Consider the following 111,553-nt stretch of genomic DNA (forward strand, 5'->3'; position numbering starts at 1 on the left):
AGTTTGTAAGGCTGCTGTAGGTGTGAATCTCACAATCGCCTTTTTCCTGGACCTGGAAGTCGATTCCTTGGTTCATGGCAATAATAAACAGTGCATTAGGTACGTTGTTTATTCACTGTAATAAACAAACAACTTAAAATATTGTAAAACATGTGAAAAGCCCCCAACCCCTCTTAGGAATAAACCACCCAGACTGAAAGTGACACAAAGAGACTACAAAAGAAAAAAAAATTATAATAATTGTAGTCATTTTTTGTCTATTTGGAGTCATTTTGTGTCTCTTTTTGGTTGTTTTACTTGACTTTGCATCATTTTGTGGTTGTTGTTGTGTCTCCTTGTAGTCATTTTGCATCACTTTGTGGTCTTTTTTTATGTCATTTTGCATCTTTTGTGGTCGTTTGATTGACTTTCCAACAAGCCAGTTCATACAGAGCTTCTGATACTAACAGGCAAATTACCTATCACCTTCTTACTGAGATTGGGGGACACCAGGGGTGGCCAATTATGTTCTGCAGGGGGACCGTGCCACACCCCTGGCCTCGCCTCTGCTTTTCACCTTATCAGCCGCCTACCTCAGCTCTCTCTCTACGCCGCTGTATTGTGCCGTACTGATCGCAGCTCATTGCTGGAAATAACAGGCCATTTCCTGTTGTGTAGCCCACTCAAGACATCTGATTTCCACCTCCAGCCTTCTGCAGATGCTGGACAGCGATGTGAACTGAATCAACCAGGGACTTGAAGCGAGATGTGTTGTTGCATACCATAAAGCCATTTAATTTAATGAAGACTAGGGAGAAACTGTACAGGTGGGAGATTATCCTCACCAGAAAAAAAGTGTCACTAGCGGTTTGTTTGATTGATTGATTGATTGATTGATGGATGGATGACGGAACAATTATTTCAGTCACTGTCAATCCTGTATTTTCTATTTTGTCTCATCAGAATATTGCAGAGATCACAGTGGAAGCTATGAATTAGAGTATTTTAATGAATATGTCTTCCTTTGTTGATAGTAGGATAATTAAATTATGCATTCATGCACTTGGTTCCATTGGGTGCACTAATTTCAAATCTGGAGTCATTAAAAAAACTAACTTGGCCCCTTATTTAACCAGTAAATATTCTTGAGTCCTGGTAAAAAAAACAACAACATTGCAGCACAATGATGTTAAGTTGAGTAATGCAGGTATTCTGCGTCCATTCAAAGAATAAGCCTTTGTAACTGAAATGTGATGCCAGGTGGTTAGTTTAAGTTCTTAAACAAAATATTGACATCAGAAAGCCTCATCACATGTTTATACAATCACTGTGTCATATTTTCCCAAAAGCCCTGCCATAACATTTTGTGTTATGGCATTAAACATTTTATTTATTGCATCTGTGTGTACCCTCTGCCCTTTTTGAGGTCTGAACGCCTTCATCACATCATCATAATCTCGCACACATTTCAAGGAATAATGACTGATGTGTTTGAACTTAAATTTGTTGAGTGACAAATGAAAACCTCCAAAAAACATGACGTGAAGGATGAGAACGTTCAAGCTGTACACCTGACTTTCCAACAAGAGTGCATTCGCCTTGATTTTGGGAAAATACTTATTCCTTTTCAATGACCCATTGTTATGTTTTTCAGCAGTCCTCGTTTGGCTGAAAGTGATTCACACCTATTAGCAGTCAAAAGGTGTAATAAACCTTTTATTTCTCCAGAACTTTCTCACAGCTGTTGTTTAGGGATGAATGCCACTCAATTATGTAGTCCAGCTTCATTATAAATTCCCACAGTTGTAAGATTGTCTTGTCATGAGAGCCAGCCGGGGACATACAGGTCTATATATGCAGACTACTGTATTTGTCTCTGTTTGGACAGAAAGGATATTCAAGTACCCTGTGAACTGCATGGGAGCCGGAGCCTCAAATAGCTGTTTTCTTTTAAGAGCAGGATTAAGTACATAAACAAATAGTTACCAGGTCTATAATTTATCTGAATTTTTTTGGAGTGAAAGGGGAATTATAAACACAACTCAGGGATATTTTTTATCCCGCAAACCTACAGTAAGCTATAGGTGAGTCCTGAAAAAAAAAAAAAAGCTAAGGAGCTTAATTGCAGAAAACAAAACATTTACTTCCTCTGAACTGTGTACGTGCTGCTGGGGAAAGTAGGTGATTTTGTCGGCCGGGTACTGCTAAGAAGGAAGTAGCCACTCCGGTCCATTTTGTTACAATAGCCATGTTGTGATTTGTATCATGCTACTTCCTCTAAAGATGCAACCTGGAACTTTTTCGGGCAAATAGTTTTTTTTCACAGAAAACATTTTTACAAAAAAAGCACAGGAATAAACAATAAGATTATTGATCGCTGAATTTCATTTTAGCTGCCTCAGTTTGAGGGTCCTGGTACTATGCATGCTGGCTCACTGACACACTGTCACAGCTTACTGGGACACCTGAATAGAACAGAGCCATCATTGATGTTATTAGTAACAGTGCTTGGAAAGTCTGAATGTGTGCTGTGAAAAAGGCCAATTAAACCTCACTGACCCACAGGTGGGTCAGTCAAACCCACACAACTTTTATTTTACAAATTACAAGTTTCCAATAATAAGAATTTTAATAAGAATAATGAATTTTATAAACATCATAGCTTAAATGAACGTGTATATTCCATATTGTCAGACAATGTGAAGCAAGATGATTTTCAACCATAAAGCTACTTAAAGAGTTCTTGCGAGAGCACAATTTGAATTTGCTCAGCGAGTCACTCTGGCATTGAATAATGATGCTCAGCGGCGCCGCAGTAAACTGCCGTGACCCATTCTCTTAATACATCCATGCATGACCTAACGCGACACACACACAGAACATCGAAGGTGTGTTGTTGTTGCCACAGCCAGAAGACACATTTTGTTTCAAATAAAGCTGGAGGCAGCAAAAAAAAACACAGCTGGCTAAACTATTTAAAAATGGCGGGTTTGTTCAGGACACCCCCCTCTGTCGCTTTCACGTCACCTTTTGGTATCGCCTCAGCTCACTTGGAACCTCGATGAGGTGGTACTAAAAATAAGTACCTGTTAGCAGGTACCAGGTACTTTTTTTCGTAATGTAAAACCAAAAAAGGCGAGTAGAGTCGAGGCGAGTCGAGCAGGTACCATGTAATGGAAAAGCGTCATAAGCGTATGGGGCTCTGGATACGTCACCCCGTTGTTGTGATTGGTCGTAGTGTTATCCAATTGCGTGGAGTGAGACTTTCAATTGCATGCTTGGTGCCGCCCCTCGAGTTGGGCCATTTTCATTACTCAATGACAGACCCTTAATCATTCGGATTTGGGTCTGGATTTCCAGGCTAACTTAAAGGGGGAATAATGGATGTAATGGGGTTTAAATGTATGGAATAAATGTCACACACACACACACACTCCCTGTGTATTCCTATGTTGGAATTCTGATTTGTTGTGTGGTGATATCATTTAACTCAAATTAATTCAGGAATATGCAACAGCAACATGTAAGCACTAAACTGTAATAACTAAGTAAAACTAAGATCTGACACATGGTGCCGTCTTTAAGCCAGGGCCTTAAGATCTGGTAATAAAGACAGAGCCAGCTCAAGGCCCTAATCATGTCAGATTCCCAAACAAAAGAAGAATCATGAAAATGTGAACTGTCAGTTTTGGGCAACAATGAACCATTTTTCTCATCAAAAAGAAAAAAAAACTCTTCCTGTATCCCATGAGTAACTTAACCTGCTACTGTATATGGTGAAAAATGTATGTTGAGTGAATGAGCGAATGAATGCGACATGATAAACAGAAATGTAGTAATATAGAGGATAAGTCGCAGTGTTTACAGTAAACTGCTAAAACTTCACATGCAGTAAAATTAAATGAGATCAAATCTAATCATACCTCAGAACACTGTAATGTGATTTACAAAAAAACACCAACAAAGGCCCCCCACTCAGCTAAAAAGTGATCTCTTATAATAAAACAACCAGAGGTGTGTGAATTTTTTTCTATCCGTCACATCCTCGAGCTAAACCCCCTCAGGTGCTTCATTGTCCCACAGAACTCCTGGTTTCCTCGCTCTTTGTGTGGCACCGTGTCACTAGCTCCCACACACATTACACAGCAACACACAGAGTAACACTAATCCTCCTTCCTTCCCTTGCCCAAACTACAATTATGAGATTACTCTCACAAACAAGCAGTACACACACACACACGCACACACACGCACACACACACACACACACACACACACACAAATTATTGGGGCTTGCACTTATATTGTCCAAACTTTAAGGACTTGACTAATAAACCAGAAAGCATCAAAGGCTTGGGTAAACAGTTATTTAACAGCAAATATTTTACATATAAAGATATACAGTAAAGTGGGAAAATGAGTGAAGCAGTGAGAGTGTTTGTGTGTATTTTACAGACTAAAAACAGGAGATAAAGTCCGTTTTGTGAGAAAGACAGAAAGTCCCCCCCGGTCCAAGCGGTGACCTTGCACCAGTTAAGTCCATATCAGTAACCCCGGCTCACAGACTTGACATGGAGCTATTTCATTCCCATGACTGGGCTGCAGATATTTACCCATAATCCCACAGGGTCATGGAGCCAGTCTGTCCCAGCTGCGCAGCGATACTTTGGCCTTTCACATCATGTCTCTCTTGTCACTGGTACATCAGAAGAGAGAGGAGATATCACATGAGGCATCTTTCAGTGTATGGGCTGCAAGTAATGAAAAGAAAATGTAAAAAGAAAAGAGTATATTAAAGTAATTTGCGTAATATGTAATGATGTGCAACTATTGGGGAACATTTTTTCACCTTTCAAATGAGGATGAAACAGCGCTGCAAGGAGACACGCTGTCAGCTACAACACTTCTCTACTGACTGTAAAACGTCACAGCCCTGTAAATAATATGTAAGTTGTTAAAAGCATTGTTTATTTTTCTTGGCAGCAAGTTCACATAGAATCTGGTTATGTAATGTTAGAATATATGAAATTTGTCCATTTACAAAATTCAACATTTGGGAGGAAAATGGAAGCTAGTTCTTTATTTATTGATTTATTTTACTTAGTTGTTTACTTAACATCCATTGCTGAATTGTATTTAGCTCTACCTGATCTCTATAAATGCTAGTGTGGTTTTATTTGTCTTGTTAATAAAGTTCCTAAAAAAGTCCCAAAGCTAATGGACATTAGCACTAATTCCAACTATAGACCTGACTTTTCGTACCCTGTCTATGACAAAATATTTGTACCAATTACTTTTTATGGGTGAACATAATTGCTACCTAGTTTATATTCCATGGCAAAATTTTTTCAAGTACTGTGTTTTGTCCTGTTCCAGTAATGAACCACACCCAGACAGGTTTCAATAGCAGCTAATTTTTTACTCATACCTCTCTTTGCTCCATTTCCTCTCTGTCCACAATGTCTCAGAAAAAGCAAACGAGGGGTTGGGCTCTGTAACTACATAAAAAGAAAAGTAGGAATGCCAAAATTGGAGCAAAATGGACTGTGACTTGGAAAAGGTGACATATCTAACAAATTTGTTAGGTGGTGGCTCTTATTCAGCAGGAAGTGATTCAATGTTGGAGAATATGGTGCTTAACTGTGACCTCATCGTGCAAAATTTGGCAATGCTGAATGAGTTTTTGTGTGGCAGATATAGCTGACATATCTAGGCATTTCATTTGGCAAATGAACAAAACTACAACAACCTTAATCAAGATTAGACTTGTGCTTGAGTTAGTCTATATTTGAAAGCACATCAGGGTCTTGACTGGGAACACAACAGTCATTTTAAAGCATGTGAATTAAGTCTATTTTTATATTTCACTGGAAGTTTCTTGTTTCAATTTACAACTATGGAAAAAAGTGGATTAGAGTTGCTGAAATTGCCCCTGGGATTTATACAAGCCTGGACCTCTGACACATGGCACGGACGCGGAGTGTGTGGGAGTGAAATACTGACTGGTTGCTGAAATATTGAAGAGAAAACAGTGAATGTAAGACGGAAAGAGAGGAGAGGTATACAGCATGGGAGAGTGAATGACATCAAGATGTTAGGCAGAAACAAAGGTAAAAGAGGTTATAAGTGAGAAAAAGAAACTCAGAATGAAAGATGGACGAAGGAGAAGTGGAGCTACAGAGTCCCATGGAAAATCCTAATAAAGGAAAGGCCACATAGTTCCCAAGCACAGCCTTTTTTACTGGCTACACCTCAGGCAAGTAGCCTCAGTGTGATGTTGGGAAGCTAACATTCATCACATAATCCCTTTGAGATGCAATTGACCTCCTCACAACACAGTCTCTGATATAACTTTTTCCCAATAAACTACATGTTCTTACAAAAATTGCTTTTTTTGCACAAAGGCTGAGACTTTCACATGATGCAAGGAGTGGAATATTATTCTGTGTAGACGGAGGACATAAAGGGTGCTATGCAGATGGAGTCTCCAGTAATTATCAAATGTTTTAAGGAACAAAGGAATGGTGTTCTCTGCCTGGGAACAGTGGCTTGGAGGTGTGTCACACACACTACGCCTTAAGCCACAACAAGCTAGATGCATTCCTTTGAAAGAGAAATGTGCACTGTGGTAGCTTCTCACATGTTTCTGGAGTGAGCTAGCCATCATTTATCATATACAAAATAACAACTGTGCGATGAATGCGAACTTTATTGCACCAGTAAAAGCAGCTTGCCAGTTTATCCACTTAAGGCCTCTCAGGAACATCCATCCTCTGTATATAATTCAAGATAAATGATCACCTAATTTTACACTACTCGTGCAACATTGCAAAAAGCAGCTGACTGAATTGAACTATCACCGCTCATCGACAGAAGGCCAAAGTTTTGGCACTGATTTTACTGTAGAAGAAGAAGGAAAGCTAAATTTATTGTGTATCTCTGAATATAATAACAAAATAACCAAAAATATATTGTATGAAATTATAGCCTTCCAAAACAGCCCTATAAACATTTTTCTAATCCCAACATATTGTCAGAACAAAAAAACCCACACAACAGTAAATGTGGGAGGGTTAACTAAACAGCCCATTTGTCATTTTAAATGAGGTTTTGGAACGAGATGATTGGAGAAACACCATGAAAGAAGATTCACTGATACAAAGAAAGCAGATTTAAAAACAGAAAGTGAGTAATGTCAAAATGGTTGGTACAACTTTGTCTTTGGGAGTTTTATTCAACCCCCCCTGTAAACAAAAGGAGGAAGTGGTCCTGTGTGACTGGGACTTCCTGTTTGTGATTATATGTCCAAAAGCAGAACCACGGTCTCTGGACCTCCCACGACTCCGTTACACTCGGGGCTGGAGAACCACCGACCCGCTGCGTCTGGCTGTCCACACATTGTGCTTACGCAGCCAGGGCGCTACAATACTGGGAAGCAGCTGTGGTGGATATTAAAGTGACAAATGTATGTTGTTAACGGCATGCAACACACCAGCTATCATTAGTATAATTAGCTTAATGGGTAGTAGCACAGGAAACAGACCTAATGGTATCTTAACTTGTTGGGCCAGTAGTTTTAACAGCTTGACCCTATTCCCATGGTAGAAAGATTTGAGTGTATTTTTGTAGGAAGAAGCATTCAGATTCTTTAAGTCGAAGTATGAGGCTAATGCCTCATTCACCTTTGACGGATGGTAGAGATGGGAAAACACTAACCTATTCTAGTGATGGGCTGACACCGTAAACAAATGGGAAAGCCATACTCTAACTGTGATGCATTTATTTCAATTTCATTTATTTATTTATTTCTAAAATAAATGGATGCAGCAGAGTTATCGTTCCCATTCTTTTTTTTTTTTGAGATGGGAAAGATGGGCATCTTGATGCCTAGTAAGCACTCCCATAACTGGTCCACTCAAGATGAGTAGAGTTTTTTTGTATATTTGATGCAGCAAATTTGGGTTTAATTACACCCAACTATGGACTTTGGCTGATGTGAGGCGTTGTGTTTGCTTTGTGTGGATGCACTTCCGTTTTATTACAGTAAGTGCAAAGTCAGATATGACAGAGCCTTCTAAACAGTAAATACGACATTATTGACAGGAATGTAATTTACAAATCAGAAAGGTGTATAGGTATAGACCTAACCATCTACATCCACTGATGAAAACTGTGAGATGTAATTAAACCATCTGGAAAAAACTGGAAAGTGAACATGATGCCATGGTTCCGATTTTTTGATATACAAGAATTAACTTAAAATAGCTTTTTTTGGTTCTAACTTTTATCTACTAAAAATAACCACTAAAACCTTTCCAAAAATTAAGACTGAACTTCAGAGCAGAGTTTTCCAAACTATCCCAACATTACATTTGCTGCTACTCTCAGCAGCCACCTCCTTCCCTCAACCTTGCTACTGCAGGAAAGCAGGAGCCAACGACCCTCGCCTGCATTTCCTCACATTGGACAACATGATCTACAATTTAACAATAAAGTCAGTAAACTCTCCTCCCTGATAAGAACAATACAGCAACACCAGGATACATTAATCCGTGTTTGAAACACTAAGGAAATAATACCACTGCAATACAATGGCCTATTTTCCTTCCCTTAGGTATGCTTTGTATCGTCGTGGACACCACACTTGTAAGAATTGTCTAAGCGGTGGGTATGATGTAGTTTTTCACATGATATCGAATGCCTGGTGGTAAAGGTCTGGCCCCGAACCAACCAGTCACTGGGAAAAGGAAATACAGACAAAAGAGCTGATAAAGATTTGTTAATGATTCTTCTGCAAAAATGTGATTGCTTTATTGGAAATAAGAGTAAATAAGGTTATACTTGCACATACAGGTATAGAAATGTATGTACTGTATGTATATGAGTGTATATATGTAGATATATACTGTATATATATGGTGCTTTATGACACCTCGGTTTTTGTATTGTTGTTGGCTGTGTTGTTCTTGGTTTTATTTGCTGTTTTTCTGGAAAGCACTTTGGTGCCTTGTTAAGAAAAGTGCTGTAGAAATAGTTTATTATTATTATTATTATTATTGTTATTATTATTATTATAAATGTCTCTATTTTTGCTTGTTCAGCTGACCTGCTGTGTAATGACTAAAACACTCTCTACAAGCAATTATGTGGAATTGATTAATTGGAAAGGTACCAATCAAGATATGTCCCACTTTTCCCTATACTTAATTCCAAATTGCATTGATCTTTCCAGAAAGCATCTAGGAATTTATATTTTTAAGAAATGATGGACCAAATCAAGCATTACTGTACCTTGGTTGGTGGCACAGTTGAAACTTTATAGTAACAACACACAATAAAAAAAAATGTAGATATGTGCAGGGAAGGAAAGAAAATAAGACTCTTTAAAGTTTCTTGCCAAAACAAATAATAAATGTAGCAAAAAAACACAAAAAGGAAGCACACAATCAACCAAACTAAATATATAAATAAAGGATATTATGATTTTGAGAACATACTCAGGACCACACTGTTCGTTGTCTTTTAAAGACCTTTAGCTAAACTTGGCCCAAGCAATCTTGTCCAACTAATGAGAGTCCCTCAGGGGGATGTGAGGGTACGACATGGGTCAATTCTTTCCCCATCCATGAAGCTTGTTACGGGCCTGTGAATTTGTAAGTAGTAAACAAATTAGAAATGGTTTGGTTGTAGTAATTCTCTGAAAAAGAAACAAGACCACAAAGCTCTGAAGCTATTGCTTGGATCCTACAGGGCCCTTCAAGCTGCTCAGTGAACATCTGTGGGAGAGTTTGAGTTTCAGACATTTGGAGATGTCAACGCAACAGTTGTGGATAAAGAATCAGCCAAGCAGTGGAAGCTGGTCTGTTGATGGGTCGGGGGATTAGAGCAGCTCAGATTTCAGGGGTCATTGACTGTTAAGTGTCAGCGGGAAAATTGTCAAGTCCTTTCCAGATGAAGTATAATAAACACATCTTGAGGTGTGTGACACTTATTCACACTTCTGCTAATGGGTATATGATCTGGTTGATTCACTAATTGCAAGCTTATCTGATAATCCTTAGCACAGTACTTGACACTTCTAGAGGCTGATTTTATTTATCTCGGGGAAAAAAATAGAAAAGTTTAAAGTCTAAAACACTTTTTAGAAGAGCAAGGTACCACATATGTGACAAGGGGGAAAAAAGGGTTTCAATTTGTCTTTCTTATTCCCTTTTTCATCTTGTGACCCCTGAGATTAATCCTGGGGACCCCTTGGGAGGGTCCTGACCTCTAGGTTGGGAACAACTAACTACAAAGATTAGGCTGACGAGATTTTATATTTTAATTGAAAAGATCAAAACCAACAACGATTTATGCCACAAGTCTAATATGTTTTGTTTGTGTAGCCTGATATAATAAATCCCTCCATGCCATAGAGCTCCACTGTTGTCAAAAAACTGTTAAAGACACATCAGTGAGTCACACTGTTGCTGAGTCAGTCCCACATTAGTTTCGCATTGCCAGACCTTCCTCCACAGCGCTGCGAAGGAGGGTCTGGCGAGTCCACACAGCATTACAGGATGGGAGAAAATTGGCATTTCATTAAACCAATCACAATCGTCACCAAAGCGCCGTACAGACAAACGGTGCTGCTGCAACATAGCCTCGAGAAGGAACTTGTTTTGGTGGAACGTGTATGTTAAAAAGTTGTTTTAGTCGTGTGAGAGAAAACTCAGATTGGACAGATAGTCTAGCTAGCTGTCTCGATTTACCCTGAGATCTCAGAAAAGATTATCCATAGTCCTCAATCCCGGAAATGGAATGTCGTGGATATAGACTAGTCCCACATACACCTTCCTCTTACTGTCGATGCTCATAGCACACCAAATGTGTATTAATCCACAGTTTAAAATAGTCCCCCATAAATTCATTATTTACTACTATTTAAGTAATGCTTTCTGTAACTGTAGTGACCAACTGTTTTACAAAATTGTTACAAAAGTGCCTTTAAAAAAAATGAAATTATTTATTTGTGACCTGTTTTTAAAGAAATGTAGGTTTTGAGAGAGCAGTGTGCTGTTTTTTGTTCTTCCTCTGGCAATGTAAAACCACTGGATGTGTCAAGTTCATGTCCATTCTTAGATGAGTGTCAGCAGGTGGTCTGGAAAATGTCAAAAATCACAAATGAAAGTTGACAGAAATGGAATATACAAAGAGTAAACACACTAATTTGGAATAATTAATTAAACCTCATAAGCTCAGAAACCAGCAAAGCACTTTGCGTAACGTGTACAGTGCGTTACATAAACATGTCCTGACTTGTCTCTTACACACCACATCTGCCTGGAGGCTGCTCTGCGCCCACCCACACTCTTTCTCAAAGGCACAAACAGAAGATCTTTTATGCAAAGTGGTATTAACATTGTACATTCTTGGCAGAAAGCTCATCCATGCAATACAATGAGGGCAGCAGTTTATCAAGTTTATATTATGTCACCATCATAACAGGCAGCCAAAAGTTAAATGGTTCTGATAGTACATGCATGATTATATATTCCTGTGATCATTTAATTTATGTTAAGATAGCAAAGTGCCCGGATAATATGGCAAGATATTATCTGTGTCAAAGTAAAGCATGTCTAAAAACATAAAAATTTACAGAATAGATATCAGTGAAACACAGTTTTGTGATATTTTATCTTCATTATGAGCATTGTCCTTGACAAATAAACTACAACTAAAGTAAACTAAAACCGTGGCCGGGTTAGCTCAGTTGGTAGTGCAGGGTCCAGGGTTCGAGTCCGACCTGTGACAGTTTCCTGTATGTCTCTCCCCTCTCTCTCCCCTTTCATATCTCAGCTGTCCTATCCTTTAAAGGCACAGGAATGCCCCCCAAAAAAAATAAAGTAAACTAAAACCAAAGTAAACTAAGTTAGTTGACAAACAGCACTAAAATTGCATATTGGACAGCTTTAATGCACATTTCATTGCACCAAAAATTCATTTCTGAATGCACTTAAGCACCACATAGTCAATTAGTAAGTATATATATATATAATATATGTACCATGGCATGTACAGTTCTTTAGCACTTTAGTGTGTTATCTAAGGCTGTGTATACACCATACAATACTCGTTATGAAGACAGATTCAGAAAGAGAAAATAATGTTGGACCTATTGTCTCCTACAGACACGTTTTAAGAAAAAAAAAATACTTTGCTTTGAATGATAATTTCTCTAATATGGTTTTTCCTATAAAGAACTTCTGCACAATAAGTTTCACATTTCCAAAGCACACCTATGTGACATCGATTTGCTTCCAAACTACAAACCAGTTGTAATATCACAAAATCACGCTTGTACGTTCACGTCTTTGACTCAGATTTAAAATGAGCGCAGAGAAACTTTCCTCTTTCGGCAGATGAATGTGAAAACGCCCTCCTGGTGTCAAACTCTTCTGCACAGTGAAGGTCAAACATCCGTGTGAAGTAACATATTTTTGTGCGGAGGTGGACTTTAAAGTTGCTGCCATGAGAATAAAGTGCAGGGTGTGTCTGTTGACTGATCACATGAGGACAATAAGGCAGTAACAAGTGCAGATTTGTTCGAACAGTCTTAATCATCATGCAGCTTGCTGTTGGTTTTCTATCATACTAGATAACAACATTCACTTTGCATACTGTAATCACTCATTAGATGGCTAGAATGACAAAAATCAGGTCTTTAAAGGATTGTACTGTATTTTTCTGATTTGATCCAACCCTGAGCAGCTGTCTGTGTTTTTCAAGGCTGATGAAGTAGAACAGGTCTCTCCATCTGTGTTGCACCAGTCGATGGGACAGACCCCAACCCCCAGGTCAACACAATGAGAAGGAAATCAACACAAATCCTGTTTACTACCCCCCTCACAATGTGATACAATAAACACACAACCCCCCTTTTCCCACAATGAACAACAGTACAATAGGGAGTTAAATGAAAGACAGCTTTGGTAGGCAGAAGGGATAAGTTTTTTGTTTTTGTTTGGTTTGTTGGTCATGGTTAGCACCTAGGTCCACTCACCTGCAGTGTGAAATAGTCAATAAGTGTAAATTGATACCAGGGAATGACCCAATAAAGATCATGGTTGAGAGTGAGGTCAAACTCTGACAGTCGGCATCAAAATCCAGTGTTTAACATGTCAAGTGGGGCCACATGCCATCTGTTCGCCTGTTGTTTACAGGCGAAGAACGATATAAGCAGCATTTAACAAAATGCCAAAGGAACACAAAGGTCAAATGTTGGAAACATCCTCTCATAATCAGCCAGTTTACTAACACAAAAATGCTAAATGTAATCCTGTTGGCTTTTTTGTGCTTTAACAAGCAAATCCTCCCCCAGATACGTCTCTTATTGTTTTAATATAATGATACATGATACAAATTAGTGGTATATAAATGTAATTTCTAAGAGACATGGATGGATGTGATCCTGCTTCTCTCTTATCAGCCCTGCTACGCTCCACTGTTAATAAACAAAGCTACACACTCCCTGTAAAATAATCTGAAAATGAATGTGTAAACATATTTGTTTTCTTTTTTTATGCTCTGGTAGAAATGACAGTTAATGAAGTGCATGAATTCCTGAGTTTGAGGCTTAGTATGAAATTCCTTTGGTTATTGGTTTATTGTAAATTACCGGATTGTTGTGTGACAGTGTAAAATGATCTTCTTGTAGCAATGGTTGACTTTCTGACGCCTGGATATCAGGGATGCATGGTGATGCTGTGAGATAGGGGATGTTGGCAAGCAGTGAACTACATGTACTTAAACTAGTTTAAAGGGACGGTTCACCCCAAAATACATATTACATGAAATGTATATTTTCCCTCTTACCTGTGGTGCTAATTATCAATGTAGATCTTTTTGGGGTAAGTTTCCCAGTGTTATCAGCTGTAGAAACTCAGCTTTTGGTGCTCAAAGCGGCAAACAGCAATTTTGTTTTTCTCCAGTTATCACGACCCGGTTACTCAAGATAATCCACAGACGCGGTTGTGAGCAGTTTCATGTGGGAACTATTTCTTTCCGCAGAACTTCACCCACCAACCATATCACCACGCTTAAGGAAGTGCACTCATGGTGCTGGCATGTAAAGCGGTGTTAAGAGGTCATGGTCATTTCCATATTTTTTTGAGATTGTGTTGAGTTTTCTCTGTTGTCATTAAAGCTGCAAACAATTCCAGAGCAGTTTGAGGACTTGGCTTGAAAATTGGGATTCAAAATGAATTCTTGACTTGACTTGGCAGCAGAGATGTCTGAACAATCTCACCTCAAAGTTTATTTAGCCGTTCAGAGGCTTTTCAATGTTTAATTTAAAGTGTGACTAAATCTAATTTTCCACACCAGACGCCATAAATTCTGTTCTCATTTGCATAAATTCACAACACCAAATTAAATCAGGCTATCCTCCTAAGGTGCTTAAATTAATTGACTGATTGAGCTAAAATCTAGGTGAGTTAGTAGCCAAACAGCCAAAGCTGATTATGAGATAACCAGACTGATACATTTACATCACAATATCCATATAGTATTGCCTTAATCTATTAAAATGTTATTAGTGTGCATGTGAACCAACTGATTTAAATGTAGGTTACACACATGTTTTCATTGTGTTCTCCACCTCCGAAACATTTCTCTCTGTTGTTGTCTCTTCCAGAACTCCTACGCTCTGGCTGCCCTGCTCTGTCAGGCTTTAAAAGTCTGCTTGATGTTTTTTTCTTCTTTGCTCTTTGTCAGCTCGTTTACCTGTAATGTGGCAAAGTATCAATGTGTCACTCTGTGGTTTATAAAAAAAAAAGATGGCCTGAAAGTGTTGAAAGAAACAGTTACCTATGTACGGGTAACAACCCTAATTGACTGCATCAAAAGAGTTTCATTTTGATTGACAGTTATCCTGCAGTTGATGTGGAGCTGCAGTGGTCTGACACCTCTTCACTATCTACTGTACTCCTATTAAAAGTATTCACCTCCTTTGGAAGTGTTCATGCTTATTGTTTTACAACATTGAATCAAAGTAGATTTAATGTAATCATCAGAAAAAAAACTTTAAATGTGGATCTTGTCAGTGATTTAAATTGATTACAAATATAAATACATGGTTGCATAAGTATTCACCGCATTTAATAGGATGCCCCTAAATCATAATTAGTTCAATTGAGATCATACACATGTACTATGTCAGGAAGGTCAGCAAAACCTACACCATGAAGACAAAGGAGCATGCCCCTAATATGGATCATACTCCTCATCTACTGACCCCAGTTAGAAACTGTTGTAAACTACATAAACAAGCGTGTTATCAGTCTCTCTGTTTACCTGTGCATGACAGCAGTTACCTGTGTGAAGCTGCTCAGACTCTGTTCACAAACCACCTGATGGAAATCTTCTTCTGTTTCTGCTGACTCTGCTCTGTGGCTGAGTGAAAACTAACGTTAGTTGCTGTCAGCGTTTGTCAGTGTAATAGATCTCTAACTCTGGTTCCCAAGCTGTGACAGGTTGTGATGCCCTGATGCAGGAGAGCAGGACGGAGTTTGACTGATGTGGGCTTTTAAAGACCAAAAGACAACTCTTACAGTTATGGCACTGGGCTGGCTGCCAAAGTAAATGTTTTTTACGTTTTTTTGAAGAGGTTGTCACACCTAGACTTCACATTTATGGAGTATTACATATGTGTAATAACCCTGAGTAAAAATGCAATTATGTAAGTTATTATACATACAATGGGGGGTACATACAATAATACATTCAAATGTATCATTTTGTTTCTTAAATGGTGAGTATATAGCCTACCTTCTTTTTGGGTTACAAATTTGTATTTGTTGGTTTAAAAATGTAGAATGGCCCACTTCAAAATCATATTATATTATATTACAGGATTATAATTAGTGATGCATTAATGTTTAAATCACACAGCTAGTTTTACTTTATATAGGCCACATGTGTCAAACTCAAGGCGCGCGGGCCAAATCCGGCCCCTCTCAGATTATGACCCAGCCCGCATATCAATTTAGGTTCACAATACATTTTGGCCAACATTTTTGTCACTTTTTCCGACATTTTTGGGCGCTTCTTTTCTATGATGGCTGAGGAAATTTTTCCTGACTTCTTTAGGACTTTATGTCAACCAAACTGTAACTGAGAAAACTATATGACACATCCAATAATACAGTCAAATATATTTTACTTTTTCGATTAAATAAAAGCCTATCAATAAACTAAACATGTCTGGCCCTTGATGTGATTCTGATTTTCCACTGTGGCCCTTAGTGAAGTTGAGTTTGACACCCCTGATATAGGCCTACTGCTTGGTAGCTTAACCTGTAATAATAGGCCTACATCAGATTTTGTTGATCTGCAAAGTAACTAAAGCTATATCAAATACATGTATTGGTGTAAACGGTCTATGTGTAAAATGTGCATTATTTGCCTCCTAAAGTGGAGTTTATGTTTATAAAGAATCATAAAATAGTAACTGGCTACTCAAGTAAAGTACAAGTAGGCCTACCTTAAAATTGTAGGCGTACTTGAGTAAAGGTAGCCTAGCTACTTAGTCAATTCCCCAAAACCCCTAAAGCTAACCTGAACTGTAACTGTAGGGTTTTAATAATTGCTTTAATTAATATCTAATTTTTTTTTTTTTACTTTGTAAACTACATAGCCTAATAACTTAACTAATAACTAAAAACTATTTTTTACAACATGATAATTGTGCGACGAAAACCTCTGGCACAGACTAATTGCTGGACTAATGATTCGAACTTTTTAATTAACTAATCACTAAAGTGGATAAACGCCCGGGAAACCCCACTCCCCTCCAGAAAAAAACTCTCCATCAAGTTGTACAGCTTGTGTCTGTCTAGGGACCAACTGTGTGTGTGTGTGTGTGTGTGTGTGTGTGTGTGTGTGTGTGTGTGTGTGTGTGTGTGTGTGTGTGTGTGTGTGTGTGTGCGTGCGTGCGTGCGTGCATGCGTGTGTGCGTGCGTGCGTGCGTGCGTGCGTGTGTGAGGAAGAATACGCCCCTCGATGCAACGGATGGAGAAGAGCGTCTCCTCAAGTCATTTCCAACCCGGGATCTGAAGTGACGACATCTCATGCTCGGAGTTGTCACAGACGCCGCTTTACTTTCTCTGTGGATCTACTCAAGGATGAACTGAAAGTGCTATTTTTTTATCTAACGGAGAGGAAGACACACTATCGGATCTATGAAAAAACCCACGTGGATTTGTATAACCATTTTAAACCAGAAGGAATGCATATTTTCTTTGTGAAACTAACTTTCTTGTTGTCGCTGATAGCACTAACACGAGGTGAGTGGCGCGGGGGGGATTCTTATTTCTGGGTAGTGTTCTTCATTAGTGAGATAAGAACATGTAGTTTGATAAGGATTTACTCTTTAGAGTTTAGAGTAGAGTTTGTTTTTAACTTGTTGCATTCACTGCTTTGTCAACTAATGAACTGATGAACTGAAACTAAAGTAACGTTATCGCAACTTTTTTTTGGACTCATCCTGCAGGTTTCCGAAGTTAACTGTTAATTTACATGAATTTACCTGTATGATATCATGCACCTGTTGGCATGATCCTAAACACATCTTTTCTGCTCTCCTGTCTTGCAAATTGGATCAATTCATGCTTTTTACTTTAACCAAGGCAGCTGTTGAGCACTTGTCCAGCAAACACTTAACTTTTTCCACACTGGTATGTAAACGCATGCCTTTGCAGTTTGGATTCAGAGCAGTGTGTGTGTTTTTTTTATATATATTATAGCAAAGCTGTGTTACTCCCCAAACGGCACATTCTTTTTGGGACAGTTGCAGACAGGAGCATGCAACTGCCAAACAAGTGTCAAGTCCCCTTTTTCACCACAAAAACTGCTCTTTGAGGTGGCAAGAGTCACACCTAGACTTCACATTTATGGAGTGTTACATGTGTGTAATAACCCTGAGGAAAACAAATATTTGCTGCATCACATAGACAGAAATAACTCCAGGTTCCTGGACTTGCTTAAAAGTTTCAGCAGGTGTGTTAAAACTTTCTATTCGCAGGTCTAAGATGCTCCATGCCCACGGAGTCGTGTTTGAACCAGGGGAGGTGTGTACCAACTCCAGATGGCAATGGAGAGTGCAAGTAAGTTATAACATTTCTTATTCTCTTTAAGCGATAAATGGCGAGGTATACGTGCAGAGAAATGTGTCATTGTGGAATTTGACATGACTCCGATTTTTGGTTGACATGTGAGGGCTGTAAAGGGGGGCAAGACCAGTGTTGCTATTTCTTGGAGGCAAATGGTCAGAGAGCTGGGACAGAAATGAGTGGACATTGATGAGGACAGGGGTCACTGTGAGAGAGAGAGAGAGAGAGAGAGAGAGAGTGTATTACTGCCACCACACTCTCCCCTCTGCAGCCAAACTCTCGCAGCCCTAAATCTTGCTTTTCTTTTCTTTCACGGATCGACAGCTGGGGTTGCCAGAAGCCATTGTTCCTCCGCTGCGATTAATTCTGTGTGACTAATCTGGGTGAGGCTTCCCAGAGAGACCCTCAGACTCTGTCCTCCCCCCCCCCTACCCCCACACCACCCCTCCTCTCTCCTGGGATTGTGTCCCCTCCTCAATGGCCCTCAGTGCTCTCTCTCCCTCTCCCTCTCTCTCTCATTCCCCTGGACAGATGGCATTGGGTAGATGTTTTTTAACCTGCTAAGAAGTGAAAAACAAGTTCTACATTTAGTCTTTTTTTTATATTTGGAGATGTTTTCACTCCACATGTAAACCAATACACATGTAAACCAATAAGCACCACCTTTGCCCAGAACTCTTTTACAACAAAAGCCTATTTTGCACTTGGCTCTATTTCCATCCTGGCATGAGCAGCACCAGCCGGTGTCACCTCGCTGTGGCAGAGCTCGGTGACCGGGGCGAACGATTGGGCCGGCCGGGTCACGGCTCCGAGACTGCAAGACCCAGGCAGCCATCTTGGCCCCATGCCACATCTTAATTTGGTCTGGTTGTGTTATTCACCCCACAATCAACCCCCCCCCTCTCCTCCTCCCCACCTCCCCCAGCTCCTCATTGGGCCACAAAGCCATCATTGTGCCCCTGCCCCTGTTCTCCTCCTCAGACTTCTCCAATTAAACATGGAGATGGACATCCTCGCAGTTTTGAAAAGATTTGAGCGGGCACACAGGGCTTAGTTTGTGATGGTGTGTGTGTGTGTGTGTGTGTGTGTGTGTGTGTGTGTGTGTGTATAAAATATTGCTGTGTCAGTCGTCACTGTGCCACCAGAGGGCTGGGAAAAAGTTAGGATCATCAAGTTCGGGCTGCAGAATGTTCATAGCAGAAACTTAGAGCTAAAATGCTGTTTTGGCTGTTTTTTCCCTAATACTTTTAGACCTTTTTAGATGATGATTTGTGCACGTGCCCAAAACTGACACCCCAAATGAAACAGCTACTGTTCTTGATCCCCTTTGATTACAGTCATGAACCTGGTCTCTTCTAAAAGTTAACAAAAAGTCAGAATTAGTCAAAATGATACTGAACCAAATTTACAGAGAATGAGGTTTTCGATGTATAGTTTGTCAGTGAGCATTCAACCAGCTGCTGCTTGATTTGGTATTTGTGGAAGTGATTTTTGTTCTAAATTTGAGAAAATGTGTTTCTTCTGTTGCTGTGAGGTCAGCATTGGGATTCCTACTTTATCAGAGGAAGCTACGTGCTTAACCGTTACATAACTAAAGGGGAAATCCAGCTGTTGAGTATTACACCTCCACAAATTAAATGCAGGCAGAGCTTGTGGTATTCAGAAGTGCTATTAGTCAAGCTAAAAATCCTGCTAGGATCCAGCCTAATACAAACAAAAGCATCTTTATTTAGACCCTCCCTGGTAAAGTCTTTCAAGCTCCATGCCCCCAGTTTATCTTAAAAGTTTGCCATCTTAAGCCAAGATAACCCTGATGACATCCCCGGGAGTATTTTGTCAGAACCAAAGAAGACATTATACAATGGTGTGTGTGCAGGGTTGCAAAAGCAAACTTACACACATTTAGACTCATCAGAGACTGCCTCCCGTTTCATGCTGCAAATACCTTCCTGCACGCTATGATCTTTTTGTAACCTCTTGGTCACAAGCAGCACTTACAATAACAAAGCCTCTTATAATAATATACAATCGAGCAATTCAAATTTTGGACAGGAAGCCGATAAGATCTCCTCATTGCCATGTTCTCAAGAAATTAAATGTTGTCATGAATAATCTGGTGCTCCTCTTGTATGGTAATGTATTATATTAGCCTGTGTTGTGTAGTGTTTTGTCTGTATTTCCTTGTGAGTTTTTGCATTTTAAGTTATGTATCTATTGTTGAGTTTGTGTTCTTTACTGACTTGGCCGTAAATTAGCTTAGGCTATGAACGCTGTGCTGTGTGGCATTGGTCTGTGCTACATACTTTTCCCTATACAAATAAACATACACAAAACTATTTCACAGGCTGAATACTTTACTAGGTCATTTTACTAGGGCTCTACCAGTAACCCAGGTTTACTAACGTCTCTCCACCAGGGTTAATTGGGTTAAAGGTTAAGTGTAAATTGATATATTTCTTTTTATCAGTTTATTGTTTCTAATATCATGCTTGGCCTGGTGAAGGATAAAGCCTGACAATTTTTGTCTAATGAAAGCATGCAGAGAGGTTTTTTTTCCCCGAGCCTCACTTCATTCTTGACAGAATTTCGATTGGGTTTCTCCTTAATCAAGAAGCTGTCCAGTTGAACTCGAGTGTTAATGTCGAGGTCAAGCAAGTGGGATTGGATGCTTCAGTTTTATATAGTCTGACAGAGATGCCTACTTGACATGCCATACCATAAATACCATCTCCTCATATCTGGCCTGCCTGGCCTTGTGAGATTCTGACTGAAGTTTATCTCCAAAGAGCTTTGAGGAGGCCTCTCATTTACGGCAGAGGCTTGGCAGCAGGAGAGAGCAGTGACAGAGCCGAGTCAATCCAGACCAGGAAAAATAACTACCAAATTCCAGTGGCACAATGGCCAGAATCAAAGCAGCAGAGCTTCTCTCTGCCAAGGGAGATGAGAGATGTTGGGCGAGGAAGGACGCTGCTGAGAGATCACAAACCTTCATCATCAGTTAGTCAGCGTGATGAAAAAATACAACTGATTTCTGACAGCCTGTTGATTGCAGGGAGTCACGTGATTTAGGATTTAGGTTCTCGTAGTAGATGAAGAATGTGTTTGGATTAGGCCAGGCTGGAAAACAATTGGCTATATGTTTGGTCCTGACATATTGTCACTTATACTCATGTTGCATTATTGTTACGGCTGAGTAGTATTTTTTTATTTTTATTTTTTTTATATATTAATGCCAGTAGGACCCCTGACCTCTTTTACAGTTTTACAGTTCCTACGTAAGTAAAATACACTTTAAATTAGCAAAGTTTCCTGATGTTTCTTCTTGGATCTGGAAATTCCCAATCAATAGATAAGTAAACAAGACTGTGCATCAGCCACGAATACTTGACACAGCTTCCGATGCTTTATGTTAGAAATACATATTGGCCGATTATTAAAAAAGGTATTGAGGTTTGATACTCATCGCTACAGTCAATATTGTTCTGACAAACATGACTAAAACAACCTGTGCTTACCAACTTTCCATCACCTCTGACTCTTCCTGTGAGTGCTTATGTTGTAGTTTTGTCTAGATTGTAAGTGACAGTCATTGGCATTGACATATGTTTCTTTTTTTGTTGTTGAAATGAGTACAGAATATTGATGTGATGGATGTGTTGAAATGTAAAATTTGGGGGGGATTGCAGTGTGGATGGCAAACCTTTAAGATCGAAAAATCTGAGAACTTTAATCCTGTAATCATGATTTTGAGATTTTTCCCGGTTTGCATTAGATAACAGAGTCTTTAATTCCCTGCTGGTATGTGCAGCGACTGCTACAGTATACACCCACTTCAATGAAAGTAAGCCCTTGTCTCTCCGGTTCTGGCGATTCCTTAATGGCACCTCTGTTCACTCCGGTCAGATGAGTCTATCTGGGCCCCCCAACACACACACACACACACACTACTACTCCCCCCTCCCATGCATCCATTCAGAGTCAGGAAACAGCCTCGGAGTGGCCCGAGGGAAGAAAAGGTGCCGTATCTGATCTTATCATCACACAACGAGAAACACACAGTGCGATGCTTTAATATGGCCGCTGCCGCCGGTGTTGGGTTCCCTTTGGCAGGAGTTTGGCTGGTGAAAGGGCTGGTCGTCAGATTGTTCTGGCCGAATGAAGTGACTTGGTGGTGGGGAACCTCAGCGCAGAGGATTAGTGATATTTGAGCCTCCCTGGTTGGCTTATGCCAAGACAAATCATATAAACTTTGATCGCAGGCTGGGACGACTGACAGCAGATTTGTGTGTGAGACAAAGACACTGGGCATACTCTTAACCACACTTCCTCATTTCTTTTTTTGTTCCTTTTAGCCAGACCACCTGTCTGGGTTATAGTCTAACAACTAGGAGGGACGTGCACTCACCCACACTGCAGCATGCTTCATAATACCCATGATTACTTGTGGTTTTGCCCATTGAGCTCCACACAGGGACAGATCGACTTTGTCTGCCAGGTGTGCTTTTAGCTTTCAGTCACTGATACTCACTCACTCACTCACTCACTCACTCACTCACTCACTCACTCACTCACTCACTCAAAGAATATTTAGGAGAATGGAGTGTAATGCCTTTGTGGTGAAACCTAACACAAATACATGATATTTTTAGATTAGTGACTTTCACTTCACAAGGATCATTATCTCTCATAATAAAAAAAGACACGCTTTACAACTCCAGAACTTGCTTGAGAATTATCATGTTGATCTGCTACAGTATCTAGCTACAATGTGCACAGGCAGCTAACACTACATGGATTATTATGTAAAAGACTTTCCTATTCTTTTGGTTGTTTTGAGCAGCTAAAACACACAATTCTGTTAACTTTTTAGGTATCAAAATGATACAAATTGGCATTTCACCGACTCCTAAAAACATCTTTGGCCGAGTGAACAGACACTGGCTTGCGAGTAGGCACGTTAACCAGTTATCGATTTAACAGCCAATAGCTGATTTTGTAGTTTGGCTAACTCACAAAATAAATGTACTGTGTGTATATAGCTTCTGAAATCTAAATCAAAAAATATGAAGCCTGCTAACACCCTAAGCACCCTATTTGATTGATGTAGGCCAATTGGGCGCAGGGAGGATGCAGTGATGGGATATTTTGGCATGCTCTGGCTCAGACCTTGAAGTCGCCGTGTACAGTAACAACCTGAGTGTCTGGTTTCACTGTCAGCTACACCTTCAGACATCCGTAAAGCCTTTAAGTGGTTCCCAGCCTCGTAAAGTAGGCAGTGGCAGAAGTCATTAGAGCTGCTATGATTCTCAAGACATTCAAACACAGACACACACACACACACACACACACACACACACACACACACACACACAGTAAGTGGTTGGTCCCTTGAGGGGGGCTCTTTCCCATGGGCTGCGTCCATAACGCTCCCAAATAAACAGGGTCTCTAATGAAGGCTGCCAGATGTGGGCTGGCCAGGTCAGCTCTCCTGTACGATTAGAGAGGAAGGAAAAGAAGGATGGATATAAGGAGAGGGAAAGAGGGGCAGCGTTTCCCCTGTAATTTCTGTAGCCAGTGGGGATTTGGTGGTAACTTTGGTTTCAGTTCCACAACAAACAACCTTGTTTTTTGTCCCAGCTTTGGTTTTAGTGGAAGAGCTATTTTTAGACTTGATTTCTGCGATGTAAGCTGAATTTAATTGTGCATTTTAGTGTTGATTTCTTTTCAACCAGTGGTGGCAGAGTTGTCACAGTGGTTAGCCAAACGGTACAAACATGCTCCACTAACACAGTTTGACTCCAGACTGGGAGCTCTGCGTCACTGAACGAGACACCTGAGAGAAAGAGCACAGCTCTAGTTTACATGTATTACAACTTGTCTTTCAGTATATACAGTACATCTTTTTGGCCATCCTCTATGCAATGAACAAAGTTGGAAAAGAGAAGTATTACCAAAACCCACTATACTTTACTGACGGACTCCATTAATTGATTATTGGTTGGCCTATTAAATAGTGAAAGTTTCCTTTTAAAGATTAAGATGATGTCTTCAGATACTTTTTTTTTTTCAGACCAACTAAAAACAAAAAAAGATATTCAATTCACAGTGCTATTAACACAACAAATCAACATATCCTCACACAGATAGCAGAGAAAGAAACTGGAACCAGTGACAATTTTTAACAGAATTTTTTTTAAATCGTTGTCAATTCATTTTTTTTTAGATTAACTAATTAATTAGTTCCTATTTCATCTTTGACCTGCATCACTTACCGTAGCTGTGGATGCACACAGTTCCCCTGTGCTTTCAAAGGTTTACTTATTTTTGGTGTTTTCACTTTAAGTTTTATCTCCAAATAAAGTGGTTTGGATAATCTGGTTAATCCCTTGGTTTGCTCGTTTGTTGCCGTATCAGACTTTGTTGTAGAGATGTCACCGTGTTCCCAGACCTTAGCAGTTACTTTGGCGAGTACAGTGTTATCAGAAACAATATAAATGATTTCTAAAACCATGACAATATGATCCAAGTTGTAATAAACCATGTTTAGTTGTCTTCTGTTATCTTTTCCTCAAATATATGAGGAGAATATGAATAAACAAAGAATACTCTTAATTATGTCATTTACAGAAATGGAACCAGACACTGATTGTGTCTCCCACAGAGCTTTACATGGCACAATAATTGAATAAATGCACAACCTAATTCACTAAGCTTCTTAAAATGGATACAGATCGGGGTCTGTACAGCTGCCAAAATCTGTGTACTCACTCTAGGTTTTTATTTGTATACAGTGCACATCTGTAGCCTACATATTACGTTCAAAGCCTCCATCCCGTCTGTGTGTGACCTCAGAAAGATGGCAGATGGCAGATTGGCCCGACACTGAGGAAAGCCCCTCCAGAGTGATGCCTGGCCAAGGGTCAGATGTCACCACAACATCTGCTGTAGGCTCGAGACTCCGCCCGGCCCTGTTATGCATCCCATCAGTGTCGCGGACCTGTTGCCACGGGCTACTGCGGCAGCAATAGAAGAAGAGGCGGCCCAGAAGTGAGCGCAGAGGAGAACAATGAGGGCTACTGGGCAGGGATGACAGAAAAGATAATAACAGTATCAGCCTTACCGCAGAGATAATTCCACTGCTGTCCTGCAGTTATACGATACCCCCCAAACACCTGATATTTGCTCAGCTTCTGATTTGTGCCCCTCTTTTCATGTCTTCTTTATTTACTTTGCCAGCAGCCCAGTTTACCTGCTGCTGTTGAGATTATCCCGCCTGCCAGGCCAGCAGATTTCTCTTGTTGAAGCAGCTGCTTTTCTCTGTTTGTTTTGATTACAGCCAAGACTCCATAAAAGAGTCGTTAATATCTTTTGTCTCCCCCCCACCTCCCTTTTTTTTTATAAGTTTGTGCTCTCATTGAGGCAGTTACGCTTGCTGCCTGTAAAAGCTGTTTTGTGCTGAGCGCGTATTTGTCGGGCTCTCGCCAAGTTAAAGAGCAAACTGTTAGCATTCTTTGCCTAGCGTGTGCTACAGTTGACTTAAGTCAACTGTAGCACACTGCTAGCACCTCAGCCAGAGTGTGTTTGCATAGTGCGTCCACGTGCACCGAGGTAAGGGTGCAGAGGCTCTATCTGTTTGTCTTTTAGGCCTTGGTGTGAGACGCTGGGCTGTTTTGCGAGGGCAGATGCCAGGTTTTCAAAGCTGGTGCGAGTTTTTTCAAGGAACCATAAAGTAAGGCTGCCAGCGATCCTCGGGTTAAGAATCAGGACAGGAGACTCTTTAGAGTAAACACCAGCATTCCTTCTGAACTGGCAACCCATGTCTGTCTTTCTCCCCTTAAAAACCCAAAGCAAACCCGTTCCAGTTTCCTTTCTTTCAGACTCCATTGTTTGTCCTGCTGCTTGTATGTGTTCTGGATTTTAGGCTTTTCTTTTGCCTTACGCTTGGCCTTCAACATCGCAGATCACTAAAACGTTGCAGAGCAGCTTGGAGAAACTTGGATGAAAGTGTTAGGGGGAGTGAGCAGTAGTCAGTTGAGACTTGTAAATCCTAATGTGGTGTCTTACAAACGAAAAGGAATGAGTGGGGGAGTGGGGGGGGGCAGTGAAGGAGAAGCGCGGGGTGAAGGGGGTTTGGAGGGAAAGAAGCTGCACAGAGGGGAGCGAGCGGATGCCAGCGACCATACGACTTTGAACAGAGGAAGTGATACCGATAATGTGAAAAAAAAACGGGGGAAATTCAGGGATGAGCCATATATAATGAAAGACGATTAAGAGAAAGATTTTTTTTTTGAGACAGAGAGGAGGGGAAGGAGAGGAAAGAGTGTAACAGCTGAATACGCCCAGCCTGTGGTCAACTCTGAATGAGGAGGAAAAACAATGGGCCCCTCATCCCCACTCTCTCTCTCTCCCTCTCCCTCTCTCTTCTCTTCTTCACTCGCTCTTCACTTCTCTGCTAAGTAGTGAAGGGATGTGTGTGTCTGTGTGTGTCATCCTTTTGGACGTCCAAATGGATGTCACATTCTTGCTGCAAAACAAATGAACTGAACATGTTTTTTAACATCAGTCAGCTTGATTCTTCAAATGTATTCACTTATAATCATTTTTATTTGTTTCTAAATTGATTTTGTATACTTATTAAATATCGTTCTTTCTGCCCGGATTAATTCAGTAGTATTTAAAATAAAACAACCCTCAAAATGACTTATTCGGACTAATTCACAAGTTAATAAGCTTGTTTTTTTTGCAGTGCATGGCCCTTGTCTCCGTCTAGGCTTGAGGACAGTAGTAGGATGGGGTGCCATGCAGAGGAAGGAGGCAGAGTGCTGGGATACGGGAGGTGTGGGAGGAGGAGGAGGAGGAGGAGGGGGTGAATGGCCATGGCAGCAGCTGCCGTCTCCTCATTAACATGCGCACCTGCTCCCTGCGGCCTTTTTCCAGCGAGCTCGTGTGGCGCCTCACGACCTCAGCACCCGCCACTGCTGGGACTTAACTGGACTGGCCTTCTAGCAGCCAGATCTGCTGCATGCAGAAAGTGGAACTGCAATAGGGTATCTAGAGTAAAAGTGTCCCTAGTTTCTGGAAGTTAAAGTCTGAATTTGTAAAAACAGCAGCCTGCAAAGTTGCGTACAGCTTCATTGTCATATCAACTACAATAATAAGACAAAAAGAAGTAGACAGGCATCTCATTAAATCAGGATTGTATGCGAAGGCAAAATTTCTGGTACGTCTGGTGGGTTGTTTTAAATTGCCTTTCAGCTCAATAATCAAATCTTGTTAGATAGAACTTTATTGTCAATACAAGTACTGAGACAATGAAATACATTTAGCTTCTAATCATAAATCCAGAAAGCAGTAAAGTGTTGTAGTTTTTGGTCGGACTTTCTCCTTGTCTGAATTAAGGGCCTAATGATAGAGGGTCTTATATGTTTCAGATTGTGAAGACCTTTGAGGCAAATTAATGTAATTTGACAATTCACTTGACTGTGTGATTTTGTGAGAAAGCAGGTCTGGGATTTTTTATGTGCATGGAAAAAATTTGACTTTCAACTTTGGGCATAACTGCTGGTCTGGCCTTAATGCTACAATGATCCCAGGCTAAATGACTCTCAGCTAAGGTACCACTCTCCGCTAACTACGTAGTGACATGCCACCAGTCACTACTACTGTTTGTGCAGCGGGCAGCCTAGCATGTGATGTTTTTTCTTTTCCTTACCACAGTCCTAAGGCTGCCTAATCCCCTGAGAGGAGACCCTGTCTAAACACACGCCTGTCCCTACAACCCTGTCCCTAAACCCACGGCTCGGCCTCACACACACATACACACACACACACACACACACACACACACTGGACCCCCTGGGAATGTTTGGGGACGTGGTCCTGCCAGCCCCTGCGGGCTAACAGACTTGCTGTCTCTGGTCAGGTATTTGTGAGTGACGGCGGGTTTTAATGTTGTGGGAAGGCCGCTTTGATGTCTGCAGGATGTTTTATGCACAATAGTTTCTGCGTGAGAGTAAAACACAACAGTATTCAAAGAGAACTGTTGATTTCTAGACATTCTAGACACATTCTCTGTGGGATTTTTTGTTCGCAACGCAGGAATTCACTTTTCAGAAATCTTTCAGGTAGCGCCACAGTCTCTTCCGTTTCATCCTCTTCCCATAACTTGTCTATTGCTGGAGCGAATCCTCTCCGGGGAGGGAAAAATAACGGGCGGTGAGGTGGGGGGGGCGCGGTGCTTTGAAGTTTCCATAAGGTTGGCTTGCAGCTCAAACACTGGCATAGATGCTGCCTTGTCCTCAGGATGAATGAGTGCTGACAAAAGGGTCAAAGCAAGCACATTTCAGCCCGGAGAGCCGCTGAAGGGTGCCATGATAGCTTCACTTCTTGTGTCTCGACTTTTGGAAAGGACGGATTAGGAACAAGAATTCCAGAATACTGCAGAATTGTTGTGTTCTTGTCTCCGGTGCTATTGAGTAGATGCTTTTTTTTTGTAATGACCAGCCCTCCCTGGCCAGTGGCCACCCAGTGTTGTTGACAACAGTATTGAATCTGGTGATGATTATGGGAATGTGGCGGTAGGGAGGGTCCAATGTGGCAGGTCTGAGGTGGTTGGTTTTGGTGTCAAATAAAGCCAGATATCGTCTTAAATTTTGGACATCGTAATATCGTGATATGATACAAGTGTTGTCTTTTCCTGGTTTTAAGGGCTACATTACAGTAAAGTGGTATCTGAACTTACCAGACTTAATAGCTGTGTTATTATCTGCCTTTACCCACTTAGTCATTGTGTCCACATTATTGGTGATTATTTATCAAAACTCTCATTGTGTTAATATTGTGTGAAAGCACCAATAGTCAAGCCTACAATATCGCCGCAATATCAACATCGATGTATTTGGTCAAAAATATCATGATATTTGATTTGATGGTCCATATCGCCCAGCTCTAGTTGGCAGCGAATGCCTGATCAAACTCACAGTCTTGTTTGCTTATACTTTAATAAGTTATTGACTGGTTAAAAAAAGAATTGTAAAACAAAACATAATAACATGAAATGTAAATCTACACAAAGTTTTTGTAGGGCTGCTTGTGTACAGATACTTTTTTCAATAGGTAAGCTTGAGAGATGCTAGTGGTATGTGGATTTTGTTACCATTATTGAACTATTCCTTTAATCAGATATTCGCAGATTCAAAACCTACAGTATTACTGGAGCATAACTTCAGTGCTAAAAAAAAAAAAAACCTAGAGAAAATCATATGAAGTAACTGGAACAAGGAAGTATTTGCAATGTTTACATAATAAATGACTTAAACGGATTAATCAGATACAGATACAGATCCTGTGCATAATCTTCCTGTGCATGTGTACAAGACTGCACACTGTGTAGGTATGAGTGTTTGCATGCTCTGTGTGTGTGGCCCTCTTTTTTGAGCCGTGCGTATCCTCAGGGGACACCCTTCAGCTTCTCTCATTGTAATTGTAAATGTGTGAATGTGTCCCTGTGATCTGCAGCATCTCTCTCTCTCTCTCTCTCTCTCTCTCTCTCTCTCTGGGAACTTGTTCGCTGGGGTCCAAGCGGTGTTTATGACTCAGAAACAACCTGTGAGGAACATCACAGGAGTTTGTCCCCCCCCCCCTCCCTCCCTCTGTTCAGTTTTACCGCCTGAAACACATTGTTGGTGGGGGGTGACGGCAGAAAGACCAATGGCCCGTTTATAGCATAGTTTCTCATGGTTGTGTTGCCGTGTTGTAAAAACAGCAGGGACAGGACCATCGTTTAAGAGACATACCCAAGCAGCTGATTTATAAGCACAGTAGCACACAAAGGGATGACCCTTGCTAGTCCGGTGTGTAGTCTTACCCTTGTGAACTCTTCAATACGTGCTGAGCAGAAAAAGATTGGATGGACAAAAATAGCGTTTGGGAATTTCTTTTGACCAATTCCACTCTTTGTTATGCTGATTTTTAATGAGGAAATAAATAACGAAGGGACATTTATTAGTAGACCAATATATCTTGCAGAAAGAAGGTTTTTATCAGATGATTAGTAAATTGTTTGTGTTCATGATATACTGGTTGTTCTTTATAATCTTTTGTTTGATAAATAATTACTTGAATGGGGCCAAAGTTCAACATTTTAAACCAGTCGTTCTTTTATTAATCAAGCCAGCATGAGAAAGTAAATGTCATTTATAGATGCCTTTTCGTTGTGGGTATGTTAAATGGTGAGCTCTGCTTATTTTAACCCAGTTACTGTTTTTTTGTGGGATCAAGTAGTTGCACAATAGTTATTTTAGTCTTTTAGATATTCTTATAAATAAGACAATCTTCAAATAAGATGCATAAATAAGAAGTCATGTATCCCCCTTATAGATGCAGCCTTTTCATTCCTCACCTGTCAGGGGCTGCTGATGTTGTTACTGACCTCTCTACCTGTGTTTTCTCAGGTGCCTGGATGAAAACGTAGGAAGCAGGTGCCAGTTTTCTAACCCGTGCACCTCCTTGCCATGCATGAACGGCGGCACTTGTCGCGCCGTGTCCAAGGGGAACACGGTGGACTTCAGCTGCACCTGCAGACTGGGCTTCACCGACCGCCGCTGCGTGACACCCATCAACAATGTCTGTATCAGCTCGCCATGTCGCAACGGAGGCACCTGCGAGCTGGAGACTCTCCAGACGTACAAGTGCCGCTGCCCACCTGGATGGTCAGGTAACACGCAACAGGATTGTGATAGTAGAGCAGTGGTTTCTAACTTTCTAACTTACTGAAGGGTTGCAAGATGATAGAACATAAAGACCTGCCTGGAATCTTTTTTTAAATATGAATTACTAGATAGTTTTACCTCTTTCGGGAAACAGTTTAGTCATTTGTTGAACTGATCACAACCGATAGTTATCGCAAATAGACGTAGCTGTGTTAAGGGTTCTTTTGAAGTTTTAAGAGATTGCACCAAAAACTATAGTTTTCTGTCATTTTCTGAGAGTTTGGAATTTGAAGGATTGGAAGAGGTTTCCAGAATTAACAGAGAACAACTTTGATAAACACTTGATTTTTTTCATGATCGTTGTCTCAGATGAGATTGTTAAACTAGGCAGTAGAGAATTGTTTGTCTCATGATGTCAGAGTAAAATCAGTAGAAACCTCTGACCCTGAGAAAAGAGCCTAGCACAGCCTATACTAGAACAGCATTACTCTGTGCCCTCAGGTAAACTGTGCCAACAAGCCGACCCCTGTGCCTCCAATCCGTGTGCCAACGGTGGCCACTGCACCGCCATTGAGTCCAATTACATCTGTACCTGCACGCCCTTCTTCTCTGGAAAGAACTGCAGACAGGACGTCAACGAATGTGATGTGAATCCTTCGCCCTGCAAGAACGGCGGCGTGTGCATCAATGAGCTCGGCCACTACCAATGCCAGTGCCCGCAGGAGTACACGGGCAAGCACTGCGAGAGCCGCTACTTTCCCTGCAACCCGTCGCCCTGCCAAAATGGAGGCACCTGCATCCAGAAGGGAGAGACCAGCTACGAATGCTCCTGTGTGCCAGGTATGGAGATGACACATGATGTATGGCTTGGGAGCTCCATTAGAGGAGGCCTTTATTGTTATGATGATCTGGTGTTCTGCAGCTGTAAGGCATTTAAATCTATGTGAATGAAACGCTTGTGTGACCAGCATCGTTTAGGGAATGAAGAGGCTTAAACATGTATGGCTGAACCTCTCCGATGTTAATGCCATCTTGATGCGCACTGCCCTTTCACCGGTCAACTTAGCACAAGCAGCGGTGGTGGGCAGAGTGCGTGGCCAGATCCAGAATTTCATAATGAGGGAGAAAGAGTAGATGTGCTTTTCAGTGTTTAAAAAAAAAAAAAAAACTTTGTATGTGGAAAAAAAACAACATGTCAAACTAAATATTAATCAATACATTAATAAATACTTTAAAACGTTTCTGGAGGGCGACTGTTTTTTTTTTTTTTTTTAGAAAGTACTGAGGTGTGATATCAGTCAGCTTATGAAATTAATTAGTTTAGTTGAATCTAAATGTTACTGCCTGCGAGTTGCTGGCTTAGCAATGATGTCATTCAAGGCAGGGCTGTTCCTGCTTGTGTTTGTGTGTGTGCCTACATAGTATACGTGTGTGTTTCTGCTTTGGTGTGTACAGTGTGTGAACAAGGCAGAGCAGGAAGACATCGGGGCTTATCATAAGGAAATGGTCAAAGGACAACATCCTTTTCACATAGCGGAATGAAGCAAAGCTCGCTGGGACTATAGACCTCCGCACAGACTAACTTTACTTTGTTTTTGTCTGTTACCATTAAGTCCAAAACAAGCTGTTCCTTGAAACAGCATCCTTTTGTATTATTATTGTTGTTATCCTTGAAGAAAATCTATTCCCCAACATATTTTACGCTTTAAAATTTCAGATAGTTAGCTGACTCTCTTGCTCCTGCTTTGGAGAAGCATCATTATGAAGTAATGTTTTTATAAGTGGGTCCCCATTTTATCTTGTGCATACTTACAGAGGACCCAAGCACTGTGAGTGACACGATTCACAGTTTTGCTAATGGTTTCACACTATTCCACTGAGCAACAGATGTTAGTGTCGCCAAGCAAACTAGAAAAGCATTAGCAAAATGCAGAGAAGAAGACTCAAGCTAGCAAACGTTTGGAAGTACATTTGAGGCCTAACATGTTTACATGTTTAGAAATCTCCCCATGGTGCCTTGTTTCGTCTCCTACTTGTAATGTTGATGATCAAGAAAGCTTTCTTACTGTTTCATAATTGTAAAGCGTTTTCAGGAACGATAAAGGTTGACAGAATTTTCTTTTTGCAAATACGCTTGGACAAAATTAAGGCACCTGCTTTTGCTTCTCCTGTAGACAAAACATTCATGTCATGCTTTTGCTGTCCAATAAATGCCATCCACTCCACCAAAAAAAGAAAGAAATATATATATATATATATATATATATATATATATATATATATATATATATATACACATAAGGGGGGAAAAGCTGTATTTTGGGATATGCGCCATCCCCAATTCAAGTCCAGGTAGGGGCTGTTGTTACATGTCACCTCCCTATATTTCACCTTGCCTTAAAACACCAAAATATTTATGATTTATTAATATAAACAAACATGAATGCTATTCTAGGTGTGAAGCCGTAATGAATGATGTAATGGAGTTACTGCTTGATGAATTATAAAATCTTGTCACATTCTCTTGAATATATTTGCGTGAAGGTACTACACTGATTTTGTTTTGCAGAAATGTCAGTTTCTTTCTAATAACATGTTGCACAAGTTTTAAGTAAATTTCCGATAACAGTCGGCTTTACTGGCTGTATGCCTTGAATTCAGAAGTAAACAAGCAATTGTTTAGGAAACGCCATGAAGTTTTTCGTGAAGATGACCAAAAGGACTCCTGGCAGTGGCAGTGATGACTTGATTTTTTACCCAACATGCCACATGTGCAGTCCAGTGGTTGCCTCTTGTGTAATTATATAGCACAGTGGATGCTATTACATGGCGAGGTTACCACAGACCTCAAGAGGGTACAGCTGCCTCCTTTCTTGGGAGGAAAAAGACAGTTGGCCACATTTAACTGTAGAGAAGTTTCACTCCCTTTGTTGTAAATGGGAGATGGAGGAGAAATTACTAACTGAAAATGTGAAGCCTCCCAATACGAGCCTGTTACTTATATTTCTCTCTTTGTTTCAGGTTTTACGGGCAAAAACTGCAACCATAACATTGATGACTGTCCAGGTCACGCGTGCCATAATGGCGGGACATGTGTAGATGGAGTCAACACTTACAACTGCCAGTGTAAACCAGAATTTACAGGTTTGTATAGCGATGTTCTAGTACAAAAAAAGTAAAGTTATTATCACTTTAATCGTAGTGATTATTATTTCTTTTTGCGATGATTTTTTTAAATTGATTCTTTTCCCTAGAATCATTTATGTTATTTATTTTACCCAATGATTCACCTAAATAACATATTTATACAGTACCGCTGACGGCAACTACATCATATCCTTTGCCAGCAAAGCAGACCGAAAGCAGAAAATTCAGAAAATATATGTCATGTACTTCTTCACAAGTGAAATAAATGTCAGACTTACTGACTGACATGTGATGTTCATTCTTTTTAGAAAACAATTAGTTTTTAGAAATGTCTCATGATGTATCGTCTCCCTACGAGTGTAATATTCAACTTTTGTTTTGTTAAAGAAGGAAAAGAAAATCGCAACGCTCAATACTATCGAATCGCAATACTTCTAGAATCGCAACAAATGAAAATCGCGATAGAAATCGAATCGGCACTCATGTAAAACCATTGAAAAAATCTAATTGGGAGAAAAGCATATCGTCCCAGCCCTGGTGACTTTTTTATACTGTAAAGAAGTTTGACAGTAAACCAGAAGGTGCAGAAGAAAAGAGTTTTGGGATATAAGTGGACTTAAACCCGCTGATCCCTGGTCCTCCCACAGGTCAGCTCTGCACAGAGGACGTTGACGAGTGCCAGCTGATGCCCAACGCCTGCCAAAATGGTGGCACGTGCCACAACACCTACGGCAGCTACCAGTGCGTGTGTGTGAACGGCTGGACTGGTGACGACTGCAGCGAGAACATCGATGACTGCGCCAGTGCTGCGTGCCACGAAGGATCCACCTGTCATGACCGCGTAGCTTCTTTCTACTGCGAGTGCCCCCATGGCCGCACAGGTACTTACATGTTTATTTTAATTTACTGGAATTTAGCTGTTAAAGGTCTAGTGTGTAAAGTGTTTAGTTCTTCATTATCCAAATCTGTGTTGCCCGTTCACAAACTTGTCCTTTTTCATGAATATTTACCACCACCATCAATTCCAAATATTCCTTTTGACTTGAAATTTTACATTTGCATTCGCATGAACTGGGGTACATGCTCCATATTCATGCGCCATCTTGAAATACGTTAGCCGGTAAGGGACATACAGGACATACTGCTCCGCCTTTTGCATTTTCGCTGTCACATGATAAACTCACAGTTGCTGCTAATGCTGCTAATGGGTATCGTAGCTTCCCGGCCCCGGCAAGTTTGAAGAAGGAAACATGGAGGACCACACGTATTCAAAATCCAAATTTCAGGAACAGAAGTCTTCATCTTCGCCCAGAAAAAGAAAAAGGATATCAAAAAGAGCAAGAGACCAGCATGACACTTTGTTGTTGGGTGTGAAGGGCATAGGAAGTAACAAATTAAAATGAAAGGCTGTAAAGTCAACACCAGTTCTCCATGCAGGGAAAGTGACAAATGTATTAATGCTGATCTTTGGTGTCTCTGTGGTTTTGGTGTCCTTGGTAACTATTAGTTTGTTTTTTTACTGTCTTCAGATGACATATTAGATCATTTCTACATTTTGACATTCAGTTAATTTCTCACTGCAGTTTGAAGACACTAATGTGATGACGTCCATCAGTTTGTTTTACTGGAGGGACGTATTTTTAACCTACTTTTTCTTCCCCAAATAAAATTGAATCTTTGACATGAATTCTGTGCTGTTCCGGTTATATACTAGAGCTGGGCAATATATCAATATTATATTGATATTGTGATATGAGACTAGATATCGTATTAGATTTTGAATATCGTAATATTGTTGTATAAGTGTTGTCTTTTCTGCATTACCGTAAAGTGATGTCATTTTGAAATGAACTTACCAGACAGTTGTAACTGTTCTATTATTTGCCTTTACCCACATTTATTATAACCACATTACTGATGATTATTTATCAAAAATCTCATTGTGTAAATATTTTGTGAAAGCACCAATAGTCAAAATTATCGATATCAAGGTATTTGGTCAAAAATACGGTGATATTTGATATTTTGATGTTGCCATGGGTACTTATACATGTGTTGAACACTTTATACTGTATGGGAGGGTATTTGGTCAAGCATTATAAAGTCCATCTTGTGTGTTGTGTACCAGGACTGCTGTGCCAGCTGGACGACGCATGCATCAGCAACCCTTGTCAGAAGGGCTCCAACTGTGACACCAACCCCGTCAGCGGAAATCACTTCTGTACCTGCCCATCGGGATACTTCGGAGCTTCCTGTGATCAGGATGTTGACGAGTGCTCTCTGGGTAAAACTCACACTACCTGACCTGCAAACAGTGTTTGTTGTCTAGTTTCAGCCCAAAAATCTGAATGATTGAAGACACATTTTAACTTTAGCAATATCACGGAGCTGTTTGACTAAACTACTGTCAAGAAAAGCTTTTCAACCTTTTGTACAAGCCACAATACGAGCTCATTCTTTCCTGTTATTATTGGTACTTTGGTATAGAGATGGCCCGATACCATTTTTGGCTTCCCGATACCGATTCCGATACCTGAACTTGCGTATCGGCCGATACCGAGTACCGATCCGATACCAGAGTGTCATATATTTCATTATGTTTTAACAGCTGTATACTACTATCCCTGTATGGATGTGATATAATTCTATCTTTGTTGTCGGTCTGGCTCAGGTTAAACTCTTTGTGAAACATGAACAAACACAAACAATGAATGCCCCAGAACTTTCTTTTATTCTCCAGTTTGACAGTCAGTTATAACGGAAAAAGAACATAAATAAACTACTTTAATGTAGATTTTCTTTAGGGCTTTATTACGTGGTATCGGATCAGTGCATAAACTCCAGTACTTCCCGATACCGATACCAGCGTTTTAGGCAGTATCGGAGCCGATACCAATACTGGTATCGGTATCGGAACATTTCTACTTTGGTACCCACAATTGTGCCCATAATCGCAGTAAATAACACCCTCAGGGGTGTTTTTGCTGTAATCACACACACTCAAGGCTTTGGTTTGGCTTCGTCAAACAACAATAAACCACCTAAATCATGTCTTTACAGTTTGATTGCTACAAGACGGCCTGTTACAGTGAAAGTTAAAGTACTAATTTGTTTAAACAGGTTCCAACCCGTGTGAGCACAGAGGGAAGTGTATAAACACGAAGGGATCGTTCCAGTGTAAGTGCCAGCGGGGTTACGTGGGGGCGCGCTGCGAGCTGGACGTCAACGAGTGCATATCGAACCCGTGTATGAATGAGGCCACGTGCCTTGACCAAATAGGAGACTTCCACTGTATCTGCATGCCAGGTAAGACCATTTGAGTTATTATGAAAAATACTGATACTCAGGTATCTGACTAAATCTTTTAGTAACATTTAACACATTCCTGAAGCATGATCACTCCTAAAATGTGTTATTACCCTCAAATACAGTGGATATTTGACTTTATTAATTATTTGTTTCGATTCATATTGCCGATTTATAGTAAATCAAGGCTAACAAACAAGTCACATGGACTCACAATGGCCTTAGCAATTTATAAAGAAAAAAAAATCTTTTTTATATCATTGTCAATTGTAAATCTTTGAGTTTTAAACTATTGATCGGATAAAATGAGCCATTTAAAGGTTTCACTTTGGGCTCTGGGAAATTGTGATGGTCATCCTTTACAATTTTCTGACACTGTATCAACTAAACGATTAATCTTAAAAAATTGAGCTGAAATAAACAATTGGTTAATTGATTATTAAATCGGCAGAAATTAACCGGCAACTATTTTCATAATTGATGAAGGAATTAGCCGCTTTTCTTTGTCTTATGTTAAAGTAAACTGAATATCTCGTGTTGGATTATCGTTAAGCATTTCACTATGATTCCCACTCCTGTTTATATGGCCTCTGTGCATAACTTAAATCTGTTGCAGCAGTATATATAACAGCAGTGTGAAAGCACCTCTCTCTCTGACTCTGTCTAACCAATCCATCTCCCTCCCGGTCTTCCCTTGCCAATTGGCCAGGTTACGAGGGGGAGTTCTGCGAGATCGATACGGACGAGTGCGCCAACAGCCCCTGCCTGAACAGCGGCAAGTGTATCGACAAGATCAACGCCTTCCACTGCCAGTGCCCCATAGGTGAGGCTGCTGTACTGCTGCATGCAGAGGAGGGGGGTGGGGGGTGGGGGAGGCATGGGGCCAGGGGCACAGAGGTCGATCTCTCTCTCTCTCTCTCTCTACCTTACTCTCTCTCTCTCTCTCTCTCTCTCTCTTTTTCACTCAAACACAAACACACACACACACACACACACACACAGGAAAACACCTTTCTGGACGGGCACTAATCCCAGCCCTGAGGCAGGCTTACGCAGGCCCGGGTAGCCCAGAACGAACGCAGCAGTCGAGGAGGAGAGGGGGGAAAAAATCTATAGGGAAAGGCTTGAGGAAGTTTGAACATTTGAAACAAGTTTCTTATCCCTTTTACAAAGTCTGATGAGTGAGCAGAAACTTTTAGATCTAAACAAGCCTTTTGATTGCAACTGGGAACAAGGGAGAGCTAATAATAGCAGGCAGAGCTGGTACTATAAAATGACACTTTCTGTGTTGCGGGGACGATTGGTAGTCGTTTTGTCTAATTCGAGGGCAGCTGTGTTACTTCAGCCCTTTATACCAGAAATGCCATTGGGGTTACACTATTTGGACATGAGGTATTGATGTTCTGTTCAGGGGTGAAGGAATGCAACTATTGAATCTTGGATAGAGAGAAGAGAAGAAAGCAGAGGAACGATCTTCACACACTCCAATTGTGTTTTTTTGTTTTGAATTCTTTCATTGGGATCATTGAGGTGGAAGTGATTTTTTTTTTTTTTCGGGAGGAAAATAGACAAGCTCTGAGTTGGGTGGATCAAAGGCGGCCTGGGAGGAGAGAAGCAGGATTCCTCCTGTTGAGAGAAAAAAGAAAGGAAGAAGGAAAAATGGAAAGAAAGGGGGAAAAAAAGAAAGACATCCCAACAAGGAAGCTTTAGAATTGATAGAGGGGGAACAAGAGTGAACACAAGAGCTTAACGCCTAAGAAAACTCTGTGTGACAGTGAGAGAGGGTTATGTGAGGAAGCAGCACAAAGTGGTGGTGGTGAAAGTGTTGTTTTGGGAGGGGTGTGGGGGGTGTTGAGGCGCACAGACCGTTATGCTGAAGCAGGAAGGGAGGGGTATAGAAGGGTTAGGGGTCTTAACCGCTCTGCTTGAGATGTAAATTTGTCCCCGTTGTGAGCCAGGCCTGAGGCGAGGGTCCCCTCTTATTATTTCTGTACATGGAATAGCCATGGAAACCCCACTGAGAGCCATTGAAATGTCTGATTCCAGCAGTCTGGGGATAAATCCCTTTTTGGCTGCTGAGGTCTGTATGTGTGTGCATGCCTGTGCATGCTTACATTTCTGCTTCAGCTTTGTGTGTGGATGCATATGTGTGCATCTGAAGAAATTCTTTCATACGGCACTGTAACTGAAGTGTGAAAAAAACGTAACTTTTGCATTACATCTTGGCAAAAAAAAATATATTAAATAATTTATGTGTGGTTAGCATTTCATTTCTAGGGCTGTGAAGTGCCAAAATCATATGTTTCCTGGCTGCATACTGTAGAGAGATATACTGTATGTCACATACACACCGAAATGAACAAATAATACTGGCACAAATACATGTTTGGTACCACTTCCTAATAGGACACTCACCCTTACTACAATGTGCATTGTTGTAACTAATGGCTTATTAATGTAAATACAAATTTTAAAATAGAAAATACATGGGGCTCAAAGGAAGAAGGTCTTAATAAAACATCCTGTGAAATAAAAGATCCAAAAGAATTTTCCACAACCCGACATTAGTAAATTATGTCTTGCATTATCTTGTATGTTGTTGTCTTCCTGCCTCGGGACTACAGGTGAAAATTAGCATTTATGCTATAACCTGGCTCATTTACAGTCTGTACAGAAATGTTAGATTGTTCATTAATGTGCACTGTCCTGAATAAATAAATAAAGTAGTTCTGACTTATAAAGCCATAGTGTCTCATTAGAAAGTGGTACCAAATTTGTTATTTTTCAGCAACTTTTTCTCGAGCCCCAGATATTTTCTAACCACAGTTTGTATGTTTTTGTATGTACATATGTGTGTAACTGAAAACGCACGTGTATTCACGTCTCCACTGTGTCTAAGTTGTAGTAGTCAGTGAATGGTTTCAGCAAAGTCCACTGGGAGAAATTAGCTAACCGGCAGTTACACAAATATTTCCTCACCGGATTAGCTGCAACTCTGAGTGTTTTTAGCTTAAAACCACCTGTGTGTTCCTGCTGTGGTGGAGGGGGGGGGGGTTAGAACTTTTATCTCTTCATCAGACAACATCCTACTAGTCCTTGGACTCTACCATCATGTGACAGAGTGGAGACGAGAATAGAAATATCTGAGATGAGAATAACTCCAGGAAAAAGAAAGCCTGCTGGTTGATTTTGAATGACGAGTTTAAATAGTAGAGGGTCAAAGGTCAAGCTGGTTCTCTTTTGAGGCGGGCAGAGAGTAGAAGGGGGGGCGTTGGAGAAGGGGTGAAAGCAAGACAGGAGAATGCACATTGTGATGGAAAAGTTTTGGGGGACAAAGGAGGCAACGGGCTCAGTTTGGCGTTGCGTTGAGCAGACAGGCCCTCCTTTGTCTCTCACCCCCTGGTCAGGAGGCCTCGCAACTTTCATTCTTCATTTCTTTCCCTCCCTCCCTTCCCCTGCTTTGAACAAATCTGCCGTCTCCTTTTGGAGTTGTGCTGAAAAGAAGTGAGTTTGTAGCGTTGCGCAGTTGTTAATTAACATGCAGGTTTCTGATTTGTTGAGAGCTCTTATAGTAAGGGTTCAGGATTATAAGCGGGACTTTGGTTTGAAATGGTGAGAACACTGTAGCCGTGTCCACACACACACACACACACACACACACACACACACACACACACACACACACACACACACTCTCCTTCATGCTCACATGCACACAGTAACTCCCTCTTGTTGTTTTTCCAGGCTTCAGTGGGAACCTTTGCCAGATAGACATTGACGAGTGTGCCAGCACACCGTGCAAAAATGGCGCCAAATGCACAGACGGACCCAACAAGTACACTTGCGAGTGCACTGAAGGTATGAAAGTTTTAACAGAAGTTGAAATTAGAGAAGTAGAAACTTTTAAGGCCCTCCGAAAAAGGGAATGGAAAGTTTTGAATTGAAAAAATAAATAAAAAAAGTGAAATACACCCTATTAAACAAAACAAAACAAAAAAAAGGTAATAAAAATGAGTACATCAGTTCAAAAGAAAACAACCCTTTTGTCAGGTTACTCTGGGAGGCACTGTGAGACGGACATCAACGAGTGTTACTCTGACCCGTGCCACTACGGCACCTGCATCGACGGTCTGGCCTCCTTCAGCTGCCACTGCAACCCTGGATACACCGGCCGGCTGTGTGAGACCAACATCAACGAGTGTCTGAGTCAGCCGTGCAGGAACGGAGGCACCTGCCAGGACAGAGAGAACGCCTATATCTGCAGCTGCCTCAAAGGCACAACAGGTAATCGCCACACATATGAGCCTCTTGCCAACCGGAGGGATTTTTGCAGTTCCTAGAACATAACGTCCCTAGAACCCTTTTTGTCTCGTGTTCCGACTGGACCAATTTGGGGATTATTAAGTTCCTCTGGCCGCGGTTCCTGTAACTCTTTCAGCTCCTACTTCAGGGCAGAGTCTTTTCCCTCTTCCGCATAGGAACCCTCAGTGACCTAGCAACGTCTGAAACACAAACAGTACATGTTCTTCACTGTCTGTTGCAATTCGCCTACGTATGCTAACTCATAAGACAAACATCACACATTCAACCAGCTAAATGTTAATGCTAGATAAATTTACCCATCGTTTCGTTTGCCTGTTGCGCTCTGCTCTTCTGTCTTCTTCCATCATATTAATTAGGATCATATTACGCTGGAGCCTTCGTCTTCTGTGTTTCTCTGTTAAGTACTCCAGCCTAGTCTTTAAACGCCACCATTCAAACTCCATTATGAGGATCCTATAAAGACGCTATAAAGACCGTTGAGGGAGAGTAGTTAATAGATCTGCTTAGAAGTTGACTGTTTCTATAACTACATTCCTGTAACTACTTGGTCAGAAAGAGGCTATACAAATAGATGATGCAAACAGTACTGTCTTCTCAAATCTGAGGATACTGAAAGCAATTTTCTGACAGGAATCAACTGTGAAATCAACATTGACGACTGCAAGAGCAATCCCTGTGACTATGGGACCTGCATCGACAAGATCGATGGCTACGAGTGCGCCTGTAAACCCGGCTACACAGGTAAGCAAACTGTACACGGAGAGTTGGTCTTATTCCATCCATCCATCCATCCATCCATCCATCTTCGTCCGCTTATCCGGTGTCGGGTCGCAGGGGGAGCAGCTCCAGCAGGGGATCCCAAACTTCCCTTTCCCGAGCAACATTAACCAGCTCCGACTGGGGGATCCCGAGGCGTTCCCAGGCCAGGTTGGAGATATAATCCCTCCACCTAGTCCTGGGTCTTCCCCGAGGCCTCTTATTGTTACTGTTATATGGTATTCAGCTCAACCTCTTTGTCATCTTTTCTCTACAAAAGCTAAAAGAGTAGAAACTTCTACTGTCTCCTGAAGAGGAAGTGGGAAGCTGGGCATTGTGAGAGAAGAACTGTGCAATAATAAATCATATTTTGTAGCCAAGTTAGCTATTTTGCTGCTTCCTCCTACGACATAAAAAGTACATCCTTGTTAGTGTGGTGGAGATGACTCTCTTTCTCTACCTATTGAATCGCTGAAGACCTTTCATTTGCAGAAAGGCTGTCTGTGATCTTAAAGTTAACTAAGGACAGGTTAAACCTGGCTGCTGTCTCAGATGACCAGAAGACAAAATGTGCAGGATTGGAGCATCGAACATATGGACGAAGGGTCTTGATGGGGAGGGCGAGGGTGACAGATGGCGAGTGAGCACGCTCCTCTGAGGCTCGACCGGTGTCACTTTCCAGCTCCACCCTGTCCCCAACCTGCTGCTGTTAGGACACCGCAAGCTGCCCTCCCCTACAAAGAGAGGACACAAACACACACACTGGCACACACAGTCACCTGGGATTTGAGCAGGAGAAAAGATTCCCTGAAAGATTCCTGAAAGTTGAGCTTTTAAAAGCTTGGAAGCCGGTCCCTGCTTTAAAGCTAAATGGGCTGCCTTTATGTTATGCGTGGCACCAGGCTGAATAGCGTCAACGCTTCAAGTGGCCGACAAAAGGGGGCCTAAAACCCCTCGTGTTTCTGGAAATTGATACATTCGCTGCACTGAGATATAGACTTCATTGTGTAGCGGTCGGCTTTGTGTGTCGCTGTGCGAGTTGGCATTGAGTATTTAAAATAATACTTCACGTAAAGTGCAAAATTGTTGACATGTTGCAGAAGTTATTGTGGTTAGATGAAAAGATCAAATTCCTCTTTAATATCTTGTCCATTAAATATGAGGCTACAGCTAGTATATGATTAGCTTAGCATAAAGACTGGGTAAAAGGAAAGAAAACAACAGGTAAAACAGCTAGGCTGGCTAGGTAAAAAAAAAAAAAAACATGCCGTTTATGGAGGAATATGTGCAGGACTATTTCTTGGCCGGGAGCAATGACTTCCTCACTGCTAATAAGAAATAGTCCCACACATACGTATTCCCCTGTAAAACCGTGCCTTGTTGTTTTTGTATGGATTATACATACACAATTCAATGTGTTAGTTAGTGCACTTAAGTTTTGGTAGGTGATTTTTTTTACCTTTGAAAGGAGCCCAGCTGGCTGTTTGCCCCTGTTTTCAGTCTTTATGCTAAGCTAAGCTATTTGGTTGCTGGCTCCAGCTACATATTTAACGTACAGACACAAGAGTCGTATCAATCCTCTCGTATAAGCTAATAAGCGTATTTCACCAAAACGGAGAACTGTTGCTTTAAGACTCCTCTCCTTACTCTTAGGTACCATGTGTAACATCAACATCGACGAGTGTGCCATCAACCCCTGCCACAACGGCGGCACCTGTATCGATGGCATCAACAGCTTCACCTGCAGGTGTCCAGAAGGTTTCCATGATGCCACCTGCTTCTCCCAGGTCAACGAGTGCCTCAGCAACCCCTGCATTCACGGTCACTGTGAGGACAAGATCAATGGGTGAGGCATTCTACAAACGGGTCCAAGGCACTGCAAAAAACATACTGCACAATTACAGAACAATCAGCACATGCATTTGCACTGAATGTATCTACAGGGTTTTATTACTGAGATTTTTCCACATTTTCTCCCCGTCAGCTATAAATGCCTGTGTGATTCTGGCTGGAGCGGTAAAAATTGCGACATCAACAACAATGAGTGTGAATCCAACCCATGTATGAATGGAGGCACCTGCAAGGACATGACCAGCGGATACGTTTGCACCTGTCGCATGGGCTTCACCGGTCAGTATTTGTGTGGATGAGTGTGTGTGTCAATTTTTTTTTGGCTTATATAGTGTGTGTTTGTCATCCAAACAAACACCAATTGACTGCTGACCTTCAGCTGAAGTGTGTGTAATATATTGTCCACTCTAACCGCAGGACCAAACTGCCAGACCAACATCAATGAATGTGCCTCCAATCCCTGCCTCAACCAGGGGACGTGCATTGACGACGTCGCAGGCTACAAGTGCAACTGTATTCTGCCTTACACGGGTATTAAAATATTATTGAAAATATTTGATACACCCATGAGTTGCCTGGTGTTCTGGCATTTCCTTCCTTGGGGGGGTTGGGGGTGGGGGGCAGTTTCCACAGCCTGTGTGCTTTAAGTTATTGGGCAGAAGAGGAAAAATGTGTGGCGGATTAAATAACTGTCGAGTAAAGTTCAGCAGCAAGACTTCCTCAGGGCTCAAAGACACCGAACCTCTGACTCTCTCTGCTCCTCTGTGATACACAACTATCCCTGATAAGAGAGCTGGAAAATATTTTCATGCCATCTCACTTATTATTTGACAAAACAGACAATGATGGAAAGGCTAAGGGCAAATTTTCTTGCATTTGTCGAGTCGTCTTTTCGGAAAAATCCACAGGACTTTGAATAATAAAAGGCCTTTGCTTGTGCCGGGGTGGGAACGGGGTGCTTGACACATTTCCTGTTTGCCTGCTTCCTGTCTCACAGAACAGCAAATGGCTTCACAATGGCCGGAAACTGGAGCCGGCTTCCTGTGCGAGCCGTGTGTTGTGGAAACAGATAGGGAAATGTCTCCGCAGGCCTCTAATACTGACAGAACCTGGCTAAAATCTTCTGATAGCTCTGATTGAAAGATGATTCTGTGTCCATTTGGGTTGGGTTATCTCCAAGTTCATGACTCCTACATGATACAAATGCAATGTTTTTTTAAATTAAAGGTGTGTGTGTGTGTGTGTGTGTGTGTGTGTGTGTGTGTGTGTGTGTGTGTGTGTGTGTGTGTGTGTGTGTGTGTGTGTGTGTGTGTGTGTGTGTGCGCGTGTGTGCGTGTTGTTTGTGCGTTACAGGAGAGAACTGTGAAACCTTGATGGCACCCTGCAGCTCCAAACCCTGCAAGCACGAAGGAGTGTGTCAGGAGTCTGAGGACTATCAGAGCTTCTCCTGCGTCTGTCCTGAAGGATGGCAAGGTAAACATTTGTGTCTGTATACCTGTGTGTCCAACAGGAACTATTTATTGCTAATTGTCAGCGGAAAGGTCATACAGTTCTCTCATGTGCTATCATGTTACAGAAAAAAAGCCCCTTTAGTGTACATAACTCCAGTTTTTGGCCAAATTTCTGTTTCAGATATGTGTTATATGTGTCAGCATTTTTCTAGTACTGACCTGAAAAAATAAATGATAAACAATTTTAATGGGTCTTGTCTAGAGCTGAGTTTTGGTGTGCGACACATCCTTTTCTCTTTTTGGATACTTTCACATTTTGTCTGGGTTTGACCAACACCTGACTGAATTGTATGCTGTGCAGAGGATTTGTACTTTTCATGTGTGTATTTATATCAAATTAGAAATAAAATCACATTTATTTGTCACATAAACTACACAGTAAAATGATGTTGTGCCTTTCTCTAAAAAATAGAAAAATACTATAGATTAAAACAAAACTATATATAGTATATGGATGGTTTATATATATATATATATATATATATATATATATATATATATATATATATATATATATATATATATATATATATATATATATACATACTTATTCTCCCTCCTGGGAATCAGCTAAGTGTTGTCTTCTCTTATCCTGTTACCCATATGTATTTGTTTTGTACCACCGTTTCAAAGAAGAGGTGAAATTTACATTAAGTTCCTGTTTCCACTCCGCCAAGGCCAAACATGACACCTGACTGAATTGTATGCTGTGCAGAGGATTTGTACTTTTCTTGTGTGTATTTATATCAAATTAGAAATAAAATCACATTTATTTGTCACATAAACTACACAGTAAAATGATGTTGTGCCTTTCTCTAAAAAATAGGAAAATACTATAGATTAAAACAAAACTATATATAGTATATGGATGGTTTATATATATATATACATACTTATTCTCCCTCCTGGGAATCAGCTAAGTGTTGTCTTCTCTTATCCTGTTACCCATATGTATTTGTTTTGTACCACCATTTCAAAGAAGAGGTGAAATTTACATTATGTTCCTGTTTCCACTCCACCAAGGCCAAACATGCGAGGTGGACATCAAAGAGTGTGTGAAGAATCCCTGTCGCAATGGTGCAACCTGCCAGAACACTTTGGGCAGTTACAGCTGTGTCTGCAAACCTGGCTTCACTGGACGCAACTGTGATAGCAACATCGATGACTGCAAGCCCAGTACGTTCTCAGGTTTCTCTCCCTTTACTTCTTTTGCTTAATATATATATACAGTATATATACATTTTAGATTAGGGCAAAGTCACGTGACTACACACGCGGTAGAATGTTTTTAAGGAGAAAGTAGGCCTATCAACAGGAATAAATTATCGAAATTATCGTCAGGGGAAAAATAATTTGATAACTTTAGAATTTTGATTTCAATACATTTTCGATTAATCATCCAGCCCTGCTTTAGACTCATTGCAAACCAAAAGCTGCATTTATCAAAGACCTCCAAACACATGCACTGAGCTAAGTGTAATGCTTTCCGTCACCCCTTCCTCCCACAGACCCCTGCAGCAACGGAGGCCTCTGTAAGGACGAGGTGAACGGCTTCCTGTGCACCTGCCTGCCCGGGTTTCGGGGCTCAAAGTGCGAGGAGGACATCAACGAGTGCGAGAGCAACCCGTGCAAGAATGGAGCCAACTGCACCGACTGCGTCAACAGCTACACATGTACCTGCCCGCCCGGCTTCAGTGGGATCCACTGTGAAAATAACACTCCTGACTGCACTGAGAGGTACAGAGCTCACAGATCACATAGCACCTTACTAGTAACAAGAGCTCAGAGTATCATATTCAAACCCTACGGCTTTATTTTAAGATATAAGACAGACAGGTTAGCACTAGTCCTTGTCTTTATTTACACAGATTGGTGAGTAAGGGCATCTGTTCTGATCATCAGGTTCACTTTCATCCACTTGTTAATGTCGACACCATTTTCTTGTCCACCACTGCCCCCTCTGGTGGAATATTGATGTACACAAGCTGAATTCCACATCTTTTATATTGCAGCTGCCCCGTAAATACGAGGCTTAGTAGTCTGTATTCTAAATGAGCTTGTAACTGTTATTTGTTAAAATGCCAAGACTGGTTTCCCTAAACATCATCAATGTAGCTCCCCAGTGGGAGTTTGAATATGAAGTAGGGCATTACTGGAAAAAACAGTATTTGTTATTAGTTAACTGTCTGTGGACAAATCAGATGTGAATTAGCCTGCAGGTTCAGGTAATGAGAGGTTTTATGATTTGCTCTCTTCCTTTCTTCTTCCTCAAAAGCTGCAGAATACTTTATAACAGTTTTTGGTGAATTTCATTCATTTTTTTCTGCAGCTCCTGCTTCAATGGCGGCACCTGTGTGGACGACATCAACACCTTCACATGTTTATGTCCGCCGGGCTTCACTGGGAGCTACTGCCAGCACGACATCAACGAGTGTGACTCAAAACCCTGTCTGAACGGCGGCACCTGCCAGGACAGCTACGGCACCTACAAGTGCACCTGCCCACACGGATACATCGGAGTCAACTGTCAGGTAGGAGGGCGGAGAGGGACTTTAAGTTGAGATAGCCTGTCTGTCTTTGAAATTTTACTCCAGTCACTTCTCTTATCAAGTGTTTTAAAAGTAAACTTTGTTTTGGTGATTGGCAGGTCAAATTATGTCTATGTACACACTGGGATGAATGTGGTTGAAAACTGAATGCGTTTTGGATGTCTTAGATACTTAATGTATAGCTGTTGTTTCTATATCCTTTGATTGGGCAGCTGTGGCTCAGTGGTAGAGCTGGTTATCTGCCATCGGAAGGTTGGTGGTTCAATCCCTGTCCCAAAAGTGTCCTTGGGCAAGACCCTAAACCCAGAGTTGCCCCTGATGCTGTGTAAATGAGTGTGTTAAGACTAGGAAAGCGCTATATAAATAAAGTCCATTTACGTTCCTACATCCATTTTGTAGTTAGAAACTGTTTAACACTATAATCATTTTGACTTGTATACTTCTTTTGGCCTGCAAATCACCAAATCAAAGTGTTCATCGGGATATTTAAATTGGTAGAAGTCAATTCAGGTTGAGACTGTGTGTTTGCACCTTTTAGACCTTGGTTCGTTGGTGCGACTTGTCACCCTGTAAGAACGGGGGAACTTGCTGGCAGACGGGAACCACCTACACCTGCCAGTGTGAGACTGGCTGGACGGGACTTTATTGCGATGTCCCAAGTGTCTCCTGTGAGGTGGCAGCCAAACAGAGAGGTTAGTTGGGAGATACCTGGGTTTGGCTGAAGGTGTTCTTTTGTATATTCAAATCACAATGATCATATATTGAGTGTAAGTTAGTGTGTTGGTGAAATCTTTTTTAAAAGCCCACCTTTTCATCCTCTCTGCGTAGGAGTTGACGTTGCCCATCTGTGTCGTAACTCGGGTCAGTGTCTGGACGCAGGAAACGTTCACTACTGCCACTGCCAGATTGGATATACTGGAAGTTACTGTGAAGAGCAGGTGGACGAATGCACCCCAAACCCCTGCCAAAACGGAGCCACCTGTACTGACTTTTTAGGTGGATACACCTGCAAGGTAACAGCTCCCAAAGAAAACGATGCATCTAGTTGTTTGAATTTATTGTAATTTAATTTTACATTGCATTTTAAATGCTACTAAATATCAATTTAGAAATTGCAATCTTTTTTAACGTTATACCTATCAGAGTGCATCAGGTCTAAATATAATAACATTTTACCTTTTATAGTAACTTGCAGCGATTTAATTAAACCTCATTTTATGTTGACATTTTGACAGTGACAATCAGCACAATCATGCAATGTATTTTAATTTTAATTGCAAATTGAGTCTTAAAGGCCACTCTACTTGGCATTTCAAAGGTCTTTTTACATTATCTAAAATTATTTTTAAATCTCAAACCTCAATTTTGTGTCATGAATTTGTTAAAATGCCTGAATGTACAGCAGGCATACTTTAAGCTAAAACAACTCTAGGCAGTCCTTATAAAGAGACCTGGTTATAAATAGAAGACAAAACGCTTGGTTATGTTAATCTCCTCTGGAATAAAGGATCTGCTGGCCTTGACAGGATGGAGGCCAGAAAACAGCCAGGTAAACAAAAAACATCTTTGTTTCATGTCAGACATTGATTAAACTTTCCCCTCTCTTCTCTCTCTGCCTTCCTTGTTTTCCTCCTTCTCGACTTCTTCTTCTCTTTTCTGCTCTCTCTTGTTCCTGCTCTCTCTCAGTGCATGCCAGGATATGTGGGGACCAACTGCTCTGACGAGATCAATGAATGTTTCTCCCAGCCGTGCCAGAATGGGGGCACCTGCATTGACCTGATCAATACCTACAAATGCTCCTGTCCCCGGGGAACCCAAGGTCAGCGGACCCCACGCACACTCCTCCACACCACTCTGCCTCTCCATCCTCTCCTCCTTGTCTCCACACTTAATTAATTAGGGCTTAAAAGCAGTCAGGGCATGTCTGCAAAACTCCTCCTGTCTTGCCTCCATCCTTTTCTCTACTTGTCAAATACACCATTGATTTTTCTCACACACATGAAGGGAGGGTGTGTTGTAGTTCAGCCCAAAGTGCCAGCGGACTTGGGTGTGTCCCAAAAAAAACGACATGTTGAAAGATACTTTGATAAAAAAAAAAAAAATAGTTATATATTTTAGATTTATGACTTTTAAGACTCATTGTTTAAAAAAAAAAACTTAAGGAATCCCCTCCCTGTGTCATGTCCTGCTTGGTTTTAAACTAAAGCATGTTACATGAAATTCTATTTATTTGTCACTGTTTTTAAGTCTCCATCCGTTTCATTTCTGGACACCTTCAACCTTTTCTCTGTTAAACTTCAAGCCATATAATATTGTTGACACAACAAGGCCTGTAAGCTGTCAAGACACAATTACCACACCTCTAACCTATTTGGTTTTTTACCAGTCTTTACTGAAAAACATCCAGATTTTTAAAAAGGAGCAGATCAGTTTAAACCAAATTTCACACGAGGAAATGCAAATGAGCTACTGATAATAAAAAACAAGCAATTTTACTGCAGAGTGTTTGCGCTGCAAATGTCATTTTACAAATCTGATTTTCACCTGAATGATTGTATCATAGATTTATTATAATCAATATTTACTATTTTTTAATAAGCTAAACACTGATACATTCTTACAAAAAAACAGCATCAGTTTGCAATCATACAAGGACAAAGATATGATTTTTTTCCATTGGCTTTACCCTCAATGGACCATAATGCAATGCAGCCATGAGACATTTTGCATGGAGGGAATTATGAGGCTTATTATTATTATTATTATTATTATGAGAGTTTTTCCTACATCAGTGTTTTTTTCTGTGGCTATAGATCAGTCATTTATGTGTAGAGCACTCTGTTTAATCTCACAAATAATCTTTCGATGGTTGTTGAATGTCATCCGGTTGAGAGAAAATGGTTATACCAGTAAAGTAGATAACATTATCACAAGAGTGTTCCTGGAATGCATTGAACATCACAGACTACATGTTGCAAAAATATCGAGGAGCTAAAGTTTCTATGGAAAGCTGACATTACTTGTCCCTCTTCCCCCGCCATTCTCCTCCCTCAGGTGTGCACTGTGAGATAAACATCGACGACTGCAACCCGTTCACCGACCCAGTCACCAAGGAGCCCAAGTGTTTCAACAAAGGGAAGTGCGTGGATCGAGTCGGAGGCTACCACTGCATCTGCTCTGCAGGATACGTAGGGGAGCGCTGCGAGGGAGACATCAACGAGTGCCTCTCCAACCCGTGTGACCCGCGGGGCACGCACAGCTGCATCCAGCTCACCAACAACTACCGCTGCGAGTGTCGCACCGGATACACAGGTGAACAGCTGGTCCGCCATTTTGTGTCAGTTTAGAAAACGAGAAAGGCATTTGATAATGTGTGCTGCTGCCAATGTGTTTGTTTAGATTGCCAGCCCATGTCCGAGTAGAATCCGTTGGGTGTTGGTTGGACAAAACAACTTTTGGAATCTTTAACTGACACATTTTACTGTTTTCTCACGTGTTATTGGCCTAAATGAATAACCAAGAAAATAATCAATAAATACATTGTTAATAAAAAAATAATAATAATATAAATAATACGTTAAACGGAAATCATGTGAGAATGTGAAAATGTGAGGATATTTTTTGGCAACAATTACATAACATTATAAAACAATTTTGTGTCTGACTTCTGACAGGCCAACGCTGTGACACAGTGTTTGATGGATGTAAGGGGAAACCGTGTCGCAATGGAGGAACCTGCGCTGTAGCCAGTAACACCCCACATGGCTTCATCTGCAAATGTCCTCCTGTAAGTACCCCCACACACACACACACACACACACACACACACACACACACACACACACACACACACACACACAACACATTAATTAATTAATAGCGCTGCAAAGATTAATCAATTAGATGTCAACTATTAAATCAATCACAAACTATTTTGGTAATCGATTAATTGGTTTTAGTCATTGTTTATGAAAGAAATTCTCTGATTCCAGCTTCTTACAGTAAATGTTAATATTTTCTAGTTTCTTCACTCCTCTGTGACAGAAACTGAATGTCTTTGAGTTGTCGACATTTAAGGATGTTATCTTGGGCTTTGGGAAACACTGACATTTTTCACAATTTTCTGACATTTCATAGATCAAACAACTAATCGATTAATCGAGAACATAATCAACAGATAAAATAACCGACAATGAAAATAATCGTTAGCTGCAGCCCTAGCTTTTTTAGTTGACAAGAACGCAGATAAATTCCAAGATTTGTATTGCAATATAAAATTAAAATAATAAGCTCTGAAGTACAGTACAGGCCAAAAGTTTGGACACACTTTCTCATTCAATGCGTTCCTTTTATTTTTTCATGACTATTTACATTTTATATTCTCACTGAAGGCATCAAAACTATGAATGAACACATATGGAATTATGTACTTAACAAAAAAGTGTGAAATAACTGAAAACATGTCTTGTATTTTAGATTCTTCAAAGTAGCCACCCTTTGCTTTATTTATTAATAAGGGGAAATAATTCCACTAATTAACCCTGAAAAAGCACACCTGTGAAGTGAAAACCATTTCAGGTGACTACCTCATGAAGCTCATTGAGAGAACACCAAGGGTTTGCAGAGTTATCAAAAAAAGCAAAGCGTGGCTACTTTGAAGAATCTAAAATATAAGACATGTTTTCAGTTATTTCACACTTTTTTGTTAAGTACATAATTCCATATGTGTTCATTTATAGTTTTGATGCCTTCAGTGAGAATCTACAATGTAAATAGTCATGAAAATAAAAGGAAACACATTGAATGAGAAGGTGTGTCCAAACTTTTTGCCTGTACTGTATTTGCTAAAATAAAGTTTGTAATCCTAATTCATATGTTTTTTTTTTTTTTTTTTTTTTTTTTTTTGTCCAGGGCTTTACTGGCTCCACATGTGAATATGATGCCCAGGCCTGTGGCAGTCTCCACTGCCGAAATGGAGGCACCTGCATCTCCGGCCACAAGAGTCCCAAGTGTCTGTGCACCCCGTCATTCACTGGGCCTGAGTGCCAGTATCCCACCGACAGCCCCTGTAATTCCAACCCCTGCTACAACGGTGGCACGTGTGAATACACCTCTGAGGCGCCATACTACCACTGCGTCTGCCCCACAAACTTCAACGGTCTCCGATGCCACATCCTTGATTACAGCTTCCCCGGAGGGTTCGGCCACGACATCCCGCCGCCGTCTGAGGTGGAGGTCACCTGCAACAACCCGTTCTGCAAGGAAGCTAAGAACAACAAGTTCTGCGATGTGCTCTGTAACAACCACGAGTGCGGCTGGGACAACGGAGACTGCTCGCTCAACTTTGACGATCCGTGGAAGAACTGCTCGGCCTCGCTGCAGTGCTGGCGATACTTCAACGACGGAAAGTGCGATTCACAGTGTGACAACGCTGGATGTCTCTACGACGGGTTTGACTGCCAAAATCTGGAGGGACAGTGCAAGTAAGTGGTGTCTGTAACTAAAAAGTAGATAAGATTCAAATTCAAATGTCATTCATTTAATCCAAACTAGCGTACCCCTGACTTTACCTTTTTTTTCTTCAGTCCTCTGTATGACCAGTACTGCAAGGACCACTACGCTGACGGCCACTGCGACCAGGGCTGCAACAATGCTGAGTGCGAGTGGGATGGCTTGGACTGTGCCAACAATATGCCCGAAAAGCTGGCCGTGGGCCAGTTGGTCCTGGTGGTCCACATCACCCCAGAGCAGCTCCTCAACAACTCCTTTGGCTTCCTGCGAGAGCTGAGCCGCGTCCTCCGTACCAATGTGATATTCAGGAAGGACACCAAGGGCGAGATGATGGTATACCCGTACTACGGGAACGAACACGAGCTGAAGAAGTACAACGTTAAGCGCTCAGTGGATTCGTGGTCTGAGGTTCCTGTCAAGGTGCTGAACGTGGTGAAGAGGAGCCTGTACGATGGGGCAGGCGAGAGCAGAAGAATGAGGAGGGAGCTGGATCACCTGCAGATTAAAGGGTTAGCAAGAATATTCAGAAATGTTTCAGTCTACTATTCGATTTAATTCAATTTTATTTTTAGTGTCAAATTGTAACAGAAGTAGAAGTTATCTCAGGACACTTTACAAATAGAGTAGGTCTAGACCACACTCTAGAATTTACAACAGCCTTTGGTCGAACGGTGGCAAGGAAAGATTTCCTTTAAACAGGCAGAAACCTCAGACAGAACCAAGCAACTGTAGTGCAATTTTTAATGATTCTGTGTACAAAATAGGTTTTACCATGGACCGCACTCTGTCTTTTTATTTACACGATCTCTGTATGTGCTTTCTCTTCTGTCTATAGTTCAGTCGTCCACTTGGAGGTGGACAACCGGCAGTGCTTCCAGCAATCCACTGAGTGTTTCCAGAGCACCAATGATGCCGCAGCTTTCCTCGGGGCTTTGGCCTCCAGTGGCAAACTGGATGTTCCCTACACCATTGAAGCTGTCTTTAGTGAGTACATCCCATACTAGTCTGCATGAATCAAAGAAAATGTATATATACATATTATGCCGGAGTTAAATGGCCATACCAGCGTGTGTGAGTCCATAACTACGGATCTTGAATACATTTTTGCAGTTTTAGGTTTTTTGGATGTATTTTCTAAAGGATTCCCGCAATCCATTGTTTTTTTCACACGTCTGTACGGTATAAAATACTTTAGCAGATTTGTAAAACTCACTTGAGATGTATACTTTATTATAGTGGTTGTCAAGTCATTGTGTGGTAACCTGCACTTGTATAAACTATTGAAACGCACATCAATGAGCAACATGGGCACTGGGTGACATGTTCCTTCATCATGATGAGCCTGGGCACTGCAGTTTATTTTGAGTCAATTCCACGTACACCATCCTGCTGCTGGAGATACTCCCTAGGCCACCAAAGTGTGTTAATCCGTCCCTGAAACTAGTGCACAACAAATGAATTTGTATTGCTATTTGAATAACATTTGCTGAAAACTGCAGTGCCCAGCTGTGAAAGGGAACTATGATGAAAACTATATATGTGTATTTAAAGATTACCATTGAGAGACAAACTAACATATTAGTGGTTTTGGTCTTCATGGGATTGATTCGGTGACAACAACAAGCGTATCGAATATCGCCAGCCTCATCTTTTAAACTGCATTACCACGCAAACTTTGACGCAGATTTCATGTTCTCTGTGACAGTTACACTACTCAAATACAATCCAAGACTCTGGTAACTGACTTTCATATGTGGGGAAACCAAAAGCTGCCGCAAATGGTCGGAGAAAGACTAAAAATCTAAAACACAACTGAAAGGTTTGCATAATGATTAGTTATTAGTATTATTGTAATGTAAGGTAAACGTGATCCACTAGTATGATGCTTTAAAGGTCCCATGACATGGTGCTCTTTGGATGCTTTTATATAGACCTTAGTGGTCCCCTAATACTGTATCTGAAGTCTCTTTCCCGAAATTCAGCCTTGGTGCAGAATTACAGCCACTTGAGCCAGTCCCACAATGAGCTTTCCTTAGTATGTATCATTTCTGTGTCTGTAGCTATAGAGGAGGAGAGAGGGGGGGGGGCAAGGTGGAGGGTGGGGGTGTGGCCTTGTCCAACTGCCACTTTGCTCGTTTGAAAGCCATGATGTCTCTCTCCCATGGGTGGGCCAAATTCTCTGGGCGGGCAAAGCAGAGAAAGGGGAGGTAACCTTGTTCCTTATGACTTCATAAGGAGAAGATTCCAGATCGGCCCATCTGAGCTTTCATTTTCTCAAAGGCAGAGCAGGATACCCAGGGCTCGGTTTACACCTATCACCATTTCTAGCCACTGGGGGACCATAGGCAGGCTGGGTGAACTCATATTAATGTTAAAAAACCTGTGAAATTTTCAAAGCATGGGACCTTTAAGGCCTTCCTCTAGTGTCCACATATACATACTCATGCACAAGTGGATAAGACACGTGCTCTTCCACGCTCAAACTGGAAGTATCTGCTGCGCCCTCTGGTCGGGTCCTAACCCTACCACTCTTTGATTGTGTATTTGTTATGCAGCGGTGAACAAATGCAATTGTGAATCTCATGGCCTAAACAATCAATCCTTCTCTCTGTGTGTAAATCCACTGGCTTCAGGCTCCAAAATGGTTAATTGCTGCAAATCAACTCGTCCAACCCCCTACTCACACAATGTAACACTCTATCTCTGTCTCTGTGTCTGTCTGTCTTCCTTTCACAGACATGTACACATATACATCCACACATAACACACTCTCACATGCACGCACACACACTTCATCCCACAGTGTGAGGGGCTGCTGCAACCTTCACCTCACTGAATGTAATACCAGGACTTAATGCATCTCTAAGGGTTTAGGTTGGGGGAGTTTATCATTTCAAAATCGTTAGTGGAAAAAAAAGAGAAGGGGAAAAATTGATCGGGAGTGTGCTAGAAGTTGGGAGTCTTTGTTATCTCGAAAATCCTAATAAATCCTTCGTCTTTACAGCTTAAAGCGCGTGCAGTAATTTGAAGTTCATTAATCCCCCTCCTTTTTTTCTCTCAAGAAGAAATGGTAAAGTTGTCTCTTGGTACCCTGGGTTGAAAAGGGAGAGAGGAGGTGCTGGTGTTCTCCCCCCCCTTTCTTTTTTCTTCTTTTTTTTTTATCACGCCCCATCCCTTTTTTTTTTTTTTTTGATAAAAAGTGGTTAGCAATTCTGATTATTACTGAATAGATAGTATAAGCTAGCTTTACAAACGGTGAGCATCCTCAGTCAGTTTCTGGCGCTTGCTGCTGGCTGCGGTGTGTTTTGGAGTGGGAACCGTGAGGCGAAGAAGAGCCGGACTAGGTCTGCTCGAGCACTCCGGCTGATCCTGGGTGTCCTGGTCTATCTTTTGTCGGTCCGCGTCCGTTCCTCGGCCCGTCTTGACCATGCTGTCCCTTTCCCTACCAGGCGATGTGGACCCCGATCCTAACAAGGAACTCTATGCAGTCTACTTGGTCCTGGGCGGCGTAGGGATACTGGCCTTCCTCGGAGTGGGGATGGTGGCTGCCCGAAAGCGCCGCCATGAGCACGGGCGCCTCTGGCTCCCCGAGGGCTTCAAGACCACAGAGACTAGCAAGAAGAAGAGACGTGAGCCTGTCGGAGAGGATTCAGTGGGATTAAAGTAAGTTTACATTTATTCACCAGTGGCGCTCTGTGTCATTGGGTACCTGTTTCTTTGCGGGTCAGGTGAAGGGCTAGTTCTGATGGTCAAAATGGTTGTAACTGGTTATCAGTCAAATTTGGGAAAGGGGGGGTTTCGCCTGGATCATTAATGATAATGATATAGTGGGTTTAGGTGCGCATTAATTGACTTGTTGGGGCAAAGGGGTGGGGTATGGATTTAATCAATGCTTTTGTTTTTCGGCGTTGCTGCACCATTAATGGTGAGTGGCTCGGATGAGACGGAAGCAGTAGAGAACATGGATTTTTACTGGGATTTCTGCTTCATCACAGGCCATTGAAAAACACCTCAGACATTTCACTCATGGATGACACCCAGAATGAATGGGGAGAAGACGAGCCTTCGGATGCAAAACGCTTCAGGGTAAGGAAATGGAATTATTACACACCAACAAAACTTTTAGGTATATATATATATTTTTTTTTAAACTTTCTAAACAATTTCTTACAAAAACTAATTCTGGAATTTCAAAATTCCTTACATGGGATATGAACATTACAATATTGTGCATTGTTCTGAAGATTGTTTTTGAATCATTTTTATTATCTATTTTAAAATTAAATTAAATTAAATGAAAATGTTATTTTTGTTATATTATAATTTGTGATTTTTCCAGTTGTCTAACCTCTTTCTGTCCCTGTTTTAGCAGTTTGACGAGCAGGCTATACTGGAGGTGGACGACCAGACGGACCACCGCCAGTGGACGCAGCAGCACCTAGACGCCGCTGACCTGCGCATCCCCTCCATCGCTCCCACACCCCCTCAGGGCGAGATTGAGAATGACTGCATGGATGTCAATGTCCGGGGACCAGGTGGGTGACTTAACATTTACTTACTTACTATTAAGAACCTGGTTGGGAGTTCTGTGCCAACGCATGTGGAAAGAATCATTGGATATGGGCTTAATTTGGTTAATTTTCAACTCGGCTGTCTTTATAAAAAAAAAATACATATTCCAAGATTTTATTAAAAATAAAATGTAATTGTTTAATATATCAGCATAGCTCCAATTAAAGGTATAATGAACAAAATTAATTGATTTCTGTTGCACAAAATTAGCTCTCTTATTTCTGACTTACTCGTATTTCTTTTTTCTGTACTGGTACTGGATTGTTTCATCTCTTCAGACCTCTAAAAATACTTCAAATGAATCAATTTGAGAAAGAAAAAATATGCTTTGGTAGAACTGCTCACATTTATGTGCACAGTAGACACAGGGTCACAAGAAGAAAGTGATTTGTTTTAAACAGGTCACAAGCTTAAAAAGGATTTAGCAGATTAACTCATAACTTTTTGAACCAACATTTCTAGAGGTGCATGTTTGTGTGTGTGTGTGTGTGTGTGTGTGTGTGTGTGTGTGCGTGCGTGTGTGCGTGCGTGTGCGTGCGTGCAACTTAATTCACACATTTTCTGAGAAAATATTTCACTTTTCTAGTGTGTTTATGTGCATGAATGCATGTGTGTCTGGATTGATTCAATGCCTTTTTTAAGCGAATGTTTCACATTTCTTGTGCGTGCGTGCGTGCATGCATGCGTGTGTGTGCGTAATCGCGCATGTAGGAGTTGCTAAAGCCCCATGTCCTCAGGGTAAAGGATCTTCTTCAAAGCAGCCGGCTGGAAGCCAGGCGCCTGGGGGAAAACACTGATTCCTGATCAGATTAATCATTTGACCAGTAATGGGCCTCTGTTTTTTTTTCTATTTCACATTACAAAAACCAATGAAGGCATCAAATGCAAAAACCCAATTTTGTAGTAAGTGCCAAACTCCCTGAAGAAAAGCTATGAAAATCAAAGTAACGGGGTTAACAAGTTGAGAGCACACTTTTTCCCCCGTCGTGGATCGATGCACTTGAATCGACCAAATCTGCGAGATCTGGGGCTTGCTATCCTTTTGAAGAGGAGAAAACCTATTCAAGTCGACTGACTGAGCTGCCTCTCACAGTTAGATATTAATGCTTCGTTTTTGCAGCAGTGTAGCTTTGGCAAGCCCCGGCCTCTATCCCCCTAGCTTCGCTTTCCTTCTGAAGCGTCTCCTGTGCCGGGGCCTTGATCAGAATCCATTATCGAAAAGGAGAGAGCTGTGATGATTCAACCCAGGCAAAAGTGTCAAATCCCCATTCGATTTGTTTGTTTCTTTGGTTTTGATCTGCCTGCTGCTTTGAAGTGCAGGCTCCTGTCTCCCTGCAGCAGTTACTGGGCCTGTGTTGTGCTGACCGTGCAGTCTGTTACCTACAAGTGGCTTTTTTCATAATACCTCTCTCTCATTTCTCCCCCCTCCCTCCCCTCCTCTCCCCTCCTCTCCCCGCCTCTCTGTCCAGATGGATTCACACCGCTGATGATTGCATCCTGCAGCGGGGGAGGTTTAGAAACAGGCAACAGCGAGGAAGAGGAGGATGCGTCTGCCAACGTGATCAGCGACTTCATCTACCAGGGCGCTAACCTTCACAACCAGACCGACCGCACAGGTGAAACCGCTCTTCACCTGGCCGCCCGCTACGCTCGCTCTGACGCTGCCAAACGCCTGCTGGAGGCCAGCGCTGATGCCAACGTCCAGGACAACATGGGCAGGACGCCTCTGCATGCTGCTGTGGCAGCTGATGCCCAGGGCGTGTTCCAGGTGGGTTCTCATACGCCAAATGTAATTCCCAATTATTGGGATTACCCTAGGTGGTATAGTTATAATAGTTGTCCTAAAATTAAAATAAGGATTAGTCAATATATCATTCACCAAACATTAGGTTTCTAGCTCTCAAATGTTCATTTGTTTTATATGCTATTTAATTGAATATATTTGGGTTTAAGATTGTTAGTCGGACAAAACTAGCAATTTGAAGGTATCACCTTTGGCTCCGGGAAATTGTTACTGTCATTTTTTTTTTTACTATTTTTCTGACATGTTATGGTCAATAAATTGGTCACTTCGCAGTCAATCGAGTTGCAGCCCTGAAAAGTATAACTGTCAATGTATCTGCATACTATTGCACACCAGACCAGTTAGAATTACTTAAAATTACTCCTATGGTAAATTGTACATTTATTTTAAAAGATTTAGTCAACCTTGGAAGTAGGAAACTTAGATTATGTCAGTTGAATCATGTTTAGCTTAAAAGGAGTAACCTATTATATGTTTCCATAGATTCTGATAAGAAACCGCGCCACAGACTTGGATGCCCGCATGCATGATGGCACTACACCCCTGATCTTGGCTGCCAGGCTGGCAGCAGTGGAGGGCATGGTGGAGGAGCTCATAAACTGCCACGCTGATGTCAATGCAATCGATGATTTTGGTAAAGATTCTCTTTTTTATGTCACATATATGGGCCTAAAAGTAATTGCAATGTAGTGCTGAATGTTGTCAAATGGTAAAGCGTCTTAAATGCATCAGAAGAACTATTCTAACAAGATCTAATAGCTCTGTTTTTGTCTCTGCAGGTAAATCAGCCCTACATTGGGCCGCAGCAGTAAATAACGTGGAGGCTGCAATTGTGCTTCTCAAGAACGGTGCCAACAAGGACATGCAAAACAACAAGGTAAAAAAGTTGCTCTCAGTTCTGTAAAACAATAGTGAAACATCTTTCCGAAATAACATTCCTCGCCCGTCTGTGAATCTTTTAACGTGTTGTCTTCTTTCTGTCTGCCTCAGGAGGAAACCCCTCTATTCTTGGCTGCCAGGGAAGGAAGCTACGCGTCTGCCAAGGTCTTACTGGACCACTTTGCAAACAGAGAAATAACTGACCACATGGACCGGTTACCCAGAGACATTGCACAGGAGAGAATGCACCATGACATTGTGCGGCTGCTGGACGATTACAACCTTGTACGGAGTCCTCACATGCATGGGTCACTCAGCACCACATTATCACCCCCTCTCTGCTCGCCCAACGGCTACCTGGGCAGCATGAAGCAGCCCCAGCCTCAAGGCCAGGGCAAAAAGGCACGTAAGCCTAGCGCCAAGGGCATCGGCTGCAAGGAGGGCAAAGACATGAAGGTAAAGAAGAAGAATTCGCAGGATGGGAAATCCGGGAACCTCCTGGACGGCTCAGGTGTTCTGTCGCCAGTTGACTCGTTGGAGTCTCCACACGGCTATGTTTCTGATGTGGCCTCGCCGCCCATGATGACCTCACCTTTCCAGCAGTCGCCATCTGTATCCTTGAACCACCTGCAGGGTATGTCTGATCCACACCTGTCCGTAAACCACATGGTGATGCCAAACAAGCAGGAGCTGGCTCGGATGCAGTTTGACCCCCTGCCTCCCCGTCTCACCCATCTGCCTGTGTCTGGCTCCGGTGTCCAGGGCACCATAAATGGCCAGTGTGATTGGCTGTCCAGGATGCACGGCAACATGAGCCAGCCAGGCCAGTTCAACCCAATGAGAGGAGCACAGGGTGGTCAGGGAGGTCTGCACTCGGGAGGGCAACATGCGATGATGACCTCCCTCCACAACGGCCACCCCAACACCAGCCTGTCTCAGATGATGACCTACCAGGGGATCCAGAGCACCAGACTGGCTCCACAGCCCCACATGATGCAGCAGCAGGCTCAGCAGATGCAGCAGATGCAGAACCTGCAGCAGCTCCAACAGCAGCAGCAACAACAACAACAACAACAGAGCATCCAGCTGCAGCACCAGAACTCTAACACGACCAACAGCCAGAACTTCATCAGCGGGGAGCTCAGCTCCCCGGAGCTCCAGCAAGGCACTGGCAACTCCAGCATGCCCATCCACACCATCCTGCCGCAGGAGACCCAGATTATGCCCTCCTCCATCAACCAGTCAATGCCCAGCAACCAGTTCCTTACCCCACCCTCCCAGCACAGCTATTCAGGGCCCATGGACAACACCCCAAACCATCAGGTCCAGGTGCCTGACCACCCCTTTCTGACCCCCTCCCCCAGCTCCCCCGATCAGTGGTCAAGTTCATCTCCTCATTCCAACATGTCCGACTGGTCGGAGAGCATTTCAAGTCCACCGACCAGCATGCAGTCTCAGATTGGACATATACCTGAAAAGTTCAAATAAAAAGCTTGTATCATTGCGCCCAGATGAGCTGCTGTATATTTTTTTATAAAAAAAGGCACTCTTTGTTGAAAAAAGAAGAAGAAAAGGGCAAAGCTGTAAACACAATTTAGGACATTTTTATATGCTTTTATACTAACAGCAACACCTGTGTTTCATCCATTCTTTTTATTTATTAATGCCTTATTTATACACATTGCCTGCTTACAGAAATTTCGGGGATCCATGGTGCTGGGTCATACGCAGGACAGAGAAAGTCCTTTAGAGACTCTTTTCTTTTAGCATTACTTTTCTGCAGTGAAGCCGCAGCATACACACTGGGTATTTATTTTTGGTTTTTATCTTTTTCCATATCATTTTTCAATCTTTGTTTATATATTATGTTATTTTTGTATAATCATGTTTATAAATAAACTTGTGACCATGGGGCATTTTATATAGCACATTTTTAAGTTTCAGTGTTATTATTATGTGGGAAATATTCTGGTGGTCAATGATACATAAGTTGTGACTGTTAACAGAACACGTGTCCTGTATTATATGCATAGGTCCTGTATGTTTTCGCAATTCCCCCTTTTTAAAAATCATGTGATTCTTAGTTACACTCTCAACAGTTGTGTACATTTCTTGACTCAATGGAACATTATGTTGTGCCTTCAGATTTGATTGCATTCATATGTAGAGATGTGGTGGAGATTTGATATGTTGTACAGTATAATGCCATCTTGGAGACTGGCAATTAAGACAGGCTTGAGTATCTGTTGGTGTTTGAGAACTGGCCCGTCGGCCACAGTGTATGTTGTTGTCCAGAGGGAAAAGGAAACTACATTTCCCCTATCCCTCCTATTAGTTTGAGCCTATGGCTGTGTTCTTCTGTAAATATGTTATGCATTTCCCTTGTAAGCAAGATTTTGTTTAAGAAATCTGATGTCTTAAGCATGCAATTTAGATCCAGTCAGCCTCTAAAATATCAAACAGAACAGAATATATATTTTGTATTTTACTGTCCCTTATGCATAAATAAATTTGAACTATATACAAATAGATATGCTATATTGTTAGGAGACATTTTTCTCATAAAAGGAAAAATTCATAAATATTGAGGTTTTATAAATTCATATTTATTTACTGTTCTGTAACACATAAAAATCCACTTGAGGCAACCATGTGTGCATATTATGAGATGTTTTTGTTACACTTTGGTTAAAACTGTTGGCTAAGTTCTCAGTTGTCTCCGCGTCAGTACTTTTGAGACACTCCCTCGTATAGTTTGCTAAATGTTATAATTTAAAAATGTATTAGGTTGTAGTGAAATTGTAATATCTGCAAAATATAAAGTTATACTTTGCAAGAAATGTATTTCCCCTTTTCATTTTCAATCTGTAAAAAACGTTTCTTGTTATAATAAAGGGCACTTGTGTGTCTTGAACCTATGACCGTCCTTTTTTTCTTATAAATTACTTTACAAAATCTCTAAAATCCTCCAGACACACTGTGAAACAAGGGATTAGCTAAATAAGTATAGATCTAGTACAATATCCACAGTATAAGTATGTGCATCTGATAGTTCCAGGCAACCAGGCAACAATTTTCATGACCTTTCTCTTCATACACACTTCATTTCATCAAATATTTTACTTAGTGTGTCTCCCTCTAGTGGTGGTATTATAATTGACACACCTAAATGAAAGGTCCATCTGCACTGTTTCTGCAGCTTGTGCATGTTGTAGAAAAGGTCATTTCTAATCTATTAATGCATATTTTATTGTACGATTAGTTATTAATTAATAAAATGCTTTATTACTATTTGTGTGACCCTTGTGGTGGTCCTTCATAGAATACTACCTGACCCCCATATTTGTTGAATGGCAATATTATTAAACATAAACTATGCAACATTTTAGCACACAACGGAAATAATGAAGGTGTGTAAATGATACCAAAAATGATTTGTATCAAAATGATTAATGATTTGACACAGGGGCCCTCTTTTCACTATATATGGCCAGGTAACAACCCCAAACCCACATACATCTCAATTGTGAGGATTTTCTGTTTACCTCTCTTTCATACCCTTGTAAGCTGAGTATCTTTAGGGTTTGGTCTGTTGCATAGACTAAACTAGACATTTGAAGAGGTTACCTGATTTTTTCAGTCTTTTCACATTTTGTAAAAAAAATTATTAATCGATTCATTTAGAAAATAAATGATCCTTGCTGTGTCAGTTTATACTGTGCTTCAGTGGTGCATATTTCTAAACAAATTTTCAATAAAATAAGACAAAACAGTTGGCACAAGCAGCCTACATTGGGGTTCCTTGAGGTCTGGGGCCCAGGACTGTGCGTGAATGATTATCCATCCTTATGTACGTTCAAGTTAAGGGGATACCAATACCGTAGATGCTGACATTGCGCTGTTTTGTTGTTACCCCTATTATCAGTGTGTTTTTGAAGTTGGGGTGAGTTTTCTGAACCAGGCTGCATTTTTATCCACTGAATAGCCTGTGACTCATATGTCAATGGTGACTCAAAAGAACTACGGCTCCCACAATGCACCGGTAGTAGCACCGTTGAAGTTCAAAGTTCAAGAATACAGTAAAAATAGGGTACTTGCTGGCTGGTTGCTTGTGTGTTCGCTGGGAATAATAAACAACTTGGTGGTCACTGAACACTTTAATCGGTTGCCACCGCACCGAAAACCGGCAGAGGAAACCGAAGATGGCCCTCAGCTAATCGGCTCCTTCTCTTACTCTGTTGTCGGCGGATTTACGGAACGACAGCTAGCTTGGTGCTAACGTTAGCACGCTAGCTTGCCAGGAGCACATATAGCAACTGCTGCTAGCTAACGTCACTGGACTGGTACTCTTTACTCTCAAGACTGCAGCTATGTTTGTCCAAGACGAGAAGATATTCGCCGGTAAAGTGTTGAAAATACACATCTGCACCATGGACGGCACGGAGTGGTTGGAGGAAGTCACGGAAGACACCACTGTAGAGAAGCTGAAGGAGAAGTGCTTGAAACATGTAGGTTTTTGGGTTGTTTGTGTCTCCCTTGTTGGATTTTTGTCCTGTCACTCCCCTGCCTGGGGTGTTTGCAGTCTACCATGCCCTCTGTGGAAACTGTCAGTGTCGGTGTCAGTGGCTTTGTATTTATAGTAACTGGGTAGACCTTGCTATTTATAATTTAGCAGGTTGGCTGCTCCTCTCTAGCTAGCTAGTCCGACTCAGACCCTTTGCTGTCCCAGTGGCTAGCCTGAGAGGCATGCTGCTTTACTGGCTGTGTCTATTATTACACAGCTCATCTCACCTCTCCTTCTATGGCCTATAGCATAACCTCAAGTGGTAGTCTAATGTTTGTTTCTCATCACATCCTCGGGAATACAGATTCAGATGTACAGATTCAATGACATATTTTGTGTAACATCAACACATGGGTACAGACATCATGATGGAAGTTAAAATGTATTATCAAATTCCAGGCTTTAATTCAACTTTTTATTGGATCTGCCTGTGTAGGTTTAGTGCTGAAATAACTAGTTGGTTAATTGCATTTTAAATGACTAGTTTAGTCAATAATAAAATATCCGAAAAGGATAAAAACAGTTTGTCACAATTTCACAACTCCCAGGTTAGGTTTTCAAATGTTTTGTTTAGTCTGACCAAAATATATATCATTTACAATGATATGTCAAAGAGAAATGCAGCAAATACTCAACAGTGGAGAATATTTTTTACTTGATTAGGCTAATCAAGTCATTGTTTCATCTCTAGTTGATTAACAGAAAATTAAATGACAACAATCTGGATAATTGATTTATTATTTACTAGTTATTAAGTAAAAAATGTCAGACATACTTCTAGCTTCTTCAACGTGCTACTTGTCTGTTTTATATAATTGTAAACAATTTATTTCTGAGATGCTTTGTATTGTGCTTGATTTATAGTATGTTCATGGAAGTCTAGAAGACCCCAAAACACTCACCCACCATAAACTCATACACGCTGCTACAGAGAGAGTCCTCACAGACACTAAAACTGTCGCAGATGAAAATCTCAAAGATAAAGGTATGTAACAATCTTTTTGACAAGTTTTGAATTATGACAATCCTACATTGTTTTCCATGAACTGACCATGTTTCATATATGTTGTAGAGGTTTTGCTGCTCATAAAGAAAAGACCGCCACCAACCGCTCCCAAGATGGCAGACGTTAGTTCTGATGAAAAGGTGAGCTTTATCAACTTTTGGCTTCATGAAAACTGACCTGAAAGCATTAAGCATGCCTTTGTCCTTATTTTTAAACTGCGCAATCAGAAATGTGTTGTCTTTATTTTGCCTGCTTTTAATTATCTGTCTTTGTTGTGTGGTTGTCACAGAAGAAACAAGATAACAAGGCTCCAGACAAAGATGCAATTCTGAAAGCCACCGGCAACCTGTCCACACGCCACACTGACCGCACTGTTACCCAGCATAACATCAGAGATGTAAGGTTATTGTTGGAATTAATTTAGCTTACTGAGTGTATAAAAAAAGTTAAATCCAACTTGCAGATTCTATGAATAAGAATTATTCTACAAGTTTTGACCATTCAAATAGCAAAGATGTTATTGATTTGAGTTGCATTTGTGTTTTAGTTTCAGACAGAGCTACGAAAAATCCTGGTTTCTCTAATTGAAGTCGCCCAGAAGCTTCTTGCCTTGAACCCTGATGCTGTTGAACTTTTCAAAAAGGCCAATGGTAAAGCTTAGAATCCCTTAATGCATCCATTAATGCGCTAGACCTCTTATGCTATGAAGGATTGTGTGGGGGCTCACATTAGGCAAGAGGCGGGGTACACCCTGGACAAGTCGGCAGTGTATTGCACACAAACACATTTATATCTAAGGGCAGCACAGGGTTTCTAGTTGACATGTGGGCAGAAACCAGAGCTTACCAGCACACATATGGGGATACCATGCAAACTCCGCTGTTATGACAGAAAGGCCCAAATTGGCTGCTGTGAAGCAACCGTGCAATTCACTCAGCCACTTAGAACTTTCAAAAGGAGGTATGAGATATTTTATGTTATGTTTTTATGTATTGTTTTAATTTTTTGTCATTGAGCTGTATTGACATATTGTATTGTTGCTGGAAAAATAGATCCTGATGTTTATTGTTGTAGACATTTCACACATATTGCCCAACCCTTAGCACCAGTTCTCTGACCTCTTTGTGTTTCTGCATCTTGTAGCAATGTTGGACGAAGATGAAGATGACCGGGTGGATGAAACAGCCCTTCAGCAGCTCACTGAGATGGGTTTCCCTGAGAGCAGAGCGATCAAAGCTCTTAGATTGAACCAGTAAGTCAGAGTTGGTTAAATAGCAACTCCCTCACAACTGATACTTAATATATCTACATCATTTATCTAGAAAAGAAACCTTTTTTCCTGTTTTTCTCAACTGATCATTTCTTTCTGCAGCATGTCAGTCACGCAGGCAATGGAGTGGCTGATCGAGCATGTAGATGACCCCTCTGTAGACACACCTATACCTGGCCAGGACTCTTCTGGGGCAGCAGGAGCCACGGCTGCTGCCACACCAGGCTCCTCAGCCTCAGCCTCAGCTGCAGCCGCAGCCGCAGCCTCCGGTCCTAACCTTCTCCGCAGCCTCTCCAGCCAGTTGAGCACAGAAGAGAGCAGCAGGCAGGACGAGCTTACAGAGATCTTCAAGAGGATCCGCAGGAAACGGGAGTTCAGACCGGACTCAAGAGTAAGTAGCTTTATCCTGTCGAAGCTTTTGTTCTATTTATCTGCCCAGATCCTACAGACGAGGCAGATTCATTTCCGCTCCAAAATCTTGAATTCTTTTTATCCAATAAAACAGTGAAATTACTTGTTTTTTTTTTGTGCTACTGCTCTGTCTTTAACTGTATCATCTAACATACAGTATGTAGGACTGGAATTGATGAATAGACGCAGCCTATTAGATACATATAATATTGAAATGTGCACTCATGTATATAAAGTGTTAGCGGCTTTAGTCCTAGGATTTTATATCATGTTGATTGGGTTCAGTCTTCCCTAATTGTAGAGCTTAATGTACCTCCAAAGGAACACTGCTCCCTAGTAGCTTCAAAAATAGAAAAGTGATCAAACCTCCATCTTCCAACAAAACACTCCCACAAACTACCATTTGAGTGGTTACAACACTTGTTCCCAGCTTCTTCTTTTTTTTTTCCCAAGACACCTGCCAGGCTCCACAGAACTGTGTCTGTGTAAGTTGTTGTAATTAGACTGAGAAGACGTTCAAAAACTAAACGCATATTTTTCATTGTTTCTGCAGGCTGTTATTGCATTGATGGAGATGGGGTTTGATGAAAAGGAGGTGGTTGATGCTCTGAAGGTGAATAACAACCAACAGGATGCTGCGGTAGGTTTACACATCCACAACAGTAGTGTTCGCAAGCTGGTCCTGAAAAAATACAGCAGCAACAGAGTTGAGAAATGGCTCTCTATTTTGACCAAACGTTTGTGATGCTATTCCTAGCTCATCAGACTTGCAAACAGATAGATGATTGCAAAATATATATATATATATATATATATATATATATATATATATATATATATATATATATATATATATATATATATATATATATATATATATATATGGTACACATTGTAAAGCTGTTTGAGGCAAATTTGTGATTTTGGGCTATATAAATCAAATTGGCTTGACACTTAATGATTTCACTTTCTTTGTTTTGATGGAAAGCTACTATCTGTAGTTCTACATAGAGTATACTGGCAGCCATTTACACAGGCCATGTTTAGCCCACTGATGCTAAAACTCGCCAATACTGGACTTACTATATTGATTCTAAAGAATACTTATTAGTTTAACAGTAATAGTCCAAATTCGAATCCTGCATTGTGATTTTTTTTTATTTAGATATCAATGTTTTTTTTCCCCCAAAAAAACAGAGAGTACATTTTGGTTTTTAACTGTTTTATCCGTCCTGCAGTGTGAGTGGCTACTGGGAGACAAGAAACCTTCTCCAGAAGATCTAGACAAAGGCATCGACACCAACAGCCCGCTGTTCCAAGCCATTCTGGAGAATCCAGTGGTCCAGTTGGGTCTAACCAATCCCAAGACCCTGCTAGGTATAGTCTAGTCGAATTTTGTGGAAAAGCCAGAAGAGTAGGAGATTTTGTAAACAGACAAAACAAAATCCACTACCCAAACAAAATGACTGCATCTTACAGAATATGAGAGACTATGTTTTTCAATGTAATTCTAAAGAATTTTGTAAAGGCTGCTGGTTTTGTTGAATATGTTTTTTAGCAGTGTTTCCTCGTGTCTGTACGCAGCGTTTGAAGACATGCTTGAGAATCCTCTGAACAGCACCCAGTGGATGAACGACCCTGAGACTGGCCCCGTCATGCTCCAAATATCCAGAATCTTCCAGACCCTCAATCGCACATAGAGCCTCCTGGTGACCCCCTGTGTGACTGCGGCAGCTTGTGTGTATGTTTGACCATATTGGGGTGTGTGTGTGAGTATGGATGCATGTGTATCTGAGTGTGGCAGAGACGCAAGTATTGTTTTTTTGCCTTGTAAAGACAAAGCTGGAGGAGTCAAAGTATGAATTAAGATGTTACACATATACCTATTTATAACAGTACAGTAAAAACACTTATACAAAACCTAACATAAACATGATTACAGTAATAAAAACAAGAGATTTAGTATGTTGTTTTTACATTTTAATGAGAACAATTTATAGTCATGACAGACATGATTTATTTTATATAATTTCTCCATGTGCAAAAATGACATCAGACATTAATTCAATGTTTACACTTCAAAGAAAACTGTTTTGGTATGTTTTTGTTTTGGTATATTTAAATATCAATTACAGTTTTGTCCGTCTCTTTAAATTGTTACATTTTATCTGTGGTGAATGTGTGGAAGACTTCTGTCAGTATCACGTTTTGTTTTTCTTCTCCCTTTTGTCTTTGTTTTTATCAAAGTAACTGCTTGTAATTGAGAGGCTGGTGGTCAAAGTTGAGTGTACGTTTAGCTCGTTAAAAACGGGCTTTCAGACACATTACCTCTATCTCGGTGCATGCCTGTGAGGTCATTTGAAGTCGACCGCCTCTCAGTTTATAGCGGAGAACATATGTCCTTGAAACTTCTTCAAGAATATTTATTTGACTTTCTTGCCTTTTAGACAGAAGCTGTACACTAAACTGTTTGTGTCTTAGTCATGTTTTTACAAGAAAATTATATATTAGGCCTGTGTGTTTATTGTCAATGTGCTCTTGAATGTCATATTATCATGTTGCGCTCATTTAGCACTTGTTCACCTCTATGGATATCACTCACTGCAGCACTGAGGAAGTTAAAAGAAGGGTTCATGTTTTGTCTCAAAAAGCTGTAGTGGGATGTTAAATGAAGCTGAGCCTAATCAAAAGGGGTTTGCCTTTTTAACCTTTTTAATTTGAATGATGAAGATGCGTGTTCACTTTTTGCTGCGAAGGTGCAAGCATCTTCATACACAAAGAAATAATAGAATTTGAGACACAACCAGTGTTGGTCTTTTGGTTTACTTTTTTTCTTTTCTTTTGAGAGCAGTGAACATTTATGCTGTCAAACCAAACCAAAATGTCACTATATAACCTGCCTTGTCATTAGTTGTACCCATTGAAAACTACCCTGTATTTCTGTGCAATAGCAAAGAGTTCTATTGACCTGTAAAGAAATATATTTGATTTGAGTGTTAGAGATGTGTGAACTGCAATGGGTAGTGTGTTCTACAATATTAGTCTTTGCATTGATTACTTAAACGATCCAGTACCGAGAGTTAAAAACAACATGGAGGGTGGTGTGTTTTGCCAAGCTTTTTAGTGTTTTTATTCAATATTTAAAATGTGGTATTGATGTGACTTTCTGCTCAGGGAGGCTGAGATTGTTTTTCTAAACCTGTTATGGCAAACCTCTGCTCACCCCCCTTCTAGTTTGGCATTTAAAAATGGCTTTAACTAATCTGTCTAGAACTTTATGAATAAGAGCACTACAAGACATGGTTTCGTAAATGCAATATTTGAAAATATTTAAATGTTTTTAGAGAGAAGTGTCTGTTTGAACTATGTATTATTACATTATTTATATCGAAGCCAAACTAGTTACTTGTTCTTATTTATAACATTTTTAGCAAACCTTGAAGCTAATCTACAAATGTGAAAAAATTAAATGATTCAAATGTTGTTTTTACAAACCATTGTAAAATGTGCTTTGGACTGGTAGGTCTCAGTGTGATTTAATAGTAGTGCAACATGTTTGCCTGAAGAAGGATTTCTACACACGTCTCTGGAACCCTCTCTGCACACCTTCTGCACTGCAGTGGACTTTCATCATAGCCACAGTGACTGTCTCACCTCCTCCATGCATTGCATTAGTATGCATACAAAACTCTCCCCTAATATCTTGAAACAAACATTGGGAGATTCTACTTCTCTAAAGGACTGTTGGAGTCACAGGTTTTTGTTTTCACTCAGCTATCATGCAGGACTGTCCCCGATTAACAACCTATGCAATATACTCCCACAGTCTGTTCACTCAGACAGCCTCATGGCTACTGGCATTCAAATCACCATTGCATTAAAGTTATTTTTGTGGCTGTACTCTTTGGATTATGCATTTTCTTTAAGTGAATGACATGTCCGCAAAAACGCATTAAAACTCCACTGTTTCCGTGTTTAGAAGTGAAGGAATGCATGCATGCATGACCATTTGGTACCTTTTTTGTGAGAAGTTCATTCGTTCCACAGAATGTCAGGTGGATGGGGAATTTATTGTTTGAGGGAAGTGTGCTAATGAGCAACGAGATCATTGTGGAGCCCACTAAGGCTCACAGAAGACTTGCCACCGTAAGAATAGCACAGGTGTAAAAGGTGTCAAACAAGTACAATTTTTAGGCAGGAGCATTTCCATTTGAAGTAATTAACTAAGGTTTATTTACAAAATAAACATATACAAAATCACAAAGTGCTTAACATTAAAAATAATTACACAATACAAGCAAAATAAAAAATGGCAATACACAGCACAGGGCTAAAAAAGCCTGAACCTCAAGTTTTATGGGTATTATGCTACTAACTGTTTATACTTATACTTTATTTCATAACTTTAGTTACTACTTACATTACAAATTTAAATCATTAATACAAAATATAAATCAACTCAAATTATGATAGATAACACTACCCAGCAGTAAAGCAATTCAAATTAGCCATGTTTTTACCAGCTGAAACATTAAAGTGATGAACACAATGCATCAATAATTATAATCCAATTATATAATATATTTTATTCTGAAATGGGTCATTCTGCATAATGACTATTTTTTGGTACTTTACATACATTTTGATGCTAATACTTTTGTACTTGTAGTTCAAGAATATACGTGGATTGATCATACAGACCACTTTCTCATTGAGTCGTACTCTGAACTAGCTGCTGATTGGCATAAAATTAGTAACGACTCATTCATTATTAATTACTTAAACATAATTACTGGGGTTGTTTACCCCCCAAGTAAAGTGAAACATAATTCTAAATAGTTACTAAGTAGTCCCTCATTACTTCATCATTATCTTATACTTACTTTGTGTGTGTCCCTTGTGCTGTTATCTAACTTGTAATCTACTATATAGTCCTCTGTTAGAAATTATAAGGAAAGTACTGATTCATTAATTATCAAGTCATTCCTGATTTGTTCCTCCCACTTTTCTCAATTAACTAATCATTAACTAATGAATAGCTTCTCTATAAAATTTGAATAGGAGATATCATTAACTAATGGTCCACTAACAGATTCATTCCTCATTTGTTCCCTGGTATCTATTCAAAATTTTATACCAGCTCTATTACATTTGTTTTAAATAATTGCTACTTTTTGTGTGCTTGCAGTTGCTTCATAGATCAAATTAAATTTGACCAAAAAAAAAATACACTCTTATTCCTGTAGCCATTGAATGACTGCATTCCTCAATGTAGGCAAATAGAGACATGAACACATGTAGGCTACTTTATGTAAAGTACACACTAAAAAATAGTGGGCTGAAAATAACCCAAATTGGCTTGTTCCCAATATAGGACAGAACACATACTGGGTTGATTTGACTTCATGAGTTGGGTTGAACTTTTAACAAGTATTTTTTAGTGTTTAGAACTGCATTTGGCTTTTTTCTTTTATACAGAGTAGGCTAGTAGATGTCTTTCCATTTTTGGCTTGATCTGGTATTAATGGAGAGCCAGGTGAGAAAGGGGGAAGACATGCAGGAAATTGTCACATGTCGGATTTGAACCCTTGACCTCTACGTCGAGGAATAAACCTCTATATATATGTGTGCCCGCTCTACAAACTGAGCCAACCCGGTCACGTGCCTTTTTAAATAGTGATGTTAATGCGATGCAATAGCATGGAGGCCTTATTTTCTTAACTATAGGGTTTTAACGAATGAAACTCTTTTTTTTAATTCACATTTTCAGTTTTGTAATTTCATTTCAATCACGCACTTTTACCTTTGGTTATAATACCAATTTATTTTTATTTTTTTACTGCATACAAATTAGTGCTGCTGCTTCAAATTCTGACACCACATTTGACCACTAGATGGAATCATTGGTCAATGTCACAAGGATATCACAGGCCTACAACAACAAAAACGTGGACATAGCCTATTGTGATATGTTTATAGTGAGGTAAAGACATAATTTGAAAAGCAGCCTAACAACTGGCCATGCTAGTGTTTTTTTGTCAATTTGTCAAACAAATATTTTAGCCAGAGTCTTGTGGTTACAACAAGTGGAGGTAAATAAAAACAAAGCAGCTTTATAACCTAACAAAAATGAGCCAAGTCGGTGTTTTAGCTTTACAAATATTAATGAAATATGATTGATAGAGTGAGTACAGTCTGGAGTGAAGTAATCACGCATGCGCAATCATTGCATTTACGAAGGCTGAGATGAAAATTACATTTCTATGGGCAGAGCGCGAACACACCACAGGTTCTTGCTGAATAGCCCGAGTCACTTAAATATGTGTTTATCTGATAACCAACATGAGGCGTCTCGTACAGAGATAGATTTTTAAACGGAACAGCCTCTGTACGTCGTGTTTCTACATTGGAGAGCCCTCCATTTCTGCCTGGTGTTTTTTTCTGCTAAAAGCCTGCCGTGGACCGGTTGTCACACAGGCCGCGAATCGGGTCTTGTTGCTGGGAGGAGACCATCCAGACTCGCCTCCCTGCTAAAGTTAGCATTATTAGCTGGCTAAGATGCCCCGCTGCTGCTGGTGTATTTTCTACACTGCAGGCCACTGTAAAGCAAGGCAGGTCCTTGGATAATTATTTACTCCGACGGAACTGAAGGGTGACTTGGAGATACACCACACCTTTCAAGGTAATGTCTTGCCAGCTAGGTAACGTCATTCATGGGGCCGATGAATGCAGTGCTGCTCCTGTAACGTAGCTAACAGTAACTTACACTAGCAAGCTAACGGTTAGCGGGGTAACGATAGTTAGCTGCTTTACATTTGCATGAATGACCGTTTAGCTGACCTAATGTTAGGCAAATGTGTACCTTGTCACCTGACTGTTGTTTGCTAGTTAATTAGCTAGGTAATCTTAACACCAGCATACTAATGTTATAAGTATAGCTAATCTAAATAATTAGCAAGCATCTGTCTTGGCCATCAAGCCAGCATTGGGCCGTTAATGGTAACATAATGGTGAGGTGTTAAGGTAACGTTGAGTTAATGCTGACGTTACAGTTAATATTCACTTTACTGAGGTTAACTTTAGTTTTCTGTCGAAATAAAGGACTTTAGATAGTATGTGAAACATTAAGCAGGTGTATGCATGCTTTTCCCCTCAAAATCTCTATCTTATTATAATTAATGTAGACATTTTTTCGTTAGACACATTCTTACGGTTTTGGTAATTGTAAATTTTAGAAAGAAGTTTTGTCCTGCGTGTTGAAGTGTAGTAAAAAAAAAAGTGGCCACTGTACTAGTGCGATTGAAATGTCTAGGCAAGACGTCAGCCTGAAGGGGCAATCGAAAGTGCTCTGAGTTTCATTTAGGCACTGATTAGAAACATAGCTAAGTCTGCCGGACTTAGAGCTAATGCAGATGCTCTGTAATAGTAAACATATTTTTTTAAATTGCAGAGCACATTTCCCATACAAAGTTACAAAATGCTTCAAAAGAGAACTGACTAAAAACCGAACAGAAATATAATCCAAATTAATTAAAACTGAAAGATTTGAAGTAAGTCACTGAGACAGCAAATACAATCTTCTTTAGTTATGAGTGCAGGGTTAGAGGTTATCTTTTTTTTTTTTTATCAGTGTGAGTAGTTGTGGTTTGTGGTCAAAATGTGATTTCTGCAAGTGATTTTAGATTTTTGGTCTAAGCAAATGTGATATTTATTAGGAGTAGAAAAAGTTACAGACCAGCATCAGACAAGTAACAGTACACGTGTGAAGTACAAAGTACTGCAAAGACACTTTCTCCTCTGTCATCAATCATTCGAAATAATGAATGTGATCGTGCCTGCAAGGGTAGTACTTTGGTGCTTCTGTCTCAACCACCAGCTGCTAAAACAGTATTTTCCTTAATAATCAACAAACACAAGAAGAGGATTTTAATAGAGCATCTAGCTCATCTAGTTTGCAACTAAGTAGGCTATATTGTGGATGGATATGTCCTTTTTATTTGACTGTGTCCCCTACTCCGCAGTAGGGCTGCCACCTCTAATCGGTCGTTTTGGTCTTAGTCGACTAAGATTTCTTTAGTCAATTAGTCATTTTTTATGCTTCATTCATGCTTAATTACTTCTTTCCAAGAAACTTCTGAGCACATTTATGGTAAACACAAGATTTAAAGTGGTGCTTTTGCAGGATTAATTGTGGAGAAACTCAGTTTTACAGATGGTTAATTAACTACATTTATATTGTGCTTTTCTAGTCTTAACCACCTCTCAAAGCGCACAGCTCTGTCAATTAAACCAACTAATCGATTAGTCGACAAAATTGTATAAGTGTTAGTCGACTAAGAATTTCTTTAGTCGAGGACAGCCCTACTCCGCAGTATGTTCAGTATACTTTTGACTGTATTTTTATTTTTAAAGATGGATGTTGAGTTGTGTGCTGGCGGGGACAGTACAAGGAGAAAAGTGGATCTGGCTGGGGTTGCAGAAGGCACGATAGACGTCGTACCGTTGGAGATGTACGATTCCGCCAGAGCAAAAATAGCTGCCAACCTGCGGTGGCTGTTTGCCAAAGCCTATGGCATTGGTAAGTAATAACATTTACATTCACGCTACACAAATCTTAGGTACTTTACAGTCGGCTATATGACTTACTTACTAAATAATATCTATATATCTCCCATTACAGATTTAACAGGAAGCACATTTGTGACCACATGGAGTATAATAGAACCTAAGATTACACTATCTGCAGCATATTTTGCTCATATTCTCATAGTTAATTAAGATGTTATTGTTGGAACAATGTGTTTACTCGTATCCACATACTGCCAACAGAAAATTGTGTGGAGCTTCAGTGGTCAAACATAGACGGGAAAGGAGAATATTTATGTGTGCACTTCGGCCAACACTAATTCCCCCATGACACTTGGCCACTGAAGCTTCCCTCACTGACTCACCAGATCCTTTCATTCTTGTCGGTTGGCCAGTGAGATTGAACCCAAATCAGGCTGAGTGACAGGCACTGAGGATTAGGCTGTATTTGTTAGACTGGACTCAGAGCATGGGACATACTGCTCTGTACTGCCAGTCACTTTAAACTCCCTGTTAAGATGGTTTCAGCCTTGGTAACTGCGCCTTTTGGCTAGATTTTCCTGACTTGTCTGTACTTGCAACAGTTAAGCGTTGAACAAATTTCATGCCTGAGATGAGTTATATGGATGTTAGGACAACCCTTAAAGAGTCATTTCTTTGTTAAAAAAAACAGCACTATCACTGCTTATCTTCGGTGATGTAGTCAATATCCTAAGTCCACTTTCTTTCACTGGGCACAGCTGGTCAAGTGCATGATGAATAGAGCTGTTTAGCAGATTTTTTTTTTATTTTGGCCATATTCAGCCTTTATTTTGATAGGACAGCTGAAGACGGGAAAGGGGAGAGAGAGGGGAATGACACGCAGCAAAGGGCCACAGGTCGGAGTTGAACCCGGGGCTGCTGCTTCGAAGAGTAAACCTCTATAGTTGTATAATATTCCCTTGAAAAATTGTGACTAATATAACAATATAGCACATTTGCAATAAATCTTACCTTTTATGAAGGTTAATATGTTAGTTTTGTATTGAAATGCTTTTAGAGAGATGTTGATTCAGTGTTATATTCATTTTGATGGCTGTATTTTGTGGTTCTGTTAGTTGTATTGCATTGAGAGGTGTTTCTCATATTAAGTGTACCCTGATTGATATTTAAACGGGATAGCCAAAATAGTAGACACACTTCTCTGGTTAACCCAGTTGCCTGATACTGGCAATTGATTGTATCGATAAAATTTACTGCAAACACAGCTAGTGCAGCTAGCTCTATCTCGTTGGTACGCAGTGGTTCTGACCAGGATACAAAACATTGATTGATAGGTGTCGGAACTACAGTAGTGGTGGATGGCTGTTATGGTGTTCTAGCCAGTGGGTTAGGGTTAGTGAGTGTGCAAACCTTATACCTTTTATCAGCAGTTGGAAGATAACGGCAATGAACAGTCAAATGTAGATGATTTCTTTTCCCCATTTGCATGCACCTTTCCTTGTTCTATAGCAGGTAACCAGCCGTCATTAGGAGCTCTCGTTGGGGAAGAATATTTCCACTAATTTCCTTAGTGAAATTGTGAGTGTGGCTGGTGAAATTCTAGTTGAAGCACTCACTTCTTCTGTAGACAAACTGAGACTCCACCCTTTGCATCTCCAGCCACAAGTGTTGGCATGTTTTCTGATTAGATGATACACTATGAATTATCATGGGCTGTGTAGTCCATTGTTTCTTTGTGCATACCTATATATTAACCATGAGGGGGTAAAAAAAAAAAAAGTGTGTGAATGTTGAGAGAAGAAAGAAATGATTTTTTTTTTGTGAGAGCCTTTGCTTACATAATACATTGTTTACCCCTAAACTCAGACATGGCAAAGGGGAACATCCTGACTGTATGGCAGGTGTTTAGTTATGCGTACGAAAAAGTTGCAGGATTAACATCACAGCAAGCTGCCATTGTTTTACTGCAGGGCTGCTATTTACCTTTTTGGTTTGCTACCCGGGGTCTCCTTATCGTATAAGTTAAGCGTGGTCAGTAAGCCTCCGCTGTCTGATGCACAAGGCTCATCATTCACTGCTTTGCATGTTTGTTGCATCGGTGTAGTCTCTGGTCAAATCATCTCATTATTTCAGAGGCTTATACAAGCTTTCCTTTGTATTTTGCGGTCTCTTATATATCTGTTGTCATTACACAAAATTCCTATTGCGGCTGAAGCGTTCATATTAGACAACTGACAGTAAGATTGGAGTTTTAATGGTAAGGGTTTGCCTTTTTTTTAACCCAGCGTTTTTTTTTTTTTTTTTGTTTGTTTTTTTTAAGCCCAGTTTTGCTCTAAACCCTATTTGCTCTTCGGTTCATTACTTGGGCTCATATTTTCTCAGAATTCATACCGAAGCTCATAGGCATTTGCTTACTCAGTCCACTGTTTGTCATCATAGGCCCTGGCTAACTGTGCAGGCTTAAAGGAACACATCCTGGGTCTTTCTGCCAGACACTATCCTCATGCTCCACCCCATCCCAGTTAGTAATTTTTTTAGCCTGGCTCCTGGTGACAGGAAGGTGGGGGGCAGCTGCCATACGACATCACTGTCTGTAGGAGGAAGTCAAACGTGAAGTCTCGCCCCAGCCAGACCCCTTTGTTTCCATAAACAATCATTCCCACTGTTCTAATGTGTTTATATACTCGGACACAGCTCTCCAGGAATGACTCCCACTGCTGGGTGTTGTACATAATAGTTTAATGCTGTACATTATAGATTAATGCTGTTGTACAATGACATCCTTATATGTACCACGTGTATGGCGGCAGACAGCATATTGGTGAATCCTGTGTTGTTGTAATGCCTGTGGAATACAGTGTGCAGGATGGGCATTATCAGCTACTGACATAAGGGCTACATGGTTAATCATATTGAGATTGCCAATTTCAGTTCATACCTGTTATGCAATCTCATTCTTGCATGACAAAAAAATCTTCATAGTTCTATTGCCAGGGAGATTTGATGTATCAAACCAAAGGCTCCAAATTACTTCCTAATAGAGATGTCCCGGGCCGATCCTAAGGTTTGGGACATCCCTACTCTTTCTAAGTTGCATCAGCGAATGACAAGACTGATGACCATGTGATGATGTGTGCACAGGCAGAAAACCAGAAACATTGTCTGAAGGGAGAAGAGCAACACATTTTGTGTGATTCCTCCTAAGAAAAGGCTAAATGTGTTAGAAACTAGGACATCTCCTCCTTGATAAGTATGTGATCTTATCCAACCTTAGTTCTGAGTAAACGTTTAATGTACTTAATAAATGGTCACATTCTGTAGTATTTTTGGATTTAAAAATTGGTTACAAGCGACCTATGCAGCACCGAAGGGTAAAACCACAAATGTATGCAACTAAATAAAGAATCGCCACAAAATAAAATATGACCACCATTAAAACAACTGGAAAATCTCTTACACCTGACCTCGCACTTATCACTGTATCACCCTACCACAAAAGCTATCATCAGGCACATGAATGAACACAGCCTTCTCGTGTGAGCCTTGTGAGCAGGAGATTGCTGCCGAGTGGCTCCCTTTATCCCACCAGTGAGAGCAGACCCTAAGAACACATCACATACAGTACACACATTTACTGCTTATGCTGTGTTACTGGAGCTCAGGCACAGTTCAATACACATTTAACAGAACAGGGTTCTTTGTATCACTACACCATTTTGTGTATTGCAGGATTTTGGACAGGTTTTGTGCATGATTTTAGACTTATTTTGAGCCTCATTGTGTGGCTTATATTGCAGTATAAATTTGGTTTGCGCATGCCTTAAGTCAAATGCTTCAACTCTTGCCCTTATATGGCTGCGAGTTCTGGTATTGAGAGTGACTTCACATCCAAAGCAACAGAATCTCTTGTATAGGTAGTTGTTTTGTTTTTGTGGATGCAGTATTTTTTAGTTAGTGCTGGTAAAGCCTGCTGTGTCACCTGAGAGGCCTGCTCTCGGGACTTAGCAAGGATCTGTTTCCCAATGTGCTCCTGGGGCAATAAGCTGTGACTTACACTTACAAATGGCCATGTTTGCTCCAAGTAAACTAAAGTCGGCATAGAACAAATATTGCATTGAAAGTTGTCGCATTCCTGTAGCCTGTTGATACTGTAGAGGTTTGATGGGTGTAGGCTGAGGCTGACGGAGATGTTTAAGTTTAAGGTGCTTGCCAAGCACCATCTTATTCCGGCGTCGCTGTACAGTATCTAATCTTACTATATTGTTATCTTGTCGGCTAAACCCATATGGCTGTCTTCAATCAGTTTCATAACTTTGAAAACTTTGCACATGCCAATGCCACTTGGTTCACCTAACCCTTCTCTCCATTGCAGACCATATTCCAGAGGACTTAAGGGACCCGTTCTACACAGACCAGTATGAGCAGGAACACATCAAGCCGCCTGTCATCCGCCTGCTGCTGTCCTGCGAGCTCTACTGCCGTGTCTGCGCCCTCATCCTCAAGACGGAGCAGGCAGCGTCTCTTCAGTCCCACATGTCCGTCATCCAGTCTCTGTCCAGAAAGGGCATTTATGTTGTGGAAAGTGACGACACACCTGTCACAGATGAAGACCTTGCCTGTGTGCCCATCAAAATGGTGAGTGGATAGACTTAAGGTTGGGATAGACATGTTGGTAGTTGCCTTTTTTTTTAAAAATAAAAAGGATTTTTTTTTTATCACTGTGGACACCAATTGACCATTTTACTGATGTTTATACTCCTATTGTTTACAGAAACATGCAGCACCAGGCAGGCCATGATGTTGATGTCGCTTTTACCAAATGTAACTTGTAGCACAGTCAGTTAAGAAGGAAATCAGGCCAGATGCTATAACAACTTTGCACATTACCTCTAACATTCACAGCTCTTCCTGCTTCTGATCTATTATCTCACCACAGTGGAATAAGTGGAATAGGCTACTGCTTTTATCCTTATCAGCAGTGCAATCAATCTCAGCCACGGGGGTTTGAGACACTGGGAAGCTTTTGTCTACTGTGTAGAGTAAATTTAAAACCTGTATAGGCATAGACATTTTAGTTACTTGCAATTGTTTCACATCATACACTGCATATAAGTGACGTTCAGACGTTCATGTTTTGCAGCTTGACTTAGTGAAACGGTGTCCAGAGGATTTGGCTGCACCCTTATCATTTTTTATTCAAATTAAGAGGTAGATTTGACTTCTTCCTTATGCTAGTCGTGTGAGGATTGTCATGCAAGATGTGGTGATTAGGGTTTGCGGTGTGTAGGTTATTGTGCTATGGCAATGTTGTTTCCAGTCTGTCTCAGGATGTTTTGGGCTAGACTTATTTTTGCTCGTAATAGCAGTTTTCCACATCTATTTTTTTTTCTCCTGTTGTTAGCCAAATATTAGAACCTGTTCTCATTTTGTATGGCCTCTTATATTGTAAAGCTGGTCTTTTTATAAGATTTCAAATAGTTAACTGTTTTGGTGGACATTTCTAACCTAGATTAAAAGGCATTTCATTATTAATGCACCAGTGTATTCACATTGCAAACAGGATGTTGAGGTGGACTACGATACATTTTCACTTTTAAAAAAAGCAATTTATTTTTTTTGCTTAAAACTACAACTAACTGTTTCAGCTGTAATTTCATTAGAACTAAAGTTATTTATTAGAGTTATTTATATTATCTTATAATGTGAACAACATAAAATACAATTTGGACATTGCTTTAACCTCCATGTCAGTAAGCATCTTCTCCGCTGCAGTTTTTTTTACATATGGAACTAACTGATATTTTATTACTCTCGCAACCTTCTATTTAGTTCATTAAAAAAAAATAAAAGAGGTACAAATCCTAATATAAAAATTGAAGCCCGTGCCTCACCCCTTTCAGAACAGGCAGTTTAATCATCAGTGTTAAGAGGGTTACTCTTGCGCTCATACTTCTAAGAATGGATTTTATTGTTAGTGATATTTTTCTCACCAACATTTTTTTTTCCGTCAATCTGTTAAGAGCATTTGCTAAATGCTGGCGCTTAAAACTCTTCCCCTTTTGTCCTTGAATGCCCAGTTCAAATGCCTTTCATCCAGCCTTGCTTCCCTGCCAGGGGGATTGGCTCTGCTGACCCTTTCTGTAGTCATCGTACGGGTGGGGTGTAATCATTTTACAGATCAGCCTCTTAAACAGGTGAAATGTCCTCATGTGTGTAACCCACATCCTGTAGGTCATCAGCAGCACCATGTCACAGCGTAGTGATAAAGTTCAGAGCAGCCCCCCCCCTCCCTCTGTGTGGCAATGAGATGCGATGTCTCACAATTTCACCGAGAGCACTTGAACGTCAACCAGCTCACTTGCTTTCAGCCATCATCATACCCTTTTGTTACCATGGAAACCAGCAATAGTGTTGAGCAGGGCTCCTCCCTGCAGTCAGTGGCTAGTCAGGGATGTGCGTCTGCTTTTCCTGCTAGCGGCCTGACAAAATAATCCACGCGGGCCTGTGTGTAAGCAGCCTGACACAAAGCCCAGTAAAGGAGATGGAAAATCCTGAGCAGGACACAGCTTATCGCTGATAGACTTTGGAATCCCCCTCCTAGTTTGCTGACTTGACAAGGCGTTTCCAAGGCAACCCACATTTTTGTACACTACTGTGTGTCTAGGAATGAAATGGATTCTGTACTGCACACAGTTCCTATGCACCTTGTCTGACTCTTGTTGGGGCAACATCTGGGGCTTGTAAAACCTTAAGAAGCTAGCCATTCTCTTGAGTCCACAGTGTGTGTGTGTGTGTGTGTGTGTGTGTGTGTGTGTGTGTGTGTGTGTGTGTGTGTGTGTGTGTGTGTGTGTGTGTGTGTGTGTGTGTGTGTGTGTGTGTGTGTGTGTGTGTGTGTGTGTGTGTGTGTGTGTGTGTGTGTGTGTGTGTGTGTGTGTGTGTGTGTGTGTGTGTGTGTGTGTGTGTGCTGTCATACTAACAGACAGCTCAGGGCAACAGCAGCCCTCTCTATGGGGCTCCACGCTGCACTGATAAAGGGCAGAGTGATTGTTGGAGGAGAACAACAGATTAAACAGCACATCATGCTGTTATAGTTTCCCTTTTTGTTTATTTATTGACTAGTCTTGGGTGTTAAATGCGGTGCACCTTTTTAAAACAAGTTTAATCATTTCATATTTTCTATTTTTGCATTATCATGTTGGGCATACAATATGTTTAGACTCTCCTCTTCTTATTAAACTGCATAATGGCCTGAAATGTGTACCTATTTACCCATACCTATGTATGAACACTAGAAACTGACAGATGGTGGATTCTTTAAACTGCTTTATTACATGGCTTGCTTGAATTCTAATGTAGAATGCAGTCTGTTATTTCTTGATAACAGACCGCTGCTAAGGATTATAGGTGTGTCAACATGCAGCGGCTCTGCAAAAATGAGATGAAATGAGATGAATGAGGACATAAACGTCCACATAAATATTCCCAAAGAAGCCATTCACCGTGTCTCACTTCACCGTCAACAGAAATGTTCAGTTTAATGTAAATTAGAGCAGCCGATAGCCCCTTCAGGCTGATTCAAGTCCTGATCACCCTGTCGGGGTTGTATTCGCTATAACAACCGCCTCGCTCTACATTATCCCTTACATACTGCATATACCTTAGAAGAAAGAGTTTTGCTAAACCTGAATTATCCTTTAATGACAGCAGAGCAACAGCAGTAGTGAACAGGGATCTGCCAGTCCTAAAGGAACAATAATTTATTTGAAATCCCCCGAGGTTTAATGATTAAATCGCCTGTGAAAGCAGAAAACAGCTCAGCAAAACAGTAGCTACTGTGAGTGAATCCAGTGAGCCAGCAGAACTTTAGCAGCGTTTAGCTTCCTTTTGTGCACAGTTTTATCCTTTCTTCATATATTAACTTTACCTTATCTTATGTCTTACAGTCTAGGTTTGTCTGGAAGTGTATTTTCACTGTTCTTGTCAGTGTCCATGTAGGTCTTGCTGTGGTGAAAGGTCTGAATAGCTCTCATTCGCTGTGTTAACCAGCCTAATCTCTCTGCACTTCCATCACCAATTGGATTAGGCCAGCAGCATGTTACACAAAGCACTGTCTGAAACAATGACATGTATGTATTGTTGTGTAATGGATTCAGGTGCTGCTTTATTATGATGATGTGGATAAGGAAAACGTCTTCCGCCCAAATTATCGTGTATCGTGTAATATACTCTGCTGTATATTCACTTGATACCTTCACCACGTCTACCTGGGTTTCCTGTTTTCATTACTGCCGATCGGAGCTATGGCCAATAAATACCTGTGCCTACTGCAGAGTCATTTGTCGGGGAAGTGAATGCCGATTGTAACCTTTCCCACTGAAGACAAAAGAAGATGTTAGTGGGTGTTAGTGGGTTTTTTTGGCCAGCGGAAAAGGGGTAAAATAGACTTTTCCATAGAATGACATTTAGAAAAAGAAGCTGACTACCAAAATTGGGTTTTTGCTAGCTGGGGACAAAGATTTATTAGTATATTTATTGTATGTTAATCCCACCCTGGCTATCAAGAACCAATGCGTTTTTACTGGTAGGCACCAGGTGTTGGGCCACTTTGAGTAGGGATACCCCAGCTGGGCCTCTTGATTTCATTAGGATATAGAGAGCAGGTTTATGGCGGACACCCATTGTGCTGAATAAGAGGTGACACCTTTTGATTGAACCGTGGCACCTCATTTAAAGCTACACAATTGTGTAGAGACTTGGGGAGTAGTACAGGATATGTGAAAAAGGTTGTATGAAGCTTTTGTGGCTCCAGAGGGAGCTGCACAAAACCTGATAAATGTGTGATGTCTCCAATTGGTGGTAATTGCTCAGTTTGTATTAGGAGGGTATTAGGGCTATCATTTAACATAACATTTTTGGGACATTGAAGCTTCAGTGGGAAATGAGGACTTTGAATATAAAATTAAAAGTCCTCATCCTCATTTGCTGGAATTACAAAGTAAACCCGTACATTAGATCATATTCCACACCAATAAGCTCCATAGCGTTTTATGTTGTTTGTGTAAAATCTGCATCAGATTGCAATTTCAGCTTTTTTCTTTCCTTTGGTCTTAATTGCATTGGAAACCAGGGAAAAAACTAATGAAATTAAATTGTCTTCCCATCTATTTCTCCGTCACCCAGAGTGCTCACATGCCCATGATCGATGCCCTGATGATGGCTTACACAGTGGAGATGATCAGCATCGAGAAAGTGGTGGCTTCTGTCAAGCGCTTCTCTACCTTCAGTGCCTCCAAGGAGCTGCCCTTCGATCTGGAGGACGCTATGGTCTTCTGGATCAACAAGGTTGGAACACACAGACACTCACACAGCACAGACAAGCAGTGCAAGTACATTAAAAGAAACACAGCAGCACATATTTAAAAACTTTTCACAGCAACAGTGTATCATACATCTTGCACAGTCCAGCCTTTTTATTCCCTAGATGTCTAGCTGATTATGACCCTAGGCTGCCACTCTGCACAATTTGGGTTGAATAATTTGTTTCACGCTTACATTAGTGACAGTGGCCCACTTGTTTTCTTGAGGCCTGTATGTCACTGGTGCTCAGAGATGGGCCAATAGATAAATGTGTGGATCGGGTGCACACACAAGAGGCTCAGGCTCATGTTGCACTCATCTTTCAATGGGTTGAAGGCCTGAGGCAGCTAAAGCCGTGATGGAGTATGTACATTAATCATCATGATGTCCCACACCATCACTGTCCGGGAGAAGGAATGTGTCCATTTGTAATAAAATATCAGGAAGAATTGATAAGTGTCCATCACAATTTTCTAGAACTAAAGGTTAAAGAAATAACTGTTTCCATGGCTAAATGCACTGCTATTTGTAAAATTGAGACACATTTGCGCTGTGAGAAAGTGCTGTCTGCTCTGATACAAACGTATACCAAAGAAGAAGAAAAAAAATAACAAGGTGGCTAATCTTCCAAAATAGGGTTGATGGTAGGGGAGAAAATGTGATCACTGACCTGTTGCATGGATATGCAGATTTACATTAGCCAGGTTACTACAGAGCATGTAAGCCCTTTTTTGCAATTCTCTGCATAACCTGGTTTCTCTGAGTAATGTAAACGTACTGAATATGTCCTTACTTCTTCTGCAGGTTAACATGAAGATGAGGGAGATTACAGAAAGGGAGCACAAAGTCAAACACCACCCCCTGGAATCCCCCAGCCATCAAAAGGTAAAGCCACTCACCGTGTCTTCCAGTTGCTTCTTTTACAGGAGAGACCTCTCTGAGGAAGAAAAACCTAAAATACCAGAGCTAAAAAAGGCCAACACATTTCCTCCAGTAGCTCCATATCTTGGTTTTTGTGGACCTTTAGAACTCCTTTTTATAAAAATAAAAAAAATTAAAAAAACTCTTTCTCATTAGTGTCTATCTAGGTGTTATCGCCACAACAGCTTTTTTATTAGCAAAAACGTGGTTCAAGACAACGGCATGGATCCTTAGTTTTAATAAGGAATGTTTCTCCTTCATGACATTTTGGAGTTGTTCTGACCCTGCTGTCTTTTTCTCTGTTTAAACCTGAAGCAGATCAGATCCTTTTGTCTGTGACCTTTTGATCTGCTAATCTTTCTGCTCCTGTTCCTCACCTGTCCTCCCTCCCCTCTCTTATCCCTGCAAACCGGATAGTCTCCCTCCAAATGGTATTGGAAGCTAGTCCCTGTAAGTTGGATGCCAGTCCCCCCCCACCCCCCATAACCCCATTTCCTTCCTCTCTCCCCCTTGCACGCAAAGTTCTGTGTTGATGTGTGTGCACACTCCACCATGGCTCATTCAAGCTCATTCTGTGCTGCTTGTAGCCAGTGTGTCAGCAAGGGGGAGAAAGCTGATTATTTATTTATTTTTATTCCCCCCTTTGTGGCAAATATGTCACAAAGGTGTAAGGTTATTCTGACCTTTGGTGAAGTGTTCAAAATATATTCTTTTAGCTACGCAATATGTGCTATCTCATTTCAAGCTCAAGTAGGCCAAGTGGATCCGCTGTGCGCGCGTGCGCGTGTGTGTGTGTGGAATTTGCTTGCCCAGTGAGAATAAAAGGAAATCCATGCCTATACCTCTCCTTTGCTTTGCAGTCCCATCCCTGGCCACCTCCTCTCACTGATCTGCTTTTTCATTCCCCCTTTGGTCTCTCTCTTATGCTCTCAAACACTGTTTCCTCTGTGCACACGGTCTCCTCTGACAGTATATCTGCTCTCTTGTGTGTGTGTCAGCCTGATGTCATGCACGAGCTGGCCCACTGCATGCTGGAGCCAGAGGAGCTCTCCGAAGCGGTACAGTGTTCCCTCTTAGTCAGGAGAAGTCCCTTTTTATGTACAGTAGAGCTTATTTTGTAGTAGAGCTCCTTAAGTTTAGTTGGTTGTTTCACCTGTGACTTGTGACAAAAGCTGCCTCAGTACAGTTGGTATAATTTTGTGGAATATCCTCCCAGTACACTGTAGATGCATCAGAGTAAATGTTAAGGAAATGCTATACATGTGTAAGTTATTTAGATAAATATCTGTTGTGCTGTTTATGATTGATTTTCTTTAAATCGTGCATAGTTATCTCATAGTTTCACCAGACCTGTGGTAGGGTTTGGCATGTTTCTTCAGTTAGCAGTGTTTTCCTTTAGATATGTATGTATGTATGTATGTATGTATATATATATATATAATATATATATATATATATATATATGTATATATATATGTATATGTGTATATATATATATATATATATATATATATATATATATATATATATATATATATATATATATATATATATATATATATATATATATATATACACACACATATATACTCAGAGCACACAGAGTGTGATATAAACCCGGCGTTATCACATATTAATGGCGATGATTAAGTAAGTAGACTCTAACGAGTGTGCTGTGGAGAAAGGAAAATAAGTTTTTCATGACAACTCCTGCCATAACTTCGATCTAAATAGTTAAACTATACAGATATATTTGTCCTGCATGGTGTCACACAACAAACTCCACATGTACAATACTCACGTTTTCCTCACGAACGCACAAACCAGACGGAATGAAGAAAAGGAATCAATAAAGTCCGCTGCCTCTCTAAAACAGACATCAAAGCGCGTGCCACTCACTCAACCGACATCCGTCTGCAGTATTGCGTCCACCTGCGGGGGGCGTGGACAGGCTTTCCAACAGGCAGGATTATTTAAAAGGCAACCGTGACTACTGTACATTGTGCGCCCTATTTCTGATACCATGGCGGCAGAAACTTTGCCGTGGCGGGCCACCATTTTCAAATCAACATAGAGAAAACACTGAGTTAGTGTTGAAAATCAAGCTTTGATCTCTTTATTAAAGGGTTTAAAGTTTTCTCTTGGAGTCTATAGCCCAACTCCTACTGCATTTTTGAGTCAGATACTGATATTTGAGAGTTTGAAAAAAATCAGTGATAGTATTTTTTGTTTGTTTTTTTACAAAGACACATTATATAAACAATCTTGATAGAGATTCCTTACATATGTCTTCTTCTTTTTTTTAAGAATTGTGACCAAGATATATACTAAGCAAATGAACTTGTCGGTGCTTTCCAGTGGACAAACTATGTAATGGTGACACTGTTTTGAAATGACCTCAAACCTAGTTTGGTATTTCTGTACTGCAGTTTTTTTTGTTACTTATCAACGACATTACACAATTACAGATACATCTGCGATAAACTAATATCGGCTCTATTAGTCATTCCCACTTCTGCATTATGTGATGCAAATATCTTTATATAGATAAATCGGATATATTAGTGAAATATATTTGCCTAATTCCATCTGCATTTCTAAGTAACTTTGAGTCACTTTTTTTTTTTTTTAATACAAGTATCACAGATAATGTCATTGGTTAGTCATCTCATAGGGAGCGGTGTTACCAGTATAAGGTGAGTATTTGTAAGTCATGCAGAATCTTTTGGAGTTAGAAGCAGCACTACCAGTTGGTACAGTCTGCTTTGGCATCCTGTACGGTCTATTTCTGATGCTCCACATCATATGTAGGTCTCTAATTGATCTCCATTTTGAGTTTCTATAATGGGTGCCTATGTAACAATGTTTAGCCTATATCATTCGAGTCTGTTGTATTTAGTTAATTTGTGCTTGTTCAAATTGATAAATGAATTGTGTAAACTCAAATAAATTCTGAAAATGCCTATCCTTACCAGCTGTATAGAGTATGTATCCAAAACTAATGCATCTGGGGGGAGTGCGTTCCTGTACTTGCTACACACTCATTTTCCATAAGTGGGCCAGTGATTACCCCAGTTTCCCTCCCAGTCAGCTGGGTCACTTTGCCTAGTTTGACCGGCCTCCACCGCTATCCGCCTTCCCACTTCTGTGTTCATATCACTGCTCTAACACTTCAACCTCCATCTCCTCACAGTTAACCAGGTCTACAGGGTTCTCCCTAAACTATTTTGTCATTATTTTCTTTTGGAAATTAACTAAACCTGCTGTTGATCAGTTGAAGCGGAGTATCAGCTTATATAAAAACAAAAAAACGTAATATTTAATATAAAATATAAAACTCCGGGGGAGAACCTTAGCATTAACTGAAGCCGAAACATCCGTGATCAATATATGCCTTGACTAGTAGACGTGAATCTCACAACAAAAGAGATTTGTACTTGTGACACTAGTCATTGCATTTAGGATGTTTTATGTCTCGTCATTCGTTGGTAGAACCATGGTGGTGTGTTGTTGTTGCTTTTTTTTTATTTTTTATTATTAAACCCTTATCCCCCATCCCCCTGGTGGTTAGGTACGGTATCGTCGGGAGCATGCTTCAGGCCGACAGCTGCCCTTCTTCCCTCTGCTGGAAGACCTGATGAGGGATGTTTGTGACGGAGCTGCAATGCTCACTGTGGTCAACTACTACTGCCCAGACCTCATGAAGCTGGAGGGTATGCTGTGCTTGCATGCACGCACTTTCACACACTCGCATGCCCAGTTCAATAGCTACATTCCACTAATTATCAGTTGCCCTTAAAGAATTTTTCCGTAAAGGGCATCAAGTTTATTTTGCTAACATATTGAATTTAATATCCATGTGTGATACTATTTTTGGCAATTGCACATGGCTTACTGTCCCAGTGCAGTCAGTGTGACATTTATAGCCATCAAGTCATTGAGTTGTGTCCTGACCTGCTCTCTCCCTGTCTGATCAGATATTTGCCTGAAGGAAGTCCCCTCCATCGCTGATAGCCTATACAACATCCGGCTACTCAGAGAGTTCTCCAACGAGTATCTGAATAAAAGTTTCTATCTGACGACGGAAGACATGCTCTACTCGCCGCTGGTGCTCAAGGTACAAAAAGTGACATGCTGTGTTTTCATAAACATTTGTACATTTAACCTTGTAGTAGAGTAAGCCAGCTATTATATCAGGCAGCAACAGACGCTACTACCTGCTTAGGTTTTCCATGCCATTATATGGCTTAGGTGCATCACCTAAGTGTTTTTGCGCACCGCCTAAGCATATGAATGTAAAAACAACGTGAAGAGCATCTGGATGAGTCAAAGCACAGAACGAGAGTAACATTTCAGTAACATTATAGCTGTGAACCTAGCAGTGCAGTGTGTGAATAAGGCTACAACTCCTCAAGACACAAGCTAAGTTCCTGTGTCTTGCTTGCTACCTGCTGATTTAAAGAGAGTGAAGGGGGTTAGCTTAGAAGTTAGCAACAACTTAAGCACAGGCTCACTAACCTAATGTGGACCAGCTATGGTCCACATTATTCAACTCTGGCTTAACAGATTTAAAAAAAAAAAAAAAAAACACTTGTATTATGTGGGGATAACCATTCTTGCTGTTATTATTGTATTATTATTGTATTGTCAAGAGTCTGTATTCAAGATTTTGTAAAATGTTTCTTTTGCTGTCTATGTAGCACAATGTGATGGTGTTCATTGCTGAGCTCTTCTGGTGGTTTGAGACTGTCAAGCCAGAGTTTGTCCAGCCCAGAGATCTCCAAGAGTTTAAAGATGGTAAGCATCCTGGTGTGGTTATTACATTGGATACAAAATGCATCAAGTGCAGACACAGTTTAGACTGAACGGTTTTCACATAATTAAAGTGCGATGAATAATAAGTACCCAGTTTTTTTACATTCCATTTTACAATGAAGTGTCCTTCAGTGTGGATCAAATAACTAATTCTAAAGTTAGAGTAACTTGATGTCACAACTTACTGTACTTATTAAGTATCTCATTCATTAGGAAACTATTATATTTCCTTGTTTTGGAGTTTTTCTTCATAAGCAAGATTTACATCAATGGAAGTTGCATTTTCTTATGTGTTCATTGTCTTGTGTCTGTTTTTTATTTGGATCACAATTAGAAGTAAATCCCAGTCAATGTCACTGGTTGAGCTTTCTATTGACAGCCAGCATCAGTCACTACGATTATTAACATGATCGGCACCTCTTTCTTTCTTCAGCTCGAGCCATAGCTCAGCCCAAGAGTGCCCGTCCATCAGTGCCTATTTCCAATGCCACCAAGCGCAGCTTCCTGGCCAGCCCTGGTGTGGCAGATAACCAGAGCAGTCCTGAAGTCTGTAACAGGTACTTCCTGCACCCTGAAGACTCTGACCCCCTGTAAGTCTTCTCTCACTTTCCTTCTCATTCCACCTCATCATGATCCTGTCTCCTAACCAGTTATAGTAGCCCTACAAGGATGGGTACATATGCAGCAGTGTCTGACCTTCATTCTCATGTTACCTCTACACCTCTTCTCACCTCACCAAATTTAATTTGCTCAAAGTTAAGCTGATTATTGCTCTTTGTCTGTGTGTGCATTGTTAGCGTTTGTGTGGGAGACTGGAAGTAAAGGTTTATCTTATCTAAAAGAAGTCATTTGGGGTTTTTCAGGCCACCTGCTAGTCTGTTGTCTGGTAAAGTATTTTGTGTTGAATGCATTTGGCTGGCGGAAAAATTCTTAATCTGTGTACTTTATTCAGGCTGTTTGAATGACAGTTATGATTTTGTAACCTGCTTTTTTTTGTGCTTTTAGTAAAGGGGGTCCAACATTCAGTCCTTCCCACCCGCTCCTGCCTCTCCGACAGAGGCAACAAAAGCAGCAAGGAGAAGATGTTTCTGGTAAGGGCAACAGTCTTCACACCCTTTACTTGCCCACAAAAGATACAGGTTTGTGTTCAACTTGTCATTATAGGATTGTGACCAGCAGCTGTTGTTATACGTAATCATTGCTTGTGTGTGTTTCTCGTTAGGTCTTAGAAACCGCTCCAACTCCCTGACTCAGATGGACGGACAACCCCGAGGCTCTGTTGTTGCATGGCCCGACAAGAGACAAAGGTACCTAAAGTTTTTAAAAACCTTAATGAGCTTTAATCTTAAACAACAGTTTGTACTCATGTGTTCGGTTTGGAAGAACTTTTGTAGCTCTGTCAGAGTGGTAAAAAGTTGCCTAAAGAATAAAATTTAAACGAAACCTATGTAGGAAGTTTACAAATTCCATATATTGTTAAGCTATATCTCTTGCTGACTTTATGTCTGAGCTTTTTTTTTTTTTTTTTTTTTTTTTCCATGCTCTCCTTCTGCAGACCACTGTCCACATTGAGCCCCTACATGTTGCAATCAGCCACAGACAGTGATGCAGACATTGCTTCTGGGGACAGTGTGAGTCTGGCTCGCTCCATAAGTAAGGACAGCCTGGCGTCCAACGCCATCAACGTCACACCCAAACACCAGATTTCTGTCCACCAGCCATCACAGGCTGCGATGCGCAGAGTCAACGGCCACAGCCTCCTGGGTAACGTCAACATTGAGGACGAGGAAGAAACTCAGGTGGCAGTTGCCAGGACTGATGGTCCCGTCATCTCCAAACGGGTTGACGGAACGCAAGCAACTGCCACAGTAGGACCCAAACCTGACCCAGATAGCTTTTACCTAGAACCACTGATGCCTTCCGTGATCAAAACAGCTAAAGAGAAGTCTGTATGCCTAAACAAGGAGGAGGAGAGTGGTGAGGCGCCCCACTCTTCAGGAAGGGGCTCTCTACGCCGAGGAGATGGATCTACATCGGCCGTTCGTAGGAAAGCTCCCTGCAGCTTGAACCAAACCTTTACTCCTCCGGGTGAGCAGGTAGACTTGTCAGAGGAGCCTCAACAGGGTCAGGCAGATTTTAGCCCCATTGTTACCAGCAGTGTTGACCCCTCATCCAGAGAGCCAGCTGGGGGTTTCTACCTTCATTCAGATTCTGAAGAACCAAAGTCTGACCAGGTCCTGGATGCTGAGCTTGAAGACATGGATGAAGAGGAAGAGGATCTGGATGAAGCTTTTACCACTAAAGACCCCAACTGGCACAGGAAAGCCTTCAATAAAGAAGAAGAAGAATCCGCCAAACTCCAAGAGGACATGAATGTGAAAGAGCATGAGGACAAAGACATGAATGGTGGCAGCGGTCGCTCCAGCCCCTGTCTCAGCGCTCAGTCCCAGGCAAGCAGCGTGGCCAGTGGCAGTGTACGCATGACCTCCTTCGCTGAGCGCAAAGCCCAGCAGCAGCGCTTTGGCAGCAACCACGACCTACGCTCCAGTGCCTCCAGCTCCCAAAGGACCACTCCAGATGGGTCCGAGAGCAGCGGGCCCCTGGCTTCCTCCTGGAGGCTTAAAAGGGACCAGAGCCCCTCCTCACCCTTGGGAGGATGCCCTCGTACAGGTGATGGTAGCGGTGGTTCTAATGTACTGGCTTCTGAGATTGTCCAGCTCCGTATGCAGCTGGAGGAGAAACGACGTGCCATTGAGCACCAGAAGAAGAAGATGGAAGTGCTGTCAGCGAGGCAGAGGCAGAAGCTGGGAAAGGCAGCCTTTCTGAACATCGTAAAGAAAGGTGGAGGCAAGAGTGACACTTTACCCAACCCACTTAAAGCTGACGTGTCTAAAGACGAGCTCAACGGGGAGAAAGCGCCGTCAAGTAAAGATGATATGTGTGTTGATGCCTTCAGAGGGGACAAAGTGGTGGCGGCATCCAACCCGCCGGGTTCCTTAAAAGCAGACAAGAAAGGGAGCAGCGGTAGCTTCTATCTAGAAGAAGAGTTGGACCTGAATGAGTGCAGCCGCTCCATCGATCTGTTGAACGACGCTATCGGCAGCATCCAGCAACAAATGATGCAGCTGTCACTGCAGCAGGAGATGTTGATGAAACAGAATGTACAGTCCCCCTCTGGTGCAACCCCACCTCCTCCTGTTACCAGTGGCAAAAATGGTGACTCAAAGGCGGGGGCAAGCTTTCACTTTGTGGAGCACCTCTCTAACAGTGGCACCGCTCCTACCAGGAAACCCCCCAAACTGAGCTCGGGCCGGGGCTCCAGGTCCAAACCATCAGAGCTAAAGATATCCAAGGAGCAGAGCTGGCAGGCCTCCAGGACCCTCACCCCCACCCAGAGTGGGTCAGAGACATTACCACACCTAAGGCAGTTAGCTGGGGGCAGGTCCCCCAGGGCCGACCAGGTCGACGGCCTCAGATACCCCACGGCAGGAGAGACAATCGACAGGCCAGGCCACGTTCGGAGCGGCAACTTTCGCCTTCACGATGAGGCGAACATGCGCCTGCCGACCCGCGTGGACCTGAAGGCAGTGGCTGCCCCAGAAGTGTCCTTTGACGGGTGCCTGTCCAGCACCCTTAGAGAGTCTGAGCTCAACTCCTCAGACGGTTCAGGGAAAGAGAATATACCATCGGACGAGGTGCAGCGCAACAAATCCCACCTGATTGAGGTTGATCTGTCAGAGCTGAAAGCCCCGGAGGAAGAGGAGGCTGCCGAGGACACCACGACGGAAGGAGTTGATGGAGAGCAGAGGTCAGGCATGGGCTTCTTCTTCAAGGTAATGCCTTTGCATGAAAACGGAAATATTTATTTGTTAAATCTTTTAATTTATTCATTTAGTTTTTATTACAGTGATGATGATATTATAAATAGCAATGGTTCATGATGATATTAGTTAAAGTAGGGGTGCTCCTAATGATTGTTTTCCCCAATATTGATATCTCTTACATCGGTTTCTTTTATTAATCTATGAAATAATTTAGTACCGTGATTATCTGAAATATCCCATTTCAGTTTACCAGGGTCTACATAATAAATTAGCAATTTTTTTTTTTCATATTTAAGCCACTCTTAAAAGACTTCTGATGATCAACCTAGTCATTCATGTCAGCACTAAATTCGGGTTTCATGTTTGCATGTTGTAGGATGAGCAGAAGGCGGAGGATGAGCTTGCTAAGAAGAGAGCAGCGTTCTTGCTGAAGCAGCAGAAGAAAGCTGAGGAGGCTCGACTCCGTAAACAACAACTAGAATCCGAATCGGAGCTGAAACGAGACGAAGCCAGGTAACTTGCTTTACCAACGTTAGCATAGGATTCAGACGTAATTCTTCCAAATAAAATGCTAAAATGCAGGTGTTTTTGTTTCAAAACCAGACGGAAGGCAGAGGAGGACCGCTTGCGTAAAGAAGAGGAGAAGACGCGGCGGGAGCTGATAAAGCAAGAGTATCTGCGGAGGAAGCAGCAGGAGATTTTGGAGGAACAAGGCCTCGTGAAGCCCAAAACCCCCAAACCGAAGCAGAAACACAGACCCAAGTCTGTCTTCAGAGAGGAATCCTCCAGTGATAATTTCTCCAAGGGCTCTTCCACACGTAAGATTGTTACATCATTAGCTTGACATTTAGCTGGTAAACTTCTGTTTAAATGTCTCAGCACATTGCGCTTCATTTGTTTTTTTCAACTGAGCTTTCCGGCACATTCATATAATGTTCTATTTATTCTATTCTGATTCAGTCATTTTCTATTTAAAGGTTATTAATACCACATTAATACTAACATGACTGAGATTAATTTCTGACACCAATGTCAATATCAAATATTGAGTTATGTTATTGAGGGTTTCCAGCAGTGTTTTTATTAATATTTTTTATTCTAAGTTGGGCCACCACGTCTGAAACAAAGACTACCTATACTAACATCATAAAAACGACTGTATAAAATTGAGACTGTATTTCACACAGCAAAAGCCATATTTCTTCTATTGTTTGGAATGTAAGGTACCTTAAGATCTAAGTGGCGCGCTACCTCGATTAAACTATATACACTTCTTCATTATTGCTGTCATCATTTTATATTATTAAAATAATTATCATTTAATCTTCCCATAACTGTAAGTAACTATATTTACAAATCCTATGTTGAGTTTGATATTTTGGATAAATTCATTTTTATTGTGTTTTATGGGCATCTAATCATATGAAGTATGTGTCTAACTGCTATAAAAGATGCGAACGTTATGTCTTGTGGGTAAAGTCTCAGCTGTGTATCTAGCAGTTGCTCCTAAAGTGACACGGTCATTTTTACAAAATAATTGAAAGTATCCTCTCTGTTTCACATAGCTGACAACCTGAGCAACGCCCAATCAGGCTCCAGTCTGTCTCTGGCCTCTGCTGCCACCAACGAGGCTGACAGCGTCAACTCGGGAGGGGCTGGCTCTCAGCGGTAAATTGCTTGCAAATTTAGTTTAGTTTACTCGTGAGCTTGTGCTTAAGAATAATTTGTGCATTGTCCATGTTTAAGATTTGCAGTATTTATAGTATTTTTCGGATTGATTTATTGTTCAACCTGTACCTCCATTTCATTATGCCTTCCAGCTGTGACTCGGTGGAGTCGTTTCCAGGCACCCGTAACAACAGTCGAACTGCCGAAAGAGACTGGGACAACGGCTCCACGGCATCTTCCATCGCTTCTATGGCTGAATATACCGGTAAGTACAGACCAGTAGTTGTGGTCTTTCACTCATCCGTTGAAAAATATCAATATGTCAGGACACAATAAACGTGGCCAGTCAATTTCACGGTCTTGCTTGTCATCATTTTCAGAACACAACAAACGGATCGTAGCCGCAGCTGATTTGTAGTCATGACTGACTCGTTATTTGTGTTATGTTTATGTTATGTGTTACATAATAAACATGTGGTCTAACTGGGTTTGCTGCTTTTTTAGGTCCCAAACTATTCAAGGAGCCCAGCTCCAAGTCGAATAAGCCAATCATCCACAATGCAATCTCCCACTGCTGCCTGGCAGGAAAGGTCAATGAGCCTCAGAAGAACCAGATCCTAGAGGTCAGTGCTCTGCCAACATCTGTTTTATGGAATTTACAGAGTAGTTTGTTTTATCTGTTCATATGAAGTCATCTGTTTATATAAAGGCACTGTTATGAACTCAGTTTGAGACCTATTTTTACAAATTTGCTTCTGCTATGCGTGTGACCAGTGACTCTTTTCTAACATTAAATTTGGTGACACTGCTATCTTGGCAACATAACAAAATACTTTCTCTGGTCCATTGTTGTGGTACCAAGGTAGGAAACACTTTTCCACTTGTACAGTATCTCCTCCATAACCGCAAAACTTGGAACAAACAACTGTTAAACGGTTAACGGTTAAACTGGGCTTACTGGACACTTTTGGGGTTGACTAAGTCCATCACACAAAAATCAAGACCTCACATTATACACAACACCAGAACAGGTCGTCACTCTTTTTCAAAATAGATCTGCTTTTATGAACATGTTATTTGTCTTCAAAGATGTCTCCAATTTTTCAAACATAATTATTAGGGGAGGAGAGTCTCTTTCAGGCTCAAAAGGTTATTTCTATTACATTTATCACATTGTTTGAACCAGCAGCCTTGCACTGACAAAACTTACTACTGCAATATAGTTCAATGTTATATATCTATGCCATAGTAATATATTTTTTTGTGGATCTCTGTTTAACCTCATTTCCCACCAGGAGTTGGACAAGTGCGAGTCCAACCACCTGATGATCCTGTTTCGTGACGGTGGCTGCCAGTTCCGGGCGCTCTACTCGTACTTCCCCGACACCGAAGAGATACAGAAGCTGACGGGAACGGGACCCAAGAGCATCACCAAGAAGATGATTGATAAGCTGTACAAGTACAGCTCAGACCGGAAGCAGTTCACCGTCATCCCCGCCAAGACTGTGTCAGTCAGCGTGGATGCCCTGACCATCCACAACCACCTGTGGCAGGCCAAGAGGGGTGCTGTGCCAAAGAAAGGCGGAAAATAGCAGAGCGCTGGATTTTAAACCCTCCGTCATCCCAATCATCCCCATCTTGCTTGTTTCCTGAATAGACTGCGTTGATGCCCACAGCCAAGCTCGCCATGCTCAGTCTGAAAACCTACTCGGGAGAGGCCGCATTCATGTACTTGTGGTCCTCTGTAGGTGGACCCAGGCAGAAACATGGGAAAAAGGTATGTGTGTCTGTGTCTGTCTGTCTGTCTGTCACAGGTGGTCTGAGGGACTGGTGCTGGCAACAAAAAGAGGAACGCCAGCTGAAATTGGCTTCTTCTCCCTGTGACCTTAGTGCAATCTGTTTGGTTTCTTTTGGTCCGGCTCTGTTTTTTTTTATACGACAACCACGACTCAAGCATGTGGCTTTTTTTCTCTCTCTCTCTCTCTCTCTCTCTCTCTCTCTCTCTCTCTCTCTGTCTCTCTCTTTCTGATATGTGGTGGATGTCCATTTTTTTTTCCCACAAAGTATTTATTAGTTCAGCACTGTCATGGTTGAGAGCTCAGCTGCAGCACCAAAGTCCTTTCTTTTCCCGGAAGCGCCTGTCCTTCGGACGAATTCGGACAAAATGAGGGGACATTGGGGGAAATTTTGTCGCTCTTTTCAGAAAGTCTGAAACAAGGGACCTTTGTACAACCCTTGAGGACTATTGGACTGCCTTGCTGTCCCATCAAAAAAAAAAAACAATCTCTTCCTGCGTGGACTGTCAAATCTGTCGAATCAGGCTGGCATTGCCGATTTTGCCTCACCGGGGATCTCCAAAATAAAAAAACCTGCTGCTCTGAACTGTCTTCTTCTTTTGTCACGGGGGAGCTCCTCAGGTCTCCCTCAGACATCCGTTGGCCTTTCACTCATCGTGGTACTATCGTCAGTTTTTTCAACCGCTTTTTAAACTGTCGCTGATCGTGTAGCACTGAATGTGTATAGCAAAAAAAAAAAAAAAAAAGTCATTTTAAATACTTTTATTTGTCAAAAACACCCTTTTCCTCGAAAGGTGTCAAAAGAGGGTGAATGATAGGTCTTGGTGCAGAAATTATGTTTTTTTTTGAGGGGGTTTTGTTTTAAAGCAATGTGGTATAGAGTCTGAGCTGATGTTATGTGTTTTCATAACGGGAATTCTCTGATGTTTAGAGCTTAGTTGTGTTTTCTCTCCCCACTGGGCACTCTTGAATTGTCCTGTATAAAGGTGCACTCATGAACACTGGCTTCTTTCACGCAATGTAACTCTCTCTTTCCATCCCTGAGTGGTTTTGTTGGCCTGTCCCATCTTTAACCACGAGAGAGGCACACCACTCTTGTTGTGAAGGGTGTTTTTGCGCCTCTCTGTAACCGCTTCGAATGACAGTATTTGATATATTCACAAAGGGGTTTCTGTGTGGGCGGGACGGGGGGGGACTGTGGTTCAGTTATATACCAACATTAAAGAACATTCCTCCAAGGTGTTGACAAACACTGCCACTTCGTCTCTCTCTTCTCTCTGTCTTTTAAAAAAAAAAAAAAAAAAAAAAAAAAAAAAAAATCAAAGTGCTTTTTTAGAAACCGTTGTTGGCCTCGAGAACAACCGTAAGTGTTGCACGAGCACTTTACTTTCTGTTTGTTGGGATTTTTACGTTTTGAATGGGCATAAACACAAAGAACTAATTGATAAAACTGCTGTTGTGCACTCGTAAAATTGTTAAAACTTAACCAAACACTAAGATTTAATACTGACATGTAACGTTGAAGGGCCTCCGCTGATATGATACTACTGCTGTCTCCCAAAAACAGAATACTTGATTTCTCATTTGCTGCATATTGATTTGTTTTTGGGCGAGGGAGGTGGCAGATCTGTAAATGTATGCAAGTGTATTTTTATGTTAACTAAAAGATTGTTCTGGCATTTGTACACCATTTTTGTTACACTAGTGTACTTTTCATCCTTGTTGATTTTATCTTTGATCCCATGCCATCTATTTATTTTAAAAATGGAAGCACTGAAACAGAATAAATTTTCAAGTGAATTAAAGTCACATTTTTCATTTTTATTCTTTCTCATGGCTTGATTTGTCCATTTTTATGATACTCCACTGTTTTTGTTTTTGTTTTTCTAGTTTTAGACACCACACTGATTTTAATCTTAATACAACCGCTCACCAACAAGTCATTTTTTATTTTCACAGTTCTTTCACAAGAGACAATGCTGCATCTTTTCACGGAAATGTTTATTTTTCTTCCCATTTATGAGTTGACACTAATGTCACAGCGTTGTATAAATCTTCTCAAAGCAAAAATGTATCATCCAACATGACACTAGGTTTCTAATTTAGGCAAATCCAAGTACAGTGAGGAAAATAAGTATTTGAACACCCTGCTATTTTGCAAGTTCTCCCACTTGTAAATCATGGAGGGGTCTGAAATTGTCATCGTAGGTGCATGTCCACTGTGAGAGACATAATCTAAAAAAAAAAAATCCAGAAATCCCAATATATGATTTTTTAACTATTTATTTGTATGATACAGCTGCAAATAAGTATTTGAACACCTGTCTATCAGCTAGAATTCTGACCCTCAAAGACCTGTTAGTCTGCCTTTAAAATGTCCACCTCCCCTCCATTTAATATCCTAAATTAGATGCACCTGTTTGAGGTCGTTAGCTGCATAAAGACACCTGTCCACCCCATACAATCAGTAAGAATCCAACTACTAACATGGCCAAGACCAAAGAGCTGTCCAAAGACACTAGAGACAAAATTGTACACCTCCACAAGGCTGGAAAGGGCTATGGGGAAATTGCCAAGCAGCTTGGTGAAAAAAGGTCCACTGTTGGAGCAATCATTAGAAAATGGAAGAAGCTAAACATGACTGTCAATCTCCCTCGGACTGGGGCTCCATGCAAGATCTCACCTCGTGGGGTCTCATGAATCCTAAGAGAGGTGAGAAATCAGCCCAGAACTACACGGGAGGAGCTGGTCATTGACCTGAAAAGAGCTGGGACCACCGTTTCCAAGGTTACGGTTGGTAATACACTAAGACGTCATGGTTTGAAATCATGCATGGCACGGAAGGTTCCCCTACTTAAACCAGCACATGTCAAGGCCCGTCTTAAGTTTGCCAATGACCATTTGGATGATCCAGAGGAGTCATGGGAGAAAATCATGTGGTCAGATGAGACCAAAATAGAACTTTTTGGTCATAATTCCACTAACCGTGTTTGGAGGAAGAAGAATGATGAGTACCATCCCAAGAACACCATCCCTACTGTGAAGCATTGGGGGTGGTAGCATCATGCTTTGGGGGTGTTTTTCTGCACATGGGACAGGGCGACTGCACTGTATTAAGGAGAGGATGACCGGGGCCATGTATTGCGAGATTTTGGGGAACAACCTCCTTCCCTCAATTAGAGCATTGAAGATGGGTCGAGGCTGGGTCTTCCAACATGACGATGACCCGAAGCACACAGCCAGGATAACCAAGGAGTGGCTCTGTAAGAAGCATATCAAGGTTCTGGCGTGGCCTAGCCAGTCTCCAGACCTAAACCCAATAGAGAATCTTTGGAGGGAGCTCAAACTCTGTTTCTCAACGTTTGACCTCTGTACTTGCAAACAAAGGCTACTGAACCAAATATTAACATTGATTTTCTCAGGTGTTCAAATACTTATTTGCAGCTGTATCATACAAATAAATAGTTAACAAATCATACATTGTGATTTCTGAATTTTTTTTTTTAAGATTGTCTCTCACAGTGGACATGCACCTACGTTGACAATTTCAGACCCCTCCATGATTTCTAAATGGGAGAACTTGCCAAATAGCAGGGTGTTCAAATACTTATTTTCCTCACTGTAAGTAGTCAAAACATCTTCAGGCCTCCCCTGGTGGTAACTGCCTCACACTCTACCACCCAACTGGAACAGCGGCTTCAACGCCTCAACGCAACGCCAGCGCTCATAACCATGGCAAACTCGGCTCTGCCATGGCAACAGTGTTTTTTTATTTTTCTTCACACCTGCTTGTTCAGGTGATCACAAGACCTCCCGAACTTAGTAAACTCACTCTAGGTAGAGTCCAAGCTGTAAGACTGCACCCAGCGTCGATCACATCGGTCACCATGAAAGGTAAGCGCACATATTCCTTTCTCTTACAATGTGTAATAATTGATATGTTGAATTCAAAGCTATTCTGATTCCTCTTCATCTCCACAGTCGCTGTTGGTCTCGTTTTGATGCTGCTAAATGTGCATTTGAGCCAGTCTTGTTCTGAGGAGGGTAACATTTTAATCTGCTTTGCGATACCACCAGGTGAGGACCTAAAGTTCAGCCAAATGTATTCAGCTCATATTAGCATTTAATAAAATGTCTTCTTTTGTAAATGTATTCGTTACCACAGCTTTATAAAAACTTTATAAAAGTGTAAATCCAATCTATTTCTCAAAATGTTTCTAAATGTGTGTTAACCGAACTTTAAAGTGCTATCCATCTGCCCAAGAGAATTTTCATCCTCTTGGTAATCGGTAGAGTGTTTTGGTGTCAGCTGATGATCATAATGCTTTGTTCAGGGTAATCAAACAAACTATTTTATGGCAGAAAATCCCCGCCATATTGACCTCCATAGATTGATAGCTGCTGGTCAGAACGTGGTCAGAAAAAGTTAAGTCTGGTGATGGTACATTGCACCAACTCAACCACTAGATGGCAGCACAAGTACAACTTTGAAAAAATAAAAAAAAATATTATTGCCACAAAATATAGGTTTAACATGCATACAAATTGAATAAAAGTAAATAAAAGGGGGGGGTTGGTAATTTGGTGAGAAATCATGCAATGAATGCAGCTAATTTCATGTAAAAACTGTTTTTCAAGTTCTATACGCAACACTGTGCTCTTAGGTTTCAGCCCTGGTTATTCAACTCTGGTGATGTTTCTGAAGGATGTTGGGGAGATAAACTCCGCTGTGTTTCGCAGCAACAACCTTGCCTCCATAACCAGGCTCAGGATCGACAACGCTGGTGTCACAGGAATCGCTGAAGGGGCCTTCAGTTCTTTCCAGAACCTCAAGAGTCTCAGTTTAAACCACAACTTGCTGACAGAGATTAACCCAAACTGGTTCGGTCGGCCTGATATCCTCAGCGATCTCAGCCTTACAGACAACCAAATCAAAGTTCTGAATCCGTCCATGCTTAACGGGCTCCTTAACCTTACAAGGCTCAGTCTGAATAAGAATACGATCAGAACAATTGATCTAAATAGTTTTAGCTCCAACACTATCTTGACCGAGTTGGACTTGTCTGAAAACAGGATGACTCGGGTCTCGCCTCAGGTCTTCAGGTCTCTCAGATCCACCGAGATCCGATTGGATGGGAACCCCTGGGACTGTTCCTGTGGAGGTGAAGACTTTGTCGACTTCCTCAAAGGTTTGTGAAATATATCATTTATAGACTGAAAACAGCAAGTCATTGTAGAAACCAGTGTTGTAGTATTCAAGATCGGTCTTGGTCTTAAGACTGGTCTCAAGACCACTTTTTGAAGGTCTCATCTCGGAATCGACCACATTTTTACTCGGTCTCAGATAAAGAGGACTCAGGATTTTATTTTAAGACCGGTCAAGACCACAACTGCAGGGATATCCTTAAATTGCCTCTGCATTGTCTGCTTGTGTTGACATCATTACTGTGATTGAATGCAAAATCTCCTGCTTCAAATGCAACCAATAACTTGACTCATTTCTAATTTTAAATTTGTTACTGTGCACCCCCTCACCCCGCCCCCTTAACACACACTCCCAAGAAAGTGAATGCGGGAGACAGGAGAAGCTCTGGCTGTCTGGCACTGATCTAGCCTAGAAATCTAGACACACCCTAGCGGCAGCAAATGTAATTTGCAGCCAGGGGGTCTAGCGAAACCAAAAATCTGATTGGGCCAATCGCATCGTGTATAGAGTCGGTGGGCGGGCTTAACATAATGACGGCAGAGCGCCAACAGTTCCGCGTGAATTCCCTGCTACTTGAAAACAAAGAAGATTGCTGCTGGCGAAGCGCAATTCTTTCGAATTGGCTTTGGCCGTGACTCTGGAGACTTGGAGTTCAGCTTTTCTTTGAGAAAAGAACAAAGAACGGCACCGCAGTCGTTCTTAAAAAAGGAAGATGTGTTCGGATACGGCAAGACTTTAATCTATCAACTAGCGTTGCTCTGGTTGGTTGTAGCTCTATCCTATTGCGTGCAGAGGGAATTTTGAAAGACAACCGTTTATCCCGCCCCAACATCATGTTGGGTCAGGCTAGCACTGATCTGGTCTTGGTCTTGACTCGGTCTCGGTTTAGGTGGTCTTGACTACAACACTGGTGAAAACCTAAAGCTGCTTCTCTTCTCAGATCTCCAAAACAGATCTCTGCTAAACAGACCGATGGAGGTGACCTGTGAGAGTCCTCCATCTCTGAGGGGTCGACCTGTGTGGAACGTGTCACTGTGCGTCACGTCTCCTCCACCGAGACCATCGTCAGTTACGCAATCTGTCCATACCAAACCAACTGTTATCCTCCCAGCAGTCCCTGCATTCACATCTGGTACATCTTCTCTCAGTTAATGTTTAATATTTGAAATTCTTCACCATTACAATCAGGATATTTGCCCACTTCTTAGATATGTAATTGTGTGACTGCTGATTCAGTTATCCGATTCTTTATTCAACTTTCTTTGGTCGCCTCTAACTTCTGCATAAGTGTAGCTACAAAAAACATTAAAATATCAAAATGTTCAGCTCTTTAAGCACATGATGGGGTTTCTTCAACATTTGTTCTGCTCTTTATACCTTTTTAAAGTATTAAGCTTTTAATTTTTTATTACAATTAAAGTCCATGAGAGCAGGCTTCAAATCCTCTTCTACTTCAAAATGCTACTCCGACTTCATACTTTCTCCTACAGACATCAATCAAACTTTAGACCATTCACAAAAACAAAACAAAATGAGTCTCTTTCTCAGCAGTTTGATATCTTTAACAATTTTTGTGAAATTTAAGTTAGTGTTAAGTTTATAATGGGTGTGTATTACATGACTTACAGTGGGTGATGTCATCGCTAAAGCACGGAGCCTTAAAATGAAATCATCTTAGTCCCTTCTCTATAACTTGCTCTCAGGCCCACAATTTTTCCTTGTCCTACAATATACAGTATATACATCAAAAGAAGTATGCTTGTTTACTTTCAGCCAATGTGCTAATTTAAGCAATCAGCCTTAGACATTTTGCTCGGCGAGCTTCCAAATGACAACAGTTCTAAATCTTCCATTTTTTTTTTTTTTACACTTACATTTTATATCAATACGTTACCAAAGTGGTCTTGTGCTGAAGATTAAGGTCATTTCAGTTATGTCAATATACTTTAGGCTGTCTGAGCCTTTCTTTCACAGGTCACGATCGGTGTCCCTTAATGGCAGCAGTCTGACACAGGTGATATATGTCAATGGTGATAGGTCGGTAGCTGATTACATCAGCGATCAAAGCCATCTCCCTCAGTGTTTACAAACATGGCCACTGATTAGTAAGCATGACGCAGCATTTTCGCCAGACAGTCAAATTGCAACTACAGACAGTAATATATCATTTACTTGCCACCGCTGTGCCACTGGTGTAACACCTACAACTTTCATACAATATGGCTTCAACTTTTAAAGATATATTAATTAAAACAATTATCACTTTTCCACATTTCTTACAACTTGTTACACATTTTAACCAGCAATCCAGTTTAGCTTTAGCATTAGCTTTTCAAAAAAAACTTTAATTATTCCTCATCTTTTTTATATTCGTGGTGTTATTCAACTTGTCAATGGAATTCATACCAATTAAAACAATTCCTACCTTTCCAACTATTCTCACTACCTGAACTTCTTCTTACAGATTTAAGCTATTAATCCAGTTTAGCTTTAGCAATTTAGCTATTCAGCATTTTCTGCAGGAAATGCATTTTCTAGTTTGTGCTTAGTATCTCTACCCACTTCGTAGCTATATCATTTGTGCTTAGTATCTCTGTTGTTCCCCCTAGCAAAAATTGTGACAACACCTCCACCACGACCAACATCGGAGACAAAAACCTCTGTCCAACCCAAACCCAGCGATGCACCCATAATAATGTCCTCACACACTGGTACATGTGGTTCTTCTTGTCCCAGTTTGGGTTTTAAAATTTTTTTACCATTAGTTTTAACTAAATGTGCACTTAGTTAGTATCTCTGTTGTTCCCCCTAGCAAAAGTTGTGACAACGCCTCCAGCACAACCAACATCGGAGACAAAAACATCTGTTCAACCCAAACCCAGTGATCTCCTCCTAACGGTCCCTACATCTACTTTAAAGGCTGGTACATTCGGTTAGTTTTGTTCATACTTAAAACATGTTTACCAATGGAATCGGACCATGACAAGATACTAGAGACAAAATCTGTGGGGAAAAGTTCTAATTTCAAGTAATAAATCATGAACATTTGTGGGGATTTCATTGTAATAGTATTAAACCTCTGATAATAAATGAGGTGCTTGTTGTGAAACCTATAACTTCAGGTCATCCATATGCCCCATTTGACCCCCCAAAAACGGACCGACTAATCTCACCCGTTCTCCACGATAGAGCAAAAAAATAAATAAATCACACAATATTACGACTCTTCTCAAAATATCTCATGTTTATTTTTCAAATCTATGTTTTATTTGTAATGTTAAATTAAATGTATTGTAAAGTTTGACCATAGAAACAAATGAGTTTCTTTTGTGGATAGCACCACCATGTATCAATTATAGAGCATGATATATTCTAATGCAGTGGTTCCCAACCTTTTTTCCTTGGCGCCCCCCCTACCCTACAGACTTTTGTATACATTATATATTCTAGTGTATTATCACATGTGCAAATATATATATATATTTTTTACCTCAAACCAGATAAAGACTTGCGCACCCCCTGTGATATTTGCCGCCCCCCTGAGGGGTGCCCGGACCCCAGGTTGGGACCCACTTTTCTAATGCATAATCCCTGAACTGTAAACCTAGAAGCCAAATTTTTTTTCTTTTCAATTTTGGATTCCTTTATTCATGTTTGTATAGCCCCTGCCCATTTCTTTCTGAACAAATTATCCATTATTTAGAATTTTAACCAAAACAAAACGTAGTATAAGGCCCCGTTAGTTGGGGGGTAAACTGAGGTTTTGATAATAAAGTTGTTGTATTTGTTTCCTTCACATAGTCGGTTAATATTATGACTTTTTTTCTTGTTAAATTACAACATCATGCTTGTTAAGCTTGAACTTGGAAATAGAAGTTTGACAAAAACATTTCGAGATCTACTCACTGGAGCTTTCATGGCCTTAATTATCAGGTGGAGTTTTCTCCAAAATTCAGTAAGCAGCAAAATATTCTTTCTTGAAGTTACACCTTCATTTAGCATGATTGTCTCTAGTATTCGGATTCTGATCTTGATCCAGGTGCAGATACAACTAATTGTAAACAATTTATTTTATAAAAAAATAACATATTTAGACGACTGTGCTGCTTCAGCAGCTTTCTATCTCTTTGGTTTGTCGGTTGTTTCCTTTAGCCACTAATGTTTCATCACCACCATCAGTGACGGAGCTCTCTGTCCATCCCCAACCTTCTGGCCTGCCTGTAACAATATCTGCACCCACTGGTATGCCCGGGCTTTTTCATCTTTTGATATTTTACCTTTTTATATAATTTGTGCTTCATATGTTTGTTGTTCCTTCCAGGACCTTGCGTGACATCACCACCATCGTCTGATACAAATATTGTCTGCACACTGGTTGTTGCCATAGGTAGGTTTAGTTTTTTTCTTTTGCAGGTTTCCGTTTGATTGTACGGAAAAAAATATCAGATGCTCTAAATAGTATATTCCTTCCAACGCTGTGCATGTGCTCCTCTGCAGTGGTCCTGTTTTCGCTTCTGTTGGTGGTGTGTTTCCTGGCATTGCTGCATCGCAGGAAACGCAACAACAAAACTGTGATGCCTGGCCGTCCGGAAGAAAACCGAAACGAGTTGAAAGAAGACAGCCGATCCAGTTGTGCTCGGTCTCCAGGACCCTCTGAGAAAGGAGAAAACAATCACTGGGACTCAGAGATGGGACGGAGGAGATCCTTTACTGGACTCCGAGCTAAGTCAGCTAATGCTATTCTCCTCATGTCTCCTTTTTGTGCACCTGTGAAAGATCAAGGGACTTTACAAACTGAGACCGAGACTCAGTCAAAAGACACAGCAAACCAAGATGAAGGAAAGCAGAAGCTGGGAAATGAAAGGGAAGTAGATGGAGGAATGCAGACAGAAAATCTAACAAACTCTGATGCGATCAAAAATGCTGAACAAGCCGATGTTGGTAGAAATCAAGAGCAAAACTCCCACTATGTTTCTGCAAACGCTGACACCGTGCCTTATCTCAGCATCGGTACAAACCAGAATAAACCCAATCCTGATGATTTCATCAAACGGTCCACTGATGGTCCAGGTCAAAGATCACAGATGGGAAAAGTAATGGGGAGGATCGCCACCTGGCCTCCAACTGCAGTTCAGTGGCAGGCAAGATGTAAAATAAAGGAGGAGGAGGAGGGGTCTGATGTCTTCACTATTTGGACACCAAAGTTTGGAGATGAGGTGAAGAAAGTGTTAAAGAAGGAGGAGCGTTCCTCTGATTCTGACCGGGACAAAAAGGAAGATGACCTTGAGAAAAATGAAATGGATGATTTACAAACTGCTCCAAATCAAGAAACTTTAAAAATGACCGTAGCTCACATGAAGTCGGGACAGTCTCAGTCAAAACCAGGTGACAAGACCACTTCTTTGGGCAACGCTCTTTCCCACACTGACACAAGGCTAGAGGAGCAGCTAAAGAAGGAGGCCATGATCCAGGACCCTGCTACTGCGAGACGGACCCAACATCTGAAAAAGGAAAAACGTGGTCCAAATCAAAAACTGGAATCTTCTGAAAATCCTGCACTGGATAACTCCAAGAAGAGCAGCAACAAGGCTGAACAGGGGATGGAACCAAAGCAAGCTGTGAGAAGCAGACAGAGGGCAGAGAACAAAAGCACCGGCTCAAGGGCTCCCTCCGGTGGCGCATCGCCAGATGATGAAACCCTGCTCTCCGGCAACGAGTACGCCTTCATGGACCTGCTGCACGAAGTGGTTCAGAACAACGGTCGCAGGACCAGAGAGAGGTGGAAGCAGGTACAGATCAACAAGCAGCGGCGTCAGGATCGAGGTACCGAAGGAGTTTAGAAAGTTATTCACTTACAATATTAGTAGTTTTTTTTTTTTTTTTTTTTTTTTGTCACTCTTTAACCCTCTGAGGTCTAAGGGCATTTCTCTCGAGTTTTACAAATCTTCTTAGAGTCACCTTTTTAGGGTATTTGCATATAACCTGATACCCCATGTGTTTCATGTCAAAATGTTCAGAGCAAACTCAGGTAGGTTTCTGAATAGTGAGGCCCAAATGTGTCCTAAGGCTGAAAAGTTGAGTTCGCTTTTTGAAATTCCTCAAATCTCTTGAAAAAACATGTACACCCTTACTCATGTGTTGTCTGATGAATTGTTTTGTTGCTTGAAATGAGTTTACCAAAGTCTAAGGTTCACAAAGGTTGTGTAATAAATGAATAGTAAATAAATGTATAATGAATGTCTAAAATGAAATTTTAGTAGGCGGTGTGGAGGAGCCACATTGTTTTTTAAATGACCTTCTTTATGTAGTTCTACTGGAACATAGGGTCAGTTTAAGCAAATATGACAAAGTTTTATAAAGCTTACCGACTGCACCTTTTAATGCGGTTAGTTTTTGAAGCTGTGTTTTGTATATTGCTGCTGCAGTTAGATAAACTCTTCTTTGACATGTTTTCTGTTAAGATTAAACAAAAGATATATATATATATATATATATATATATATATATATATATATATATATATATATAAAAAACAAATTAATTGGAAAGCTTTAGAGCTGCTGGTATGCAGATTGTGTTACCTTCAGACAGAGCCAGGCTAGTCTTTATGCTAAGCTAACTGTCTTGTCATATTTACTGTATAGATATGAGAGTGGTATTGATCTTCTCATCTAACTTGCAGCAAAGAAAAGCAAATAAGTGTATTTCCTAAAATGTCAAACTATTCCTGCATTTCAAATGTAATGACACTGTAACTGCAAAATAAAGTCAATACTTATACTACTGTAATAACAGCACTCTAATCAAAGGAAATTATACATTTGTCTACATGTGATTGTCCCTGTATTCATACTTCTATACAAGTTGTCATTTGACGATCCAAGATCAAATAAAAAGGTCTTTTCGTTCATTGTATCTGGCTGCATGCAGCATTTATTTGTTCATATTTCATACGTCGAGAAGTACACTCGCTTCTCATAAGAAATAGTACAAAATGGATCAACCCCTTTTGACAATGACTTAAAAACATAACGTGGAGGTAAACATAATATGATAACACCTGGACACAACATGCATGTTCCATTCATATAAATACACAG

The 111,553-nt window shown here is 41.0% G+C and overlaps 5 protein-coding genes across 12 annotated transcripts; all 5 read left to right on the forward strand.

Moving 5' to 3' along the window:
* Window positions 1–17,069: 17,069 nt before the first annotated feature.
* Window positions 17,070–63,477, forward strand: notch1b (notch receptor 1b). 4 transcript variants are annotated; one of them, XM_028577519.1, is made up of 34 exons: window positions 17,070–17,303; window positions 18,041–18,122; window positions 30,581–30,843; window positions 31,340–31,678; window positions 33,860–33,982; window positions 34,633–34,866; window positions 36,114–36,269; window positions 37,106–37,291; window positions 38,001–38,114; window positions 41,036–41,149; window positions 41,342–41,575; window positions 42,245–42,355; window positions 44,024–44,216; window positions 44,355–44,500; window positions 44,639–44,752; window positions 45,575–45,694; window positions 46,756–46,920; window positions 47,241–47,469; window positions 48,062–48,263; window positions 48,820–48,973; window positions 49,110–49,294; window positions 49,968–50,100; window positions 51,336–51,593; window positions 51,956–52,068; window positions 53,193–53,764; window positions 53,867–54,301; window positions 54,628–54,776; window positions 57,242–57,455; window positions 57,788–57,878; window positions 58,162–58,327; window positions 59,834–60,132; window positions 60,652–60,802; window positions 60,948–61,045; window positions 61,159–63,477. In XM_028577519.1, the coding sequence occupies exons 1-34, from the start codon at window positions 17,246–17,248 to the stop codon at window positions 62,533–62,535; spliced, it is 7,578 nt and encodes a 2,525-aa protein (XP_028433320.1). In that variant the 5' UTR covers window positions 17,070–17,245; the 3' UTR covers window positions 62,536–63,477. The 4 variants fall into 4 exon arrangements, with proteins under 4 accessions (XP_028433320.1, XP_028433321.1, XP_028433322.1 ...); XM_028577520.1 differs by having other exon boundaries at window positions 58,165–58,327; XM_028577521.1 differs by having other exon boundaries at window positions 46,756–46,908.
* Window positions 63,478–65,083: 1,606 nt separating this feature from the next.
* On the forward strand, window positions 65,084–72,275 carry ubac1 (UBA domain containing 1). The gene is made up of 10 exons (XM_028577756.1): window positions 65,084–65,555; window positions 66,476–66,596; window positions 66,684–66,757; window positions 66,907–67,014; window positions 67,165–67,267; window positions 67,761–67,869; window positions 67,990–68,278; window positions 68,852–68,938; window positions 69,537–69,675; window positions 69,883–72,275. The coding sequence occupies exons 1-10, from the start codon at window positions 65,418–65,420 to the stop codon at window positions 69,996–69,998; spliced, it is 1,284 nt and encodes a 427-aa protein (XP_028433557.1). The 5' UTR covers window positions 65,084–65,417; the 3' UTR covers window positions 69,999–72,275.
* A 1,928-nt stretch (window positions 72,276–74,203) lies between these two features.
* On the forward strand, window positions 74,204–101,056 carry camsap1b (calmodulin regulated spectrin-associated protein 1b). 5 transcript variants are annotated; one of them, XM_028577658.1, is made up of 18 exons: window positions 74,204–74,281; window positions 76,711–76,876; window positions 81,239–81,501; window positions 86,047–86,208; window positions 87,028–87,108; window positions 90,716–90,857; window positions 91,122–91,261; window positions 91,845–91,941; window positions 92,393–92,549; window positions 92,965–93,098; window positions 93,182–93,266; window positions 93,515–95,792; window positions 96,160–96,296; window positions 96,387–96,601; window positions 97,349–97,451; window positions 97,604–97,716; window positions 97,956–98,074; window positions 98,747–101,056. In XM_028577658.1, exons 2-18 carry the CDS (start codon window positions 76,711–76,713, stop codon window positions 99,041–99,043), a joined length of 4,689 nt encoding a protein of 1,562 aa, XP_028433459.1. In that variant the 5' UTR covers window positions 74,204–74,281; the 3' UTR covers window positions 99,044–101,056. The 5 variants fall into 5 exon arrangements, with proteins under 5 accessions (XP_028433459.1, XP_028433458.1, XP_028433461.1 ...); XM_028577657.1 differs by lacking the exon at window positions 74,204–74,281 and adding an exon at window positions 74,549–74,980; XM_028577660.1 differs by lacking the exon at window positions 74,204–74,281 and adding an exon at window positions 74,549–74,980 and having other exon boundaries at window positions 92,965–93,050.
* On the forward strand, window positions 99,118–104,444 carry LOC114556257 (phospholipase A2 inhibitor-like). The gene is made up of 4 exons (XM_028579168.1): window positions 99,118–99,228; window positions 103,045–103,141; window positions 103,229–103,324; window positions 103,912–104,444. Exons 1-4 carry the CDS (start codon window positions 99,118–99,120, stop codon window positions 104,442–104,444), a joined length of 837 nt encoding a protein of 278 aa, XP_028434969.1.
* An 817-nt stretch (window positions 104,445–105,261) lies between these two features.
* LOC114556133 (uncharacterized) lies at window positions 105,262–110,299 on the forward strand. Its single transcript, XM_028578992.1, has 4 exons — window positions 105,262–105,585; window positions 108,606–108,695; window positions 108,775–108,840; window positions 108,951–110,299. The coding sequence occupies exons 1-4, from the start codon at window positions 105,426–105,428 to the stop codon at window positions 110,291–110,293; spliced, it is 1,659 nt and encodes a 552-aa protein (XP_028434793.1). The 5' UTR covers window positions 105,262–105,425; the 3' UTR covers window positions 110,294–110,299.
* Window positions 110,300–111,553: the final 1,254 nt, after the last annotated feature.

This window comes from Perca flavescens, chromosome 5 (genome assembly GCF_004354835.1).
Source record: "Perca flavescens isolate YP-PL-M2 chromosome 5, PFLA_1.0, whole genome shotgun sequence".
Lineage (NCBI taxonomy): Eukaryota > Metazoa > Chordata > Actinopteri > Perciformes > Percidae > Perca > Perca flavescens.

Excerpts from the sequence above, each read along its gene's own strand:
- camsap1b (XM_028577658.1), top strand. The coding sequence starts at position 76,711 with ATGGATGTTGAGTTGTGTGCTGGCGGGGACAGTACAAGGAGAAAAGTG. Across the intron at positions 90,858-91,121 it reads AGACCTCATGAAGCTGGAGG|ATATTTGCCTGAAGGAAGTC; the intron begins GTATGCTGTGCT and ends CTGTCTGATCAG. Across the intron at positions 97,452-97,603 it reads GGAGGGGCTGGCTCTCAGCG|CTGTGACTCGGTGGAGTCGT; the intron begins GTAAATTGCTTG and ends TATGCCTTCCAG.
- LOC114556257 (XM_028579168.1), top strand. The coding sequence starts at position 99,118 with ATGCCCACAGCCAAGCTCGCCATGCTCAGTCTGAAAACCTACTCGGGA. Across the intron at positions 99,229-103,044 it reads GGCAGAAACATGGGAAAAAG|GTGATCACAAGACCTCCCGA; the intron begins GTATGTGTGTCT and ends CTGCTTGTTCAG. Across the intron at positions 103,325-103,911 it reads CTGCTTTGCGATACCACCAG|GTTTCAGCCCTGGTTATTCA; the intron begins GTGAGGACCTAA and ends CTGTGCTCTTAG.
- notch1b (XM_028577519.1), top strand. The coding sequence starts at position 17,246 with ATGCATATTTTCTTTGTGAAACTAACTTTCTTGTTGTCGCTGATAGCA. Across the intron at positions 34,867-36,113 it reads GTGCCCCCATGGCCGCACAG|GACTGCTGTGCCAGCTGGAC; the intron begins GTACTTACATGT and ends GTTGTGTACCAG. Across the intron at positions 37,292-38,000 it reads CCACTGTATCTGCATGCCAG|GTTACGAGGGGGAGTTCTGC; the intron begins GTAAGACCATTT and ends CCAATTGGCCAG.
- ubac1 (XM_028577756.1), top strand. The coding sequence starts at position 65,418 with ATGTTTGTCCAAGACGAGAAGATATTCGCCGGTAAAGTGTTGAAAATA. Across the intron at positions 67,015-67,164 it reads CCCAGCATAACATCAGAGAT|TTTCAGACAGAGCTACGAAA; the intron begins GTAAGGTTATTG and ends TTTGTGTTTTAG. Across the intron at positions 68,279-68,851 it reads AGTTCAGACCGGACTCAAGA|GCTGTTATTGCATTGATGGA; the intron begins GTAAGTAGCTTT and ends TTGTTTCTGCAG.
- LOC114556133 (XM_028578992.1), top strand. The coding sequence starts at position 105,426 with ATGGAGGTGACCTGTGAGAGTCCTCCATCTCTGAGGGGTCGACCTGTG. Across the intron at positions 105,586-108,605 it reads AGTCCCTGCATTCACATCTG|CCACTAATGTTTCATCACCA; the intron begins GTACATCTTCTC and ends TGTTTCCTTTAG. Across the intron at positions 108,841-108,950 it reads CACACTGGTTGTTGCCATAG|TGGTCCTGTTTTCGCTTCTG; the intron begins GTAGGTTTAGTT and ends GCTCCTCTGCAG.